This window comes from Mytilus edulis, chromosome 2 (assembly GCF_963676685.1).
Source record: "Mytilus edulis chromosome 2, xbMytEdul2.2, whole genome shotgun sequence".
In the NCBI taxonomy this organism is placed as follows: Eukaryota; Metazoa; Mollusca; class Bivalvia; order Mytilida; family Mytilidae; genus Mytilus; species Mytilus edulis.
Genome location: NC_092345.1, coordinates 14,439,268 through 14,554,662, shown reverse-complemented (window position 1 = coordinate 14,554,662; position 115,395 = coordinate 14,439,268). Strand labels below are relative to the sequence as shown.

Here is a 115,395-nt window from a genome sequence, read left to right as displayed (position 1 = left end):
TCTATCTCGAAAAAATAAAACAAAACAGACAACACTATGGAAAGAGACAACAAATAAAGGCAGCAACAGTGTATCGTGTTTCAATTGTCACCAATCGATTAAGCGAAACCAAATCCGGGTCACAAACTTTAACCGAAGGAAACACATCAACTATAAGAGGAAAACAACGGAACAACAGAAACACTGAACTGCTACAAAAATAAAAGCCAACAAATAAGAAACGGACTTTTTGATAATCTGTTTCGGGAACAGGTTATTTTACGTTTGCCAGTTTTAATATTCTGAAATATTGAACGAACGCTGAAGTAAGTACAATGGTCCAGCAATAACTTACTGACATAATGTCTTACTGATACTGATACAATCTAATTGTATGCTTAGCGTATATTTTAAAGTACACGATTACATGTTAATGTAGCAGAAGCATTCTACTGACCAATAAATAATAAAAGTTTACATTTAAACAATTGCACAAAACTGCTATATTTTGGGGCCAAAAAGAGGTCTCACTGGACCTACTCCTGTTACACGAAGCCTATTTTTATTCCAACCTTTCTATAATTTAGTATTTTTGAAGATTAAAGAAAAATAGTGTCTTTTTAGAATATAACTACAATGGTCTTCTAATAATCTAATCGATTAGAAAATTCTCCCTACAACAGGTAGTTCTTGATTTCGCGAATCAGTGTTGACGCCATGTAAGTTTCGTGGTGGGTGTGTAAATTACCGCCATGGCAGTTTCGTGTTGGACGTGTAAGTTATTGAGTGTTTCTGTTTCTATACAAACTCAAAACAATATTCTATTATGAATTATACAAGCACACTTTATATGCTCATTTAAGAATTGAATGCTTCTTTTTGTAAATTTATTGGGGTGTAAAAGCGTTGACCGAAGTACATTTTGTATGAAGCGCGGAAGCGCTTCATTCTAAAAATGTACGCTCGGTCAACGCTTTTACAACCCTATAAAGTTACAAAAAGAAGCATTCAATACTTATAATTACATTTTTTAGCTATGATCATGAAAACACGAATTGTATATATTTTATTATTTAATTCACCTGTGCACTTTATTGTTGGAGCACGTGCTATCATGAATGAAAAGTTGTATTGAGCAATGCAACTGCTTACGGAATAACACGGGATGTGCAGTTAGCCAATCAAAATAAAATATTATAATGAAACATACATATAATGTAATTATTCATAAATAAGATTAAGAAAAAAGCAACACGTGTTCATATTAATTTGTTTCATTGTTAGACTTAGCAGTAACAGTTACCCATTATATTTCAGTACGATCAACAGATTCTATCATTAAATGCTTAAGTTCTTAACACCAATCACCAATCACTGGTTAACAATGAATTGATAAATTAAATAAACAGATGATTTGGTAGTTCTTCATGCAAAACATGGAAATAATAGAAAAGTTATTGAACTGGTCAATGTCGATATATTGCAACTGATATTTAATGATAATGTTTATGTTTTGTAAGTGAATACTTCATTGATGTTAGAACTGTTAGTAAATATCTAAATCTAAATCAGTAATAATCAATACAGTACTAGGTATTCTAAAGGATTTGACATAAATGAAGATAATATCATTCTTTAAGTCGCACGTTCCGTTCAGATATGAGTCAAAAAAAATTAAAGAATTAAAATAGGTATCATATGTCAAAATATATCACCACTACGTTTAATACCTATGCGACATACATGAGGTAAGTGTGTTTAAGATATATATTATTTTAAAGATTGTTGTAATTTTACTCTCCTCGGACATAGGATGACGAGACATGGGAGACGAAATGAATTTGGTACCTTCTGGATTTCCCTTTTCGATTCTCTATGCGTCTCTTCCATTTCGATGTTCCCCTGGTTTGTTTTTTTCATTCAACAAATCTTCATCAGTCTTTTTAGACTAAAACCAATTAAATCACATCTTGTAATCTTGACCATAAATTGTTGAGAGTGTCTTGCCATTAGCACGCTCAAGAATCCTTTGACAGCTTTGCGAGGTATATTAGGTTGACGGCAACTTCTGAAGCAAAGTTTATTATGCTGACTTACATGTTCTTATTTCATAGGTTGCAGTCAAAATCGTCATACTGTTCTGCGTTTCACTTACTTTTAAGCTAATACATGATAGCTTGATTTATTCAAAACGTTTTCTCTTCTCTTTAAATGTATGTATCTTCTACTGAACATTTAACACACAACACATGTACTTGTCTCATAATACATTTTCATTATAATTTTTTGATACAAGTTTATTTTTTGAAGGACTTTATATGGCGATGAAAAATAGTTAAGATTTTATTTGGGAGAAGATAAAATATCGATCTTTTGTGAACCATGTTAACTGTATAATTGTAACGCTTTGTGTATTGCATTTTGCAGATCATATGGGTAATATTTTGGTAAGTATATTTCTATATAAATGTTTCAAATGATATGTGAGAAAACTTCAAGAAAAAGTTCAAGATCCAAGAATTAAAAAATATCGATATTTTAGAATAGAAATTATCAATATTATCTTATATCGTATCTGTTTGCGGTTGAAGTTACAGAAACTTAGCTCCGTGTTTTTCTCTCGTTGGTACTTTTATAAAGATAGCGCTGTCAAACATAGCGTTACGACTTCTGCGTAGGTCAACCACGAAGTTTTTCAATGAGAATAGAGAGAACAACTATTTGTGCAATTGTATTTCAAAGAAAATGATGTTAACGATAGGTTGCTGTTTAATGTCCAACGACAAAACAAATGCGTTTTGAGGACGAGAACATGTGTATGTAACCGACGTGCTAGTTTACAAGGTAACAGTTGGCAGACGTATTACACTACCTTGACACACTATTCTGACTCCGAGTCTACTAGTCTATGCTCTTCGTACTTAGCAGGAAAACAGTTAAAACAAATTTAAAGTCTTTGGTTTGACCAGGACGGACCGGGTGTTCGAAACCACGACCTCCCGCAATCAAGACGTTCACGCTACTATATACAAAACTATCGTGGAGGTTTTAAGGAAATATGTGTAATCTTAAATACATGTGTAATTAAATGCACTTAGTGTAAAAATAAAACAAACAACACTATTACTATTAATTGTTTTAGTGACCGCCACTTCAATTGCTTCTACAGAATAACAGTATACCGGTCTTAGCGGAAAATGATATGTTTAAGTATTTTTCTTTATACAATTTTTATCTTATTGTTTGTGTTGTAAATACTCTCAATTAACAATCATTAACGAGAAATCTTCTCTTAATTTTGTCTTTAATTTATGTGTAGGCCTGTTTTCAGGCGTAGATGAAAGATCAAAAATTTTAGAAAGGACACCTATTGCTGTTTTAAAAAATAGTTATTAAGAATAATATCAAGCTAACGGTATGAACTATTATGCAGATTTTTACTGACTTAGTGTCCATAATCTTTCATTTTTAACAATACATGAACATTTCGCTTCTAAAAGAGCTCAATTAATGCCCTACGGAATATATTTTGAGAAATGTTATTGCCGACACGTGTATAGGTGTTGCCAAATCGCAGTTCAAGTAAGTATATCCAGCCTCTTTTTAAGGGTTTTAGTCAAACAAACATTTCAAAGAACTAGCCAAGTCTTAAAATATTAGCCTCAGGAGAGATTCTGCTACATGTGTATAAATGTAGTGCTTCTTTTGATATCAAAAATGTTAAAGAATTATCAATCTACTAAAAAACTATCTACCCAAATAGTGTCCGGGAAACACAAAACAAACTGGTCCTTTCCTACTAGTCATAAATTCATATTGGGTTTCATTTTATATTCAGAATGTTTGTGGGAAAAAGGAAATCTTGTCACAGAATGGGACGAGCAAACAGCCTTGGACCAAATCTAGTGGAGGTTGGACTACTCCTGATACAACTGTGGCCAGCGAGTTTGTGAGCACCCTTTACGACAATACAAGTTTTGGATCTACAACAATAGATGTAAGATATTTAAATGTAGTGTACATGTATATAAATGTTTCGGAGGGGTCAGTGTTGATGGTTTATTTGGTCAGGTCAGTGTTGTACTGTCTGTTTTTTTTTTGTGTGTGTGAATCTATTAATCCTGTTGTGTATTGTTAGAAAAAAATAACAAAAAATAATGTTATCATTAGGGTTAAATGATAGTCAAAATAACAATTTCAAATAATCCGTACAACATAACACGATGGCAGCTAAAAAATGGACAAATGATATCGCTTGCTTATAAATAATGACAAGAACGACATTCGCTCTTGAAAAGTTTTTTTTTCTTTTTCTCTAATACCATGAGCCTTTACCTTTAACAAAAGCGATCATTTTGGCCATTATTTCGTATTCCACCAACCCCATTCAGACCTTCGTAATTGTCAACTCTTGATACCGAGGTTCAACTTTCTTGCGTATGATACGTAATAAATTTAGAAAATTCGTTTGTTTCAGTTTTGCAATTAGAAATTTAGCGTTACGATCTTTGTCAAACTGTCCCGTCAGAGATATCTGTGCTGTATGAAGAACATATATCTGTGTTAAAATGATATTGTTAATAGAGTATGGGTTTCGAGTAATAACTAAAAAGAATTAATTAAAAATATAGCTCTTGAAGTCTATTTCATTTGTTGTTTCCTAAATATACAACATTTAATATCGTAACTTTTATAGCTTTTCGATGAGTCAACACCAAATTTGAGGACGAGTAATGACCCATCTACAATAGAAAGTTCAAACATTGACAACCAAGATGAAAAACCGAGAAAGGTATTCTGTTTTACTAAGTAGCGCGTTGTTTTGGAAGACGTACACTTTTTAAGGGAATCAATATCGTGTTTTAAACTGTTTCAACGTGTTATTCCGCCGCATTTTTTTTACACAGAACAATTTTGTTTTAAGACATATATTGAGGTTGGCTTTCGACTGATCAACGAAGGACAACATTATACTGTTGAAAACAGGCGGTAGGTACCAAGGTGGAGTTCAACACTCGTAAGTCGAAGTGAAATATACAACGTTATTGTAAACATGGAAAGACGACATAAGACTTACAAGTCCACAAAACACTACATAAAATAATGAAAGACTAAGCAACACGAACTCCGCAATAAAATTAAGGGTGATTGCATGTGCTCCGGAAGAGGAAACTGATCCTGCTCTTCTAGTGGCACCTGTCATGTTGTGCATGGCAAGAACAATCTCAGTGACATGTCTCATTCGTTGATGGGTTTAATCATTCATTACGAATACAATGCACGTGTATAACAACTGGTGTGTCACGTGCCGTGATTTAGAGAAATATGTTATTAAATTGACATTTTAAACTTTTCGGTATAGTAACATGAGTAATGTCTTGCATAATTGTGATGTTTGTTTTATTACATTTTACTTATTATAACATGTTTGTCTGCAATACTGATATCGAAATAAATTTCAGACAGTCCAATTCGACGGAAAGATTGAACGGCTTCAACGTTTAGAATGCATAAAGCAATATATTCTAGACACAGCTAATCGGGTAAGAAGGCCTTTTAAAATTTTATAGTGTGTCTTTCTATGTTGTGATGTTACACTATTGTTTCAAATAAGTTAGAAGGTTTTGTACCATGAAAACGTTTAATCTCGCTGAAATTGTTTGCACCTGTCCCAAGTCAGAAATCTTATGTTCAGTAGTTGTTGTTTGTTTATGTGGTTCATGAGTGTTTCTCGTTTCTCATTTATTTTTATTTAAACCATTGTGGTGACGTCAGCCTATTCATTTACCGTGGATTCTTTTTCTAGAATCTACGCTTCCTAAATCCGTCGCTGAAATGGACTCACCAGATTATATTCTATTGTTTCCTTTGTGTGTCTAATTTCATTAAGGTTGAATTGACTTATTTACTGATTTCTGTTCACAAATGGAATTATTTTAAAAACTTACCTTTAATTTTTGTAATTTCTGTATGCCTTCACTGGGAATCGAACCCGTCCATGAATTCTGTTAAATGTTACTGACTTCAACATATCGATGAAACTTCTGGGCTACCAATTGGTTACGATTTATATGTTTATTTTATATATATAAATGAATAAATGATATACATCGGTTCAACATACACATAGGGCTTGTACCTTTATATATTAATAATAGGCAAACGTACAATATAAGTTGGTAGCCACGAGGTTTCATGGTTAAGATTAATGAGGTAAAGTTTAGGTCTTGTCTTTTTAGGTTCGAATCCCTGAATTCTCTTTGTTGTCAATAATCTCTGGTTCTCCAGTTTTTGTTCTTGTTTTGTATGTTATTGTGGATATTTTGTGTAATAAAAGCGAGTTTAGTCGTTTATAATCGGATAAATGTTGGCTATTCCACGTCCACTTGTTTTTCTGTCCATCTGATGAGTTAAGCCTGTTTCAACTGATTTTTATAGTTCGTTCTTATGTTGTACTGTTATACCACTGTCCCAGGTTAGGGGGGTTGGGATCCCGCTAACATTTTTAACCCCGCCACATTCTGTATGTATGTACCTGTCCCAAGTCAGGAGCATAGCTGTAATTCAGTGGGTTTTTTGTTCAATTTTTACATAAATAAGCCATTAGTTTTCTCGTTTGAATTGTTTTACATTGTCATTTCGGGGCCTTTTATAGCTGACTATGCGGTATGGGCTTTGTTCATTGTTAAAGGCCGTACGGTGACCTATAGTTGTTAATTTCTGTGTTATTTTGGTCTCATAATAAGAGTTGTCTCATTGACAATCATACCACATCTTCTTTTTTTATATTCCACATGTTTGAAATAAAAATGAATACATTATTTTTGTCCACTATTGTTTTATAAATTAATATAATATGATTTCATCTGTTTTACTACATAATTTTACAAATGTTAATTCGCAAATTCCTATGCTAGAAAATCGTTATGTGCCTAGAATTAGGCTTCGCGTTAAAAAATTTCGGAAACACACTTATTATATGCACTATATGTATCTTTTTCCATTTTCAATTTTAATAGCAATGAGTCCGAATAGAACTTATTTTGTATAAACAGATAATATTCAGATGTCTGATAATATGAAGATCTTAAAGGGCAGACGTGTTTTGTAATAATGTGTTTGTATTTTTAAACATTTATTTGTGATATTTAATTGTAATGGATCGTTTGACACGATAACATGGTTATTTGAACTCACTTACAATACCTTCTAATTAAGAATAGGCGTTAATTTTGACAAGACATTAACACAATAGTTTAAGTTATAGATACAATGGATAAGCGTTGATTCATGAAAAACAAACCATTCGCCCTCCGGGCTCATGGTTTCTTTTTCAAGAATCAACGCTTATCCATTGAATCTATATCACATATAGATTAGACCGTTGGTTTTCCAGTTTGAATGATTTTACATTAGTAAATGTTTGGGGCCCTTTATAGCTTGCTGTTCGGTGTGAGCCAAGGCTCCGTGTTGAACACCGTACCTTGACCTATAATGGTTTACTTTTAGACATTGTGACTTGGATGGAGAGTTATCTCATTGGCACTTATACCACATCTTCCTATATCTATATAAGTTCGTTTCAAACGTTTTTTTTATCTAACATATTGTCTATCAACTTTCAAACTTTTACTTCTCAGTGAAACAAATAAAAGGGGAATTGATAATTATATAATTTATAGGTAGAGTTGTTTTCAAGGCAGATAATATAACCATTTATCAGGCAACAGACTTTCCTTTCACATAATTATTTTTCTTAATTCATTGTCATTAAAAAAAAACTTTTTAGACTGCACGATATATATATATATATTTTTTTTTAAATATATAAGTTTCATCACTCGTAGAAATTCAAATTAACATCTGCATTTAAACAGAAGTGATAATGCCTTTCGAATGACTTAACTATAAGATAGTTTTAACAAATGATTTTATTATGTTTGAAGGAGGATAGCGCTCTTTGTAAAGCCATAAAAGAAGGATCATCGTATTCCATTCGAGTAATAAATGATTTGATCAAGTCCGGAGAGGAGGATCTAAATTTCAGAGACAACAAGGTACCGGTATCAATTTCAAGTTGTATAAAACAAGAAAATTTGTGCATTTCGGATGTTGCTGTTAAATTAAAGGAGAATGTCGTTATCTACAAATGCATCATGTATAAGATCATAACTTGTAAAAAGGTTAAATTTTAATATTTCGACACAGATATAGTGATTAAGAAAAAAGTTCCTCTTAACAATTTTTTGTCTATTCTGTAACTTCCAGTGTTTGGAAGACTGATTGTAGGTTAACGTCCAGTGGCAAATACCTTATGCATGTTCAAGACGATGGGTTTGGGTGAAGAAAAATATGCTTGTGAAAAAACAGACATTGTGAAAACGGGTTCCCAGCAGTTTACTTCTCAGTACATCCAAAATCAGTGAAATAACATTAACTTTTATTATTTATTCACAGGGAGAACCAATATTGTATGAAAATTGTAAAAAAAAGTGGAAAACAAATTGACAGTAAAATTACCAAAACAAATTAAGATCGACCAAAAGATACAAATAGAATACTAAACACAACCTTGAAAGTATTTTTATAGCATATAAGACTTTGAAAACTAGTTGCTATAGTCACTATTACAAATTTACTGAATGACAAATTAACTACAATAGACAGAAAAAATGAAAACACACTTAATATGAAGATTACCAGATATTGAACCAATGACTCTTCACAACCAGATAAACTAAATGGTTTATATTTATTGGCAGGGAGACCCTATATTGTATACAGCACTATTTTATGAACAGTATGATGTTGTGAGATTGCTTATTGAACACGGAGCAGAGGTCAACCACAGAAACAAACAGGTTCGAAACAAGTTTGTACTGTATATAACAATTCACCTGCTAAACTTTCTTGAAAACCAAAAATAAAAACACTTATAAGGTTAATGGAAGTACACCACTAATTAATGGTCCCATTGCTTTCTATGTTAAATTCCTCCGTTACAAGCAGGCACACCTCTTTTGTTTTAAGTTCAAATAAAGTGGCAATCATTGCGTTTCAAAGCAGCACTTTATGGTGTCTTGTACTGAAAAAATTAACATACCTTTAATGGCATATAAGAAAGAACTGGTTCCCGGAACTTCGGATGTACCAAAATAGGTACTTAAGATTTGACAAACAGACAAAATGTACCCTCTTTTGAAAATTTGGTGCATTTTTTTTAATATTCAAAATTAAAAGTCCAAAAGTGTTCTACAGTGATCACCAGTCCTTTAGCTTTCATTTGATACCAAACATACCTAAATAACTACATATTTCTAAAGTTACACTCATGCGTAGGAACTATTTTGTGTTAAATATGTACTACTTTCTGGTATTCGCTTTCTGGCCGGGCCTGAATTAGTGGTGTTACACCTAATGAGTCCAACACGCTTTTCTGGTTTTATCTTCATAATAACGCAATGTTATTGATATAAAGTCTTTAGCAGTAGCTATAGCCAGTCGTTTATGGAATGGCAATTTATAGCGATTGATGCACCTTTTATGTATTTTAGAAGTTTATGTCTTGCTCATAAGTGGCAAGATTTTGGTGCAACATTTAGTTGACATGCATTTTGTAGCAAGACACATGGACACAACGATACATTATATTATTTTATTTTATTGAAAAGGCAAAACTAAACAAAAACAAAAAAGATTTTTTAAACGATCAATAACACAATACTAACATATCTCGCCCGCTTAAAAGCTACCACACACAACATGCCATGTAATATATTTTCACTCCGACAGCAGTGAAACTAAATAAGCGTTAATATATATACAAATGATAAAATACCGAAGGAGCTGTGTGGTACCGCGTACGTATTTTTTGCTTTAGCTTTCTTTTAAGATGTTTATATCCTTTTTGGTAAAAATATTATTTTAGTGGGATCCGATCATATATACTGCTGTCCAGTCTAACAGAACAGATATAGTGGAAATAATGATAAAGGAAGCTGATGCAGATGTGGATTGTAGAAATAGCAAGGTAGATTTTGATCATAATTGTTTAGTTTTAAAAATAAAACTTGAAATGAGTTCCAGTTTGGATGTTTTCCTTTTACATTTATCCCTGTTTTTAAATTGTGTATCTAAAAAAACAGAAAAAACAGGGATGTGTTATTTATGATTGCCAATAATACAACTGTCCGCCTTAAAAAGATAAAGCACATTACAGCCTTCAACAATAAGCAAACCCAATTGTTCAATAAGTTATACAGGCAGAGCCTTGCATTTCACCGTTTCTAAGTCTCATCCTTATATCGTTGATGTTTCAAGTCAATACACTTACTATTGACTACGTTCATCTTTTTGCAGAGTACATTTCTGGGATAATATTCACTGGTAATACATAGAACAAATTATGCAATCAAATGGTTATGTACTAGAAACTGTATTTAGATATATATTTATTTTTGTGAACAATTTGTAAATTACTTTTTTTCAAGTTTTGTCAAACAACATTTTCTAATATATACTTATATTTATTTTAAGGGTGATCCACTTTTATACACAGCTGTACTGTCCAAGCAGAAGGAAATGGTCAATCTTCTTCTTAAATACAGCGCTGATCCTAATATTAGAAATACCCTAGTAAGAAACGAGAACTATAATTGGAACTATACGTACTGGTGACATTTTAAAATTTTTCACTACAGTCAAACATGAATTAGAATTCAATATACCACAGCATCTGACTTTAGTATAGAAATCTCGCCTTTATTAAGCAAAATCCAGTTTTGTCATGTCATTTTCTTCTGGTTCCTCTGTAGTAATACATGAACCTATGGATTTTGAGCCTCAATTTCTAGGTCACTGCTAAGACCAGTTTTCTCTTGTCCCGATGAAGACCTTTATATACAGGTTAACTGTACAGTATGTACCTAACCAAGTTTGAAGCAAAGTAGAATCATTATGTTAAACCTGCAACCTGTATATGTTTACATAATTTTTATTATTTCAAAGATTCAACAATTCATTTTGAAATAAATATACAAATCAATTCTTTTTAGGTTTATACTAATTTTTAAAATTTTATATTTTCTCAAGTTAAGTTATACATTTTAATATCAATCTTTGAAGATAGAGAAATAGCAATCTATTAAATGTCTTACGTAACTAAGAGATGGATTCGATTTGTTTTTAATGTATCTTTGTTGTTGTAAATACAACTTGGCTATTTCACAAGAAGGCATCTAACGTACCATACTGAGAATTAAATTCGAATTCGAAGAAGGGCAGCGAATTCACAACAACAAAAGTCGACAAACATCACATAAACAACAAAAGTCGACAAACATCACATAAACAACAAAAGTCGACAAACATCACATAAACACATTAATACATAGCAGAAATAATCTTCTTTAAACCGTGGTTTATCTCAGGTGCTACAAAACAGTCACTGATAAATCATCATTTAGCTGGATATAGGAATTGGTATCATGATTATATTTTATTTAAGGGAACGTCGTGTTTAGAAGAAGCAATGACATCAGATCAACTGGACCTAATGCAAATTCTCGTGGAATCAGGAGCTGACATTGATATCAAAGACAAAGAAGTAATCTTATTTCGTATATTTAGTTTATTATTCATTGAGTATGTTTGGGTAGTGAATATCACATTTTAATATTATCTGTAATCTTTAAAAAGTTCAAAAATTTAATTACGCGATCTTCAAATCATCAAATCAAAACTTTATTTCATGTCAATCAAAAATGTCAAGATAACTTAATACAAAAAAGTAATAGCGTTGTATAGTACATACCAATTCTTTTTCAAGCAATGTTAACTGAATTTGCAAATAAGTAAAAAATCTTACTTTCAAGTTGTGTTGCATGCACCTCATATCCTTAGTAGTACATCTACGCAGCATTACGATTTAGTGTATATTATTATTTATATCGGTTATGTTTATCGAATAATGTTTTTGAGTGTGTTGTTTACTACTTCCCTGTGAAACCGGACGTGATGTTGTTGTCTGGTGGTATGACATTCTATTGGGAGTCACTCAATAAGGTTTGATATATATATATTCGAAATTAAAAGAACTTATATTTCTGAAAAATCTTCAAATGATAAGAAAAAACATTTCATAGTAATGATGCATACACCCTTAAAGAATGTTGATAACTGTTCAGATCTATTGATTATTTAATTTAGAATAATAAACTTTTTCAGGGAAATAATTTGCTTCATGTAGCAATGATGTTCAAACAACTGAAATGTTTGGAAATTTTGTTAGATCTCGGTGCCGACGTAAATATTCCAGACAAAGAGGTAATCTCTAAAAACGTAAAATCTAGTTATATTAAGAGTTTGACTGTCCTTTTTGTGGCTAATTGAATATCGGTGACGAATATCACTATACTACACATGTTAGTCTGCTTCCCCTTTTTGCATGAAAATGTTAACATTTATAAGTTTAAACAACTATCTTCATACAATTAATCATATTTGAAAAACTGTGTATATTTATAAAGAACGTTCCTCCAGGTTAGAACTTTTTAGTATTAATTTATACACATAATTGAGAATGGAAAAAAAGGAATATGTCAAACAGACAACAACCCGACCAAAGAGCAAATAACAGTCGAAGGCCACCAATGGGTAATCAACGCAGCGAGAAAATTCAGCACCCGGAGGTTGTCCTCGGCAATCACCTAAAAAAATTCAATGAAAATAGACGTAATACTTAAACTCAAAAACATATTTTTTTATAAAGAAACTAAAATTAAAAAAAAGCATACAAGATGAACACTGGTTGGAGACTTCTGACTTGGGATAGGCGAAAAAATTCGGCGGAATAAACATGTGAGATCTCAACCCTCCCTTTATAACTCTAGCCAATGTAGATGTATGTAATTCACACCTGCAATTATAAGTTTGTATATTTTGTTAATTTGATCTCTTTTTTTTTTTTTTTATAAAATAATATCTTTATTGCACTTTTCTTTGCTGTTGTTACAAATTACTCGACCTACAGCAGTTGGCCAAGTATCCCTGTAAATTATAGTCACTGGATAACCAGGGATTTTATGCAATGAATTCATATTTATAGATAGTTTGTTAGTTTTACAGTTCATGGTTATTACAAACATTTTACAAACTATATTGTTTCATGATTACGGAAAGTATACAGTTTTGTCCGGTTTTGTTTCTAAAGATTAAAACTTTATGATCATTGACCTTTAACCTTATTAACCTAGTTTGTTCTCTGCAACATTTGTTTATGAGAAAAACATATTTAATTCATAATAAAAACCTGAAAGCCTTCTTTATCTGACTTAATAGGAAAAAAGAAACACAATTACTCATTATTGGGAGGTACGATATTTGAAAATATACTTTATGAAAAAAAATGCTGTGCTGAAATGAAAGAAATTGGGAAAAGAGTACATGTAGCACATTAATTTAGCAAAATTGAACTTTTGGACCGTTTGATGTATTTTTTTACTAGGTATTTGAGTTTAATACAACTTGCAAATATTTCTTTAATTAACTTTGCCTACTTCTTATTGATTTCCTGTTCATTTCTACTCCTGAAATTAGCATGAGTAGTATCACTAAAATATATACATTTGAGTTATATTTGTATCTGCTCATTTTCTTTTTATATTTCGAACCATTTTCCTCTCCTTTTTTACAGGGAAATCCTGTTTTAGAAATGGCAGTATTAATGGAACACACTGATGCAATAACGCTTTTACTTAAATATGGCGCTGATGTTAATATGACTAATGAAAAGGTACAATGTAGTTTGCAAGTTTGAAAAAAAATTATCAAATCTACTGTTAAACAAGAGAGGTAAATCGCATGCCTGCCAGTACAATACGTGAACGTTGATATAAATATTCTTCATTTACAGACATGCAAACCTTTAGAATATTAATAATCATTCATTTCTTAAAGTGCAAAGAAGTAAAACTCCTACACAGATACACATAGAAAAGTTTGAAGACCACAACTTAAGTCTGAAAAACAAAACAAAAACTAAGTTAACAAGAAACAACAGAATTAACAATAAGAGTCAAATGGAACCGAAATTTCAGTTCAAACTTATCACATATACCAGGATTGAACTTTTGTTTTTGCACCAGACGCGCGTTTTGTCTACAAAAGACTCACCAGTGTCGATCGAATTAAAAAATGTTTAAAGGACCGAAGTTCTTTTATCAATAAGAGCCATCTTCAAGTTGGTACGTTTTATATTTACAAATGAATTTGGAAAAATACCATCTTGATGAAGGACGCTTATGAATGACAGTACTTTTTGGTTATAATTATGGCTTCAATGTTGTTGTTTGTTGTCCAGAGCAGATGTGTAATTGCACGAGCTTGCAAGTGTAATATATATTCTATGAGGTAATATAATAATAGTGCCATCAAATAAATAATTATTTTCATATACAAAACTATTATTAATCACAGTGTATCATAATATTTTCATAATGTTATTAATATACGAAGGTATAAAAAAAAACAGTAAAATCACAAAAGTCACAAAAATACGGAACTACTAGGAAAATTCATAACGGAAAATTCCTTATCAAATAAGAAAATCAAAAGGTAAAATTACTGAAAACGATCATTTATTAATGAACATGTCTTATAGGGAATTCCTGTCTTCTTCAAAGCAGCAAAACGAAAAGGATGTGCTACAATGAAACTAATGATAAAAGGTGGAGCCAATGTCAACATGCAGGACTCGCGAGTATTTGTTTTATTTTGTTTGCTTTTCTTTTAGGAATGCGTTTTTCTCCCTCATCATTTTGTTTTGGTTATTTATTAATGTTGAAAAATAAGTGTCATTTTTTTCTGTCATGCGGCATCAAATTTGTATTCAATGGAGAAATGCTATGCCTGAGATATTTTCTATACGAAACATAAAAACAGCTTAGAAAATTGCAAATATTTCTGTATAGAAATATTTAATAGACAATAACAATCAAAACCAAGGAGTAAGCAAGGACTCACAAAACCAAAAGATATTTACATCAACAGTTATAAATAATAAATAAGAAACAACATGAACTCCACTAAAAACCAGGAGTGAAATCAGGTGCTCCGGAAGGGTAAGCATTTCCTGCACCGTATACGGCACCCGTCGTCAGATTGTTTCCAATGAAATTTACCCCTGAGCGAAACATACTTAATGTTCAAAGATAACTATAATTGATTTATTTAAGATACTTGTGTCACAGAGAACCTTTCAAAATTGCGAAACATCATATGCATAGAAAACGTGTGGAAGAAACATTTAGTATGTATCTTTGATTAATACATATAATCAATTTCATTTTTTTTTATCTATTTAAGAAATAATTCCTTCATGTCATGCTCTATGCGAGGTGTAAAATGTGGTCAAATATAATGCCTACCCATGTTAAAATGAGCATAGAGCATGACATGAAGGAATTATTTCGATTTAATAGGACAAATACTGTATTTTTATAGGTTGAAGCGTACGAAAATACCGTAAAAATCTTTGGCTATTCCCGTTTCCTCCCCGAGGAGTCTGTACATTACCTTTCAAATTTCAAGTTTAAAAACTACGTGCAGGGACAATATATGTTGTTTTATGAAAATATACAATAAAAGTTTATGTTAGCTGCTTAAATGTATATATTTTAATGGATAACGATTGAAATAAAGTTATTATAAACAGTAAGTTTGTGCGCATGTGTCAAACATATTTTGTGCTCATTAGAACACGGCTTTGTTTACAAAGTGTAATAAGGACGTCATATTAGAATTAGTTGGATAACAGCCATTTTAGGCTTTACATATTAGTATACTGACAATTTTATTATTGACTTAATAATCCGTATACACATTTTGTGTCGTATTAATGTTATTTTTTTTATTTTCAAGGGACACACGGTTTTGTTTTTAGCAGTTGAACGGAATAATTGTGAATTATTGAATCTTTTATTTGAAGTTGGTTGTGATGGAAATATTCGTAATCATGAGGTAAATATCAAAATAATATTAAAAAATCTTGTCGGAAAGTATTCGATTAAAAAAACTTTGGGTTTACAATGCTTCAGATAACGTCCTTGTATTTTTTACTGATTCTTGTTTGAGGATATTCGACAATGAATGAAAACCTGTTTGATCAGTTGAACTCTATTCTGAAGAAGACGAAAGTGCTTTCAATTTTTTTTTTAATCAGATATGAAGAGCAACAACTGATATTTGAGTGCCTGACGACATTATTTTATATCTGCAATTTGAGCAACTCTAAGCATTCTTAGATGCGGTATAATACTGGTGCAAATTTTGTACATCGCCTTTTGTTATCTTTATTACTGTATGTCAGAGTGCTTTTCTTTCACAAACTTTAATTGTGTGTTATATTTGCTGTTTGTTCTTTTACTTGTCATTTATTGAAAATCATTAAAATAACTCATTATAAACGTGATGCGTCCGAAGCGCTTTCCTGTATTTATTTTCATCAGGAACGCTCAATGCGGAATATTTCAAAACCAAGAATATATAATAACATTAAGAGTTGAAATGGTATAACCCAAAAAGCGCCTTAATATATTTAAGTTCAACTATGCCTGAGGGATATGAAACTTTAGTTTCTATCATTTTAAAATTTGTTAACAAACAATTTTGAGAATTTTTTTTATCAAAATTGTCAGTACTGAAAAAATAACTACTGAGCTGATAATATCAAAAAGTAAAAACACAACAATACTGAACTCCGAGGAAAATTCAAAAAGGAAAGTCCAAAATCAAAAGGCAAATCCAAAGTCAAAACACATCAAACGAATGGATAACAACTGTCATATTCCTGACTTGGTACAGGCATTTTCTAATGTAGAAAATGGTGGATTGAACCTGGTTTTATAGCTAGCTAAACCTCTCACTTGTATGAAAGTCGCATCAACTTCCATGACATTGTCAACAATGCGTGAACAAAACAAACATACTCAAAGAGTAAAAATGTCAAAAATAGGGGACTGATAATTCACTAGCAGAGGTATCGACCAATCGCTGTATAAATTCCATTCGTCCGAAGCGCTTTCTGGGTTTATCTACACCAGGAACGGTCAAAGCCGAATATTTAAAGGCATTAATTTTGCATGATATCTCTGTTATCCTGCTCCTTTTACTACAAAAACTGAAAAGAACAAATCGTATAATATATATCAATTACAGTACTAGTACCAAAAATATATTTCATTTTTAAATCATTTTTTGATTGATGCAAACAGGGACTATCATGCATGGAATATGCTTTAGATATCAAATCAGATAGACAAAGTGTTATCAAGACAATATTAACATCTGGGTGTATCAGCTACTCTGATATAACAAGTCGGGATATCAAGACAGCAATGCAAGTCAAGGTAAGATTTAAAGAGTCATTTTATCACAGTACGAATTTATGATATGATTACAACTTAGATAACTCTCAACAAGAGACCAAATAATGTCGAAAATATAGGTCACTGTGTTGCATTAAACAATGAGCAAAACCAATACAGCATAGCTAACTATAAAAGGCCATTAAAAAAAATTCCAAACGAATAAAAATCCAGATTTATGTAAACCATAATAAACGTAATAGCAACAAACAACAACCTCTGAATTACAGGCTGCCGAGATATAGATTATTTTAGTGAAGAATTACACCCATTTTACAAGCATTTTGGCATATTTTAACACCTAGAAACACTAGCGGTTGGAGGTAATTCCTTTCTGTACGTTTACTGTTTATTGTATGCTAAATTATGTGAAGCACGAATGTTTGTCCTACCCTATGTATAGATTTCCTTAGTAGTATTTGGAGGAATTTTTCGCACTTTTCGACTTTAAATACTCTCTTACTTGGTATTCGATTTAGTTTTTTAGTTTTCATTATTGTAGTACTTCCAATGAATTTAATAATGAAGACGAAACGCGTCTGTAGTATAGATAATAAGACTGGTATTGTTGATAAGTAATTTTAAACGCACAAATTGCTGAAGGACCAGATAAAAAACCAGATAACTGGATGTTGATCATAGAATATCAGGATTCTGCACGACTGTAATCAGAAAATCGACAGTCATGCTATATAATCATAATGATATTCAATAATATGGAAAACAACATTTTAAGAAAATTGCATTATGTGACTCTTAAAATAGCAATCATACTTAAAACGTGTAAAGTATAGAGATTTTTTTCAGGACAGGGAAGATAATGCAGGCAAGTAAATTTAATGTAGCTCAGATCAAATGAATAGTGTCACTATCTGTACTTGGGTATAACTGTCATCTGCTTTTAGAAAATAGTAGGAATGTTTGGAACAGTAAATGGCAAACTTAAAAAATATTAGAACCGATCTAAACTGTATGGATTTTTTTCACGGCTTTATTTTTGCAAGTTTTTCAACTAGATTAACTTTGATGCTCTATGCAGTCTTTTCATTTTCATTTTTATTTAATATGAAACTTTTTCAGGTTGTTATGATTAGTTCCCTTTTCAAATGACCAAGTTGTGTTCTTTTTTTTTCCACTTGAAATTTCTATTCATTTCAGATAATTTCGTATCTTTCTGCGATCGAGCCTTGTTCATGACATCAACACAAAGTCAACACCATATATCACAGTGGCATCAGAGAGATCCGCCGAATAAATGTAAGAGATGTAATAACTAAGTATAGTCTTGTCATTTAATATAAGCATTTGTAGCAATTTTTATAAAGGCTAAAACAAATCATTTCATATTTTTTAGTCTTTTAAAAGTTATTGACTTTTTTGTATCAAAATTACCAATTTCACACACTCAATTCCACATACCAATCTGTTTTAACATATTTAGAAACGAAGTTACATGTATTGGATGATATAAACTAACATTTGTTTTGAAGATTCCTTAGTCAAGTACAAACAAAAATATTTAAATAAATTTCATGTAAAATAAGTCATTCATCAAAACAGTTTTTGTTAATATTAAATTTCTGGTTTTTATACATTTTGAAACGTATGTAGGTCTGACGTAAATTTTCGTGATATTTGTCGTGATTCAAATAAACGAAAGTTGATCAAATTAACCATGTTTACCATCTTTGGCCTATTTTAACCAAATATGTTTTTTTCCTCTTATAGTTGATGTGTTGTTCTCGGTTTTGGTTTCTGACCCGAATTTGTTTTCGCACAACCGCTTTATGACTATTTAACAGCAGTATACTACTGTTGCCTTTATTTATTTTAAAGATTGGTTTTCCAAAGTAAACCTGATATGTGATCATATACACATTGATTGCATTATTGACGGAAGATTACAGTTTGCCTACGAAACATTGAAAGTGTTAACTTCAAAAGTCACAGAAGAACTAAATCGTAAGGATTTATTATTTTCTAAAAGATGAAAGGGTCAATTGAATATGAAAGAAATTTTAATTCGATATTATCTAATAGTTCGTCTTATGAATGTTGCATTGTTGTTTGTATTTTGTTGCACTTCTGTGATTTTTATTCCGTTACTTTCCTCTTATAGTTGATGTGTTTCCCTCGGTATTAGCTTGTAATCCGGATTTGTTTTCTCTCAATCGATTTATGAATTTTGAACAGCTGTATACTACTGTTGCCTTTATTAATTAACCAACGAAATATTTTTTCAGATATGATAGTACAATAAATACATAACTGGAAGTACTTCTTACCGACATATTTAGTTTTTTCTAAGCTATGATAATATAAATGCAAACCTAACAACATTTACACTGACAAACAATACACAAACAAGGTGTACAACTTGGAAAAATCACACATTTTTTATCTATGTGCAACTGGTCTGAAGTACCGTTAAAGTGCCAAGTTCAAAATCGAAATCACATCATTACCGTTTAAATTTTCACATTGGACCTTGGATATGTAAGTACACGGTCACACTGAACAAAAATGAAATTTCACTTTATTTATGCATTTTATAATATATACTTATTTTAATTTATAAGGACAACTATGTAGGCATAAAAATACAAACAAAATGCAGAATCAGTTTACAGTATTTTGTTAATTGGCGTTTTTGTAAATATAAATCTGTCGGTTTTTTTTTTTCATTTAATAGGCGATGTTAAAGATGCCGAATTTGTCGAAGATCCTCATCCTTTTAAGGCAGAAGAAGCCAAATCAATTACAGAATTTGAGTTATTATTAACAACAAAAAATATGATGAAAAACAGAGAAGATATGGAACAAGTAACACATGAAGGAGATTCAATGCTTCACCTATCTATCAAATATAAGCATGAATGTTTGTTACGATATCTACTTCATAATGGTGGCAATCCGTATAAGAGGAACCGGAAGTCACGTACACCATTACAAATTGCTTTCAAAAACAATGAACAACACCTTGTCATTCCTATGTCTTATTATATTCTACGAGACTTTGCGAAATGTGTGTTTATTTCTGTTGATCTGAATGATAAAGTATGGACAGGATGGAAATGTGAATGTAAACGTCACAGTTTAGAGAAAAGAGAACTGTGTTCTATGAATTTTATTGTGGTGGTTGAAACTGACAGTGCAAGAAACCCGGGTAACTTTTTCTTCAAAGGACTTGATGTTATATTTTATCCACATGCAAATCAACATGTAGAGTTAAGTCATGTTCTTTCAGATCTCAATAATAATTTAGACAGCGACAATAAATCAATCTATCCAGAATTACCAAAGAGAGACTTGAGATATTTGTTTTCAAAACATAGCAATCTCAGATTTATCTGTCCATCGTTATTGCGTTCATGTAATTATTCGAACCCAAATCTAGATCATGAACTAAAACGAGAACACTGTCTTCAATTCATTCTGAAGAATAAGGGTATCATACCAATTGAGGAGGGACACTTACCATGTGATATAGATGGACTTGCAACAGACTGTGTAGAACTAGCCGATGATGCAATTGCTTGGTTGATAGAAACAAATAATTCATATCGACTATTATCACTCCAAAACCATGTTAATAAAGTGTCAATTATATCATCGCTCTGTGATGACAGTTGTCAAGCGTCAGTTAAAATTGTTGATTCTGATGGCCGAGTTTCTTTATCAGATCAAACGTTTAATCAAGGTTCCACAGATGAATACATTTGTGTAAAAAAAGCTATATTTACCTTTCCACTTGATCAATTGAATAATGATTAATGATTGTTGTGCATGACTATGTTGACATGCATCAATATTATATATGTGTTTTGGACAGTTCCGCATTGTTAGTTGATTAAAAGTTGTTGGTAAAAGTATTCGTGTAAATTCTTCTTTTTACATTTAATTCTGAATGATATAGCACTATTTACGACTTGATCAACAATTTCAATTCATCAAAAACATCACAAACAACTGTTAATACCAGAAGTTAATGTAAATATCATTGGCATCATCAGTGCAAACAGAGACATTTGACGTGTTAATCATAATACATCCTCCTATTTATATATTAATCAATGAACAATTACCAAAAGCATATACTCAGAATATATTACGTGATAATTTTTATTTAGCTGCTATCTAATTAAAAAAGAAAGAGGGGCGAAAGATACCAGAGGGACATTCAAAATCCTAAATCGAAAATAAACTGACGACTAAAAAAGAAAAAACAAACAGACATTCAATCGTTATCGAGATGACCTCCAAAGATAATACTCCTTTGTCAGATTTTTGCAAGAGAAACATAACGGAAAATATATTCCCAGTACAGCAGAAACTGTTGACTCCTCCGAATTCACCTGATTTGATTTAAAATTGATTTCGTTTAGACCAAATAATAATTTTTTGTGCAATGTTTTGAAGATTTCCGTTTTGTCTGTTTGTTGGAACATGGTTTTGTCATTGGCTTAAATATTGTTTTGTCATTGGCTTTAACATGGTTTTGTCATAGGCTTCAACATGGTTTTGTCATTGGCTTCAACATGTAGTTGTCATTAATACATGTATCTTTGTACATTGTGGAAGAATTATATCATGGAGGAAATCCGTAGACCTTGTTATTAGCACAGCAGTTTATGTTTATTTTAAACAAAAATAAAGAAATACAAATCAGATCTTAAATTATTTGTTTTGTTTTTTATTAAGTTTTTAATAGTTTTTGGTTGTTTTTTCTCCTTTTTTATGTGACGGGTATTGGATGTAATGGTTTCTTACGTCTCCCTCGTTTGCATAAAGATACCCTAAACGGATGCAAAAAGACAGCCACTAGGTCTTATCCAGCTATACTAAGTATACAATAAGTATACAACCAGTTTGAATAGAGGTTTATACTACATTATCATCTGGAGAAATAATTAGGCGCATTAGATTTGATTGTTTGTAACTTACAAGTACTGACGTATCATAATTAAATTGCAAATATCAAAAGACTAAACAAACTACCTTTATATATTCAGACTTGCCTCAAATCGTCTAAACATAAAATAAATGATAACCGGTGTTAGCCATGCTCTAATAATTAATTTTTATAACCGTCATCCTTGGAGATATGATTCTATTTGGTTCTATAGAGAAATTTACATTTTAAGGGTTAGAGAATATTAATCATATATAAGCTGTAATTGAAAAAAATATGTATATTCCTTGACAGTTTGCATTTAATACATCTTTCTTATTTTATTCCAACAATTGACATGTGTTTATTTCATCTAATAATATCTGAATATAAATTGATGAGTACATGAAATCCACGTAGTGTAGCCATTGATATCGACATTGGTTTTAAAACTTTAAAACTATTCTAAAATGTATACAAGTCAGTAAGATACTATTAGCTACATAGTGTGTTAATGACCTAATATGATATATACGGGGTCAGTAAATTCCATATGGGGTTCGAGGCTTCGCTCTCACTCCATTTGGAATTTACTGACCCCGTATATATCATATTAGGTCACTAACTATATACGGGGTCAGTAAATTGCATATGGGGTTCGAACTTCGCACTCATTCCATTTGGAATTTACTGACCCCGTATATATCATATTAGGTCACTTAAGACTAGAGTTGTCTCATTTATTATTATAACACATCTCCTTATTTCTATATTAAAGTGTTCAAGTGTTCAATTTTTAAAACCTTCTTCAATTGCTCTGCACTAAAAAAAAATAATGCAAACAATAACTATTTATTATCAGCAACATTGATATAACAATACTAAACATAACTTTCAATACTTTTTAATAATCAAACAGTGCCAAAGTAGTAAATCCACTACTAACCGTGTATTGAATTAAGCCCGCCTCCCTACTCACCTAATATTGAATATACACGGTCTACACGAGGTCGCTTTTAACCAATCATATTCCTAGAAATGTATAGGAGAGACGATAAAGTCTTTTAACCCCATACCCAGCTGTTTGGTCGATATCTTCTTGGTGTAAATACAAAAATGAAGGTAGTTGAAATTGAAAAAGAAGGGGCATACCAGTAAATGTAAAGTTGACAGGGATTCATTCATGAAGATACGAAGAAACCCTTTCCCTTATAATCTTTAAATTACTCTTTCAAAAATACTGACGAATTCAATTTCAATTTTCCGTATTTTTTTCACATGTTCAAATATCGTATTTCTAAGCTCGAAGGATTCTTGCTTACATGGGCCTATATCTGAAAAAATACATACTTTTTTGTCGGTGAGTAGTTGTAGGCATTTTTTTTTACTTTAATAAGTCTTAGTATTTCGCAATACAAATTGTGTTCCTTCGTCGACTTCTCACTCCATTGTTATTATTTTAGGATTAATTTCACTGTTTGCCTAGTCACTCATGTCTAATTATATAATTTTTTTTATAATTTGAGGTATACATCTGTGTGTTTTCTTAAAAATGAAATAATAGAAATTTAACCTACCATTAATTTTTTTTATAATTTTGTTAACTTAATCTCAATGTTATTTGATTACATTGAAATCATAAATTCACTTGTCAAAAAAAAGAATTAATTGCTTTACGAACTAATAATTGGTTCTTGACAAATATCAATTGTCCATTATCCATCATTCCACTAATTACTTTCATCTTTATGTATAGAGTTTTCAATAACTAAGATAATGGTATATGAAAATGACTGCAACTTTAAAAACAACATTATTTTTGTATGTTTATAGAAACGATCTATTTTAAGTATTAAAATAAATGTTTTAGTATTTAGGTTAAATGACGAAAATCATTAGTTTTATAACAATTCAAATTTACACGTTTTGATAATCATTTAACAAGACATTGATTTGTGTTTAATTTTTCTTATTTTCATAAATAAAAGAACAAAATAGTTAGAACTTATTTTCCCTGAAATTTGTAGCAATGTATAGCACTATGAGAAGAAATGCTATGTAATGTCATGGTTGCATACATAACACTCATTTTTGTAAATGTAATGCATTACATTAGAATAATATGTAAATTCAAAATTTGGGCATTACTCATAGCGTACATTACAGGGCTAATTTATTACAAAGCATTACTCCCTGCCTATAGTGCAAACAACAACATTCAATCTAACGATTCGTCTATGAGTGTATCAACAGCTCAGTGGTCAGCAGATTTGTGTTGACATTACATATCATTTATATGTTTATTTCTGTAAATTCACCGTTTATGAAATATAATGAATTATTTAAAACTCTGGGTATAATTGATGAGTTTGACTTTCATGAACTTTTTGGAATCTCGATTCTCGATATTTTTTATCGTCGTATTTGATTTTGCCTTTCAAATGATTTGATTTGATCGCCACTGATGAGTATTAAAGACACGAGACATGAAGCTTGCATAACAAATTATAAGCCTCACAACTGCATCTTTGAAGAGATGTTGTTTTTAATTAACCTAGAAAATAGTAACTGAGTGATATAATTCTTTGGTTACTTCATCTTTTGAAATATATTTAGAATAGGGTTAGTTGGATGATCCATAAAATATAACTTGACTATGCTTATTTGAACGATTAAATTTCTAATATATGAAGTGCCTTTTGAAACGTAACTCTGCATGTAGTTTCCATTTATCAAACGAGAAGCGAAAGTTCCCAAAGAGATATTCAAATTCGTTCTAAATTAATATTTCATATAACATTTTGGAAATTTTTCATTTTGGATTTTTGTTTTAGAATCGTTACTAGATTTAGCTATGGCACTGCTTTGATAAGAGCACCACTGGTGGTCGATATGAAAATAAAACGCTTGTCTTGTGTAACAAATCATAAGTGCGGTAGATTTGATAACATGTTTTAACATTGAGTTTATCAAAGAGACCTTATTTCAAAATTAATATTGGATTCCTTATGATATATTTGACATGCTATCGGTGTAATAAAAACATGTTAATTTACCATGTGTAAATATGAAGCAAATCTTGCATGCAAAATGAATAAAAATTGTAAATGTGATGAAGTTGATAAGCAACTGATCATGAAGATGTCTTAGACCCGAGAATTTCAACAACAAAAAAATCAAATTGTTTTTGCAAATGAAATACAATTTTCAATTTAAAGTACATTAGTTAAAGGAAAATCAATGATAATACACTGTTATTAACTCTTTATGCAAATTTGATGACTTTACATAGGATCAAAATAGGATGAAAGCCAGTTTGTGATTGTATTCAACACTTTAACGTATGTACGTGTTGCTTGAATAAGTCTAACAACATAAATTTTGCAAGCAAAATGTTTTATAATTGTTAATACATCTAGGTTAAATCTTATAATTACTTCAAATTTAGAAATACATTTTTGATGACGAACGTTTTGTCATTGTGTCGAAAATGGAGTCCATTACATCAGAAAATGTCTGTACCAAGTCAGGAATATGACAGTTGTTTTAAACATTCGTTTGATGTGTTTGAGCTATTGATTATGCTATTTAATAAGGGACTTTCCGTTTTGAATTTTCCTCGGAGTTCAGTATTTTTGTGATTTTACTTTATACTGTAATATAGAATATAAGTCCTTTTGGTCGGCTATGTTCTTAGGGTGTTAAGGTGAACAATTGAAAAAACAACAGGTGCAATGAAGTAACTGCCGTTTCAATCATTTTTGTATTCACAATTTTCAAAAGGGTTGTTAAGGTATTTACCACGGTAAGTTGGCGTAAATCGGGGAAGCGATACAATAGATTGAATCAACATTCTTAGTATTGACCATGCGAGAATTCTTACATTATACCGTCCAATACATGATTGAGACCAATTTCGGATCAGCCAGTTCTAACATTGCCTAGTGATGATTGAGCTAATGCTATGATGAGAAGTTGAATTACGAATTTCGGTCCTTTTTGGAGTGTGTTAGATAAGCCCACAAAATCGTAAATAAAAGCAACAGTATAGTATACCGCTGTTCGAAAGTCATAAATCGATTGACACAAAAACAAATCTGGGTAATAAACTAAAACCGATGGAAACACATCAACTATGAGAGGAAATCACCGAAACAATAGAAACACCGAAGTGAACAAAAACAATCGACAATGCAACACACACAGAAACGAACTATAAGATTATTACTGCCATTTTTCTGACTTAGTACAGGACTTTTAAGAAGAAACAAATGTGGGTTGAACTTGGTTTTGTAGCAAGCCAAACCTAGCACTTTTATGACAATGTTTAATATAACACTAACTAACACTATTACATGACAAGAACACAGTACAAATAAATGCAAGAATATTCAGGACAGAGAAATACAAGAGTCATTTCGGCATGCTAAGCACCGGATAAAAACAAACACGTAAAACAACATAGAAAAGCTGTGTAAATAGAGACAACTATTTGTTTTTTTTTGTGTTAAAAACATATAAAAAAAGAAGATGTGGTATAATTGCCAATGAGACAAATGTCCACAAGAGACCAAAATGACAAAGACATTAACAACTATAGGTCACCGTACGGCCTTCAACAATAAGCATGCATGTTTTGCAAGACATAACTATACAATTGCGTAAAACAATTATCACTTTTTTAGAACTTCGAAAATATTTTTTTCGAATTAAATATGAACAAATAGAATGAAATTCAAAACAGTGTGGCTGTGGTCATTGATTGACACATTAAATTTATCCGTTGACTGGGACAATTTAGGTTAACGTTTGTATGTAACGACCACTGCTCACTATGTACTTTTTAAAGACACTTAAACTATGGGGTCACCAAAGGTTCTCAACACCTTAATAAAGTAATTCGAAAAACTAATCAGAAATAACACGATGTTTTGATTTATATCAATTATATAAATCAAAATATAAAGGTTATTCCTTATTAATTTTTTGAATTATTTTATAGTTAAAGGCGTTAAGAAACCTTTGGTGACCCCACAGTTTAAATGTATATCGTAGGTACGTGGTGAACAGTGGTCGTTACAGACAAACGTTCAAGTAAATTGTCCCAGTCAATGGATGAATTTAATGTGTCAATCAATGGCCACAGTCACACTGTTTTGAATTTCATTCTATAATAATGTGACACTAAAGTCCCAACCGAAAACAATATGTGTACAATTATTATCACGAGACGATCACATGGATAGGTTGTAATCGGTTCAGGTTACATGAGGGGTATGGTAATCAGTCGGCAACGATTTGTGGATGAAGTGACTGACGGTACTATTAGCTTTGTTTTCAATAATTCCACCACCACTTTTGATTTTACATTTTACAAATACTTTTTATGGAAACAGGCTTTGTTTCGTGTTTTATTTGCATCCGAACACCCGACATTTTGGAAAACAAGATATGGTTAGATTTACAAAGAGAGGATAACTATGTCTAAATATTTCAGTAGTTAATTTGTTCTTAGACCTGTTCACTATTTTGGGTTATATAAACAAAAAAAATGGTAAATGAATTGTATGGTAAAATGGTTCAAGCAGAGTCTACTTTAGACTTTTTTGGCTTTCTAACTATTTTGATCTGAGCGTCACTGGTTAGTCTAATGTAGACGAAACGCGCGTCTGACGTACTAAATTATAATCCTGACACCTTTGATAACTGTTTACACCACTTGGTCGATGCCACTGCTGGTTGACGTTTTGTCTCCGATGGTATCACCAGCCCAGTTGTCAGCACTTCGGTGTTGACATGAATATCAATTACATGTTGATTTTATTATTTTCTGTTACAAAACTTTGATGTTTTAGAAAAAGATTACCTTAGCCGTATTTGGCACAATTTTTGGAATTTTGGGTCCTCAATGCTATTCAACTTTGTACGTGTTCGGCTTTATAACTTTTAAGATCTGAACGTCAGTGGTGAGTCTTACGTAGACTATACGCGAGTCTGCCGTACTAAATTAAAATCATGGTACCTTTGATAACTATTAACTGTTAACGATCAACTGTATTTCTTTTGAAAATTGAAAATAAATTTTGTTTTTCTTTTGCTAGGTATTCAAGTAAAAGAGATCTTTGTTTTAATTTATCAGAAACATATTGACTGCAATATGATGAGAGGTATTTTAAAAACTTGTTTTAACTGACTCTTTAACATATACAACAGATTCAAATGTGTCTTATATAGTTCATCCTCCTTGTGACTCGATTTTGTTGTGACTGTCGCCATTGTTTTATAAAATTGAGTGATGCGAGTATCACACGAAAGATACTATTGGAGCAAGTTTTGTGTTCAAATAAGGTATAACACTTTATATTGAAATTTCATTTAAGTATGTATCTGTGACAATTTTAAACATCGCGTTGATATAAAAAGAAATTTTTAAGAAACTCACAGTCTACTCCTATTGGCAAGTGTTTTTTTAACATGTAAGAATGTACTCGACTAGCACTAGACAAACATAATATAATTAAACAACATAAAATGGTCTCCTTCATTGTAGTGAATAATTATATCCACATGAAGGAAGAAATTAATCATTCACAGAAACTTATCTTTCAGATAGAATTAAGAAATACATTAAGTGACGCAAAAAACACGATACTATGTAATTTTCGATAATTTTAAAGACATTGTATACTGATTAGGTACTTATGTACAACGGAAATAGATGCTATTTATTTTACCTACTAGTATTTAGATTGTCACTTTACAATCGCTATCTCAATTGTCAATGCTTTGCAGGAGGAAAGTCTTATAATATCATTGTATCATAGATTTTTATAATTGAGAGAAAACATTAATTATTTAGTTTCTTCATTTACACATTCTTCGATTTTTAAAGTGTCCCAAATTTTGATTTTAACTGATTTCTTTGATATAATTTAGAAAATAATTAAATATTGTGATAAGTAAAAGAGGAATTAACTACTCGAATTCTTCAAGATTGATTGAAATTATCTAAACGAGATTGGTTTGAATTGATCTCCACTTTTCACAACAAATGTACTCAATGTTTGTATGACTGCATAGGATTGCTTAATACATGTAATTACAATTTACACCATAAATAGTACTTTCAATTGACATTTAGAAAACGATATGTTCTCAAAAAAAAAATCAAAGAAAAAAAAAACCTCCAGAAATTAATATTGATTAATAAACAACCTGCTAAAAAAATAACCTGATCATTGACACAATTAAAGGCTAACGAAAAAGAGAAATAAAAGTTACATGCTGTACTTTGTCGAAAAATAATAATAAATGTAAAAAAACTTGCCCTTTTCTGTAACAGAGCTCAGTGTTATTCGTATCTTGTACAAATTTGTATATTCTAAAGGTATATGTTAACATATATTGCAATCTTTATATTTTGTTTAGCTTTAGAACAATAATTTCATAATAAAATAAGAAGAAAAAAATTCGCACGAAAGTACAAAATCATTTAATCAAATAAACAGAATTGTACACGTGGAGTCTATTGACAGCTTGATTTAGGATAACATAAAAAAAAAAATTAAATGACATTGCTCTTAGAATGAGAAATTATTATTGACTTAAATTTATACATAACTTTCCCAGTTAAGGTTAAATAATCCTAAATATTTTAAACAATATGCTGAAGATGAAACTAATTCTAAGATTCATGACTATTATGATTTTTAAAGTAAGTTAACACTTCAGGCACAGAACAACTTTCCCATACAACAGGATAGTTTGCTTGCAACATACTTAGCGATCGATGTTGCAACATGTACCTATGAAATTTAAATTTTAGATAATAATTGTTTTATCGTGAGACACACCGAGGGGTATCTAAACTGTTCAAATGGAAGACCTACGATGTGAAGGTCTTTCTTTGGGCAATCATGACAGCACAAGGCGTGTAATACTACAAGACAAACCTCTAAATGTGCATAATCTGATTTATATACTGTGATTCAATATTATTTTGAAAAGCTTTTCAAGAATTGTATTTTACTTTACACATCACATTGAAATTGAAGATTCTGATTGTAAGCATTTTTCTAATGTAAACATAAAACTTACCCATTCGTCTTGATATAAATGATAGAAATTACTGCCTAGTTACAGTATAAACTCAATTGAATGAAGCAAGAATCAAACGATTTGTTAAGATATATGCAAAAATACAAGTCATTTTATAAGTAATTAGATATCTAAACGGTGATATGTTTATATCTCTTGTTTCATGACATTTAATCACAACAAAAAGTTTTTTTTATCAACAATAATAAACAAACTATTCAGAATAATTATTTTCTCTCTTTAGTCTGGCCATGTAATATTTTATTTTTAAAAATTGAGAATTAGGATAAACTATCATAGCTCCTTGTTTTATAAAATACGTGACTGTTACCCTATAGACAATAGTCTTATCTTGTCATTTACACACTAATCGAATGTTTAGTGCTCCGTAGTTTGTAGATTTTAATCGAGGTAAACAATGACCTGACGCAATATTTGTTTATGCCTTGAGGTGTAACACCACTAATTCGGGCCTGGCCAGAAAGCACATACCAGAAAGTAGTACATATTTAAAACAAAATAGTTCCTTCGCATGAGTGTAACTTTCAAAATATATAGTATATTTAGGTATTTTTGCTATCAAATGAAAGTTGAAGAACTGGTTATCATTGTAAAATACTTCGTGACTCATAATTTTGAATATTAAAAAAACTGCACCAAATTTTATAAAGTACATTTTGTCTGTTTGTCAGATCTGAATTACCTGTTTTAGGTACATCCGAAGTTCGGGAACCAGTTCTTCTGATATGCCATTAAAGGCGTGTTGAATATTTCAGTACAAAACACATGAACTGTTGCTTTGACATGCAATGATTGTCGCTTTATTTGAACTAAAAACAAAAGAGGTGTGCCTGCTTGGAATAGATGAATTTAACATAGAAAGTAATAGGGCCATGAATTAGTGGTGTACTTCATTGAGGCCCACTTTATTGAAATAGAACTATGTATCGTTCAGGTAAGACATGTCCTGTACCAAGTCAGGAATATGGCAGTTGTTATCCACTATTACGTTCCTTTTTGTGTTGGCGTTTGTTGTTGTTGCACTTGATCATTTATGTTGTTCCTTTGTTTTCCTGTTATAGTTTATACGTTTCTCTCAATTTTCGAAAAACTAAGGATTTTCTTATCCCAGGAATAGATTACCTTAGCCTTATTTGCAACAAATTTTTGGAATTTTAGGTTATCAATGCTCCTCAACTTTGTACTTCTTTGGCTTTATATCTATTTTTATCTGAGCGTCACTGGTGAGTCTTATGTAGACGAAACGCGTGTCTTGTGTATTAAATTATAATCCTGGTACCTTTGATAACTGTTTAAGCCAAATGAAAATCCATTGTTTAATATTATGAGCAAAATATTAGTTTAATATACATGACTCAAATGAAAACCATAGAAGAAATAAAGAAAACAAAACCAAAATATATTTCACCTTTACTCTTTTTTACAGTTTTCGCATTTCGACCTTTTATTATCATTGTTTAAATGAATGAAAGTAAAATTGTACATTAAGAGCAATTAAACAAAATCCATGCAAAATAAAAGCTCATAGAGTCAACAAGGAATTTTGAATTGATCGCAATTGATCATAGATTCAGCTTAACTATATCATTTGTTGATTTTTAATTATAGACAGGAATACTTGTGTCACGCTGTGCAGGTATAGTCAGACTGTTATTTCAGCTATATATGTTTCCAGATCATATCCCAAATATATATTGGTAGATAATTATCTTTTCAAATAGCTTATTTCAAATCAACGAACAATTCTACGTCAATGATTGGTTATGACAGTGATACTTTGTAATATGCAACTTAAATAGTCATTTTAAATATCAAAGTATAATGCTAGGGGAATTTTAGGAATTTGCAAACACAATGTGAGTATAATTATTTATAAACATGAGGCTTATGATATTTTATATATGTAGAAATTTGATATACAAAAATTGTTCCCCTTTTTTAAATTTACATCGGAGTTTGGTACTTTTGTTATACGTTTGTGTCATACCATTTGGAAATGGTCCTGTCTCTCTTGAAAAGTATATCTGTTTCAAGGCTTAACGAATTAAAACTTGATAATACTGTAAGAAGTTGCAGTATTTGGGCAACGCTTAACTACTGTGTTTTAATCAATAAATAGTGTTTATCAAGTGAAGCTTTTCAACCAAACACAAATATGAATTCACATGTCAATTGGGTAATAAGAAGGCTGACAATTGTCACAATGGAATTTTTTCCTGGATTACTGTATTATCACCATGATCCCGGTTATTATTGCAGGTTTCTTTTTTCTAAAATTTTAATCTTCTGTATTTGTTTGTTTTTCTGGTTTGTTGGGTGTTTGTCCATGTTTGGTCAGCTTGTAATGCACAGGTACATGTCTCAGTAACAATTCTACTATATTTTTTCACAATTCATTTGTTTTTGTGTACTGATTTAGCTTATTGCCAAGGTTTCGTGTAGATTTGAAAAAAACAACAAACAACTACAACCACCAGAAATGAAACATAAGAACAACCACAAATGCTTGTTTTGGGTAAAAGAGGAAAGGAAGATATCAGAGGGAGAGTCAACTGAGTCAGACTTATTTCTGTATTAATCAAATGTTTTATTTTGTTTCTGAATGGTTATTAAGATGCATATTAGTGCTTTTATTGACGTTATATTGCGCTTTTTCTCGTATTTAGCAAAACTCGATAAAATCTTACTGTGGTTCCTATTTAGTAAATAGAAACGGAAACTGGAGCATTTCATAATTATAATAAAATACGCACAATTTGTCGGATTCCAAATTTTTATATGTATGTCCAGGGAAAAAACTCAGTAAAATGAAAACAAACATCACGTTATACATTTAAGATGCCATCCTGCAGCATTGATGTATTAAAAACATTGCTATAGACCTTTCGACCTAAAAACATTTATCTAATATTTTGTACTAATGTATGTTTTTTTTTACCTAAGCTAGTATTAGAATGGTAGTTCAAATCATATCTTCAGCATAAACTAGTATTAGAATGGTAGTTCAAATCATATCTTCCTGAATATTGACGTTTGTATTTGAAAACCTAAGACATACAGAGTACAGCATCATGGTTAGAACTATTACATTTAAACTTTTTCATTTAATCCAATGTTATCCAGTCTAATTTTCCCGAAGCATCCAATATTCTATGTAAATGATGTAAAGAGTACTTCACAATTTCTCAGTATAAAAGTTTTTAAAAGCATTAAATTGAGAATGGAAATGGGGAATGTGCCAAAGAGACAACAACCCGACCATTGAAAAAAACAACAGCAGAAGGTCACCAACAGGTCTTCAATGTAGCGAGAAATTCCCGCACTCGGAGGCGTCCTTCAGCTGGCCCCTGAACAAATATATACTAGTTCAGTGACAATGAACGCCATACTAATTTCCAAATTGTACACAAGAAACTAAAACCAAAATAATACAAGACTAACAAAGGCCAGAGGCTCCTGACTTGGGACAGGCGCAAAAATGCGGCGGAGTTAAACATGTTTGTGAGATCTCAACCCTCCCCCTATACCTCTAGCCAATGTAGAAAAGTAAACGCATAACAATACGCACATTAAAATTCAGTCCAAGAGAAGTCCGAGTCTGATGTCAGAAGATGTAACCAAAGAAAATGAACAAAATGACAATAATACATAAATAACAACAGACTACTAGCAGTTAACTGACATGCCAGCTCCAGACTTCAATTAAACTGACTGGAAGATAATGATTTCATCATATGAACATCAGGCACAATCCTTCCCGTTAGGGGTTTAGTATTATACCATCATAACATATATGAGAAGAACATAACCCGTGTCATGCCAATAACTGGTTTTTGAATAAATGTGTTTAGTTCCGATGCAAAGACCCTATAAGTGAATCAATATTAACGCCAAAATATGCAATCTTTAATGACCTGACAACAGTATCGTAACTATATCCCTTCTTAATAAGTCTATTCAAAGGTTTTGTTAGTTTTTGAGGTGAATACTGACACCTTTGTGCTTTATAAAGAATATTTTCATAAAAAATTGGATGTGAAATACCTGAACGTATAAGAAGTCTGCATGTTGAGCTATATTTACGAATGATGTCCTTATACAGATGATAAAATTTAGTAAATGTTTTAACTAGTTTGTGATATCGAAAACCCTGGTGTAATAATTTTTCAGTAATACATAAATTTCTCTCGTTAAAATCTAAAACATTGTTACATACACGAGCGAATCGTACAAGTTGAGATATATAAACACCGTAAGATGGTTGCATGCATGGACAATAATTATCTACTTATTTGTGTTATTTTTTAATTGAATGCTAAGTGTAGTCAAACAGATGCGGCTGAGGTTTTTCTATCGCAGGGTAAAGATTGCCTTAGCAATATCAAACATAACTTTTCTGACATTTTGGTTTTAAATGTTTTTCAACTTCGGATGTACTTTGGCGCCAAACTTGTTTGTTTCGAGCGTGAAAGTGAGTTAATGTAGACGAAATGCTCGTTTTGGCGTACACAATTGTAAGACTGGTATCGTTGAAGATATTCTACCTTTTAAAGAATTTTTGTCTTTTGTTTTATTGTGTTGTAAGGGTTATTGCCCTCTGGTGTTAATCGTACATCTCGTATGATTTTCTGCATCAGCGAAATGTTTTAAAAAGCTACAATTCACTGCTACTGTATAATCTCATCAGGACATTCATTATACGTAATGACGAATGTTATTTCAGATTTATTTGTAGTCTTTAATCAAGCATGCTATCAATTAACTAATATCATTTATTTAGAATGGAATTAAAAATCATAAATCCATGACATAAGATTATCTTCGAATTTATTGAGGTACTTGACATTTTGAGACACATTATATTAGTTTTTGAGAATTAATTTTAAATGGTCTCAGATGCGTTGACGTAAGTCTAGACAAGTCGCGTCATAGACTTAAATGATTGTGATTGTCTAGAAATGGTTGATCTATGTACACTGTATATTATTATTCAAAATATAAATTGTATTTATGATCACATACTGATCCATCCCTATATTTAATACCCAATTGAATAGAATCTGGGTGTTTGTTCCCCAACGACAGTTAGTCCAATGGTCCATTAAAGATACGTTGGCTTTCCCAGTAAAAATACGGAGTATTACGAACTTGTTGGTACGTCAGGGCCCTGAGTGGCGAAATAAGCTAAATAGTTCAACTACAATATCTTGTAGATTGCAGGTGCGTTCGACTGTGACCCTTGTTGACTACATTGTTAGTTTACCTACCGAAGGTCAGTGGTTTTCTTGGGGAACTTCATCGTCTTCGACAATAAAAAATTACCTCCACAATTTTAACCTGAGTGCTGAATGTGGCGTCCAACACCAGCAATCAACCAATCAATCGCTGCTTCCATCTTAATTTTTTTTTTTTTTTTTTTGGTTTTGTTTGTCTTTTTTTGGTTTTTCGCTTTTTTCCTTTGTAATGAATAATTCTCTTTCACTAATGTAATTTGAGTGTCCCTTTGGTTTCTTTCTCTCATTCTTTTACTTGTTAGGTTTCTTTTTTGCATAGTTGAGTTTTGACTTTGATTAACTAAATTATGATTTTGCCTTTTGATTTTTGATTTTCCTTTTTGAATTTTCCTCGGAGTTCAGTATTTTTGTGTTTTTACTTTTTTTTTTCATACATTTCATGTATGTGGGTTTTTTTAAGCTTCTGAGATTTTACACACAATTTTTAGTTTTGCTTCTGCAGATTTTATATAAAGCCAGTGTGTCGGTTTACTTTGGTAAGCATCTTTAATATTTTCACATTTGAACATCAATCGATGCCTGTACCAAGTCAGGAATATGACTGTTGTTATCCATATGTTTGATGTGTTTGAGCTTTTTATTTTTCCGTTTGATTAGAGACTTTTCGTTTTTAATTTCATCGGAGTTTAGTATTTTTGTGATTTTGTGAGCAAAATTTTTACTGAAACATTATGTCGTTAAATAGTTTTTCATTCGCAACAACTATCATCAAATATTAAAAGGACCTGACGAGAAAATGTTGAAAACAACACACCAAATGGCAAATTTTATTCCTTCAATGTCAATAATTTAAATAAAATACATATTTATGAAAATATTTGAAATTTCAAAGTCATAATATCTATGTTTTGCAATTTGTCTCCAAATTTCTCAGCAACTATCTTGTAAATATGACTGTGAATATATTTTCTATATTAGAAAGTATATAATGGTTTCAATTAGCACAAAACTGGTAATGCACGAGAGACTGTCTTATATCATAAAATATAATTTCATTTCAGGACTAGATAACTTTGTCTGCATTTGGTAAAACGTTTCAAATTTTTTTCCTCCATGTCTTGCAATTTCGTATATATAATTTTCCGTTTTTAAGTTTTTATTAATCGAGTATCATTAGCGCGTCTGTCATACAGGTTTTTAAGCTTGGTATATATGATGCTTTTATTCAAACGAAATCAATAACAATTGGAATTTCATGATCTGATGAAATTCTATTAGATAAAAATTGTTTTGTTATACATCACCTGAAAAGACATTTTAAAAAAGATAATGTCATTAAAAAAAGTAATAATAATAATCACGACTCGTAAATAATTCTCAAAGTAAAGTTCGTCATCGAAACATGATATTGCCTTATTTTAATTTTGGAAGCTATCTAAACCTAACAGAACATTAAATATTAAATCCAATTTTAAATCATAAGCAACAACAAAAGTATTATACCATTTGTTTCTCATACATTATCCTCGTTATTTTTGTTCATCTATTCTAATTTTATGCATCTACCATAACTTCCATCACCAAAAAAAAATGATAAAAACATTTTTTTGTAAAGGACTAAGGATTACTAAGCGTTAATTCCTTTATCTTATTGTCAATTACTATTTAAACCCTACTCCAAATAAAGATATCAATTCTCTAAAATGTACTAATTATTGACCTTGTGCGTTGAAGTTTTATAGATTTTGTTTTCATTCGAAACGATGTTCTTCGTGTTGTGATAAACTAGTAACAATAACTGTTAAGCATTGTGTATAATTAATGGAAGACCTACATCATGATTAATCATCATTTATTCCATTAAATAAAAAAAGACGATGCTTATCCGTTTGTAAAACAGTCACTAACAAAGCGAAAGAATTCGTGCGTTAATCACATACATAAATGAGCATTTATAATAATGATCATCTAAGCTAAATATAAACCTTCACGTAAACAGGGTAAAATTGATGAATATTGAACAGGTAAGAACTATATTGTTTTTTCTGTATATCCGAGTCGATAAAAGGTAAATTAACCGAAAAAATACCGAACTCTGAAGAAATTGCAAAACGGAAAGTCCGTAATCAAAAGGCAAAATCAAAAGCTCAAACACATTTGATAACAACTTTTTCCTGACTTGGTACAGTCATTTTCTTATGTAGAATCTTACCAAAGGTCATTATTGAGGGTGAAAATGAATAATGATAAAAACACTTTTTTTTGCTATAAATTTAATAATAATTCTTACATCTCCTTTGACACGTTTAATAGAATTATTAGAAAAATGACTAATAGAGAAAAATTACTAAATGTTTTCAAGAAAAAAATATGTTTTAAAGCCTATACGAATTTGTTTAATGATATCCGAAATATCTGTATTTGTATGCAGTCACGTTTGATTAATTGAATTTATAAACTAAAAAACTAATCGAAATTAAATTGCGTGAAAAAAATCGTGTGTAAAAATGTGTGTAAACATTACAAAAATTTCTGGACATATGGCCGGTCGAGATATGATAAAACGGACAATAATACAGAAAATAGCTCATAAAACATGTAAAATATAATCTTGATGATCCTAAAAAAAACTGTTTTCAATGCTTAATCAGTCATCAGCTCTCGAAAAATGAATAGTATTGCACAATATTTTTCATCTTTGAAAAAATCCGACATGACAAAAATGCGAAACCACTATCCTAACTGTGTATTGCTATTTTAAGAAAGACTGAAATCGACACCACATTAGATTAACTGTCACCGTCAGGCAATGGTTGGGATGTTTTTGCGATCGTAGATATATAGCTACTTGAATGTTCGTTTGATATATATTTACTTACCCAAAATACCTGTCAGTGATTGTTATATGTTAAAAAGCGTATCCTGTGGGTAGCAGTTAAATGAAGAAATATTCTTGTTTGTTACACGGTTTGGAAAGAGGTAATATTATTATTACAAACATTGTTTTGAGAAGGTCGACAAACATAATTATTTATCATGTGTTTGTTTTTTTCTTTTGAATACAATGGTAGTCTGTGAATTTAATTTAAAGATGGTTAAAATTATATATGAACTATCAATAAGTCAGACCATTGAATGTTTTATTAAGGCCGACAGTTCAACAGATAAAAAGGAAAAGCAATAGTTCAATCTGGTCGATTTTGGATATGATGAAAATTTCATGTTTCAAATTAATGAAGCAATAACAAGTATTAAGACAAAGTTAACCTTCTTTTATAGACAAAATCAATTCTAAATTCATTTATGTAAAGCTTAAACAAATATGACAAAAGATACCAAAGCCATGCTTTCAATTTAATGATTAGTACGTTTGATTAAATGAGAGGTATTATGTAAAATGAAAAACTAACATCATTTTTACAACAAAACATTCGATTTGAAATAATTGATAATTCGTCTTGTGATTCTTAGAGTGCTCTGTGTATTCGATTGATAAAATTAGAGAAAGCTATGTATTTAATTTCAGGGGCAGTGGTGTGTCTCTTTATACAACTATAATATGGACATTACGGCCCCGTTTTGGCCCAAGAAAATACAATGTTCAGAATTTATGCAGTTTTTCATCATTTTTTCAATTGTGGAAACATCGTTTCCAGCTAAGAAACAACAAACCAATTCAAGAAAGGCTTTATTAAACCCATTAAAACAATCTCCCTAAATATAAAAATGTTTAATTGGTGTGCACATACTTTTCCAATTTAAATCATACTTAAAATTTGATGAAAAAACAATGAAAATCAAGAAATATTACAACATATGTCAATGTAGTTATGATTTGTTGTCATAATAACTCTTTCAATGTGATATTTGATTTTATTTTCATATGATATTTGTATTATGATACTCAAAGGGAATATGTAGCTTTGTGCAATGTCACGTTGAAGTATCTCAACCAATGAAATATTGAATAAGCTATTAAATTCAAAATATTTAGATATTAGGTTTACCGTGAAAAAATAAACAAATTACAAAAAACATAATATGTATCCAATATGGATTAGTTTCTAAACCACTATTGTTTGTCGTGAAGTCATCTATCTTCCCGAAAAAGAGTTTTTTATGTTAAAGGTAAAGAAATAAAAAAGTTATTCCGTGCCAATGAATTAGATTTTCTTCATAACTATTCTTTATCTTACTCAAATGTTATGGTATTGCGATTCAAAACTTCATACTCAATTTTTCATAATTTTTTTTTAGATATGACATCATTATAACATTCACATATTCTAATATAAAAATATATTTTGACAGACACAAAATTTGGCTTGAATATACATATCCTAACTTAGTGCAAGGGTCCTTGCTTTGTTTGCATCAATACATCAAAGTTACCAATGATGAACGATGCAGTTGTAATTGTGTGATATGTCCAAAAATTGTAAAATGTCTGAAAGGTATATACGATTAGCCAGGGAAAATGATCTACCTGGAATCACAAATCGAACATTTTGTTGTAATGTTAATATGTTCCATTTAGAACATTTTGTGACAATAAAGGGACACTTTTCTATTAATATCAACGGTACAATTTTTTGCAACAAATGTTCACTTCGACAATCAATGTCTTTCCTGTGATGCTCGAGGCCAACATATTGGAATGTATGGTCATTCTCTCCATATTCTCTTTCGGAATTGTGAAGTAAAATACCATTTTTTGATTGAAGAATGTAATGAAACAAACATTTATGCAGTAAATAAATGACATCCCTTTCTCTCAGAAAAGTTTTGAAAATGTTTCAATAATTATTATACATGGAAAACTGAAAGTTAACATAAATTGATATGCAATACGGATTTGATTTTTCTTTAAGTAAATAGGTAGTAGAAGTATGTGCAGTGTATTTTTAATTATTATCCACAAACGACCATGGTGCCAGTAAATAATTGAATTCTTATACCTTATTTCATCCTGAAATAATGTCTATATAAAAGTCAGTATGATTTAAACTATCCCCGTTGGAGCTCGTTTTAATCAGACTGTAAGGAAGTGAAAAGTTTGACATTTGATTCCCCTGCATCTTTAGTTAAAGATTTTTATATGATGCTTTTCCTAGTATGTTAAAACTAAATTATATTGATCATAGTTATCAAAGGTACCAGGATTATAATTTAGTACGCCAGACGCGCGTTTCGTCTACATAAGACTCATCAGTGACGCTCAAATCAAAAATATTTATAAACCCAAACTATTACAAAGTTGAAGAGAATTAAGGATCCAAAATTCCAAAAAGTTGTGCCAAATACGGCTAAGGTAATCTATGCCTGGGATAAGAAAATCTTTAGTTTTTCAAAAAGTTCAAAGTTTGTGATACGGGAAATTTATAAAAATGACCACATTATTGATATTCATGTCAACACCGAAGTGTTGACTACTGGGCTGGTGATACCCTCGGGGACGAAACGTCCACCAGCAGTGGAGATAAGTACCTAATACGTTGGCATTTTGTTGGCATAATGTTGGCTTATATTTCTTTATTGGCATGAAATATCAATGATAGTTTTTTATAAACACTGTCTAAAAAACTTTGAATTAGGCAAAATACAAAGAATTTTCTAGTTCTAGGCACAGATTATCGTAGTCCTATTTTGGTATGACTTTATCATTTTGATTTTTTACTGGGTCCTCAATGCTCTTAGAACACAATCGTTATTCGCTAGATAATTTTTCTTTTGACTTGATTTGAATTTTCATTTAAGTTAGATTAGAATTGTTAAGACTTTTCTATCATGCAATTCAACCGTTATCCTTTCTAAATGTTCATTTGGCATAAAATGATTAACAAGTGAATTTAAAAAAAACAAGTGCTTTGGGAAATACAAAATGAACATAAAATGATTTAGAAAGATATGACTACTTTGAAAGATGACTTTCAATCAATACCAATTATAAATATATCATGGTTATTAAAGTTACAGATTTAACTAATATGGAAGTTTTTAATATTTATGGAAACTTTATATCATGATCAACTGATTAAAATCAGTAACATTATAATCATCACTATAAAAAAGAAGATGTGGTATGATTGCCAATGAGACAACTATCCACAAAAGACCAAAATGACACAGACATTAACAACTATAGGTCATCGTACGGCCTTCAACAATGAGCAAAGCCCATACTACACTGTTAGATCTTTCGAATAATTTTGATAAATGCGGAAGACTTCAAAGGAAGAAAAAATTGTTTATTTAAATTGAAAAATTAATGATGTTTTTTAAAAATGTATATTTCTGATGGATTACAATATTATAATCTTTCAGAATTTTTTAACATTTAAAAAAAAAATCATGGTCCACATATTTAAAAAAAAACATCATGGTCCACATGTTTATATAATAATAACTCGGAAGTTGAACTCAGATTGGTTGATCTATTCTTTTATTATTATTATTTTATTGTATGTCTTTATATATATGTGTTGGTGTTTTCTTGGCGTATTCAATTTACAAATTTAATTCAATTAATAAATAGTATTCGATTGTATTTTTTCAACACATGATGTATCTTGTTTACAATTCCAGCTATGTTTGATAGTCAATATAAAATATTTTTTGAGTGATTGGATTGTGTTTTCCATTTTGCATTATATTGAGTTTAGAATTTGCTAATTGATGATGCCAGTCAATGTTAATATTCATATTAAATTTCATTGAAAAATTATAGACACACATCCATATTTCAAACCTGTAAGATGATATGTATTGTCATTTATCAGATTCAATGGAACGAAATTATCTCTAAAGTACAAATACAGAAAATGCCTGTACCAAGTCAGGAATATGACAGATGTTATCCATTCGTTTGATGTGTTTGAGTTTTGATTTTGCAATTATCTAAGGGACTTTCCGTTTAGAATTTCCCTCGGAGTTCGGTTATTTTATCATTTAACTTTAAACCGAACTACATTATAAATTTTAAAGCGGTGGGGGAATAAAAGAAACACCTGCTAAATCAAACGTTATCAATTAAACAACTGTCATATTCCTGACTTTTCTTATCCGGCATTTATCGAAGAAAAGGTAGGTTAATAATTATCAAAGGTACCAGTTTTATTACTTAATACGCCAGACGCGCGTTTCGTCTACATAAGACTCGCCAGTAACGCTCAGATCAAAATAGTTATAACGCCAAACAAGAACAAAGTTGAAGAGCATTAAACCTGGTTTTATAGGTAGCTAAATCTTTACTTGTATGCCAATTATGCATGGTTTCGTCATATAAGTTGTAAAACATTGAAATCGGTTTTACTTCAGTCTGTCAAATTATGAATTTTCTAATATATTTTGAAGCAGTAAAATATTAGTATCAATTTGGCGTATGTCACATTATGAATTTTCTAATCACATTATCAGTCTACTGAAGCAAGGTGCTCAATAAAATTTGAAACTTCATCTGTATTAATGATCCTATTATGCATTAGACAACTGTTCAAATGTCAAACTGACTAATTAATACCATGTCTAAATATTTAGAGATTAACCAATTATTATCACATCTCCAATCTATTATTAATTGACTAGGATTAATAGTTTAAGTACCGAAGTTTGGTGATTCTCTCCGGGCACTCCGGATTCCTTCAACAAGAAAACTGACTGTCATGAGATAGCACAATAGAGCCTAAAGTGACATTTAATACAAAACAATCGATCGAAAGTATTACAGTGTCAATATAACAACAAGAGTATGTAATCCTATATTTCAATATTGCAACATAACTCATCATCAAAAAACGTGATAATTCACGAATAAAGGATATACTCAGATCAGCTTACTTAATTTTAATCAGATGTTTGGATTCCTGGATTTTTCGCTACTATACACTTTAAAGTGTTTTGCCGCATACCATCACACTTTTTTTTCATAAAAAAAACTTCTATGGGTCTTGCAAAGGAGGTCAATACCAAAAGTTTAGCAGATTCTAAGTTTTTTGACAATTTGAGACCAAAACAATGGCAATGCTTAAAATCAATAAGAGTCCGAGTCAGTCATTTCCTGCTTTTTAAAAAAAATAAAAAGTCTAACAAAATAATTCCATGATCTATCAATAAATTATTTGACAATTTTGATCCTTATCTAAAGATCTCCTGACTTCTAATATCAATTTTAGATTCAAGATGTTTTTTTATTTCACCTAAGTATATCCTTCCTATAGTGGATTTTGTATTTTGTATATTTGAAATATTGTATTATACATTCACTCGAATTTTTAGTAACATGTTTCAAAAGATAGCTCATTAAAAAAGCTGAAATAATCTAAACGAAAATAAAAATAGTACTTTTTTTTAAAGCTTTCGTAATTTCAAATTTAAATTTATTATTTTTGGCCATCTAGTGTCTAATATTTCTTGATTTCTTAATGTGGAAAACCAAAAGAAAACAAATTGAAAATAATACTTCTATGTTGTGTTTTGTTGACTATCATTTGTATGTTTGTTTATTTTATTTTCTAGCCATGGTCAGTTTATTTTCAATCTATGAATTTGACTGTGCCTCTGGTATCTTTCGTCCCTCTTGAGTAGTTTATCGTCCGTACGACCATTCTGAATTTTCATAATAACGAACGCTGATTCCCAGAAAATCGAAATGCCAAAGATGTATACCACATAAGCAAGTGAAGAGCTTTGCGACCAATAGGCACACACACATATAACCAAAGTCTTATACGGTCTTCTTAGCTAATAAAAACTGAAACATTGTAGCTGTGCAATTCTCTTTATCTTTGTTTTTTTTTTTGTTATTATTTAGACTTCAAACTCTAACATTCCAACGCAACTGACCAGTCTCATTTTGACAAAACGCTAATGTTCAGTACTTAATAAAAAAAAACGCAACATCGTTATGATGATAACACTGCAGTTTGACGTTTCGTTCCCAGTTTAATTTCCTACCAAAATAGTCAGCCCTACTGTATTAGATTGATATATCGTCATTTTTTTTTTAACTCGACTGCTTTTAAAATGTTTAGATCCCTTGAAACACTAATGTTTTTCACCCTGATGCATCATATATGATCTTTTTTAAAGTCTTTAGATACAAGCACCTGGGCAACATGAGATTAAAGGTACCAAAGAATACATACTTTGTGCTACTGTGGTGGCATTGATGTTGGAAATAAGTTTGTCTGTCTGTATTTTGTCAAATGGCCAAACTTTTTTCTAGGAAACCATTTGTTGATTGTGTGAATCTTGTGCTACGTGGCCAGATGTATTAGTAAGTTAAAATTGACTATACTAACATAAACATTGTTTTCACAATTTCAAATACTCTAACTTGTTATTTCAGATAATCAGTTTGATGAGTTGTAATGCATCTACTATTGTGTATTCTGATATTGATCATCATACTTCCTCTTTCAAAAGGTAAGTATATAGGTCAATATGCGTTATTGATTTCTCATAGATGGTAGTGGTAAAGTTTTCATCTGCAGCTTAAATAAAAAAGAAGATTTGCTATAATTGCCAATGAGACCACTCTCCACAAGAGACCAAATGAAACAGATATTAACAATAGGTCACCGTTTGGCCTTCAACAATGAGCAAAGTCCATTTGATAAATTTGAAAATGCTTGGAAGTGTTTATTTTGAAGCTGAGACATTGTAACATATGTAATTAGATTTTCGGGGTACGAAGTAAGATTCATTTTCTCGTAACTAGCATACCACATAATACGTTCTTTGAACATTTGATACTTTGAATACATTTAACTAGAACTTCATAGTTTTTACACATTTATTCCATGGTCCTCTACTTTCCAAATCAACACAAATGGTTTAGCTATGCCATTCGTTGAAAATAGAAATATGTCCAATATCACTACACAGATTTTTTTACGCAAAACTTAAGAGTCCCTTGATTAGAGGCACATTAGGAATATTGACCCATATATGAAATTAAGGAATGAATAAGCCACAAAATAATAATACCACAAAAAGTGATTTATAGTGGTCACATATTACACCAGTTATATTACCCGAATCTACCTCTTTCTGTTTGCTAAGAGGGGCTATATGAACAGATGATAACTACAATTAATAATCATTTCTTAAAGCTGTTAATTAAGTCACCAAAACGGAGTTTATCAAAAATGTTTCATTGAGATCGGCTGAATTAATAAATAACGTATTACGAGTGGATGCAATGACCTGTAAACACACTGCCATCGCACAGCATAATGAAAACAGATCGTAGAATATCAATAACTGAAAACATCCTTAGTGTTCTTGAATAATGTCAAAGAACTAATGGTTTTTGCTTATCAATTTTTTTACAATATTTTATTTACATTTCAAAGATATAGTGTTTCATGTTTTGAAAGAAATAATGAATATTATTCATCTGAAATTCAAGATTTTTCTTACATGGTTAAAGTTTGTTATCAGGTGGATATTACTACAGTAACGGAGTTCCTTCATTTACTTGGCTTCAAGCCAAACAAGACTGCGAAGCAAGAGGTATGCAGCTTGCAAAGTTAGATTCTCAATCAGACCTTGATGACGCTGTCGCCTACATGAACAGTGAAACGTAAGAATACAAACGTATAAAAAAATGATAAAGACAATAAAGCATTTAAAAATTGGCCAATGAGAATAAGTAATCGTTCTTTTCGAACGAGATAAAATAAGAATGTTACGAAAATAAGAAATTTCCTTCGTTTTTTTATGACTTTCAAAAATTACAGCGGAATACTTTTAGTACTATGAAGTCTTAAATAATATCCTTGAATTGTTTCTTTTAATCAAATTTCAATCCATTCTGCAGTAGGGGGGGCAGAAGTATGTGTTTCTGACTTAATACTCTTAAATTTACCTGTATTTGGAATATATGTTACCTGAATTTTCTGTTTTACACGAAGATAACCTTAACTCTAAGATAATTACTATATTGAACACATCTATATATTGATTAGTTTAATTTCAATACAAAACTTAACTTTGCTAGTTTACTATTATATCGAGAGAAAAAATTGGCCGTTTTTGCGTTTTTCCTCTTTTTGAAATTTCACAAAAAAAGATGTCAGTTTCAATTAGAAAAATTATTTGTACACTGTACATGACATACAATTTTACATTAAACGATACAACAACTGTGAATAATATCAAACTGATATAAGCGTATATTCATTTCTGTACGCATGTAAATTGTTTTGGAGCTATCTCTGTCAGTATGCGTCCTATGTATGCGTCCTATGTCCAACTTTGCTGACATAGTTGTTTGTTTTATAGTGATTAGGATAAAAACATAGTGTTGACTGATGTACCCCATTTATTTTTTTAATGTTTACCTATTATTTTTGCTTATTTTGCTCACACCTTGTTCTCACAATTATAAAATTACTGTCAGTCATACAAGCTAGAGGTTTAGCTAGCTATAAAACCAGGTTAAATCCACAATTTTATACATAAGAACATGCCTGTACCAAGTCAGGAATGTGACAGTGCTGTTTTATTCATTTGATGTGTTTGAGCTTTTGATTTGTTAAAATACTTTACGTTTTGAGTACGATATTTTGTTATTTTACTTTTCTTCCTGTACATAAATGCATATATGCCCGATGGAGATAATTTTATAGTTAAAATATATCTTGTAAATTTAACTACATCAGTTACATTTCCAAATTGCTGTCGCCCAAGTATCCGTTTCTTCTTAATTTGCGTTTTGCATCCATTTGTTTTTTCAAATATGTTTACTTTTTTAGGGGCAATAATATTGCCAATGACATCTGGGTAGGCATGAAGTACGATATGACTTCCACTCCGTATGTGTATCGCTGGATCAGCTGTGATATACCTACATTTACGACATGGTATCCAGGTGAACCAAATAATCAACAAACAGACCCATGTATAAGGCTGCAAAGGATAGGCTTCACGCTACGCACAATTGGATGTAATCAGCAGTATGACTATCTTTGTTCAGGTTTGACATATTCAATACCAAATTGATCGAATGGGTATACTTCGGAGGGTATCAGATGAGAATTAAAAATCGTAAACTTAACAGAACTATTGGCAATCAGAGATATATCAAAACACAGAAAAATAAAATAATGAAGCCAATTGATAACCGATGATTAACTAATTTCTAAGATGAAAGAATATGCTGTATTGATTGTGTGGATGAATATATATTAGGAAATTTGAATATCAGATGTAATTGGAAATGTATACTTGAAGAAATCCTATCGAAAACTAACAAAAAACTTAAATCACAGATAACTGAAGAAACTTTTTTTTAAATATGCAAATTGGTGGTCATCTATTCTCCTCGGTTCCAAAGTTTGTCAGATAAATAATAATGTTTATAGATTTATTATGTTGCCAGTATAATATATGCAAAATTTACAAAAATGAAAAAAAATATAGTAGTACGCACTGTAGCTGGAAAACACTGGCATTTATTGAAAGGGAACTTTATGTTCTTCATGAATTTATAAACATCTAACCAAGATAAGTAATAAGGGTCTTTCAATGTGTGATGGCATTTAAGGAATCTTTTGGTTAGGAACTTTCCGTTTTATATTTTCCTCGGAGTTCGTTATTTGTCTCATTTTTTTTTACATTTTAAGAAATAAAAAGAATTAATAATATCAAAATCTGTATATATCAATCAGGAAAACTTTAATGCCTTTAAAAACTTTTATTCATCAAGCTCCCAATGCATTATTAATTGCAAGTATTAATTTATATGTCCTTTTTCTTCATTTTTATTGTTTTTTTGCGCAATATGTTATAATTTCTTTTACAGCTGTTTTCTACTTTCAATCATCTCTTGTGTACAAAACACACACACAGCTGTAAGGAAGTTAAGATTTCTCACACATAATGTAGCAATTATTTAGATTAAAGAGATATAGAACATCCTAATATAAAGATACAAATCACTAACCAGTAAAGTCAATTTCGTAACCAAAGTTAAATAAATTGCACAAGTTGTTATAACTCGTATATGCAACCTACCGAAACATTGATACATGTTTGTATACTTTGGGGTTTTTTCCGATAAAAGCAAATATTCAAAAATTCAATTAGATTTGTTGGTGTAGTTTCATTGTGTAAATGTAGATTGCAAGAACGTTTTAATCCATCGATATTTCATCCCGTTATTTATCGAATTTGAGGTTATTGAAGTCAACAATTTATTATGTAGAATATATCCTTAATGAAATTTTTTTTTAGTGATCATCATCGATAATAATATCCATCATACAAATATTACAGCATATTTTATTTGTAGGAGGTAATTTACCTTAAGCTAAGTTGCCATTCTTATTGTAGATGCATCACCCCCATATGTGTATAGAAATTTTTCCGAATTGTCATCGCCGTACCACGCTTCAGTTACATTTGAATGTCCATACTGCTCAATCTTACCAATTCTAAATGTAGAGTGGGAATTCAACAATGGTACAATTGTCAAGGTCATTGATAGCTCAACCAATGTCAATAAATATACAGGATCGACAACATCTTCAACCTCTTTGGTAATAGCCGATGTAGGTGTATCAGATATGGGTTCTTACTCATGCCATGTTACCAACTCAAGAGGAGTAGGAATGGGCTCATCGATTGGTTTTACCATTTCTGGTAGGTATACAGATTTTCAGGCAGATGTGAAGAAAGATGAGAGTGAAAACAGATTAAAGAAAGCAAAACTTAATATAAAAACCATTATACAAGATTAACATATAGTATTCAACAATAAGCAAGTGCCTACACAACATGACAAGCTGAAAATAACTACAAGCATGTTAACTATGACAAAATCAAAAGCTCAAACGCATCAAAGGAATTAAAACTAACTGACATGTATCTGACTTAGTACAGCAATTTTCTTTTGTAGAAAATGGCGGATTAAACCTGATATTATATATAGCTAAACCTTGTATGAAAATAAGGTTTTAGTTTTCAATGGAATCCCCATAAACATATAAAGAAATAATAAAAGGTAACAAAAGTTTACCAATGCCTTCCAGGGCTGACATGACATATTGATTGGATCATTTTCTGATTATTAACTATTCCTTAAATGTTAAACCAGATTTGTTTTATACCCAGGCTTAGATAGTCGTAAACATATTTAGCAGAACGTTTCTGAATGTTTGGTTTTCAGGGTACTTCGTCTTCTTAAAAGAGATTACCATTTAATTGATAAGGGTCTATAATTGAGCTTTTGCAAACCTTGCGCATTTGTTCAAAAACCTTAATTTATAATGCATGTAGAGTGAGAAGAATTTGTTATGCCAATCTAGCAATAGTCTTAGAACTCTGAAAATGGTTACCTGCAAGTATTAAATGGCTGCAAAGATGTCATATAGTGTAGCTTCCTGTTATTAGTGATTGTTTATAAAATGCTATTTTGTATTTCAGATTTTCCAATTGTTATATCACCACAGTTCTTGTATATTACTAAGTATGGTGACTCGGTTGTTTTGAATTGTTCGTTTCGAGGACAGCCAGAGGTGACGTCGATCCAGTGGAAAATGATACATAGTAGAGGAATCTTTCTATACAATGACGCAGCATCGACACACTACAGTTCTGGTACTGTGATGACACCAGACCTGTATATCCACAGCGTTAACTTTCAGGATGTAGGCAATTTTACATGTGAAGCAACAAATCAAGTGGGGACAACGGTGGGAGATATAATAACGGTTGATGTGATAGGCGGTATGTTGTAAAAAATACTGTGAAATGTTACAATCAACAGAATCAAAACAGCATACTCTGTCATCATAATAACATGAGCAACATGACGGGTGCCACATGTGGAGCAGGATCCGCTTACCTTTCCACAGCACCTGAGATCAGCCCCAGTTTTTGATCTTTAGTTTTCTATGATGTGTCTTGTTTACTATTGTTTGACTGTTCGTCTTTTTATTATTTAGCCATGGCATTGTCAGTTTATTACGATCTATGAGTTCGACTGTTCCTCTGATATCTTTCGCCCCTCTTAAATGTCATGTCACTGATTTTATCAAAAAATAATTATCTAAGTTTTTTTTTACTTTGCTTTAAACATGTTTTACCAAGTATATTCTGTTCTAACTGCTGAGATAATGTTGAAATTGGGACTCGCAGTTCTCATGTATCTGCAACCATTCAATGTAGTCATTTAACAAGTACAGTTTCAACTCAAATGAACCATTTATAGAATAATATGACTCATTATAAGAAAAATTTAAAAAGGTTCATATCATATGAACAACAGACATATTTGTCTTAAGAACCCAAAGCATGAAATATTTCAAACTTAGCTTTGATGTTATTTTTAAAGTTCGAAAATATTAAGATTGAACTTATTATTTTATCGAAATAGATGGATGTTGATCAACTTCATTAAATAAAATTTAATTGCATTTATTTGACGATTTTGTAATTTGTATTTCTATTTATAATCCTTAATTAATATCATATTTTTCTTTTTTCTAAGCATTATTTTTTTCGAACGCCATTGATCAGACTCAAGCAGAAAAATTGCGAGCGAGGTGTAAACTTAACTATAAGATTGGTATCTGTGATGACCATATATGTATGATAATACCTTATTTCATTTAAATCTTTTATCGTTTTCCTTCATTTGGTAAAGAATGCTATTTATATCTCAACAAATTATCATTAGAGAAAAAAAAATATTATATGAATAACATATAGCTGAGAGGATAATAATGCCGATGGTTAAACCCGAGAAAACATTGTCAAATGAGGCAAAGCCATGGTTAGTTAATTTTTTTCGAGGGTGACAATCTGCTTTTCCACTGTTTCTGTTAGGTGTTAGGTAACGCATATTAAGCCTATATGATTATAAGTTTGTTTCCTGTTGATAATTCTGTTAAAAAATTCTTACAGAAGTATAATGTATGATAGTTAAACGATTTAGGTCAAAAGAGAAAATATAAAACTTGATACTCAAATGACAGTAATATTTCAATAAAATGAGAAATTCAATAACAAAAAGAAACATGATAATTCTTTTACAGTTCAAGCAGAAATATCAAGTCCTACTTATACCGTCGTTTATGGCGAACAGGTGACGTTAGATTGTACGATATGGTCAAAGCCTGATTTGAAAAATGTTTCATGGGAAAGAGAAATAAATGGGACAGCTGTCTGTGTTGACTTGGGTAACACTTCAAAATACCTTGGATCAAACAAAACCTGGCATTCACTATTGATATTAGATGCTGATTTTTCCGACGCTGGAAAATATTATTGTCAAGGAGAAACCACAGATCTGTCTGGTAGGAGTTCAGAAACTCTTTTAGACGTTATAGGAGGTATGTTGCATTCATAATTTTTCTTCTTGGTCTATCATTCACTTTGTATTAAAAAGCTTACGCATTTATAGCATTAAAGGCGTGTTGTATTTACCTCATGGTTATTTAGCATTGGCACTTTCACTTTGCCCGCTTACTTTTATAGAGTAACGTAAAAACAATAGCTTACCACAAAACAGAGTGATAACAGGGCGATACCAGCTTTTAATTCCCAGATAATTACTCAATAAACATATCGTACCATATAAGGTTGTTTTCCTGGAAAAGGGAGGTAAGTTAGAGAGCTATTCATCGATGTTCAAATCTCATCATTTAGCTGATGCAAATTAAGGTAACAAACTATGAGTAAGTGTCTCCTGCTCTGAATGCATGGCCTGCCATGTGAGTCAAGTAAGCCAAGTTGTCGCACTTGGGTAAATATTCAGTTAAAATATGAATCCAAAAGATCTAAGACTGCGAAAACAGGTCTCTAGTGAGTGGAGAAACGTTTTCCTAATACATCTGTTAAAGCAAAATTAAAAAATTATAATGCAAACAATGTGAAGCCATCCATAACTACTATGCATATATTTTACGTTTAGCATATAAAAAATAGCATACGAGTATATAACGGTTGAGTCTATTTTTGATAAGTCCTCAGTATGTCAAAAAAAAATCTAAATCTAAATCACAAAAATACTGAACCTAGAGGAAGATCAATTGGGAAAGTCCATAATCACATGGCAAAATTAAATAACAAAACGCATCAAAAACGAATGGACAAGACATGTCATATTCCTGACTTGGTACAGGCATTTTCAAATGTAGAAAATGGTGGATTAACCTGGTTCTATAGCGCTAACCCTCTCACTTTAATGACAGTCTCATCAATTTCCGGTATATAAATGTTCTAATGCAGTCTTATATCGAAATGAAATGTTTTTGTCTACAAGTGAATTCTATAAGAATTTGATTAGGATATAATAGAAATAAGAAGCTGTGGTATGTGTGTCAATGAAACAACTCTACATCGAAGTCACAATGTGTAAAAAGTAAATAGCTATAGGTCAAAGTACGGCCTTCAACACGGATCCTTGGCTCACACCGAACAGTAAGCTAAAAACGGCCCACAATGACTAGCGTAAAATAATTCAAACAGAAAAACCAACGATCTAATCTATATAAATAAAACAGAAACAAGAAACAGGTTCCTGACTCATGACAGGTGAAAAACAAATGCAGCGGGTTTTTAATTTTTAACAAGCCCCAACCTTCATCCTTACCTTGTACAATAGTGTATCACTAAAACAAAGAAAAGCACACTATACAAAATCAATTAAATGGCTTAACTCAATCATAAAGACATATAAACAAAATCAAGTAAACATATTCTGAACGAAAATTTTGATATATGACACAATATAAATACAACATAAATTTATAAAAGGGGGAATTAGAATAATGTTAAAAATCAAACAAAAAACTATAACTTGGACAAAATGAAAATTAAGAAAATAACGTAGTTGTACATATTAAAAATAGTGAGACCAGATACAGCACGAAAAAAGTAAATATTAAATAACAAAGCATTAAAAATTGTGTAAACAGGTTTTAAGAATTCAAATGTTGTGTTTAAAGTAAGTATGTGAAAGTTAGAGTCACAATATGGCCATATAATTAACATTGCTGTTTGTAATTGAAGGATTACCAAATATTATGATAAATCAAACTGAAGTTCGGGTGAATGCATCAGAACGTATTACGCTTTTCTGTGAAGCCAGTGGTTTACCAAATGTGATTTCTGTTGAATGGAAGAAAAAGCAAAATGGCGTTTTCATCAGTTTTACTGGTAATATACAAGGCGGGGATATAAATTCGCCACCATTGACATTTTCATCGACAACATTAGGTGATATTGGTGAATATATTTGTACTGCAACAAATTTATTAGGAAACACGTCAAGTTCGCCTGTTTTGCTAGATGTCATTAAAAGTAAGTACCCATGTCTTTATTTGTTTTATTGTTGTCTATAATAAGGTGTAAAGAGTAATGAATGTTAAGTAATAAATTGTATATATAACAAAGATTGGTTTTTCATTACTATATTGAAACAAAACTACTGAAGTAATAATTGAGAATTGAATGATTCTTTTTGTAAATTGATTGGAGTGCTTCATTCTAAAAATGTGCACACGATCAACGCTTTTACAACCCAATTAAATAACTCAATTCTTTTTAAATTATTCAATACTTATAATTACATTGTTTTCACGGCCGACACTCGGCTAACCGAGAGATTGGTCGGTTTATCTATATTGAGTATGCGGCTATATGGGAGATTGGTCTATTAATCGGGTTGGCTATACGTCTGTTAAGAGTAAAACGCACAATTTAATGTTAAACTGTATCAAATATACAGATTTTTGGCATATTATAAGAACCAAATCAAAAAAAGAAAAGTGTCTGACAAAATGATATCTATCATAGAACATTTTCCACTTGTAAAAACATTTCATAGTCTACGCAGTTTTCAGTAAAATTAAAAGGCGTCGCGCAAGTATGTAGTATTTATGCTTATACGCATAGGAATTTTTTTAATAAAAGTCGAAACAAACAATTTTAGATATCATTTAAAGGACACAAAATAGTACTTTGGGTCTAAAAAATAAATTTGCATTGGTGAATATTTCATAATTGTAATATAACGTGAATATTACCACGTTTTAGTGAAAATTATGGGAATAAAGTCTGTTAATGGGTTGGACAATTGAAATTGTGTCAGTTAAGAGTTATTTAGCCACAGTTATTTTTGCTACCTATATATTTTCCCATAGAAAAAGTTAAGAATGAGATGTTCTTAAGTAATAAAAAAAAATGATAATACGGTGCAACAGTATCCTACGGAAGCGAATTAGCGCCACACATTCTTTTTTTTTTAATTTTTCTTCCTATATTTGCGTTATAACGCAAACCTCAAATATCTTGATTGGAATTGTTCATCAAGTTTTGTAAAAAAAATGTCCGTCTGTCATTCATTTCGGTTGTGATTTACTAGTAAGAGCATTTTTATTTCGACTTTCTTTGCATTTTATTGAAGGGTGTCACTTCAATATAGCTAGATATAAATTGTCCGCTGGAATATGCATGAATTTATTATTAATGTTTTCAATCAGCCTCAATTTTTGTGTCTGTTCAAAGTAGCACGTTCTCAAATCCGACTGAAGGTGTCTTTCTAATACAACACAGGGTACCGGTAAAATAAATATAAACTGTACATCTGTCCAGTGCATATAACGTGTTGTCATTCTCATATGCACATGATATTTGTCACTGGACGAAAAACCCTAATTCGTAAGCATCATCCAATTTGTTCTTTATTTCTATTACTTAATCATATGTTGTTTACAAAAAAAAGTAAAATCACAAAATTACTGAACTTAGAGGAAAATCAATTCGGAAAGTCCATAATCACATGGCAAAATCAAATAACAAAACGTATCAAAAACGAATGGACAAGAACTGTCATATTCCTGACTTGGTGCAGGCATTTTCAAATGTAGAAAATGGTGGATTAAACCTGGCTCTATAGCGCTAACCCTCTAACTTTAATGACAGTCTCAAAAAAATCCGTTATATTTACATTGATGGCGTTTAATAAACAGACACAATAAATAAAATAGTCAAAATATGGGTACATCTGTCATCATCGTATAACAATTTTCAAAGGAACAATTTAACAGAACACAAAAACATCTACTATCTACGAACACATTCATTGATTTGAGTGTCTGACATCAGAAAATTTTATACGTCACATAAATTTGTCGTTCAAATGACAATTAAACAGAATCCACATGACATATGCGGCCATTTAAGAAATAATTACATTAGATGTATGTTTCATTATAATACTTTATTCTGATTGGCTTACTGCGTATCATGTGTTATTCCGCAAGCAGTTGCATTGCTCAATACAACTTTTCATTCATGATAACACGTGCTCCAACAATAAAGTGCACAGGTGAATTAAATGAAAAAATATATAAAATTCGTGTTTTCATGATCATAGCTAAAAAAATGTAATTATAAGTATTGCATGCTTCTTTTTGTAACTTTATAGGGTTGTAAAAGCGTTGACCGTGCGCACATTTTTAGAATGAAGCGCTTCAAGCTTCAAATTGTTCATTGTACACAGTGGCGGATCCAGCCATTTTAAAAAGGGAGGGGGGGGGTTCTCAACCCAGAGTAAAAAGACTATATGCTCCCATTCAATTGTTCCAACCCCCGGAACCCCCCTGGATCCGCCACTGGTTCATGTGTTGTTTCCGTATATTTAATGTTTCATTGCTCATGTGTTGTTTCCGTATATTTTAGCCGCTCGTCTTGAGCCTACCCATTTGATCCGATAACACCCCATATAGCAATAAAATTATACTTTTATTGCCATTCATAACTCTTAACAGACCAATTAACAGACCGGGTTTTATACATCCGACCCATTAACAGACCAGGTTTTAACTAAAGATTGATTTATGTCACCAAAATACAGATTTGCGTGAAGATTTTTCACACAATGATTTCAGTATGGTTAACAAACATAATGCCTGTCTTTTTTCGATGTTTAAAATGTTGCATGCACGTAAATTCCACCAACGTGTCATTTTGTGTACAGTTTGTGTGTGTAAAATGTGTATAAATTTATTGATGAGTAACCCGCCTTTTCATTTAATAGATCGTACATTGAAGCTAGAAAAATAATAATTACACCACTGGATTCAGTACATTGAATTGTTTTGTTAGACATGAATATTTTTTATGATAAACATATATTTAAAAAGTTATACAGTGAAACATGCTGAACTTTCAATGATTTTCTCGATAACACCTGATTAACAGACTTTAGCCAACCCGCTTAACAGACCAACCGCCGATATAGCCACATACTCAATATAGATTAACCGACCAAACTCTCGGCTAGCCGAGTGTCGGCCGTGTGTTTTGCTAGTATAATAAAAACACGATAGCTATCAAGCTTTTATTTTACTTACCTGTGCACTTTATTGTCGATGCTTGTGTCATCATGAATGTTACATTTCATTTCAAAATGGTAATTAATTTGCAATGCTGTGAGATTCCTGTTATCCAATCAAAGTAACATATCATAATGCAGCTTGCATGTAATGTATTTATATGCATGTTTAACCCATAAAAGATCAGTAATCAATACTCACTTCTTCGAAATAACAAAAAAAAACGTTAAGAATTGACTAAGGACAATATGTGAAGAGGTTCCTAATTTGGGACAGATACAAGAATATGTGGCTGAATTTAATAACCTCATCACTAATACCAGGATTTTAATGTTTTATGTCAGACGCGCTTTTCGTCTACAAAGGACTCATCAGTGACGTTCGAATCGGAAAATTTAAAAAGGCAAAAGAAATTACGAAGTACCCAAAAATCGATCAAAATGCTTATATTCTACATTTTCATCAACCAAAATACAATGGTACAGAGACAGAGACTGGCACAAATAAATTAACGTATACTAGTATTGTTTTAGACATTAAACATGTTATGTGGTTTCCAATGAGATTATATATGATATTTTAAATCAGTTTCGAATATCTTAGCTAATGTTTTTTCATTAGTTTTATTATTCAATCACCACCATAATTGTAGTCGATATCATAGTATGAGTTGCGAAATTGGAAATTATATTATTCACTCAGCGGTCTTACATTTATATATATTGAGATGGTTTGGAGATCTAAAATAAATAATCGATAATATGCATCTTAAGCGAATCGGCGAAATGGTGTTTCTTTCCTAGAAAGTTCGATTTTTATTTCTACAATTCTGACAAAAATTTTCTATAAATGAATAAAACTTGATACATTTCTGTCATTTGTCTTGATCAGCAACTCTGAAATAAAAAAAGAATGAAATCCAAGGGTTCGTAAATACGCTAAAATATTTGTAGCTTAACGACAAAACGGGACATAAACTGACTGCCAAATTATCGCAAGTCTAGTATGTCTAAGGAACTTGAATCCTTTATTTTCATCAATTCTCTCTTAATGAATGGTGAATTTAAACATATGCTATAATTAGTTATCAAAGGTACCAGGATTATAATATTGAATTATTAGTATTGTATCAAAAAAGGACCATTATATGTTCTTCATTTGTCACTTGTTATTTAAGGCAACTTTGTGCCTCTATAAATGATGTTAGTCCCGAAGCACTGACTCCTGGACTGATATAACCATTGAGCACGAATAATATATCAGCAGCGGCTTCAACCGAGTGGTAGTAAATAAAATAACTCTTGATGAACTTGTTTGTCCAAAACCGGAGTATCTTCAAAAGTATGTTCCTACCTAAATGTATTAAAAGCAAATTGACTTACGAATTTCGTTCGTCACTTGAATAAAAGATTAAGTAGAAGATGCGTAATAAAATAGGGCTATCCGATAATTGTATAGTGTATATATATTCGAAGTCATTAGTTATTAATGAATTTCAATTTTGTTTTGAGGAATACATTAATGCATTAAACATATTCAATTAGAAAATGTTGTCCAATTCCCCTTGCTAATTATCCCTTTACCTGTTAATGACAAATTTACCGATTACTATACAGTAATAAACTTTTTCAACTTCCTTTTCAAGGTTATATGCAAAGAAATTGTTAATGACTTTACATATTTGATTGTCTTAGTCTATTAAACATGACATTTGTCAAGGACTAATATAGCATTAGCCGATTATGCTACAATCCCCTTCCCTTTCATGAATGTGACCTACCGAATAAGACTATTTACCGGATTTGTAATCACATAAGCAACACGACGGGTGCCACATGTGGAGCAGGATCTGCTTACCCTTCCGGAGCTCCTGAGATCACCCCTAGTTTTTGGTGGGGTTCGTGTTGTTTATTCTTTAGTTTTCTATGTTGTGTCATGTGTACTATTGTTTTTCTGTTTGTCTTTTTCATTTTTAGCCATGGCGTTGTTAGTTTGTTTTAGATTTATGAGTTTGACTGTCCCTTTGGTATCTTTCGTCCCTCTTTTATGCAGTATGTGTGCTTTGTACGGCGTTAATAGACAAGAAGGATTGTTCTCAATTGATATCAAATTGTTTAATAAGATTGTTACGACAGTTTTATTCTGATTATGTGAGGTCTTGAGTGTTAAGTACCTTTGATAACTATTAACACCACTGCATGGGTCGATGTTATTGCTTGTGGACGTTTCGTCCCCGAAAATATTACCAGCCCAGTAGTCAAAACTTGTATTTTATCAATAATTTATATACATTTCCTGTTTACAAAAGTATGATTTTTTTTTAAAATACTAAGGATTTATCCCAGGCATATATTATATTAGCCGTATTTGACACAACCTTTTGGAATTTTAAGTCCTCAATTCTCTTCACCTTTGTACTTGTTATGCTATATAACTATTTTGACCTGAGCGTCACTGATGAGTCTTGTGAGGACGAAACGCGCGTCTGACGTATTAATCTATAAGCCTGGTACCTTTGATAACTATTGGTTATTACGCTATTGAAAGGATACAGCCATATGAAATTCGGCAAACCGTTGCTACATGTTTTAAAACTATACATTGGATTTCATTATATACTGTATATTTGGTAGATCTCCTTTAGACATATTATATAAACTCCATATCCTTAATTACTTCATGCAGTTTTTACTTGAAATCATCAAACATCGTCCTGCAATTTTAAATAATATATATATATAAACAAAGAATTAAATGTTATGTAGTTGAACAATGCAACCTTTGTTCTTGATAAATGTACTTTGTCATTTGACAGGGAAACGCAGTATTTAATTCGTGATACATTGCGATATGTTATTGCAAAGCACAACTGGAAACCAATCAAATTTATTGAAATTTAAAAGTAGAATCCTTTTTGATCTAAACGACTTGTGAAAATCTATAGGGTTAAGTAAACGTGCTTCCGTTCTCACCTGCGTAGATTATATACTAAACATGATAAATACTACCTTTTTATTGTAACGTCTGTGGTTATTTCAATATAATTACATTACATATATGTTGCATTGTGAGACGTTATTTTGATTGGCTACCAGCAATCTCGCGTCATTCTAAAATTAACCTTAATTTCAAAATGAAATGTAACATTCATGGTGACACGAGCTTCCACAATAAAGTGCACAGGTAAATAAAAGAAAAACTTGATAGAAATCGTGTTTTCATTATCCTACCAAAAAATATAATTAAAAGTATTGAATGCTTCTTTTAGCAATTTTATATGGTTTTAAAAGCGTTTACCGTGAGTACATTTTTAGAATAAAGAGCTTCAATGCTTCATACATAATGTAATTCGGTCAACGATTTTACACTCCAATAAATTTACAAAAAGAAGCAGTCAATTCTTAAATAACTTTTTTATGTCTGTACATATGCATAATCAGGCAACATACATATATATAGCATGGGTTCGAATCCCGGCGAGGGAAGAACCAAACATTTGCGAAAGCAAATTTACAGATCTAACATTGTTGGGTTGATGTTTAGACGAGTTTTATATATCTCTGGATTTAATTTTGATCGGAACGTTGTTATGAAATAACGTTCCATCTCTTTTCTACATGCTTCATCCCGTCTACATTTAAAAGTAGGCATTATTTGAAAATGCTTTTTACAACAAATGTCAAGATGGGCACTAGTTGGCGAATTTCTGTATTATGGGCGTTTTATTTGTTCTTTATGATCTCGCACCCGTTCACAGAGGCTATTCCCGGTCTGTCCAATATAATTTTCGTGACAACCAGGACATGTGACGCAGTAAATAAGGTGTGTTGTCTTACAAGTCATATTGGCGTTCACATGAAGTTTTTTGTCATCTTTAAATGATTTCATTTTACCCGTTTCTAAATATTTCGTATCTTGGCCACAAACACCGCATCTTGAATCTCCGCAAGACTTTATTTCAAAGTCATTAACATTCGGTTCGAACCGAGCTCTGGTTCAGTGTTTCTTTAAGTTTTTAGGTTGTCTTCGGCTGTAGATTAAGTTTTCTTCCGGTATCAATTTTTTCATAGTTTCACTTTCGTGTAGAATCGGAAGGTTTAAATTGATTTAATTGTATTAAAAACGTTTGGTAAATACGGTCATGTGTACTAACAAACGGTATTTTCTTTAAGGTTTCGTCCGTGTCTTTCACTTTCGGGGTTCGTAATTCTTGAAGTGTCAAGAGTTTAGATTTTCGAATTCCACTTTCGATTAAACCCTCTGGGTATAACTGTTGTGTCAAATAGCCTTTTAATTCCTTCAAACGTACTTCTCGAATGTTATGGTCAGATACTATAGCATAAATCCGTCTGGCCATACAGTAAGGTATATTTCGTTTTGTATGGGATGGATGACACGAATGAAAATTTAAGTATTGATTGGTGTCTGTGGATTTATAATAAATATCCGTTGTTATATGTCTGCCTGATTTTAAGATGAGGATATCCAAAAATGGTAGTTTTGTGTCACTGGTTTCCATGGTGAATTTAATCGACGGATGTAAGGAGTTGATAAGATCTTTAAATTTATATAATTCTTTTTCTGATCTGCTCCAAAATATTATACAGTCATATAAATATCTTTTCCAAAATTTAATGACATAATCACAGAAATTTTGATCGAATTGGACAGATATTTGTCGATACATCTGTTGCTCTAAGTATCCCATCACTAAATTTGCGTATGTGGTGCAACTTTAGTTCCCATGGCTGTACCTTTAATTTGTCTGTATTTGTTTCAACATGGGGAATATTTGTGTAAAGACTTGTTAACATCAAAGTCTATACACAAATATTCCCCATGATCTAGGTCTTACAGCCGTAAAATACTGGATCGAAGAAAAACGGGATGAAATTGACAGTAGATTTGATGTCAGTATTCTCCTCGGAGGCTGACAAAACCTTTGAGTGGACTTGTTGGGGGGGGGTATAGTTACGGTGCTGTTGTCGGGTCGTTGGGGATTGCATGTTTTGGCTTTAACATTGATTCACTGGTGGGGTCTTTGCATCGGAACTAAACACATTTATTTCTAAAAAAAACAGTTGTTGGCATGGCACGGGTTGTGTTCTTCTCATATATTTTATGATAGTATGATACTGGGCCCCTGACGGGAGGGATTGTGCCTGATGTTCATATGATGAAGACATAGTCTTTCGGTCGGTTTGGTTGAGGTCTGGAGCTGGCATGTCAGTTGGCTGCTGGTGGTCTGTTGTTATTTATGTGTTGTTGTCGTTTTGTTTGTTTTCTTTTGTTACATCTTTTGACGTCGGACTCGGACTTCTCTTGAGCTGAATTTTAATGTGCGTATTGTTATTCTTTTACTTTTCTACATTGGCTGGGGGTGTGGGGGGAGGGTTGAGATCTCGTGGACGTGTTTAACCCCGCCGCGGTTTTGCGCCTGTCCCGGGTCGGGGGCCTCTGGCCTTTGTTGGTCTTGTATGATTTTAAATTTTAGTTTCTTGTGTATAATTCGGAGTTTGGTATGACGTCCATTATCACTGTACTATTATGCATAATTTAGGGGCCAGCTGAAGGACACCTACGGGTGCGGGAATTCTCGCTACATTGAAGACCCATTGGTTGCCTTCGGCTGTTGTTTGCTCTATGGTCGGGTGGTTGTCGCTTTGACATATTCACCATTTCCTTTCTCAATTTTATTCATACTAGAAGCTACCAAAATAGTTCTGGAAGAAAATACATTTTATTTCGACGGAAACAAATACAGAAAAATTAAAGGTACAGCCATGGGAACTAAAGTTGCCCCCACATACGCAAATTTAGTGATGGGATACTTAGAGCAACAGATGTATCGACATCTATCTGTCCAATTCGATCAAAATTTCTGTGATTATGTCATTTAATTTTGGAAAAGATATTTAGATGACTGTATAATATTTTGGAGCAGATCAGAAAAAGATTTATATAAATTTAAATATCTTATCAACTCCTTACATCCGTCGATTAAATTCACCATGGTAACCAGTGACACAAAACTACCAGTTTGGATATCCTCATCTTAAAATCAGGCAGACATATAACAACGGATATTTATTATAAATCCACAGACACCGATCAATACTTAAAATTTCATTCGCCGTGTCATCCGTCCCATACAAAACGAAATATACCTTACTGTATGGCCAGACGGATTTGTGCTATAGTATCTGACCATTAAATTCGAGAAGTACGTTTGAATGAATTAAAAGGCTATTTGACACAACAGCTATACCCAGAGGGTTTAATCGAAAGTGAAATTCGAAAATCTAAACTCTTGACACTTCAAGAATTACGAACCCCGAAAGTGAAAGACACGGACGAAACCTTAAAGAAAATACCGTTTGTTAGTACACATGACCCGTATTTACCAAACGTTTTAATACAATTAAATCAAACCTTCCGATTCTACACGAAAGTGAAACTATGAAAAAATTGACACCGGAAGAAAACTTAATCTACAGCCGAAGACAACCTAAAAACTTAAAGAATCACTTAACCAGAGCTCGGTTCGAACCACAGGTTAATGACTTTGAAATAAAGTCTTGCGGAGATTCAAGATGCGGTGTTTGTGGCCAAGATACGAAATATTTAGAAACGGGTAAAATGAAATCATTTGAAGATGGCAAAAAATTTCAAATGAAAGCCAATATGACTTGTAAGACAACAAACCTTATTTACTGCGTCACATGTCCTGGTTGTCACGAAAATTATATTGGACAGACCGGGAATAGCCTCTGTGAACGGGTGCAAGTTCACAAAGAACAAATAAAACACCCACAATACAGAAATTCGCCAATTAGTGCCCATCTTGACATTTGTGGTAAGACGTGTCACGGTACTTGTCTATCCCAAATTCATGTATTTGGTTTTGATGGTATATATATATGTTATATTTGTTATTCTCGTGGGATTTTGTCTATATGTGTTACATTTTAGTGTTATGTCGTTGTTCTCTTCTTATATTTAATGCGTTTCCCTCGGTTTTAGTTTGTTATCCCGATTTTGTTTTTTGTCCATGGATTTATGAGTTTTGAACAGCGGTATACTACTGTTGCCTTTATGTAAAAAGCATTTTCAAATAATGCCTATTTTTAAATGTAGACGGGATGAAGCATATAGAAAAGAGATGGAACGTTATTTCATATTCTAATATGACGTCCTTATTACCCTTTGTAAACAAAGCCGTGTTCAAATGAGCACAAAATATGTTTGACACATGCGCACGAACTTACTGTTTATATTAACGATATGTCCATCGTTATCCTTTAAAATATATATATTTAAGCAGCTAACATAAACATTATTATATTTTTTTTTATGAAACAACATATATTTACCCTGCTCGTAGCTTTTAAGCTTATCAAATATGAAATGCAATGCACAGACTCCTCCAGGAGGAAACGGGAACAGCCAAAAAAAATTACGGTAATTTCGTACTCTTCGACCTATAAAAGTACTGTATTTGTCCTATTAGAATCGAAATAATTCCTCCATGTCATGCTCTATGCTCATTTTAACATGAGTAGGCATTATATTTGACCACATTTTACACCTCGCGATCGCTAACGCTCAGTATAAAATATCGACAAATATAATGCCTATCCATGTTAAAATGAGCATAGAACATAACATGAAGGATTTATTTCTTAACCGATCAAAATTAAATCCAGAGAACTTTTAATAACGAACAATGACGGAACGTCATAAACCTCCTTAACGACGTCGCCTATAGCGACACTACATCAGTTATCCTGAAGAGTCCCAATGGAAGGATGAAATCGATAGAATGGAACTGTTAACTTTTTACTTATTTTATTATTTTATTTAATGAATATATATATCTGCACATGTGAAAATTATTTTTTACGCCTATATATACAGTTTTGATTATGTAAAATGTGCATGGATCATGTCTTCATGGGTGTGCACATGACCAGGTTTCAAGTTTTTTATGTTCAAATTAGACCTTTTTTTCCCCATGTTCATTGGATGGAATATTTTTAATATATTAAAAGTACACATTATTTTTATTTCATTATAAACTAGAGAACATTTTGATTCCAGTGATATATATATATATATTATACAACTCGTCTAAACATCAACCCAACAATGTTAGATCTGTAAATTTGCTTTCGCAAATTTTTGGTTCTTCCCTCGCCGGGATTCGAACCCATGCTACTGTGATATCGTGACACAAAATCGCCTGCACTGCAGCCGTCCCGCTAGACCACACGACCACCTGGGCTCTCAGATACTGAGATATATATAAATATATGTGTGTATATATATACAACTAGTCTAAACATCAACCCAACAATGTTACATCTGTAAATTTGCTTTCGCAAATTTTTGGTTCTTCCCTCGCCGGGATTCGAACACATGCTACTGTGATATATATATATATATATATATATATATATATATATTAAACTCGTCTAAACATCAACCCAACAATGTTAGATCTGTAAATTTGCTTTCGCAAATTTTTGGTTCTTCCCTCGCCGGGATTCGAACTCATGCTACTGCGATATCGTGACACCAAATCGCCTGCACTGCAGCCGTCCCGCTAGACCACACGACCACCTGGGCTCTCAAAAAAGAGCTTTCGCTGGCCGTGTGTTACCTTTCCACGTCAGTTTTAATCTAGCGGCGTACTGCAGTACATGATATATAAGGCATGAAGATGTTATTGTTACAGATCAGCTAAATTATCTATAGTAAAGGATCCTACAAATGAATGTAAGATACAGTCACAGAAAATAATTATATTTATAAGTACGTCTGAGTCAGTGACAACCCTACAACAGATGTATCCATCGGATCGCCATCAATGATGGTGATACATGGCTGTGTACATTATGTATATACAACTCGTCTAAACATCAACCCAACAATGTTAGATCTGTAAATTTGCTTTCGCAAATTTTTGGTTCTTCCCTCGCCGGGATTCGAACCCATGCTACTGCGATATCGTGACACAAAATCGCCTGCACTGCAGCCGTCCCGCTAGACCACACGACCACCTGGGCTCTCAAAAAAGAGCTTTCGCTGGCCGTGTGTTAATATATATATATTAATCCACACTCCCATAGATTTGTATATCATGTGCTGCTATTTATAGGCACTTATATATATATATAAAGATTACTCGTCTAAAAATCAACCAAACAATGTTAGATCTGTAAATTTGCGAAACTGTTCTTCCCTCGCCGGGATTCGAACCCATGCTACTGAGAGATATATATATATACAACTCGTCTAAACATCAACCCAACAATGTTAGATCTGTTAATTTGCTTTCGCAAATTTTTTGTTCTTCCCTCGCCGGGATTCGAACCCATGCTACTGCGATATCGTGACACCAAATCTCCTGCACTGTAGCCGTCCCGCTAGACCACACGACCACCTGGACTTCACAAAAATAAAGCTCTCGGTGGCCGTGTGTTACCTTTCCTCGTCAGTTTTAATCTAGCGTCGTACTACAGTACATGATATATGAGGCATGGAGATGTTATTGTTACAGATTATATATACCATTGCATTCGGTGAAGACAATGAAGAAAATGAAGATATATAAAACAGATGCTAATTATGAATAAAGATTAAAAAAATAAGCTCATGTGCATTACTTAGTCTCTGAGCCAGTTCATGCTATTAATCCCTTCGAGGAGGTACAAAAATAAGCATTATTTTGCGTAAAAATATCGCACTAAAACGATGCCATGTAGCAGAGATATAATTAAGGCTATATCGATGACATAAAAAAGGACTTCGACCAGTCACTCAGGTGTACATATATCAACAATCAGAAGCATGACATTGAATATGAAGATAAGAAACAAATAAAAATATCATTGAGCAGAAGCCCTATTTAAGACTAATGATTAAGAAAATAACGAATATTGCTTATATCTTTTTTCTGTTGCAGACTAATGGGCATCTTTAAATGTAAAAAAACAATACATATATTAATCACTCTGTTTTAGTTCACCTACGGGCTCATGTGCCTGTGTATTTGAGGCAAAATTATACTATTATGCATTTCAAAATTGAACAAACTATACATACTTTAATCTCTGTTTCAGATGAACCAATGTGTCCGTGTTCCTGTGAGTTTAAAAGAAAGCTAGACTATTGGGCATCTCAAAATACAACAAACTATACTATGGCTGAACTACGTGTCATACTAGCTCCTGTTTTAGAAGAAATAAAACGTAATCTGACAGTAGATAAATCGACATTGACAAAAACAAAATTGAAGTATATTAGTGCGAAAGACAACCGGTCTTCTGCATCTCAAGTTGGTGCCGTGGGAATAGCTTTTATGACAGTTGTTATTGGTGGACTAATATTGATTGACATATTATCAATCAGACGTCATGTAGAGACTATTAAATCAGCTTCAAAACCTTTTAAATTTTGACAACCAAAAAACAGCAGCTGTACGATTTGCTCAAAATCTGTATTGATATTCAATTTATACTCTCACTTAAGATTTGCTTTATTATGGATTACCTTTTATACTTCCAGAATATGGTAAATAAAAGTACTATGCGAACTGTTTAAAGTTGTACCCCTAGACTTGACTGAGACATTAAAATATTGTCATCCCTGTCCTTTCTGTCATAGAAAATCCCATTATGACGAGGCAGCGTCCACCACATCTGTTAAAACATGCAAGATCATTTTGCCACTGGGCGTTACTACGTAGTTAACACATGGCAAGAGTAAAATCTCTTTGTTCTTACTGTGCTATAATCTGGATAATGCACAGCGAAGGTGTGCATTTACTACCTCAGATATACTGCACAGTTCAAATCTATTTTTACCTTTAGGGGCGGTTCCTGGATTTTGAAAGGGGCGTTATTCTATCAAATTAAAAAAAAATATCACCGAGTGTAGCGAGACTAAAGGCAATATTGATGGTTTTAAGCTAAAACACGATACTTTGTCCAATCCAAGGGTTAACGACCTGTTCGCCCCCACTCCCGAATCCGCTATCTGCCTTAAAATTACGACAGTTGAACTTCGTACAAACATCGTAGTTTCAAAATAAGAAAAAGAAAGGTTTAAAAAAAGAAGATGTGGTATGATTGCCAATGAGACAACTTTCCACAAAAGACCAAAATGACACAGACATTAACAACTATAATAGGTCACCGTACGGCCTTAAACAATGAGCAAAGCCCATACCACATAGTCAGCTATAAAAGGATAAGCTGGGACATAAACTATTTTATTATATTTTGTGTACAACGTAAATCTAAATCAGTGTTTTAAAGTTAGAAAGATAGTTAAAACATTTTTTTAGTAATTTCTGCCAAAAAAGAAATGTATCTAAGAATATCCCAATAAAAGAAATCTGATTTGGATTTGGTTCAGACTCAATGGAATTTATAACGACTTTTTGAATATCTATTCAATCCCATAAAGGGACTATTTTTCGATCGAATTTAATGAGGACCATATTTAAGTTTGTTTTAAAACAGGGTGATTAGTTGGAGATCAATCAGACTTCATTTAGATTGACGTGTCTTAAAAAGTAATACAGTAGATAAAAAGTAATTTTTTGAGAGGGTTTCGGGGAGTAAAAGGGTTTGAAAGAGAAACGTATTTTCTGTTTATTCAACATTTTAAATTTTGGTAATATAACATCTTCCTCTTTTTTTCTCTAAGCATATCATTGAGAGAAAGAAATTCAAAAGCAATTAATCTTATTTAAACTCAATAACCCTTGTAGTTATGTTTTTTTTTCATACACCGATTTGAAAGTACACAATTTGTCAAAGTATTAATCGTCACCAATTAGATAAAGATTGGGAATAAATTTAACGGTAACGATAAAAAAAAATATACCATTAAATCGCAATTTTAGAATGAGTCTAAATAAAATATAAAAAAAAAAATTAATTTAAAACTTACCAAAGTCATATTTCCCCCTTTCTTTACCCTACAAGAAACTTTCCTAGGATCCGTGGTTTGCGGAATAACTTCCACATTTCTAAAACCGTGGTTCACGTAAATTGATTGCGTCATGTGTTAAAACAGTTTTTGGCCAATCAAATCGGTATATGTCATTTAATCTGCACAGTACGAGATGACCCAATAACCCGAACTCCTACGTCGTTCGGGTTATTGGGTCATCTAGTGCTGTGCAGATTAAATGACTTATCGGTCGTCCCACTGTCTATATCACTCTGTTCAGCTCTTAATATTATTCCGTATCATGTCTTTGTGACGTCAAATACGTTGACCCGTCCTTAATAACTTTGACCCGGACATATCAGCGACGTCATAATGTTTGAACCGACGTTAATAACTTTGACCCGAACTTATCAAGTCATCTTTTGTGTGCTGGTGAAACAAAGAAAACACTTCTGAAACACGCAAATATAGCCCGATAAATCGATTATCAGATTATCTGCATATTGATATTGTAAAATATCTGCTGCTTGACATTATATGAAGGCTTTTTGATCTCGTTCGCTACGCTCACTCGACAAAAAGGTTCATATTATGTCTCGCAGCTGATAATTTACGATATCAACATGCAGATAACCTGATAATCGGTACATATACCGACTTGCTTGGTCAATAACTATAACATATATGATTTTTAAGGCAAAAAAGAATATTTTTTTTCTGCCTAAGAAAATGGCTGTACCAAGCGTATAGTAAGTTTCCACATTAATATGAATCTCATCGTTAACTAACAAACAATGCATTTGTATTCACCATGACGATCATTTTTATAGAATAATTTGTCTTTCAGACATACAATAGGACGTGACAACCTTCGTCCAGCATCGTATACCAGTATACTATATATCCAAATAAGGGTTCGAGAATTAATATATATTGATGTTTAACTATATTTGGTTATGTCTTAGGGTAAGAAATTTTTTCAATCCGAAACAACGTCCAATCACAGGTAATAGCTCATCAAAAGATATTTGCACGAGCAACACGAGGTGACACCGGGTAGCAACAACTGTTGACCCATCTGGAGTTTTGCATGAGTAACATAAGGTGTTGCAGTGTACCAGGAACTGCTGACAAATCTATATAGACAATAATAGTGCATTGACTTGACATATCAACGATATAAGGATGACGCTTAGAAACGGGGATATGGAGGCAATATATAACCAGAGACATATATACACATGTGTATATATATGTCTCTGATATAACTAAAAGTCAAACATTCAGTACTTACTTAGTTCTTTGATCAATCTGATATTACTGAACTGTTTAAGACAAATGAATATGTGTGTACCAGTTTTGAATGCAAGACTGAACAATTTCTTACTCATAGCATTGCATAGCGTGTTATGTCTTTAAAGATCTTTAAAGAAGTGTTCAGCTCAGAAATCAATTTAATAGAGTGTATGTATATCTTGTCATAACTATATGATTGTTTGGCAATAAAATTACCAGGATTACATCTTTCCGCAGTTCATGCTTCCTGTAATTTATTTTTCATATCGACATTTTCGTATTACTTGTGAAACAAGTATGAATATATAGTTTCTTGTGTGTATACATATATAAAAGAAGATGCCAGAACAGATATCCAAAAGTAGTCTTAGATACATGATTTTTTTATTTGTTTTTATTGGCTATCAGTATTTGTTTTTGTTCATTATTTTGTGCATAAATTGGCCATTAGTTTTCTTGTTTCAATTGTTTTACATATGTAATTTCTTGGCCTTTTATAGGGGACTATGCGGTATGTTCATTGTTGAAGGCCGTACGGTTACCTATAATTGTTAATTTCTGTGCCAATTGGTCTCTTGTGAAGAGTTGTATCATTGGCAATCATACCACATTTTTTTTTTATAAAATTATATATTTGTGACGTAAAAAATATAAGTTAAATACTGTAAATTCAGAAATTATTGCATGCATTTATTATTGCAATTTAGTCATTTTAGACTTAAATGCGATTTTAAGAAAAAACCTGTTTAATTCATATAAAATATTTCAAAATGCGAGTTCAAATTATTGCTTTAACAACTCGGTTGCATTTTTCACAATAATAAAAAACTCAATAATTTCTGAATTACAGTATATAGTGTTTTTATGGGGTATCATTTGTGCCAAATTTTGTTTTCCAAAAATATATAAATTGCGCCAATATTCAGAACTCATTTGCGCCAATTTACCTGTACACATATCTATCATAAATATTAATGATTAATATATATTTATTATTATTTTTGGCTTATAAAGTATCATATGTTCGGAGATATTTCACCATAAAGTTGGGCCTCTGGAGAGAAATGACTTAAAATGCATTAGACAGTCAATGTACAGAGAGAGAATAAAACTTATTGCTTTGCTAAACTTTTGATAAAAATATACCAATAGAGAAGAATATAGAAGCTTTTGCTGATAATGTTTTAGCCACATATGTTGATGACACAGTGCTTTGTTCCCACCATGCGTATGGGCTCTATTATAAGAATTATTTTGAACTGTTTTATGGGCGTCACTGGTGAGTCTTGTGTGGACGAGGCGCGTTTTTGGCGTATTAAATTTTAAACCTGATGCTTTTTGTTATTCATTAATCATGTGTTTCTTTGTCTAATACGTTTTCCTATTTATTTGTATTGTAGTCCTGTAATATTATGTTGTCATTTCTATGTTATATTTAACATTGCCATTAAAGTGCGAGGTTTGGCATGCCACAAAACCAGGTTTAACACACCATTTTTTCCTTTAAAAATGTCCTGTACCAAGTCAGGAATATGGCCATTGTTATATTATAGTTCGTTTCTGTGTGTGTTACAATTTAGCGTTGCGTCGTTTGTTTTCTCTTATTTTTGAGTGTAAATTGACATTGCGATAAGATGTGTCACGTTACTTGTCTATCCCAAATTCATGTATTTGGTTTTGATGTTATATTTGTTATTCTCGTGGGATTTTGTCTGATGCTTGGTCCGTTTCTGTGTGTGTTAGTTACATTGTAGTGTTGTGTCGTTGTTCTCCTCTTATATTTATGCGTTTCCCTCAGTTTTAGTTTGTTACCCCGATTTTGTTTTTTGTCCAGCGGTATACTACTGTTGCCTTTATTTATGCATGTCAACCTTCAATGTTTGTATTTTTCGGACCATTAAGTGAAGTTACAAGCTACTGCATACATTTAATTGGGAAGTACCCATGCAGTAGCAGTAAGAAGAAGATATGTTTTAGAAAAGGAAACATTTTTTACGTGTAAACTGCCGGTTCCAAGTCAGAATAAAAGAGTGGGAAAGTCATTTTTCTTCTAATTGGCGCAATCATATGTTTTATTTTTAGCTAAAATGATACCATGTAATATGTGGCACAAACGTAGCATTGGAGAAAAAAGTTGTGGCGCAATAGGATCTCTCCCCTTAAACCAATGGTTAATTATTGTACGAGTATAAATAAGATCATTCAGCAGATTTCAACAATAGTTTATTGAAAAAAATATACAAATGTCATACTGACGTGGACGGATTTAGAAATCCTGAGACTTAACAACATTTCTTAACATCAAGTTTCTGAAAATATAATATGTAATAAAAATAATCATATGATGTGTCCTTTAACAACTAACTCAGAGTAGTAACAGATACATGTACCAGTAAGATTCAATGTCTTATCAAAGGAGGGTTTTTTTTTCAACAGTTTGTTAAAATCAGATGTTTATAGGTTAATGCAACCAATTGATTTACAAATATACCAAGCACTGAAGTTGTATAAACAATTCATATTCTGAACTTGATTGGCATGCAGATATAAGAAATTGACTCCTAAAAAAATCAATGAAAAAAATACAAAATAGTCAAAAATTATTATTGAAATGGAGGATAACTAGCTGGTGTTGCTGAATAACTTAAATGAAAATGAATCATTATAAATTCAGAAACTTGATGGTTTCAAAAGACATGTGACATAAATGAGCACATCAGATCTCTCTTTTCTAACTATCACAACACAACCTCACAATATCAACATAAGACTGCTTTCAGTGGGTAACAGTATTTGTACTAAATCTGTAAATAAATAATGGAAGTATGAATGTGAAATCTGGTAATGGAAAACAATCTGATAGAATATCTGGAAAGAAAAGGATTTTTATTTTAAGTTCAAGTATTGTTACTGCCTGTTAAGACTGTAAAATACAGGTATGATTGTTTTGAAATATAATTTCATAAACTGTAAACCAAATGATATTTGCAACTTTCACAAGTAAAAATAAAAAATATTACGGATATGTGAAACTTGGATATTTGTAAATATTAAGCAAATGAGAAGATAGCAAAAATAATTATTGCTGCAAAGTTGGTTAAAAAGAAGTTACATCTAAAAAAATCATGCATGAAAATAAATTAGATTGCAGTATATAGTACCATTTTGCTTGAGAAACATATCAGTTTTAGCAACAATACATTTGGACAACCAGTATAAATTTTTCACACTTTTTTCACTGCCATTTAAATATTATTTTGTCTCAAGTACATAAATAAATATTTTCATAAATAACTTTTAATACATTCTATACTCATAAGCATACAGTTACCATTTTATACCAAAAAATTTAACTTAAGATATTTAACAACATAGAATACCTTATTTCAAAAAACATACAAAAATCTGCCGACATGTAATACCAGATATCATATGCATGTGGAATGTTTTAATATATTAATTTAACATTTCAGCTGAATTTTTCTGTTTTTTATAAGCAAATAAAATGGAATGTTGATTAAAATAACTTGTTTGGTTCATCAAAAAACTTTGATACACAAATAGCAGTTCTACATTTAAAAGAAACACTAAAACAACAAAAAAATAGCTTCAATAATTTCCATGAACACGTTTTTGCTAAGATGAAAATAATGGTTTCTGAATTCTTGAAGCTTATGAAACAAAATAAAAAAACAATAAATATTACTAAAATAAGATGTTCCTTTCAGTTATACAATTATACTTTATACTGCCATTTTGATATGTAAATTTGTAACAGTAACAAAATTTAATATACAACTTTCAATATTTATAAATATGTCATATAAATTATTCTCAAGCTTCTTGAATTTATCTTTTTTAATCAATCATTAAAAGCTGTAAGATTCTCTCTACTATTTTCAATAAGAAATCACACTGAAAATTGATTCATTGGTATTTAATGCCACTTTCTGTCAAGTTCGCTATTTCTTGGCAGTCATTTTTTTTTAATTTTCAATATGTAATTACACTGAAAACAGAACCTGTACCATAAAGACATATTTCATTTTTTCTTCTTCATTTTTTGTAAGTTACGAGAAAAGTTAGAGAGAGCCAAAGATAATATGTTATCAATCTTGCCAAATATGATTGCATAGGTATAGGAAGATGTGGTATGAGTGCCAATGAGACAACTCTCCATCCATCTCCATGTTGTTTTATTAACTTCCGTTGGCAAACATTACATAAACTATCAATAACAAACTTATTAAACAAAATGCAAAGACGACAATACTAAGGTTTTTCTGCAAATCTACAACGAAAAACCAAAACAGACATGAAATCATTTATACAATCACTTATGCCTCATTTATTATCTCCCCTTTCCACTTTGCTCATCTGTATGATCATTTATTATCTCCCCTTCCCACACAGCTCATCTGTTTGCACCTATCTTTATTATAGAAACTTGTTACAAAATGTGTGTTCTAGTAGTGAAGACAATAATAGCTTAATTCATCCAACACAAAAACCAATTATTAATACGTTCAAAATCTTACTTTATTAAAAATATTGGGAACAAGTACAAAATATATTAATCTGTGTTTTTCAGACTTTTCCAATCTTCAAACCATCACAACCCACAATTTTTCTTCAAGTAAAATACATACAAGGAAAAAATTAATATTTAGACAAGCAAGAGTTTTTATAAAAACTTTCAACTTAATGATTCATTTACCTTCTGAAAAAAATTAATTTATATGGATGCACAACATAAAACAGATAAATTAAACCCAGTGAAAAGGGGGGATAACAATCTTGGTATGAAAACTATCACTTTTCCATCACAAATTAACTTTCACACTTTCAAACCAGACATACCATCGTACATTCACTCAAACTGTCAAAGAATCAGATCTTTATAAAAAAAATATTACTAGACTATATTCTACAGCCTAATAAAATGCATGACATAACATATAAATTCCCATGTATTTCTGCCAGTCGACTATGCATTTGCATTTACATATAAATGCATAATTATTGTACATGTAGCATTCTATGATTTTTTTTATTATATTAAGATGATTTGAAACTATCTTTTTAAACGGCTAATATTCTCGGCACATATCAAATTTAACAATGATGAAAGAAGTGACAGTAGAATAGATTATAAATATTTTTAACAATACAATGCTTACATGAACTTTGCATGCACCATTTTATTATTAATTTACTGATATCAAATATAAATCTTATTAGTTCTTTTAAAAAGCAAAAAGTATCCAGAAAAATTATTTACTAAGGAAATCATTTGAGACCTTTGAATTTTGCAACTTTATTTGCTTAGAATGTTTGACTGGCAACTAATATCAGTTTTTTCCTTTTTTTGCTCAATTTATATCTTAATTTTCTAAACAAATAATACAAACATTTAAATTTTCAAGATCGTGTTACACTCTGTAAGAGTTTATCTATTTTTTGGTCATTTCTAGCGATGTTCGACTTGGTGGCTGCGATCAGATCTAGTTGATCCTTAATAGCTTGGTCAACTTCAGATAGTTGTGCTTTAAGTGGTTCTACAGCTTTGTCTGTCACTCTGAAAAAATAACAGAAAAAAAATATATTAAAGGGGGTCTACATTGATAAACTTCAAATAGTTAAGTGTTAATGTTATCAATGGTTTTCAAACATTCACATGACACAGAATTGGAATAAATATGTTACTACAAAACTTAGAACACATGTGTTAAAATTGTTAAAACAAATAAAGAGCTGTTGCCCTTTAACCTAGGTAAACAACCTCAAATTAAATCTTTCAAGATATTCCATTGTTTACTCAACATTGTTTACTAACAAAAACACTATGAAAATGCTTTCAGGCAATCTAATGTTTCTCCTGCACGAATCAAAGCATCCAGTAAAATATTTCCAAATTTAATTTTGCTACACACTGATTCTCACTGTAACTTTTAGATGAAGAACTGCAATAATAGCACTTTTCCTTCAATCGCATATGCTCATAAGTTTTAAAATAATACATCAAATGTTTTCTAAACATACAACTGTCAGATTGATACCTTGAATTAACAGGCCCCCAAAGCAGATGCATTTCTTTCATTTGTGGAAATTAGTTCAATTTCGTCATGTTCGTTAATTGTATTATTTGTAAAGCAATTTACCTACTACATACTTCTTAAGTTTATTTTTTTTTTATGTTTAATTTAAAGGAGAGTTTAATATCTTTTGACACATCCAGCTTTCCCAATTGACTGAAAAACATGCATTCTGACTTGCACTTACTCTTTAAAATATACTTTTATTGTGGACACACCATGATTATATTTCAAAGTTATTTTAATAGTAAATTTTTTTAATTGAATTATATTAAATAAAAAAAAATTTCAGCTCTGTTTTTTTTGTAATTTGACAAACTAACCCTTTTTCCCTTTTTAATTCAATCTGATGTTCTTTGTTTTCTGTTTTCCATCTTTCTAATTCTTTTTGCATCGAATCTAAATCTTCTTGAACATAGTCCATAATTTTACCAAGTGGATTAGCACTACGTGTTAAAGTTTGTATGGAGCCTCGTAACTTATCTACTTCCTTTTGAACTTGTTCACGTTGTTTTCTGCGCTGTGCATCCGACATTCCACTTCTCTCCTGTAATGCAAGAATAAACAGGTTTATTTTGTTAGTAAAATAAACTGAAAGGTTCTGATATTATCAGCGATTTAATTTTGTGTTATATAAAAAATTTTGAAATCAAATTGAAACTCCATATTTGAGAAAAATGTCTTGATTATGAAGGAGTACAATATTAACACAAGAGTGCACAAGCTGAAATGTCTCGCCTTCTATACTAATCATTGATATTATGTTGATAGTCCTAAGTATAAAGCTAAGCTTTATTACAACTGTCACATAAACTTAACATTAACCAAGATAACTAAACAAAGACCAATGAACCTTGAAAAAGAGGTCCAGGTCAGATGAACCATGCCAGGCAGACAGGTACAGCTAACAATGCTTCTATACAACATATATAGTTGACACATTACTTATAGTTTAAGAAAAATAGACCAAAACACAAAAACTTAACACTGTGCAATGAACCGTGAAAATGAGGTCACAGTTAAATAAAACCTGCTCGACTGACATAAAGATCATAAAATATTTCCATACACCAAATATAGTTGACCTATGGCATATAGCATTAGATAAAAAGACCAAAACTCAAAAACTTAACTTTGACCTCTGAACCATGAAAATGAGGTCAAGGTCACATGACATCTGCCCGCTAGACATGTACACTTAAAAATCATTCCATACAACAAATATAGTAGACCTATTGCATATGGTATGAGAAAAACAGACCAAAACACAAAAATTTAACTATAACCACTGAACCATGAAAATGAGGTCAAGGTCAGATGACACCTGCCAGTTGGACATGTACACCTTACAGTCCTTCCATACACCGAATATACTAGCCCTATTGCTTATAGTATCTGAGATATGGACTTGACCACCAAAACTTAACCTTGTTCACTGATCTATGAAATGAGGTCGAGGTCAAGTGAAAACTGTCTGACAGACACGAGGACCTTGCAAGGTACGCACATATCAAATATAGATATCCTATTACTTAAAATAAGAGAGAATTCAACATTACAAAAAATTTGAACTTTTTTATCAAGTGATCACTGAACCATGAAAATGAGGTCAAGGACATTGGACATGTGACTGATGGAAACTTCGTTACATGAAGCATCTATATACAAAGTATGAAGCATCCAGGTCTTCCACCTTCTAAAATATAAAGCTTTTAAGAAGTGAGCTAACGCCGCCGCCGCCGGATCACTATCCCTATGTCGAGCTTTCTGCAACAAAAGTTGCAGGCTCGACAAAAACTAAAGCTTTATAAACTTTCTGAAAGTACAATGCCTTCTGTTAATGTGCAAGTTTATCTTTACAAACAATGATTAATTATTTGGTGTTTTAACACAAATTTCAGCACTGCCGGGTCTTTAGTGGCATTCTGTTTTACTACACAGAGGTAAGCCAAAGTGCATGGAAAAAATCAATGACCTTCGGCAGAAAAACAGGCAATCCTTTTTATCAATTAAGATTGGATTCAAACACACCCTCCACATGCAGAGTTCTAACTTACTACCTCAGTTTTGATAGGCTACAGATATAGAAGTTAAACTACTATACCACTGTTTGTTCAAGATTTGGGAATCAATTAAAGTTTTACAAAAAAAACTTATACATTAATTCTTTTCTAATCTCAATTCATCATGTTTATTATGACTTTTTTCAAAAAATTGCAGTTAGGGCACAAAGAAAGTGTCAACACTGAAGCTTCTACTTACAATTTCTGTTTTCTTTGTTTGTTGGGGACCCTCTAGTTCTTTCTTTGTCTCCAATATTTTTTTAACTAATCCACCGTGATCTTCATCATCTCCGTCTTCTAGCGGTCGAGATAAGGCCTGAAAATGGACAATCATATTTTTAAATATCACAGATCAATTAAGTTTATTTTTTGATTTTCAACATTACTCGATTCTTCTGAATAATTCAAATCATATCTAAAAGCTCCTTTCCAAATACTTATCATGTTATGGTTTTTAACACCTTAAATCAAACTTTGATACTCCATGAAGAAAGTTTTTACCTATTTATAAAATATGCTGAAAAGTAATGCAAGAAGTCATTTCAATCAATGGATGTTCCTAAAGGCAATATTTTTACTATAGAAAGGATTTCAGGGTATCTTTGAAATAAGAATATCATCTGAAACTACTGAATTTCTTATCCTGGTACTGTGGATTCCTAGGTACATACATGTATCACAGATTGATAAAAAAAAATGTATTTTAGAGGATATTCGTGGTTTTGCCCAAATCTGCATAAAATTAAAGTCTTTAAAAAAATCGTACTTATTTAAACTTTAATTCATGGTAAACCTACATTTGTATAAACATGAAAACTGGTATCCCAAGAACAATAATGAAATATTGAATTCACAGTAAATAGGACACAAACAATCCACATAGATATATAACCTCTTTAATGAGGCTCTTTGTGTTATGGTATTTTCTTAAGCTCTAAAACTTCCATCATGACTTAGGATAGTTAAAACTTTTAAGTGAAACAAATCATAAATATCTTTTAAGTTTTCAACTATCTTGCATTTTGAAGGCTTCTGCATAAAATGAAAATCAATGCCTCTCATGTGTTAATATTATGATTTATGTGCTGAAATTTGGTGAATATAATAAAATCTATCTAAAAAAGAAGTGATTAAGTAGTTGTATATAAAACATAAAATGTCAATGCATAAGGAAAAGCATTAACAAACAATAACATAAGAAGAAAAACAAAGGATTAATAGCCAAAGGTTATTATGCATCTCAACTCAACTACCTCATTGAATATTGGAAGGATTCCTTTTTAAATAACGGGAGCACTATCTTTTTTTCAAATATTGGGAGCATTTAAGTTCTTTAATCTATTAAGTTGCTCAGTATTGTTACCATATTTTCTTTTCTGTTAATGCTTAGATTCCTACAGGAACAAATAAAACTATTGCTTTATTTTTACTCAAATTTTACAAAATTTATAAATATTAGCCGAAATTTACACTATGGAATCTATAAAAATGTTTTGTTTTTCAGGGTAAAAGGATATATGCATGACAATATACAGAGGTTGGGAGGTCAAAGTATTTTTCCAGGGTAATAAGGAATGTGAATTAAAATATAATACAGGAGTAGGGAGGTAAAAGATTAAAATTTCAATTTGCTGTTATAAAAACTATAATATCACAGCTTGTTTTTTACCCATAATTCTATAATAGCCACAATTTAAAGTTTTTGATGATAATTTTCCTCTGCAATAACACTACCTATCTATATCTGGTTAAAGGATTACCAAATGAAGGGGAACTTTGAGACAGTGAGAGTTGATGCATCTTTTAAACATTTCAATTTTTACTGGAGTCAACAAGAAAACTACTAAATACAGTTAGTAATGAATATATAAAATGTTGATGTCTATCTACATGTAAACAATAAGAAATGAGATAGAAATTTAAAAAAAAGAGTAAAGTACAACATGTACTGTAATTATTTACCCCATCAGGTGCCATCTCTTCCTAATCAATGCAAAGTGTTCATACAAATTTAATAAAATAATTTGGGGAAAAACATATGAAAAAAATAGTCATCTCTGGCAATATTTGATAAATGTGAATAAATTCACTGCCACAAACATCAAATGACACTATTTAAAACTGCTTTTTTTCTTTTGTAATATGAATATTTAAATAGAAATTTGAATTCTATTTGCATCTTTGAAATTGACATTTTTATTCTAGTCATAACTTTTATCAATCAATGATACATAACCTACAATGATTCATGACATTAAACAATCCACATCACACCAACATTATATTAGGATTTTTTTAGTTATAGGCTTGCAGTCTAAGTAACTTTTACAGACTATAGCCTTTCGTGTCCTTTAATTCATATTTTCAACATTGAAAACTGTACAAACCTGATCACTGTCTGGAGGTGGTGGGGCAGTTTCCTCAACGACAAAAGTTTCATCCTCTTCATCATCAGAATTTTGACCATCGTCCACAATAACATTGGTAGGTTGTCCACTGCCCAGTCTAGTAAAAGATATAGTCATAAAATGATTTAAACCAAAAAATAGTTTTACGTAAACAATTAGAGATAATCATCTTGTCTTCTGTATGTTTGTGTGTTGGTGTCATTGTTAAGGCCATCACACTGGCTATATGGTGGCATGATTATATTGGCAAAGAAAGCCAGAGGAGAAACTCTACCCTTTGGCAGGAAAACAAGCATTCCCTGTCAGTTAAAATAAGAAGTCAAACACACCTCCCCATTGTTTGATATAAGGGTTATTTTCTTTTCGATAGGTTTGATATAATTTGTCTCAAAGGTAATAACAACTTAAAATACATTCAAAAAGCGCAAATGTCCCTTTAAAAAGCGTAAATGTCCTATGGAAAAACGCAAATGTCCCGTGTCAGGGCAGTCGAAACTCATGTATAGATTTTTTTTGTTATGAACTGTAATTTATCTGTTTTGGGGAAAAACAGGTGCTGTTCTTTTTTAATTTGCGTTTTTTTTTTAAAAGAAATGCACTATGGAATAACTATTTCTACTGGCCCAGTAGTGCCATACTATTACATATTCCTCAGCTTACCTCATAGCTGGTTCATTTTCCACCATGGTTTGTTCTTTCCTCCTAGGAGGTGCAGGTCTAGCACTGCTTGGTCGTCCAGCTTTCCGTCTGAACAAAATAAAAAATTATGAATAAAACCTTTTTTTTTCCCATTATGTAAAGGGAAACTTAAAAAATCTTTTATTACATCAAAATTTGCAAGGGATGTTTATTCCTTCAGGAGCTATTTCTTAACCATGACAAGCTTGTCTAATATTCATGATTTTCTATGAAGGTTTGACAAAGTGTTTGGTCTAAAATTCACTACTATGACTCCTGATAGTAGGTAGGATGTCTCTAAGAAAGCGGATAGGGGAATATGAGGTCATGAAACTCTGAATCTGAATCTTAACTTCAATAGTTATGAATACCAATTTTTGTTTTCAAAGCCCCCCCCCCCCAAAAAAAAACCCAACAACAAACCCTGGCTTCTACCATGTATATATTTCTGTACTTACGAAGCCACTACTTGAGGAGGTAGATCTGCTTCACCCATAGAAGGTTCTGTTGAGGCCTGAATTTGTCTTTTAGGTTCATCTTCTATAAGCAGAGAGAAAAATTGAAAAAATAAGAAATCAGATAAACGTTATCTGGATATATAAAGATACAAAAATATAACATATAACTCAGTTTTAAATATAACATATATCTCTTAGTTTTATCTTGCAAACTTAGAGCATGCATGATGGATAAAACCTAGTAGAATTCATAAACAGATGAAATATTAATTAAAACTAGAGGCTCTAAAGAGCCTGTGTCGCTCACCTTGGTCTATGTGCATATTAAACAAAGGACACAAATGGATTCATGACAAAATTGTATTTTGGTGATGGTGATGTGTTTGAAGTTCTTACTTTATTGAACGATTTTGCTTCTTACAATTATATCTATAATGAACTTTGCCCATTAGTAACAGAGAACTATATTTGGTAAAAATTTACATAAATTTTCCAAATTAATGAAAATTGTTAAAAATTGACTATAAAGGGCAATAACTCCTTAAGGGGTCAATTGACCATTTAGGTCATGTTGAATTATTTGTAGATCTTACTTTGCTGAACATTATTGCTGTTTACAGTTTATCGCTATCTATAATAGTATTCAAGATAACCAAAAACGGCAAAATTTCTTAAAAAATTACCAATTGGAGGGCAGCAACCCAACAACCAGTTGTCCAATTCATCTGAAAAATTCAGGGCAGATAGATATTGACTTGATTAACAATTTATCTTCTTGATAGATTTGCTCTAAATGCTTTGGTTTCATAGTTATAAGCCAAAAACTGCATTTTACCCCTATGTTCTATTTTTAGCCATGGTGGCCATCTTGGTTGAATGACCAGGTCATCGGACACATTTTTCAAACTAAATACCACAAAGATGATTGTGGACTAGTAGTTTCAGTGGAGATTTTTGTAAAAGATTACTTAGATTTATGAAAAATGGTTAAAAATTGACTATAAAGGGCAATAACTCCTAAAGGGGTCAACTGACCATTTCGGTCATGTTGACTTATTTGTAAATCTAACTTTGCTGAACATTATTGATGTTTACAGTTTATCAGTTAAAATTTCAGGGCAGATAGATCTTGACCTGATAAACATTTTTATCCCATGTCAGATTTCCTCAAAATGCTTTGGTTTTTGAGTTATAAGCCAAAAACTGCATTTTACCCCTATGTTCTATTTTTAGCCTTGGCGGCCATCTTGGTTGGTTGACCAAGTCGCGCCACACATTTTTTAAACTAGATACCCCAAAGATGATTGTGTTTAAGTTTGGATTAATTTGGCCCAGTAGTTTCAGAGGAGAAGATTTTTGTAAAAGATTACTTTAATTTAAGAAAAATGGTTAAAAATTGACTATAAAGGGCAATAACTCCTAAACGGGTCAACTGACCATTTTGGTCATGTTGACTTATTTGTAGATCTTACTTTGCTGAACATTATTGATGCTTACAGTTTATCTCTATCTATAATAATATTCAAGATAATAACCAAAAACAGCAAAATTTCCTCAAAATTACCAATTCAGGGGCAGCAACCCAACAACCGATTGACCGATTCATCTGAAAATTTCAGGGCAGATAGAAATTGACCTGATAAACATTTATACCCCATGTCAGATTTGCTCTAAATGCTTTGGTTTTTTAGTTATAAGCCAAAAACTGCATTTTACCCCTATGTTCTATTTGTAGCTGTGGCGGCCATCTTGGTTGGTTGACTGGGTCACGCCACACATTTTTTAAACTAGATACCCCAATGATGATTTTGGCCAAGTTTGGTTAAATTTGGCCCAGTAGTTTCAGAGGAGGAGATTTTTGTAAAAGTTAACGACGACGACGGACAACGACTGATGCGGGACGCCAAGTGATGAGAAAAGCTCACTTGGCCCTTTGGGCCAGATGAGCTAAAAAATTGGAAAATTTGAAATTTCATAAAAAGAAAAGTTTCTCACCACCTTTTGAAACTTATTCCTCGATTTCTGTACCATGATTAAAATGTAAATTTATAAAGCAATACTTAGTCTAACTCATTAAAAACAATTGTGTGTGTTAAAATTTTAACTGATAATATAAACAGAAAATTAATGGACTTGCTGTTTAAAAAAAATAAAAGGATTTACTGTAAAACCAACTAATTTTCGCGAGCTATTTGTGTTCGGGAGTAGAAAAAATTACTTGAATATAAATCATCTCGAATATGTAAAACTTGGATTTTTTTTTATTTATCTACTTTAATTTAATTTGGGAATAACGAAATTAAATCGCTGCAATGAAATGGGTTAGGGAGGACTAAATGCGAAACAAAATATCTGCAAAAAATAAGTTGGTTTACAGTATCCAGTTTTTTCTTCACTTTCTAAATTTGAAAAAAAACAAAACAAGAAAAAGTTTCCAAAATGTGCTGATGTAATGTGAAAAGCCAATCTAATTAAAAACCGATCTCTCATCGCTCCTGTTTCTGATATGTCGCGTGGGAGATCTAACGAAACCCGCTTTGAGGTCACATGTGAGTGACCTCGTAGGTGTGTCTTTTTCGACTAATGAAATTGAGTCTTACACGATCTTGGAAGTTTAACGTTAGGCAAAGGGATGTAACTCATTTTATTTACGACGAAATCGTCAGTCAAAATAATTCATAAACTTTTTTGATTGGCTTATTAATAGGTCGTCAACTTATTTGCATATCTTTATAAATTCATAACTTTTAGTTCACTCACATGTGACCTCAAAGCCGGTTTCGTTAGATCTCCCACGCGACATATCAGAAACAGGAGCGATGAGAGATCGGTTTTTAATTAGATTGGTGAAAAGCAAGACATAAATATACATACATGTACTATACAACATATGATAAACTCATTTTGGTTTTTTTTTAAAACAAAATGTGATGCATGCATGACTTATCACAGCTGCAACAAGTGAAACTGCGAGCTACTGCTCACTGATGATACCCCCGCAAGTGGATAATATTAATTGTGTAAAAATATGCAAGTGTTTGGTAAACAGGAAGTTGTCGAGTGATGAATCTGAAAACGCATCACACAGTATAGCTGATTTATATTAACCCTTAAACCAAATTTCAGAAATCCTTGTATTGTAGTTCCTGAGAAAAATGTGACGAAAAATTTTCAACTTGGCTATCATGTGTAAAATCAAACAAGTGTTCGGTAAACAGGAAGTTGTTGAGTGATGAATCTGAAAATGCATCACACGGTATAGCTGATTTATATCAAGCCTGAAACCAAATTTCAGAAATCCTGGTAGTGTAGTTCCTGAGAAAAATTGACGAAAAATATTCATGGGACGGACAGACTGACTGACAGACGGACTGATGGACTGACGGAAGGACAGACAGAGGTAAAACAGTATACCCCCCTTTTTTTCAAAGCGGGGGTATAAAAATATTCATGGGACGGACGGACTGACTGACAGACTGAAGGACTGACGGAAGGACAGACAGAGGTAAAACAGTATACCCCCTTTTTTTTCAAAGCGGGGGTATAATTATAAGAATTTGGTGTATCTTATGTAACTTAGTAACTCAACAGGTAGAATAAAACCCATTTCAGACAATGGCTAACTGATTTTTAACTTCACCTTCTACCATCAACTCAAAGGATAGAGAAAAAAGTTCTAAGCAACACCCATCACCCATTAGCTATCCTACAGTTTAGTTCTCACAATTTGAATCAAAAGACAGAATGGATCATGTAGATGTTAGAAATTTATTATGGGATTACCAATGGACAAAATGACATGTGCAAGCCCATTACTTTATCTTGATCTGCAGCTACTTTTTTACTGGGGATTAAAATAATGGTAGATGTATTTCACTTTCAGACTTTTTCATCTAAATAATACAGTCATATTTCTGCAAACAATCAATAAACAAAGATCACAAACTGGATCTCAATCTTATAATCCTGGTACAACTAATTGATCATATAATTGATATAACTGTCCTAACAAAACAGTGATACTTTTAACTAATTCAGCCTGGTTACCACAAACCAAGCTGCACATAGGAATAAAAAGTTAATATGTTCAGCATTCATTGATAAGCAATGTATATATTCTAGAAATTCTAAACTACATGTACATGTAAAAAGAAGGAGAAATCTCTATTCTACTCAAGAAAAAAACGACATTTTATTTGTAGACAATCATAAATAAGCATGTTATCTTATCCAATAAATAGTAGAAGTAATAACGCAATTGTTCATACAAGCAGATTGATGATCAGGAGTAAACCCTTATATATGATGAAGTTTTTAGAAATATTTACATTTTACAATTTCTAAATTAACAAGAATGTGTCCATAGCACATGGATGCTCCACTCACACTATTATTTTCTATGTTCAGAGGACAGTGAAATTGGGATCAAAACTCTAATTTGGCATTAAAATTAGAAAGATCATATCATAGGCAACATGTGTACTAAGTTTCAAGTTGATTGGACTTGAACTTCATCAAAAACTACCTCGATCAAAAACTTTACCTGAAGAGGGATCGACAAATGAAGGAACGAAGGAACAGATGCACAGACTGAAAAAAATTATGCCCATAAATTGGGCATAAATAAATAAATAGGCATGAAATGGGGCATAAAAAAACACCTTTCACTTTATGATTGTCAACAAAGTTATATAGTACAATAACATTGAGCTTTAAAACTGCAATCTGTTGTAATGTCAAAAAATATTAAATACTTATCTAATGAGCATGTTTCAAACACAATATTTTAGTTTGTTTAAAACTTATATTTTTCCTCTAATACAAGAAATTATATTATCAATATATAATCTAAAAGGATTTTAAAGTAAAAAAAAAATCTCAGACTTCTTTTTATACACTACAAATTGATATTCATGATTTAATTGTTCTATTTTTTTCATATTCAAGTGTACAAATTTATATAAAAAAAAAATCAAATTAATTTGCCAATAATAAAAAGAAGACAAATTTTTTTTAAAGTTTCGGTTATCAAACTGTAAATGCTCTGCTTGAAAAATACAATAAATCAAGTTTTAAAGCTCAGCTCTGACAGACTTTCTACATCTATCTATCTACAACATTAATTGTGACCTGATAATAAACATACCTTCATCACTTGAAGCAACGTGTCGTCCTGTTAATGGGGCAAAAATAAATATGCCAATAATTAGCAAATAAAAACGCTAAAATGTGAAAAGCAGCTACTCAGCTAGTGAAATTGGGGTTCAATAAGAGAGGATTAAAGCACAGTGTGTGTAACTTTTTGGGGTTAGTTGAACCCTCATCTTCAAATTTTTTTATTTTTTTCATTTTCAAGATTACAATAAACTTTTTAATTTTTTAAAATTATTACAGATTCTTTTAAAAAAAATAATCAAAGTAGTTACTGAATGAATAGCTGCACACAAAACTTGACTTACATCATTTGCATGAATATTTTTGTCTTTCAAAAAAATAATTTTGATGTATAACTCCAAACAAAATTTCAAGTTTTTTCCATTAAACTTCTTACTAAAACACAGAGAAAAATTGAGTAGAGCTGCTAACAAACCTATACTGAACAGCATGATTTTTATGTACAGGCATGTGCAATATGTGATCAATACAGACTAAAAATAACAACTGCCATGAAGATTTTTTTTTAGATGTCATACTACATATACTTAAACATCTTGAAACTTTGTGAAATGTTAATATTTCATGCATTAAGAATTCAGATACTATTTTCCTAGTAAAAAAATTGTACAAATACTATTTTCCTAGTAAATACATAGCGGAGAGATTTAAGAATTAAAAGGAAAGAATTCCTCCATGCAAAAAGAAATTATTTTTAGTATCAATGAAAGTATTGCTTATTAAAATTTAAGTCATTTTTTCTCGATGCAAACCTACTTAACTTAATAAATTTAAAATTGATAAATATAACCCACTTGGAAAAAAATTTCTTGTAATTTCTCTTTACATGTTTAAATCTACTATAATTTGATAATTATAACCAAAGAGTAAAAATAATCTTTTAAAATTTTCTCCTTAGTATACATATCTCACCCTTTCTACTTCAAAAAAATACCAAGCTTTTGTTTTCTTATGATGAGAAGATGTTTTATATTGAATTGAAAAAAGTATATGCATTTCTTTTAATTTGAGTATATTTATCTTTTAAGAATGTTAATCTAATGTTACAGTGAAATTTTGTTTTGTTAAAAATTATTCAGTATCAATTTTTTTTTTACAAAATATTTTTTTCCCACTGTATTGACAAAACTGACTTCAATTTCAAGGGCATATTATACTAAATCAGGAAATAAATAGTGAAAGTTAACTCGTGTCTTTTGATAAATATCTAAATTTTATCAATAAGTAAAATAATAAAATCAATATGCTACCACTCAATGTTGTGAGTAAATATGAGATCATGAAGAAATAAATCAAAACACAGCAAACATAAAACAATCTAACGATGTCAAAATCACTTATCAAATACCTCCATGTCTTCTTCTAGAACCTTTAGCCGACGTTGGTCTGGCAACTCTCTGTGGCTGTTCGGACTAGAAATAGAAATATAACTTTAAATAAGACATAAACTTGATATATTGATGATGGGGCAATTTTTTGTTTTTGTGCTTGAAGCTAATAATTTATTTTTGACTTTTTGTGACTTTGTTGAGGTATTCATTCATAAATGGACCCAAGTTTGTTCTATGTTCATGTTTTAACTTGCATAAGCAGTGTTTTCCAATCGTCAATCATTATCGCGAAAATAAAAAGGTTGGGAACAATACCCCAAATGAGAGAAACCTCTTGCCTGAGGGACTGTCACTCAGGCAAGGGGTCATTCTACTGTTGAAGAAAAAAAAAAAAGAAAAGCTTTAGATTTGTTAACTTAAAAGGGGTGAAAATCGTTTCATTTGGTACAACTTTTGTGTCCAATTATTTTTAATGTCAATAATGACAAAGAAGATATAAGTCCAGGAAAATTATCTAATTTTTGAACATGTTTTGACCATATAATACCAAATAGATGTATAGTTCTTTGGGAAAAGTTTTTGTAAATGACATAAATATGTGCTCATTTGTATCTCTTGAAATGTACCCCTCATAAAAGGGACAGTCATTACATTGAGAGGTTACCCCTCATTTGAGGGGTGGTTCCCAACCTGATAAATATGAACAGGACTTTAAATAGCTAATCACAGAAGTATATCACTGTTCTGTGTCAAAAATACAGCACTGAAGCTGGAATAGGACAGAAACATGGTTTGATTGGCCATGCATTCCCAGAAGGGAGTCCTGCAAAAGCCTTCATGATCTGCTATCCAAGATGCACACAACTAATTTGTCAAAGCAGTGAATGGTTCAATTCCATTGAATGTGAATACAATACTAATCATTCTTTTCGTGAGCCCCACTCACAGTAAAAATAATAAACCGTTTGAAAATATTTAAAAAAAAAAAATCTATGTGTATCCCAGCGAAAGTGATTCGAAATAAATTTCAACAAATATATAATTCTGGAGCGCTGTTCCATTAGGCATTACAGTGACTTGACTGTTAGTGTTGCTATCCACCAATTGCAACTCATTCAAAATTTTGACCAAATTGCAATTTGTTTTATAAAATCAAATAGTTCAACTGGTCAGAATATTGAACAAATTGTTCAGTCAAAATGAATATAGAATACTTTTCGAAAGAAAAACTATATAAAAGCTTAGTTTGGACATTTTTATAGCAATTCAAAATAAAACAGTTCACCTTTAGTATGGTAATGGCTATAATATAACTATACAGATTGATAGACTGATTTAGAAATACCATCAATAAAGTGGAGTTAAAGTCTTATAGGAGTGTAAGTATGTTTTATTTTATCACCTTGCACTTTCACGACTTGACTGTGGTTTTCTACAGCAGTTGGTTCAAATTTCTGACCAGTTGAACAATTTGGTTCAATAAAACAAATTGCAATTGGTCAAAATTTTGAATGAATTGCAATTGGTGGATAGCAACACTTACAGTCAAGTCACTGTAAAATATACTTGGTACCTAGAAAGACACTTTGAAAACAAACAAAAAACACCCTCTGTTACACCAATTGATAACCTGCTTATATTTCAAACTTTAACAATATATTTCACACCTACAGGCTACACTTCAGTTCAAATAAATTCTTATCTGGGACCAATGTATGTTTTATAGAACAGCTTTAAGGAGCTTTATGATAAGCTTTAAGTATAATAGCTACCTCTGCCTCTCCTCCGTTCATTAAAGCTGGTTCGTTCTCTTTACCTGCTTCCTCTTCTTTCTCCTGTAATACAAAAGGCATTGGATTTTTTTTTAAATTACCAAGTTCATCAACAATAAAATTTTAAATGTACATTGTATACCATCAATATGTTTATTACATAAGAATATGCAAAAACTATTTTAAATTGTCTTCCACTTTTGTAGTACAATCTACTGTTTACATGTATGTGCAGAAATGTAAATTTCAGGAAACAAAATTATCGATGGTGATAATGAATACTTGAAAACCTTGTTTGATACTACAAATATGACATGAAAATACAAAAAAGTAAAAGAAAATATATGTCTCTCAAGACAAATGAAGATTATAACAGCTGTCAACTTACATTTCAAGTCATTTACATATGATTCTGAATGTGATTTATTTTCCAACACTTAGTATTTTAAAAATACATAGCATGACACTTGTAAAGAAAATATGGAAAAACAATCTTGATGCCATAATATAATATAAAAAAATAAATAAAAAAAGTGAAACTGTGAGCTACTGCTCACTGATGATACCCCTGCCGCAAGTGAATAATATTAATAGTGTAAAAATATGCAAGTGTTCGGTAAACAGGAAAATGCTGACTGATGAATCTGAAAACGCATCAAACTGTACAGCTGACTTATATAAACCCTGAAACCAAATTTCAGAAATCCTTGTATTGTAGTTTCTGAGAAAATGGTGACGAAAATTTTCAACTTGGCTATCATGTATAAAATCATACAAGTGTTCGGTAAACAGGAAGTTGTCCAGTGATGAATCTGAAAACAAATCACACTGTATAGCTGACTTATATCAACAATGAAACCAAATTTCAGAAATCCTGGTATTGCAGTTCCTGAGAAAAATGGGAAGAAAAATATTCATGAGATGAACGGACTGACGGATGGATGGACAGACAGAGGTAAAAAAAGTATACCCCCCTTTTTTTAAAGCGGGGGTATAAACAAACAAACAAACAAAATATGTAACAGAAAATCAACAGCAAAGAAAACGTAAATATAAACAATGTTACATGTAAAAACATGGTAAATACTTGTGAATCTGAATGAAATATCATTGAAAGAACAGAAATCTACATGTACATGGCCTTAAAAAGCAGGATCCAAATCTATACTATGAGTCCTTCTCTTTTATTTTTACTTTCTGAGGGAAAATTGATACTTTTTAATGCAAACAAAATCAACTGGAAATGGGTTTTTTTACAATTCAAAATACTATATATAATCAAGCAAAATTATATGAATTATCGTAATATTTCTTTTTTTTCCTGCAATAATCAAGTTATCTTTTAGACAAAATTTTGTAAGTGCCATAAGCTTATATCTTTAATCTGTGTCCATAGACTGATTTTCTGCTTTAATGACATTTTTTTTTAATTGGACTAAATTCCATTCTTAAAATATTGGTATCTCAATCAACCTCTAAGAATTTTTTTGACACAAAATCAAAACAGAAAAACAATCAACTTATAAACTGAACATGAACAAACTAACTTGAGAACAGATTTTTCTGAACTCACTACAGTTGGATTAGGACTTGTACTGCTTTCATTATTTTTATTTTCAGCATTAGCCCAGGAATTACCAATATGTAAATCTTTTGATTTCCTTCTAGAAAGTTTCCCTTTAACAGGAGAGCTTGGGTAATGTGGTTGAGGCAATTTATCACTGCTACTTCTGCGTCTCCCAAGTCTTGATTTCGGTGGACTTCTATTACCTTCTTTGTCTAATTTCACTGGGATTTTCGAAGGCTTTTTTTGGGGACTAGTTATATTTGGCTCCGATTCCTGATCCCTCATAGCCATTCTGCTTTTAGTCCCCGATTTTCGTTTCTTTTTAGGAACCTTTGAAGCTGAAGTAACCTCGTTTTCAACAGTTTCAGAGTTTTTTTCAGAGTTTTCCTTATCTAAATCTGTCTTTATTTTAGACCTAGGTTTGGCACCTCTGGGACGATTGGCACGAGAGGACTTTTGACTATCAACCCTATCCCCACTGTTACTATCCCCTGGACCTGAAGTATCCGATTTCTTGTTGACGTCTTCAGCAAAACCTGTTATAAGATCAGTGCTAGAACAGGATGTATTTCCATCATCATCAGCAGTCAAGAACTCAGCAAATGTGTCCTCTTTTTTAACAGGAGCTCGCTATTTAGGAATATTTACATCATGGTAAGAAAACATGAAGGAACAATTCTTAAAACAAAAATTTTCACATTCTAACTCATCTAATACAAATAAGAAAAGCTTATCCTTCAGCCTAGCTCATAAATTATTGAAACCCACACACCATGTTTAATACCTTTTCTTTTGATTTTCTTTAAACTTAGCTTTAAGAGAATATATACATAACACACAATTCTACAAAACGCTGGTATATCAAAAATACATGTAATGCATATAATGAAATTATTTTCAAGTATACTCATTTCTATTAAAAAATTATAATTTACCTTTCGTCTTCTTTCTTTTTCTTCATCTTTATCCCTATGTCTTTTCTCTCTGTCTCTATGTTTGTCATCCTTGTCTTTGTGTCTATCTTCCCGTTCCCTGCGTCTTTCTTCCCTATCTCTGTCTCTACTTTTCTCTCCCTTGTCATCTTTGTCTCTTGATCTATCTCTGTCTCGTCTGTCTTTATCTTTTCTCTCATCCTTTTCTCTTCTTTCATCTTTTTCTTTTCTGTCATCTTTGCTTCTTTTTTCATCTTTTTCCCGGCTCTATACATTTTTAAAAGATAAAACAGATAAAGATTGTAGGTACAATTTACTTGGTATCTAAAAATCATAAAAAGACAACTATGCATCATTATCTGTGTGTAGACATGCAGGAGGCCTCAGAGTGGACACTGTAAAACTTTAACATGATTACGGTGAGAGGATAATATATGTATTACAATTACTTCATATCTAAGAACTTGCAAATTTGTATGTTTAGCGCCAAATGAGACAACAACCCTTTGAATATTATGAGTTGAGTATGTGTTGACTAGAGCTTTATACAAACAATTGTAATTAGAAGATTTAGACCATCTCTAGATAAATGGAGAATGTCCCCATGGGATACAGATGATGCCACTCTTGTATATTGCTTTATAAATGGACATTATTTCAAAACACTAAAAGGGACACCACTCAAATTATAACATGATAGGAGTTTTGTGGTAATAAGCAATGTGTTTAAGTTTCATAACATTTGGTTGATTCAAACATGTAATGAATAGAAACCAATAAAATCAGCTGCCACATGGGCAGAAAAACAGTAAAATTGATAAAGAGTCTAATTTGTGACACCACTGTACATCTACAATTCACAATAAACTAACCTCTCTCTTTTTTTCTTCTTTCGGTTTTTCTTTCTTTGGTTCTTCCGCAGTATCGCCTGCTTTGTTTAATACTTTGTCAACAATTGCTCCATTATCAGCCTAAAAAATAGTACACAAGTTTTATTTCTTTTTATATGCTCTTTAATCAATTAGATCTTGACGATTCATAGAGGTTTTTTTTTATCAAAACTTTCACGAAGAAACTGCACAATTATTATACATGTATATGGGTATCAGTTACATAACATTAGGTTGAGACTAACTAAATTTAGAGAATGGAAATTATTTTTCAGACGTATGTATGGATGGGAGTAACACTTAATGAGGCAGAGGGGAGATAAATATAATTATCTTTCCTCCTACAAATTTCTAGAAATTTGATTGGTCAAAAGCAACCATGCGGAGACCATGTCTATTCCATATTAGGCAGGGCTTATTTCAATAAAAGGTTACTAGTGGTGTTACGTCCCTTTAAAAAAAAAACTGTACCAAGAAATTTATTAAAGGTTTCAACAGTTGAAGAAATTGATGATGAAAGATTAAAATGAATTTATAAAACACATTTAAAGCTAACAAGTCGTTTTTGTCAGCATTTGTTTTTGAATGACCAATGGAAGTAGTTTGATAATGCTAATGGTATTGCAGACTTGCTCACTTTGATAGGCTACTAGTCTAAATACCACATGTTAAGATAGTTGATAAGATAAGTTTGTTACCTAGTTTGCTTTGACATAGTATGGTATACATGTATATGGAATTTACTGACCCCATATATACTCTATTTGGTCACTTGCACACTATGTAACTAATAATCCACATAACTTACATTTGCATTTATAGCTGTTGCCAAAAGTTGTAGAAATTCATTTGTCTTCTCTGGTTCATGTCCTGCTACAATCTTAGCTGGTTTTACTGACATAGACTTTTTAGTGGTTATAGCTGTAAATAAAAACAACAGTATTTAGAAAAGATACATTCATTTTCAAACCAGGGCATTGGGTTTAATAATATTTTTAGATTGGAGAGTATTACTGAAGGGTCTGTTAAAGAGCTTAATTAACATACTTTTCATTATGGGTTTTACTCATTGTTGAAGGTCATATAATGACTGGTAGTTTTCACATCCCTGTATTTTGATATTTGTCAGATAACTGTCTTAATTATAGGCTATCATATTGTAGTTACATCTAATTTTAGCACCAACATACTACACATGCTAAAACTATGACATAAAAAAAATTCTTCAGTTTATGATAAAAGCCATTTCAGTGTTTTCATATATTGCAAGTGTTGTTTTTTAGAGAATGAAGGACCAATGCCTTTTTAAATAGTTCCAGTACATTGTACATAAAACAAAATAAATATATACATACCGACCATATCTACAGCCTTCTGTAGAAATGCAACTTTACTATCTCGGTCCTGCAAAATTATGAAAGATTATGACATATGTACAAATGCAACATTTATACTGTTATAAAAATTGTGAAATATACATGTATTGCACCTGTATGTCTGTAAATGTATAGAGTGCACATAAAATGCATTTTTACTTTCAATTGATATTTCTTGGAAATCTGTTCACAGAATTTTGTTTGGAAATATTTAATTTATTGCTACATTACACATTTCTGTTTTTTAACAATATGAACATTTAAGGGAGCACCTGATTTTTTTTGCGGTCTTAACCATTTTTAGTTTAAGTCATGATCATGTATGAGGCAATATGAATTTGCAATACCTGTGTGTTATTTTGTTTACAATTTTATTTATATATATAATACACTCCAAACATGTATGAAAATAATTATAATCAGTTTCTATTGAAAAAACTTTTATATTTTGTAGGTGTAGTTTAAAGAAAATGTTATATTCATTTTGGGCACCATTGAAATCAGTTCAAAAACCAGATTTGTCAAAGCAACATGAATGGCTTCATCTCAAAAAGTTGAAAATCTGCAATTTCAATAACACATGTGGACACAAACATGATGGTAGTCTAACATAATATTAAGAATCAGAAAATTTCAGGGCAGATAAATCTTGACCTGATAAACAATTTTACCCCATGTCAGATTTGCTCTAAATGCTTTTGTTTTTAAGTTATAAGCCAAAAACTGCATTTTATCCCTATGTTCTATTTTTAGCCATGGCGGCCATCTTCATGGTTGGCCGGGTCACCGGACACATATTTTAAACTAGGTACACCAATGATGATTGTGGCCAAGTTTGGTTAAATTTGACCCAGTAGTTTCATCAGAGAAGATTTTTGTAAAAGTTAACAACGACGGACAGTGATGAGAAAAGGTCTGTATATTAAACTGTGATTTTCAAAATTGTATCATAGTCCAAAGCCCGAAATTACAGCAAAAATTAGCAGAGTGGAAGGAAACTTAAACTTGATCTGTTACTCATCATGGGTAACTCACATACCAAAAATCAGCCCAATATCTGAAAGCGTAGAAAAAAAGTCTGTTTAACTGATTTTCAACAATTTATCAAAGTCCATAGCCTGCAATTTCAGCATAAATTAGCCAAGCAGAACAAAACTTTAACTTGATCTGTAACTCATCATGGTTAACTCACATACCAAAAATCAGCCAAATATCTGAAGGTGTTTAGAAAAAATTAGGGAATTAGGGAATGACTGAATTTGGGAATTTCTGCATGGGTAAAACTATATGGCACCGACAACTTCGTTGCGGGGCCATAATGAAGTTTTGAATCATGCTTGTTCCTGCTTTTCAATCTTCTTATCCCTATTCTAATTCTAATTCACCAATTGTACACAAAACCAATCTTAGTTCATTATTTACCTTAACATTCTCAGAGTTCATCTCAGCCTCTGTGAACAGTCCTTTCATGAAGCCTGTTGTTTTGATAACCTATAATATAAAGAATAACTTTATGAAAATTAATTTATCATGTTTACATGGTTAACCCTTTCCTCCATAAGGACGCCTTTTGACGCCATCCCCCTTACTCCATAATGACTCCTTTTAACGCCTTTGTAGTACCTCAGTTGAAACTACAAAGTGTCTGCAGTTGACTTAATAAAATTTGTATCCAATATGAAAAGGAATATCATAGGAATATCTGACTTAAATTTATTTGATGAAATAGTTGTTTTTCGCAATGCCTTAATACTTTAAATCATATGTTCAGCATTTTATTAAAAAAATCCTATACGAATCAAGTATGCAAAAAAAAAAATTTCAATGGAGGAAAGGGTTTTAATACATAAAACATGTTATACCATTTTATTAGCCTTAATTAAATGCATCAGGTAACTGTGAAGAATACAAAATAACAATGATACAACTAGCATGACTAGAAATACAAATTTGTGTTTAAATATTTTTAAATTATTCTACATCTACTCTAGTGGGAAACAATCGTGATGTTTTAGTGCTTGGCAGTGAAATGTCAGTGAAAACAGGTTAAAGCAAGCACTGAAACACAAAACAGTTTTGGCCATACAAATATTTTTTAAGCAAAGCCAGAACATCAGAGATAGAACATGCAGTCATGACAGTACTTATAAATGACATTGACATTTTGGAAATATTGTTCCAAACCCATCATGCGTATCTGCATGTAGGAATGTACAAATGTATGAGTTATAGACTAAGATTGATAGCTACAATTGTATAGTCTAAGAAAGAACTATGTTCATCATGTTGGAGATTTCTACCTTGCTTTCACTGATAATATACGAGAAAGTTTTTTTTAATAGGTGTATTAGGTAAAGCTTTATCCCTGCAATTTCACCAGTTAAACTATATGTCTGATGTCACAAAGTTCATGATCATGATGATGCTTATCTTATTATTCACAGGTAACTAGAAAGAATTGATTTTTCAATGATGCCATGCGAAAATGTTTGTTGGTTTCCCCTAACCGGCCTGAACATCAGGTCTATTTTTACCCTCCTGCAAATCAATTCTTCTTTTTTTGTTGCAGAAGAAAAAAAAGTGTTGCTTTGGTTTTTATTGACAATATTTAATGTGCTTTTTAAAATTGTCTTACAATCTCTTAAAAGTGTTTCAAGTAGTGTAACCCAGATGCTTATAACCCTGCAATGGTTCGAATTACAAGAACGTAGAAAGAGAGTAAAGACCATCATGCTCTACCGCATAATACACCATCTTGTTGCATTACCACCAGAGCAATACTTAATACCGATGGGTTAAGCATTAACAACAAAAGGACATGACACCAGATTCCTACTACCCTACTTAAGAATACAAAACCACCAGCAATCATTTTTTCCATCTGCTGTCGTCACAGTTTCCACTTTGGAAGGATTCAAAGAGACAAATACAGCCTCCAGACTAATCGAGAAACCTGCTTCAATGTCTTACTAATCAGCGACAAGAAAACATTTTTTTTTTTATTAAAATTACTTATACATGTTATATCCAAATAAATATTAAAAGAATATATGAAAACAATTTTAGAGACAAGAAAGTTAATATTGATTGAAAAAAATTAAAACATAGATCAAGGATTTGTATTGTGACATCCTTGCATACACTGCATGCACTGTAGATCTAATTGCTACATTTATTTACATGATATTTTATTATTTATTATGTATAACAGCAAGTATTACGTTTACCCTGTTGTATTATGATATTACTTTTACTTGTGTTTTAGAACAATAAGATATTTATTTTAGAATTTATTTTTAAAACTCTCTTTGTACAATACATTGTATATAAGAAACTTGCAAAATGCATTATTTGTGCATCATTGTCCAGAAAATACAGAAACAAATTGTGAAACCTAATTAAAATGTGAATATTTTTCATCCCTTTATTTTGTGTATTTAAGATATATTATTTATTCAAATGTTCTCTTATATCCTTGAGGCATCGTCCCCTGGTATCAACTGCATTCAAGTTACCTATGATGCTTCCTTGTTTGCTTTTGATACAGGTAGGAAAGAGACATTTACACACATTTTACATGCCTATGGCCCATAAGGTATCGTCCCCTGGTGTCAGCTGCCTTTAGGAAACCATAATGCTTTCCTATTTGCTGCTGACACAGGATGAGTCATGGACATGTTTAATTTCTACTTTCTTTTTGGCTAATTATTATATATTTAATTGATCCAACTTTTTGTGTACTATACATATGTGGATATCTATTTTTCTTTTTTTTTTTCTTTTTGGGCTGCTTGTTTGTTATCTATATCAACCACACTTGTAATAAAATGCATTAGTATTAAAAAAAACCAACATACTATAGATTCTTTATCTACGTATTCTTTAAGAACTTAAATAGTTCTCGTTTAACTTTCTTTTTTTTTTTTTATCTCATTGTTTGTATTGTATTATGAAAAAATTATTGATGTTGTAATGTTTATGCCCTTTGGGGCCCATAATTGGAAATAAAAATATCTTATCTTATCTTATCTCTGTATTGCTTCATTTTACGATATTAATCATGTTTATGCATATTGATTGTAGATTAAAGGGAAATAATGATAATCTTGAGTTTTCAACAGGTGTTCACTATTTACAATGATTGTATATTCTGGCGCATGTAATTGTCTAATGTAATGTAAAATCGTGTGTACAAAGTTGCAGGTGTCAATTGGATGTTATTGTAGCAATAAAAACAAGGGACACACGCCTCATTAATCTCATTTGATGTTCCACATCGTGTGTACTGTGTTTACCTTAGGGTGAAACCACATCTAATGTTGTTCCTATCATGAACAATGAATTACAAGTACTGTTAGAATGAAAATAATATTTTATATCTGTACTTTATTTGTACAATTCATTTCTTCCTGTATCATGTGTATATTAAAAAAAATCAAATGCATATTTTTTTATATTTAATAAAGAAAAAATGTTTTTTTGTCGCTAAATAGTCTTCTTGTCACTAAAATTATTATTCTTGTTGCTTCTTGTCTATCTATCTATCTCTATCTTCATATTTCCGCACTCAGTCACAACTTTGACTATTACGTGCCGTTGCATGCGTGGCTTATTTACAATTAAAAATAAATAAATTTGCAGTAATATTACGTTACATTGCATTGGTGCTTAGAAAATAAATAAAGTAAAAATATAACAGTGATTTAATTAATTTTTTTTTTTGTGGATTGTTATCCTATGTATATTTCTTGTTAAAACTATGTACATGTTATGCATTTTTTAGAATATTTGTGAAAGAGCAGATATAGAAATCTGCTCTTTGAAGCCGTCGACTGTTGTACAAAGGATTGCTGATGTAGGAAGTAGGTTCCATTGTACTATTGTATGTGGATAAAATGAAAACTTGTATGAATCTTTATTTGTTTGAATTTGTTTAAAGTGGTTTGTATGTTTATATCTTGTTCTACTGTCTGATTTAACTAGAAGATCTTTAGGGTAAATTGCTATGTGTTGGTGTATGATCTTATAGAATACCACTAGTCTTGTTTGTATACGTCTCAGTTCTAATGTAGGCCATTGTAGGTGATCAAGCATGTTTGAGACAGAGCTGGTATTGTGATATTTATTACATGTGTAGCGAGCAGCTCTGCGTTGGACCATCTCAATTTGGTTGATTTGACTTTTGGTGTGAGGGTCCCAGACGCAAGAACTGTACTCAAGCTTAGGTCTAACTAATGACATGTATGCCCTTTCTTTGATTTTTTGGGATGAAACTTTAAGGTTACGTTTGAGAAAATTCAGTTGTCTGTTTGCATTAGCTGTTACGTTATTGATGTGTTTATTCCATTTTAGATCAGATTGGATGGTTATGCCTAAATATTTTGTAGCTGTTTCAGTTTGGAGGATGTGACCATGCAGGATGTAGTCATGGTTGACTGGTTTCTTTTTTTGTGTAATTCTTAGTATGGAACATTTGTCTGGATGGAATGACAATAACCAGTCTTTTTCCCATTGTGCCGCTGAATTTAAATCCTGTTGTAGTTTGGCAGCATCATCTGTGTTTTTGATGTTTCTATAGATGATGCTGTCATCGGCAAATAATCTTAAGGTGCTGTGATGTAAATATTCTGGGAAATCGTTTATGTAAATGAGGAATAAAATTGGGCCAAGGACAGTGCCTTGTGGCACCCCAGATGTTACCCCAATTTTTTCTGATTGTTCTCCATCTAGCATGACTGTTTGTGTACGGTTGTGTAAAAAGTCACCAATCCATTCCAAGGTATTATTGTCTATGCCGTAGTATTTTAATTTGTAAAGTAATCTTTTGTGAGGGACTTTGTCAAAAGCTTTGGCAAAGTCCATCACAACGACATCAGTTTGTATGTTAATATTGTTGTCTCTTGCAAGGTCCTGAATGAAAGATAATAGTTGTGTCTCACAAGAGCGTTTTGATCGGAAGCCATGTTGTAAATCATATAAAATATTGTTTTTTTCAAGATGTTCCATTACTTGACTAGCTATGATATGCTCCATTATTTTGCAAAGTATACATGTTAGTGAAATTGGCCTGTAATTTATGGCATTGTTTTTGTCGCCTTTTTTGAATGCAGGCCAGACATTTGCATGTTTCCAGTCTGTAGGTATTTTATGAGTGTTGATAGATTTTTGAAAGATGAGTGTGATGATAGGACTGAGATGATCTTTCATTTCCTTTAATACCTTCCCACATAGTTCATCAGGGCCTGTGGCTTTATTCGGATTAATGTTGTGAAGAAGTTTGTTGACGCCCTTTTCTGATATTTTAATTTCATTCATTTGTGGATGTGATGATAAGTTTTTTACTGGTATTGGATCTGCAGATGATTCAGTAGAGAATGCCTTTTGAAATTGCTGGTTGAGGATGTTTGCCTTATCTTTGGTGTTTGTTACGAGCAATCCATCCTTTTTTAGTGCAGCTACACCTGAATTATCATTTCTCATGCTCTTGATATATGAGAACAAGTTTTTTGGTGTGTTCTTTTTGTTGGTGGTTCCAAGTTCTTCAATTGGGAGGTCTAGGATCATGTTTTCAATATAATGCCAATAGGCTGAACGCATATCTGCCTGCAATGTTTTTTTCATGTGTTTGTATCTAATTTGCAGATGATGATTTTTCTTTGATTTTTTGTGCAGACGTTTAGTTTTATTTATCTTGACTCTTAGTTGGTCTGTGATCCAAGGCAATTTCATTTTATGTGTTATTTGTTTTTGTGGTATGTTAGTACTGATGGTCTTTATAAGGTCTTCTTTGAATGTTTGCCAAAGTTCATTGGTGTTACTTGTATTGTATATAGTTTTAATCTTTCCTTCTAGTACTTGTATGTCTGATTTAATGTCGCTAATAAGTGAGACCCCTGCTTCATGTTAGATATTTTGATCAGTTTTAATACACCTTATTGCTATTTGTCCGCCATAACTGGATATCACACAGGTTCCCGTAAAATTTTGACGTCACAATACAAAATATCTGACGCCACAATGGAAATGTGATTGTTGTATGCGTCAAGAGTTCAAGCCGCTGGGTCAGCCGGGATTAGCGATAAGGTGTATTGTATATAATACCACCTCACAAATGCTTTTTATTAGATTTGTGTACATAGTATGTTGGAAAGATGTTTCCTCTGAGCTGTGTAAATAGTCATTTGGGATAATACACCAGAGGCGGTATGCAAATCATTGAAAGAAGAAGACCTGTCATGCCTGTACAACTACAAGATGACAAGTATGATAGACGCTCACGTACATGTTTATTTCCTACCACAAATATACAATTTCAACCTACATCAAAGCTGTTCATTTTAGCATTTAATTCTTACCGACGTCATTATATCATGCAGAAATCTAAATGGGGGTTTTCCTAACAGTTTGTCTGTAAGCGGTGGTTTCTTGATTATTTTCCCCAACGAATCTTGGGTCTTTTTAACTATTTTGGGGTCTAACGACATTTTGTCGGTTGTTTTGAAGTGGTAACTTTGCAAAAATAGTGATGAACGATTTCCTTATTCCATCTGTTATCGAAATATCTCAAAAACAAACTATTCTTCAGAATGTTGGGGATTTCAGAGCTCTAGCGTACGGAATTCTATCCCACAATGCAATTTACCGGATGTGTTATTTTATCAACTTCCGTTGAACTCGTTGACTTGTAACTAATGACAACCATTCTCTGGAGGCTCCAGTGGGTGTTTTAGAGAAGTGATAGGTATGTGTATAAAACGATTACATGATCATCCCAAAAAATAACATACTTTGTAAGGATTATGCAAGGTAAAGGTGTTTTTATGTCCTTTGATAGAAAACAAAATGACAGAATATATAACTTCTGATATCTAATAAAAAAAAAAAGGATTCATGATATTTGCACCCGCCGTACTTTTTTTTTAAAACTTGCTATAACACAAAATTGAAAAAAAACTGTACCGATACTCCTTTGTTTATAACATTGAAAGACTGAGTAATTCAACTTGTAATGCTTAACTTTTAAAAAAATCAAAAAATATTCTGTTCTGTCATGATAACAGTATTGTAGCCTATATAGACTATATAAACAGATTACAGTGAAACAAGGATATCATTTGTACATAGTGATTTTCTTAATAAAATGAAAAATCTTATATATAAATGGCATTTCACAGTTAACTGCTTTAGATTAAATATTGTTGCAACTTAGTTAGACAGTTTAAATCTCAGATTTCAGGGTGTACAGATTTTTCGCTTTACTGTCATTTCACAAGTTTACTTGTTCCAGGCTTTGCCTCTGTGTTACATGTATGTAGCACGATGTTTACTAACAACAGAACTGTTCATTTCATTATAATTTTTATTTGCTATAGAGTGAGGAGCAAAAACATAGTTTTGCTCCGTCCTCTTTTCTTCAATATCATAGCTCCACCGACCCTTTTGTGCAGTCAAACATTGGTCAAATAGGTAAAGAAGCTTCGAAGGACAAACGGTAAAATTGATTGGAGTACTTTTCTAATTATCTTATCCCTTTCTAACGGATTTTTAAAGCTTGTTCTTATATTGGATTGAGTGACTACACAGACTAGGGATGGTTTGTCGGTGCTAAATCAGTCACATTCTCTATACTCCAGTCCCAATTCACATCACATTACCGAAATAAAATTGAGAATGGAAATGGGGAATATGTCAAAGAGACAACAACCCGACCATAGAGCACTGAGACAACAGCCGAAGGCCACCAATGGGTCTTCAATGTAGCGAGAAACTCCCGCACCCGGAAGAGTCCTTTAGCTGGCCCCTAAACAAATATGTTACTAGTGATAATGGACGTCATACCAAACTCCGAATTATACACAAGAATCTAAAATTGAAAAGTATACAAGACTAACAAAGGCCAGAGGCTCCTGACTTGGGACAGGCGCAAACATGCGGCGGGGTTAAACATGTCTTTTTTTATATATATATCTCAATCCAACCCCTATACCTCTAGCCAATGTAGAAAAAAACCGCACAACAATACGCATAGTAAAACTCAGTTTAAGAGAAGTCCAAATCCAATGTCAGAAAAGGTAACAAAAGAAACTAAACAAAATGACAATAATACATAAATTAACAAACGACTACTAGACATGTCAGCTCCAGACCTCAATTAAACTGATTGAAAGATTATGTATTTATCATATGAATATCAAGCACAATCCTTCCCATTAGGGGTTTAGTATTATACCATCATAAAATATATGAGAAGAACATAACCCGTGTCATGCTCTAAGTCTACCTCATAGACATTGATTTGAATAAACAAGGAAACGAATTCCCTATAGAAAATGAACATAATCTTTAATCTTAATCAAAATTAACCCTCAAAATTGGTAATTATTGGAAGTACATTAGAATGAAAGAAAATTGTTTGGTTTATTTTTGGTTGCTTAATGTCCCGTGGCAAATATTTCATACATATTAAGGAGATAATTAATACAACATATATAATATGTAGTCTTACAAGGTGGAGGCGATCGGCATGTAGGTCTTTATTCCAATCATCCCTGGATTTCTACAAAGTAGAAAAGACAGAAACAAAAGGTATGTATACGCAAACCCATAAGTCGTAAACCAAACTGACAATGTCATGGAAACAAAACAAACAAAAATGACGAACAGAAAAACAAAAATACACCAAACACAACAAACAGTAGAAAAGAAAAGAAAGTGCAACACGAATCTAAAAAAAGCGGGTGTTATCAGTCCAGGTGCTACGGACGATACGCAGGAAAGGCATGATTGGAAGAAAGAATATACATATTTGGTATATATATCAAGATCGTGATGAGCGTGGCCAACTTTGAACATCGTGGTGCGGTCGTGGCGAAATCAGGCCGTATAGTAGAAGCGTAATGAGAGCGCACTAAGATCGTAGTAATATCGCAAAGGTCGCTGTAACAACTTAGCGAGAGCGTAACGAAAGCGTGATTCTATTCGGAGATACTGCGCTACGTAACGATCTCATTCTCACAGCGACTATCACGATCTCACTGCGACCACTACGACTATACTACGCTGTTTACGACCATAGCACGATTCTAGCACGCCCTTGGCATCTTCATCACGCTCTTCTTAGAAGGAATGGAACTGTATTGATATGGAACACGATGTTGATGTAATGGCTGCGAACGTAGTTAGATCGCGGTTTGAACGTAGTATAATCGTAGTAAGAACGTGCTATAATTGCAGTAGAAGCGTGGTAAGATCGTCTTGCGATCGGATAACTCGTGGTATGGTCGTAGTGAGAACGTGAAGAGCGTAGAAAGATCTTGATAAGCATAGTGAAGTCACAGAATAAGCGCGATGAGAGCGTGGTAGAAGCGTAATGAGGACGTAGTAGCACCGTGAAAGCAACGAAAATTTACATTTTCAAGCCACTCATACTGCGATCCCACCGCCACGATCTGAATTTAATTTAGATCGCGGTGAGCGTGGTGCGATCTTGGTCTAGTGGGACTGGGACTTGAGAGGTGTTTTTTTTTTTTTGTGGCTTTCAGCTGTTTTCTGTTGGTCTAGTTGTTGTCCTTTTGACACATTCCCCATTTTCATTTTCAATTTTATGTTGTCAGTATTGAAGTCCTCATTGGTACTAAAAGTTGTGGAACAACAATAAAGGCACTGTTGTTTTGCTTTTTTTTGAGTGTTTATGTCGCGCATGAACTGATTTTGTCTCCTTGTTTTTCTATGATACCGTTTATAAATACCAGCTATAAAAAAAACTGAAAACGTTAAAATGTGTAAGAATTGAAAATGATGACAGACACCATTCAACATTATCGTTTGTTTGTTCGTTCGTTTGCGTTCGTTCCTTTGTCTCTTTTTTTTTCTTTTTTTCTCTATTTCTTTTGTCTTTCTATATTCAGATTAACCTGTCAGTCAGTGTCAGTCCCAATGGATTTTCTTGAATACGAATATACATGATGAAAAGGCTCCTATTAAAATGTCACTGACACCAATCAAAGAAGGTGAAGATGAATCCCGTCCTTCAACAATAACTCCACAATTGTTACTACCAAAAACAACAATACCGACATACGATCCTCAAGCTCTACAAGTTTCTAGCGATGTTCTTAAAAGTAACACAATCAAGGTACAAGAAATTCCCCATACATCAAAGAATACTCTGGCAGATGACACCTTTAGATCTACGTCACAGAAAGTTCCACCTCAAAGTAAAACACCAATTATTAACGAACAGTCACATAGCTCAAAACCTACTGCAAAAACAACAGTAAATTCTACACCGGCACCAGTACCTTCGGCTAAAATAACACCTACTCCAGCTCGAGCTCAGAGTAAGAAATTCAAATGTATTCAATGCAACATGTGCTACGTTCGGAGAGCCTACCTAATAAAACATGTCATGGGAAAACATGGTACGCAAAACTGTTGTCTGAAATGTATGCAGATGTTTAATACCGACAAAGAGTATAACCAACATGTTCTTAATTTCCATTCACGATTTTATTGCGACGTTTGTGGAGGAGCTTACCCGAATAAATTTGAATTGAAACGACACGTAGACTCACATAGAGATCGTAAAGACAGATTGTTTAAGTGCCCGTTCACCAATTGTTCTTACTCTCATGACCGATTTACATGTTTTGAATATCATATCAATAAGCACCGGAAGAAGAAGCCATTTTGTTGCGGTAAATGTAGCAAACAGTTCTCCTCTCGATACATGTTTAATCGACATGTTCAGATTTGTATTGGGGATTTTGGCAAATGTCCAAAATGTGAAAGAGAATTTGGAAACGATAGTATGTTGTATGACCATATACAGACTTGTCATCTGGAGAAAATATTTGCATGTCCTGAATGTGACAAGACTTACAAGTGGAGAGCATCATTGTCACGACATCTCACTCTTAACCATTGACGGAAGAAATGCTCGTGTATGTTCCAAACAACTTTACATACAAAATTAAAAGTGTGTAACTTGTCAATTGTGATTTATTGACAGATGTGGATTGTATGAACTGTAAAATGTACTACATGTATATGTAGATGGATGAAGTCGATAGATATGATAAGCAATTTCCGATGTACATGTATCTCAATAAAAGAATTTGGGAAATGTCAACGATATTAACTTAAAAACACCATGTTCTTTTTTTTATATAATAAAAATGTTATTCTGGGGCATCTTGCATCATTTGTCCATTCCCAAAATAGATCTTCTTTTGTTTGTTTCCCTGCAGACTTTCTTAAAGAGAAAAAAAGCGGAAATATGACGAATCTATTCATTGATTCATGCGCAAAAAAGAAAAAAAGAAAGGACACTAGTGAAATGATAGCAACCAACGGAATCTTCTACTCAAAAACAACCCTTCCACACAACACAGAAACCCTCAAATTGAGCATCACGAGCAGTTAAAATCAACACCGTAATTCATATTATACACATATACAATGTACATCATCATAGTATGAGCATTATTTGTCATTTTCATTTTTACTATGAGGTTAGCAGGTTCAATAATAATAGCAGTGGTCTATTTAAAGTCTTTGTAAATCTGGAGGCAATGTTTTACACACGAAAATCATATATTCATAGATGACAGCAATAAAACCACTGTGTCGTTATTGATTTATTTAATGGAGGTTTGTGTATACATACTCGTCTTATTGTCAAGTATTCTTATTTTACATTCAATGCCATATACCGGTATATAAAACGTTTTAAAATGTCTGATTTGGAAATTCACACCGGAGTAGGACGAATGGCATTGTATTTCAATGTTGCATGACAAATGTAAGGATCACAGTTTTCTTTTCCAATTTATTTCATTTACCCGACATTATGTAGGGAATGCAAACTTAAAGCAAGTCATTCTACACATTTTGGACCTTGATATGACGGGAGAGATCCGTTTGCGCCAAAAATGCGTCCTTTTGCGCTACAACTTTTTTCTCTCCAGTGCTACGCTTGCGCCACCTGTTTTAAAATTACATGGTATCATTTGCGCCAAAAATGAAACATACGATTTTGCCAATTAGAAGAAAAATGACTTCCCTCCACCTTTATTCGGATTTGGAACCGGCAGTTTACACGGCAAATGTTTCCTTTTTTGAAACATACTTTCTTCGTACTGCTGCTGCATGTGTACTTCCTATTTTAATGTATGTAGTAGCTTGTAACTTCACTTTATTATGAACTGTTTTATGCATTTCATCCGGAAAGACGTTCACACAAATCAGCAATACATTATGTACCCTTACAGTGAAAGACGTTCACGCAAATCAGCAATATATTATGTACCCTTGCAGTGAAAGACGTTCACACAAATCAGCAATACATTATGTACCCTTGCAGTGAAAGAAGTTCACACAAATCAGCAATACAATATGTACCCTTGCAGTGAAAGACGTTCACAAAAATCAGCAAAACATTATGTACCCTTGCAATGAAAGACGTTCACGCAAATCAGCAATACATTATGTACCCTTGCAATGAAAGACGTTCACACAAATCAGCAAAACATTATGTACCCTTGCAGTGAAAGACGTTCATTAAAATAATCTTAATTATAAAATTGTTTGACAACAATAAAAACATATTCATTCTGACGGTATATTTGTTTATGTTCAAATATATGTGTAGGTTGTTGTTGTTAATTCTGTTGTTATAGTTGGAATCGAATACAGGACATTATCTAATTAATGGAAAAGTAGAATAATATATAACCCAATATTAATACTACCGAGACCAGTGAATCTAAATTGAGACGAGTAACATTTCGACGATACACTTGACCACTGTAGTATTAGCAATGGGAGTGTTATCGTGAAGGATTAGGACATTGGAATTTGTCATTTCGGAATTCACAGGTTTTTACCCTATACATTTGGTATTTGAAACTAAACCGTTTCTGTTTTAACCATGAAAATAATTTACATTTATTTAAAAATATATATCGCATTTACTTATTGTTATTTTGAATATTGAATTGTTTCAGTCTGAGATCATCTATGCATAAGGAATTTACAACTTAGTGTCTATATAATACGCAAATAATTGGCTTCTTCAATAGTACGGGGTCTGTCACATCCTATCACTTGATACAGTTTTATCTTTGTCTGAAACAACCGAAAATGTTTAAAGCTTCATTTGAATGAGACACTATTACTTGTTCCAGTAGTGAACGTTTTTGCAGGAACATTAATATTCCTAGTTCCGAACTGGCAAAAAAACTTATGACAAAAAATAGGACTGAACTTCACGAAAATTGAAATGAAACAAAACGGCTTGTTAGATAAATGGTTAACAAAAATAACATTGACCTTTCATTCAAATTTCAAAAAAATGTCCACATGGATTCTAATTTTCCTCCTTTTTTTCTTTTGACTTATAACACTTCCATTGGTTCAAATTGTTTTTGTTTTTTTTTTTTGGTTTTTACCAAAGCTTTAAATTTCACCAGACTTATTAATATGATCATTATAGGACCATCCACTAGGATTCCTGGTACATAATGGAGATAATATCATATTAACCCTATTGAACATCATAATTTCCTTTCTCAGCACAGTAGATTGATATGAAAGTTATCGCTAGAAAGTAAGGGCGAACGTGCCGTTGTCAATGAAATTAACAACGTCGTCAAAGGTAAAAAAGCGACAAACAAATTATGATTGGTCATCCCAACTCGATTACTTTTATCACTTTCGCCGTATCGGCTCAAACGAGACAATCATTCTCGTTGAGATGACCAACGGCCAAAACTGGTCTTTTCTTTAAAGTGTTATAGTCAAATGACTTTGACTACTAACAGAAAATACCACGTACTACATACGCTACATGATTAGTACACACAAATCAGCAATACATTATGTACCCTTGCAGTGAAAGACGTTCACACAAATCAGCAATATATTATGTACCCTTGCAGTGAAAGACGTTCACACAAATCAGCAATACATTATGTACCCTTGCAGTGAAAGAAGTTCACACAAATCAGCAATACATTATGTACCCTTGCAATGAAAGACGTTCACACAAATTAGCCATACATGATGTAACCTTGCTATGAAAGACGTTCACACAAATCAGCCATACATTATGTACCCTTGCAATGAAAGACGTTCATACAAATTAGCCATACATTATGTACCCTTGCAATGAAAGACGTTCACGCAAATCAGCAATACATTATGTACCCTTGCAGTGAAAGACGTTCACGCAAATCAGCAATACATTATGTACCCTTGCAGTGAAAGAAGTTCACACAAATCAGCCATACATTATATACCCTTGCAATGAAAGACGTTCACACAAATTAGCCATACATTATGTACCCTTGCAGTGAAAGACGTTCACACAAATCAGCAATACATTATGTACCCTTGCAGTGAAAGAAGTTCACACAAATCAGCAATACATTATGTACCCTTGCAATAAAAGACGTTCACACAAAATAGCCATACATGATGTAACCTTGCTATGAAAGACGTTCACACAAATCAGTCATACATTATGTACCCTTGCAATGAAAGACGTTCATACAAATTAGCCATACATTATGTACCCTTGCAATGAAAGACGTTCACGCAAATCAGCAATACATTATGTACCCTTGCAGTGAAAGACGTTCACGCAAATCAGCAATACATTATGTACCCTTGCAGTGAAAGAAGTTCACACAAATCAGCCATACATTATATACCCTTGCAATGAAAGACGTTCACACAAATTAGCCATACATTATGTACCCTTGCAATGAAAGACGTTCACACAAATCAGCAATGCATTAATGTACTCTTGCAGTGAAAGACGTTCACACAAATCAGCCATACATTATGTTACCTTGCAATGAAAGACGTTCACACAAATTAGCCATACATTATGTACCCTTGCAATGAAAGACGTTCACGCAAATCAGCAATACATTATGTACCCTTGCAGTGAAAGACGTTCACGCAAATCAGCAATACATTATGTACCCTTGCAGTGAAAGACGTTCACACAAATTAGCCATACATTATGTACCCTTGCAATGAAAGACGTTTACGCAAATCAGCAATACATTATATGTACCCTTGCAGTGAAAGACGTTCACGCAAATCAGCTATACATTATGTACCCTTGCAGTGAAAGACGTTCACGCAAATCAGCAATACATTATGTACCCTTGCAATGAAAAACGGCAGAGGTGAAAATAGAAACCAAAAGGAAACATATCTCATACTGTTACACAATTCTCGAATGACAAATCTTAACCACGCATTTTTGATCTCACATTTATGTCATTATATCTTCGTTGTTTTAACCTTGTAATATTGTACGTCACGTTTAATGCATTAGACTAATTATTTCTTCGCTCGCAATCTATTGTTTGTTCGATTCCTCTGTAAAGTGGTTATGAAATTGGAATGAAGTATTTCATTATCTGTTAGAGCGCATCATAACATCAGAGAAATGTTTAATACTATAAATCATTATGGCATGTGATTGGCTTTGAACTGGAAATATATGGCTGCGGATCTATGATTCCTGAAGGAATAAGTCTTTTTCTAAATAAATGTGGAAAATATTTTGTGGAATTCAATTCAGATCTACAGCTGGTACATGTAAGTGATAAGTATTCAAAAAAATATCTAAAATTAAATAAATATGAAGTAATTTATTCAATAAATAAATATTAAACTATCATAATTAGTTTAACTATCTGGGTTTTTTTTTATATAGAAGTGTTCAGTTGTCCGTTACTTAATTATCAGGGCGATTGAGGGAATATTTAAGACCCTTTTCGAAATAATTAGTAATCTAGCACCACTTATTGCGGACCTGTTTTTGTATTGCTATGAGTTGCAATTTATGACAAAAATCAGCAAAGACCCATCGAAACAACATCTCATAAACAAATTTAATAATACTTTTAGATATTTGGATGACATTTTGGCTCTCAATAATGACGACTTCAGTATGTATACTAAAGAAATTTATCCTGTTGAACTTACTTTAAATAAAGCTAATACTAACAATGACCACTGCCCTTTCCTCGATCTTGATATCTATATCACTAACGGAAAGCTTAATACTAAAATTTATGATAAGAGATGATTTTTCATTTCCTATAGTTAATTATCCATTTTTAGATGGTGACGTTCCATTGTCACCATCTTACGGTGTTTATATATCTCAACTTGTACGATTCGCTCGTGTATGTAACAATGTTTAAGATTTTAACGAGAGAAATTTATGTATTACTGAAAAATTATTACACCAGGGTGTTCGATATCACAAACTAGTCAAAACATTTACTAAATTTTATCATCGGTATAAGGACATCATTCGTAAATATAGCTCAACATGCAGACTTCTTATACGTTCAGGTATTTCACATCCATTTTTTTATGGAAATATTCTTTATAAAGCACAAAAATGTCAGTATTCACCTCAGAAACTAACAAAACCTTTAAATAGACTAATCAAGAAGGGATATAGTTACGATACTGTTGTCAGGTCACTAAAGATTGCTTATTTTGGCGTTAATATTGATTCACTTATAGGGTCTTTGCATCGGAACTAAACACATTTATTAAAAAACCAGTTGTTGGCATGACACGGGTTATGTTCTTCTCATATATGTTATGATAGTATGATACTAAACCCCTAACGGGAAGGATTGTGCCTGATATTCATATGATGAAATCATAATCTTTCAATCAGTTTAATTGAAGTCTGGAGCTGGCATGTCAGTTAACTGCTAGTAGTCTGTTGTTATTTATGTATTATTGTCATTTTGTTTATTTTCTTTGGTTACATCTTCTGACATCAGACTCGGACTTCTCTTGAATTGAATTTTAAATGTGCGTATTGTTATGCATTTACTTTTCTACATTGGCTAGAGGTATAGGGGGAGGGTTGAGATCTCATAAACATGTTTAACCCCGCCGCATTTTTGCGCCTGTCCCAAGTCAGGAGCCTCTGGCCTTTGTTAGTCTTGTATTTTTTTAATTTTAGTTTCTTGTGTACAATTCGGAAATTAGTATGGCGTTCATTATCACTGAACTAGTATATATTTGTTTAGGGGCCAGCTGAAGGACGCCTCCGGGTGCGGGAATGTCTCGCTACATTGAAGACCTGTTAGTGACCTTCTGCTGTTGTTTTTTCTATGGTCGGGTTGTTGTCTCTTTGACACATTCCCCATTTCCATTCTCAATTTTATTATTTGGCTAACGAAATATCCATTAATAAAAATGCTTATATGTCTAGTGTTTCAGACTTTTTATTTCCTTTTTAACAAGACCATAAAGGATAACCTCGAGCAACTTAAGTAAACTTTGCTCTTGAAACAAATGTATATAACTTATTTATTGTGCTGCAATAGATACCACGATTTTCATGATGTCTGACAACTCATAAGATTTATCAGGCTTATAATATTGAGTCAGTAGTATGTTGCCTCTATTATACGGTAATACACTTTTAGTGACTATATGTTATACATTTTTTATAGTTGACGTTAAACAAACTGAAGACCTATACGATGAATTCCATCAACAAAAAATATGATCTTACAATTTTCCTTGGCGCACCTAAAAAAAACAACCATTTAGCATAAAAAAGGAGGGGTATGCTTTTTCCTAAAAATATTATTCTGAATCCGAAATTAATGAGAGAAAAAAAATATGTTTAAGAAGAAGAAAAAAAGATATTCTGAATGAAAATTTCTCCCAGACCCCTTACAGTGTTAAATTTTGAACACAATAATTGGATTGATAGCGTTGAAAAAAACTAAAACAAATGAATGGTTGCTCTCTTTTCCAAGTTTGTACTGAGTACAAAACGCAGGTCTCGAACATATGTAAATTGATAACACTTCTGGATACATGTATGACCTGAATTTTAACTTACAATTTAAATACTGGATTTCTTCAAGGAATTATTGAACTTTTTTCACATTTCCTTTGTTTTTCAAGGTTAAAAAAATGTTACCTGTTGTAAAATAAATAAGCACCTTTTTTTCCAAATTTTGTGATCTGCAGTGACATCACAACATGTAACTGACCAATCAATGATTAGCATTTTTGTTATGTAAACAATGTTGAGAGGTGATGCGGATAAGATTCCTCTAGATTTTCCATAGACTTATTGCAAATTAATTTAATTGATATATATCGTAACCAGTTGAATATAGTAATTTTACTCTTTTAATACTGTTAAAGACACTATATAATATCTCTATTTTGATTTTTAACATACTATAACCTCTCGTTAAAAAATTATCGGCAATATAAATAATCAGTAATCCCCTTCAAATAGATGAAAAATCTAGAGGATTCCGGATGGCATCACCTCCTGACAAATGTAAATGCCAGGATGTCCGGATCTGAGAATACATATTCTTGCAGATTTTTAAATTCAAGGGCTTAAATTCGATCTTTCATATAAAATTATAAATAGTTTTATTTGATAAAGTTTCATAGTAAGTTTCATATCTTTCGAAGAAGTACTATATACTGTAACAGTTACGATTGATCAAACAATTTTTCGTGAGATAAGATCCATTCCATTTAGAATTAAAAACCAATTGTTCAGAGAACCATTGATGGTCTTTCCACCAGTAATGATTTTTTTTATATGAAAATATTAAAATTTGGTTTTAAATGTCAATTTCAGCGTCAAATGACAACTTATTGTACGCTGATTCCAAAAATATAAGGTTTCTATACAATAAGATATAAATAAGGGAGATAATTTTTTACTTCCGGTTCAAAATATGTTTCTTCCGGTACTGTCTTATAGTTTACAGGCGCGTAGCAACCCGTACGCAAAAACGCAGTTGCGTACACATCGAAAATCTCAAAGTAAAAATATGGTAAATCTAGTAAGAATTTAACTAAAGTAATGAAGTTAATAAAAAAAAAAAAAAAATTATACAAATATGTTAATGATCACTTTGTAGCTATATTCCGTTCCGAATACTAGTCTTCCCTGTTCATTTACGAAATCAGCATCGTGATTCTGTTGCTGATACAAACAATTTAAAATGGCTGAGTCCTCCGGGTGTCAAAACACAATTGTCACGTCTTCTATGCCTCCTTACCCTGACATCTTTTTGAAGATTTCAAAATAACTGATGAAATAAAATATGACATTCTTAAGAGACCATGGACATCAATTCATTCTTTTGAAACTGAACATGTATCTACCTTTCGTCGATTATTTGATAGCAGAGTTGAATACAACACTTCTGACAGCAGAGCCACGCTATGTAGCACAAAAGTTAATCCAAAAAAACATTGACCAACTTACTTTAGCTGTTGGGGACATAATCTTTAATGAAATGCAGATGATTCCCATGTTACAAAAGACGAACTTCAAGATCGAAATTCGAAGATG

At 31.9% G+C, this 115,395-nt stretch overlaps 4 protein-coding genes across 15 annotated transcripts; 3 read left to right on the top strand and 1 right to left on the bottom strand.

Annotated features, from left to right (window-relative positions):
• Positions 1-2,393: 2,393 nt before the first annotated feature.
• Positions 2,394-21,274, top strand: LOC139511539 (putative ankyrin repeat protein RF_0381). 2 transcript variants are annotated; one of them, XM_071298371.1, is made up of 17 exons: positions 2,394-2,426; positions 3,818-3,976; positions 4,676-4,771; positions 5,442-5,522; positions 7,926-8,036; positions 8,742-8,840; positions 9,908-10,009; positions 10,516-10,614; positions 11,486-11,584; positions 12,205-12,303; positions 13,673-13,771; positions 14,639-14,737; positions 15,898-15,996; positions 17,250-17,384; positions 18,561-18,659; positions 19,239-19,364; positions 20,095-21,274. In XM_071298371.1, the coding sequence occupies exons 1-15, from the start codon at positions 2,412-2,414 to the stop codon at positions 18,597-18,599; spliced, it is 1,431 nt and encodes a 476-aa protein (XP_071154472.1). In that variant the 5' UTR covers positions 2,394-2,411; the 3' UTR covers positions 18,600-18,659; positions 19,239-19,364; positions 20,095-21,274. The 2 variants fall into 2 exon arrangements, with proteins under 2 accessions (XP_071154472.1, XP_071154471.1); XM_071298370.1 differs by lacking the exons at positions 18,561-18,659; positions 19,239-19,364; positions 20,095-21,274 and having other exon boundaries at positions 17,250-17,465.
• A 10,828-nt stretch (positions 21,275-32,102) lies between these two features.
• Positions 32,103-67,592, top strand: LOC139511515 (neuroglian-like). Its single transcript, XM_071298311.1, has 9 exons — positions 32,103-32,267; positions 44,992-45,068; positions 46,089-46,230; positions 47,405-47,625; positions 48,984-49,292; positions 50,076-50,378; positions 51,689-51,985; positions 53,667-53,957; positions 67,120-67,592. Exons 2-9 carry the CDS (start codon positions 45,014-45,016, stop codon positions 67,455-67,457), a joined length of 1,956 nt encoding a protein of 651 aa, XP_071154412.1. The 5' UTR covers positions 32,103-32,267; positions 44,992-45,013; the 3' UTR covers positions 67,458-67,592.
• A 4,868-nt stretch (positions 67,593-72,460) lies between these two features.
• On the bottom strand, positions 72,461-102,693 carry LOC139511536 (TRAF3-interacting protein 1-like). 8 transcript variants are annotated; one of them, XM_071298357.1, is made up of 17 exons: positions 102,356-102,693; positions 96,423-96,491; positions 94,980-95,028; positions 94,433-94,545; positions 93,607-93,705; positions 92,738-93,001; positions 91,809-92,432; positions 90,236-90,298; positions 88,481-88,544; positions 87,104-87,130; positions 81,958-82,039; positions 81,482-81,568; positions 80,801-80,918; positions 80,376-80,396; positions 78,613-78,729; positions 76,674-76,897; positions 72,461-75,833 (listed from the first exon to the last, which is right to left on the bottom strand). In XM_071298357.1, exons 1-17 carry the CDS (start codon positions 102,482-102,484, stop codon positions 75,677-75,679), a joined length of 2,307 nt encoding a protein of 768 aa, XP_071154458.1. In that variant the 5' UTR covers positions 102,485-102,693; the 3' UTR covers positions 72,461-75,676. The 8 variants fall into 8 exon arrangements, with proteins under 8 accessions (XP_071154458.1, XP_071154459.1, XP_071154460.1 ...); XM_071298358.1 differs by lacking the exon at positions 80,376-80,396; XM_071298359.1 differs by lacking the exon at positions 87,104-87,130.
• On the top strand, positions 102,651-107,189 carry LOC139511538 (zinc finger protein 501-like). Of its 4 annotated transcripts, none has more exons than XM_071298365.1 (2): positions 102,651-102,741; positions 105,908-107,147. In XM_071298365.1, the coding sequence occupies exon 2, from the start codon at positions 105,985-105,987 to the stop codon at positions 106,924-106,926; it is 942 nt and encodes a 313-aa protein (XP_071154466.1). In that variant the 5' UTR covers positions 102,651-102,741; positions 105,908-105,984; the 3' UTR covers positions 106,927-107,147. The 4 variants fall into 4 exon arrangements, with proteins under 4 accessions (XP_071154466.1, XP_071154469.1, XP_071154470.1 ...); XM_071298368.1 differs by having other exon boundaries at positions 102,707-102,806; positions 105,908-107,189; XM_071298369.1 differs by lacking the exon at positions 102,651-102,741 and adding an exon at positions 103,404-103,491.
• Positions 107,190-115,395: the final 8,206 nt, after the last annotated feature.

Bases quoted from the DNA above. Each gene is read 5' to 3' on its own strand.
- LOC139511536 (XM_071298357.1), bottom strand. From the start codon at position 102,484: ATGTCGTTAGACCCCAAAATAGTTAAAAAGACCCAAGATTCGTTGGGG. The intron at 94,546-94,979 runs GTATGTATATAT...TTTTATTTACAG, and splicing joins GAAGGCTGTAGATATGGTCG to CTATAACCACTAAAAAGTCT. The intron at 93,002-93,606 runs GTTAGTTTATTG...AAAAATGTATAG, and splicing joins AAGAAGAAAAAAAGAGAGAG to AGCCGGGAAAAAGATGAAAA.
- LOC139511538 (XM_071298368.1), top strand. From the start codon at position 105,985: ATGTCACTGACACCAATCAAAGAAGGTGAAGATGAATCCCGTCCTTCA.
- LOC139511515 (XM_071298311.1), top strand. From the start codon at position 45,014: ATGCATCTACTATTGTGTATTCTGATATTGATCATCATACTTCCTCTT. The intron at 49,293-50,075 runs GTAGGTATACAG...TTTGTATTTCAG, and splicing joins GATTGGTTTTACCATTTCTG to ATTTTCCAATTGTTATATCA. The intron at 53,958-67,119 runs GTAAGTACCCAT...TCTCTGTTTCAG, and splicing joins TTTGCTAGATGTCATTAAAA to ATGAACCAATGTGTCCGTGT.
- LOC139511539 (XM_071298370.1), top strand. The intron at 4,772-5,441 runs GTATTCTGTTTT...AATAAATTTCAG, and splicing joins AAGATGAAAAACCGAGAAAG to ACAGTCCAATTCGACGGAAA. The intron at 8,841-9,907 runs GTTCGAAACAAG...ATATTATTTTAG, and splicing joins TCAACCACAGAAACAAACAG to TGGGATCCGATCATATATAC.